The sequence below is a fragment of the Podarcis liolepis genome (genome assembly GCF_965112155.1).
Source record: "Podarcis liolepis genome assembly, chromosome: 1".
Lineage (NCBI taxonomy): Eukaryota > Metazoa > Chordata > Lepidosauria > Squamata > Lacertidae > Podarcis > Podarcis liolepis.
This window is the reverse complement of record NC_139554.1, coordinates 12,837,009-12,981,187: the sequence shown is the minus strand read 5'-3', so window position 1 is coordinate 12,981,187 and position 144,179 is coordinate 12,837,009. Positions and strand designations below refer to the sequence as shown.

Below are 144,179 nucleotides of genomic sequence, written 5' to 3'. Positions count from 1 at the left end.
CCAGACACAGATTCTATTCAATATTACCACAAAAAACCACCCCACAACCTAGGTTGAAGTACATACAGTACAAAGCAAAACAAGAGTTAACTGACAATAAAGTTGCTACTGAAGAACTTTGGTTTTTTCTTTTTTGTCAAAGACTGTGCCAGCGATTTCCCTTTGTTCCTTGGCTCAAAGGTTGTCAACTTGCTCCCACCCCCTGCTCCTGTGCCTTTTAGAACAAATATTAGCAGGTGATGAGGTCCAGCTGCTGACCAAGGCGGATTTTGTTTTCTCCTCAGTTGGCAACCAAACTTGGCCTGCATCTTATAGGATATGGTTTGATTGGTTTTATATGCTGCTTTTTCACAATGAGCCACACCCAAAGCAGCAAACATTCAAAAACATCAAAATAGCGAACGCTGGAAATATACAAATATACAAAATACCAGACATGCCAGTAAATTCAAAATAATGAAGATAGACAATTTAGCAAACACATAATAAATTTTGACCAAACTGCGGGAGGCAGTGGAAGACAGAAGTGCCTGGCGTGCTCTGGTCCATGGGGTCACAAAGAGTCGGACATGACTAAATGACTAAACAAAAACAACAATAACAATAAATTCAATACTATAAAAAATATTATATATAAAAAAGCAAAAACAAAAGTTAACCAGCAGTAAAATTCTGGTGAAGACAGGTGTGCCTGGCCTGCTCTGGTCCATGTGGTCATGAAGAGTCAGACACAACCAAACGACTAAACAACAACAACCAAGTTTCTGGTATTGGTCTTCCTGTACTCCAAAGAGTCTGGCTTAAACACAGTTCAGAGGGGAGTGGAAAGGGAGATACGCTTTTCCCACTCCGTATTGCTAACTGCAAAAGCAATACAGTAATACCTCCGTGAACGTCCACCTTGTCTAGCGAACGTCCACGGCAAACCAGGAAATACCAGAACGGGTTACTTCCGGGTTTGCCGCTCGCTCATGTGCAGAAGCACTAAATCGCACTTCGCACATGCGCAGAAGCACAAACCACTCCGCACACATATGCAGATGCTTTGCCTTGCATCCTTTTCAGCTAGCGGCCAGGGCTCCGGAACAGATCCTGGCCGCAAAATGAGGTATGACTGTAGCTATACAGAGCAGAAACAGCATATTTCCCTTTTCTTTCAAGACTCCAACAATCAGTGCTGAAATGTAAACAGACATGTGACGTGTAACAATCCCACACATCTGCAGCACAGGAGGAATGGAATTCCCAACAGGTACCTCTCATCAGGCTAGATGACCTGCAGCTGGCTCCCGTATCCTTACTCCAGAGGAAGCTGACAGAAGCAAAAGGCAAATGTTGGGGAGGCCAATAATGGCCAGTCTCTTCCCCAGCCTCCTGAAGGACCAGCTGCTGGTGCAGATCTTATTGCACTGTGAATTGTTTTGTTTATTTCTCCCCCAAATTAAGATGTTTAAAGATCCAAAGATTCCAAAGTGTAGAGAGTGAATTAGAAATCATTCAAAGTTCTACCCCAAAACAAAGTTAATTCACATTCTGTCTACTCGGCAATGATGGAAACTACTTCCAGGCTTAGTTCTGCAAACTTCGTTAGACCAACCTAGTTCATCCCAAGCAGTTTTCCCACCCAGTACTAGAACCCAACGGCAGATAAATCCGACATTTATGTGTAATCCCAACAAGAAGATGGGTTAATATTTGAGACCACTGGGCACTTGCGGAGCTTCCTTCCCTCCCCACCCCCAATTTAGCTATACATATTTTATTTCGCCCGTTTTTATTCCCATCGTTATTTTTGTTATTTCATGTTTTAGTGCTTTGTAATTAAGCCAGAAGCTGTGACGGGGCATGAGTAATGGCTGCGGCGAGTCACGCCTTGTGTGCTGTTAAGCGCCAGTCTGAAGGCCAAGTACACCGACCCTGGATTTACTACGCCATAAATGAGGCCCTCGTGAGCCTTGTTTGGGGAAAAGTAAACCCCGTGCTCAAAAAGGAATGGATTCTGGCACCGCGGGCATCGCTCTGCACTGATGTTCTGCCAGCTTGAGCTCAACACTGTTGGATAACCAGCTTGTGAGTGGAGCTGTGCGGAAACGGCCCCTCAAAATTCTGCACCCGATTTGGGGGCATGATTCAGGAAGAGAACCATTCTGCTAAAGTTGCATTCGCACAGCACTTTGTTCCATTTCCCAGAGGTTTCCCCAGCTGTGAATTTTCACATTAGATTTGAGCTTTCACATGACATACAAAGCCGTTTCTGGAAAACTAACAGCATAGTTGTGCTCATCTCTGTGTTACTTGGTTCCGGGCCAGGGAGCAGAATTCATTTGCAGCCCCCTTAACCTGGAAAATCACGAGAGTCAAGATGCAAAAAACTGGAGCAGAATACAGTGGTACCTCTGGATGCGAACGGGATCCGTTCCGGAGCCCTGTTCGCATCCTGAAGCGAATGCAACCCATGTACACGTGTCTGCACGTGCACGGCTCGTGATTCGCCATTTCCACACATGCGTGTGATGTCATTTTGAGCGTCTGCGCATGCGCATGAGCGAGTGGCGAAACCCGGAAGTAACACGCTCCGTTACTTCCGGGTCACCGCAGAGCGCAACCCGAAAATGCTTAACCTGAAGCTACTTTAACCTGAGGTATGACTGTACTGGTGTACAGTCCTTTGCTGCTGCTTTCATGGGGGCACCGAAGTAATTGTTGTTGTTGTTGTTGTTGTTACTTATACTCCACCCATCAGGCTGGGTTTCCCCAGCCACTTTGGGCGGCTTCCAATATAAAAACATAATAAAACACAGACATTAAAAACTTCCCGATAGAGGGTTGCCTTCAGATGTCTTCTTAAAGTTGCGTAGTTCTTTATCTCCTTGACATCTGACAGGAGGGTGTTCCACAGAGAGGGTGCCACTGCCGAGAAGGCCCTCTGTCTGGTTCCCTGTACTTCTCTTCTCACAGTGAGGGAACCGTCAGAAGCACACATGTGCCAAAAGGGTGTGGGAGGTAGATAATGGCATTCATATTTGTGTCACACCACACCCACTTGTGTGAATGAAATTAGCATGGCATGCTGGTATATATATTGGTCAAAAAAGCCACAGTTCCACAATGCAACAGGTACTGCAGTGTGAAAGCAACATTAGAAAACAGCACAGTGTTTTCATCAGGAAAACTAACACAATATTCTCCATGTCTGAATGCACCCTGGTTTTTCCCAGGGAGAGGGGAAATGCTCCAATGGTTCCTTGGAGGTGGGGGTAGCCATTAGCAACGGCCAAGAGTGCAGTTGCCTCTTCCCAGAAATCAGTTTGGTTTCTGCTCCTGCTGTCAGTAACAGAAGCCACCTGGGTACCATCTTGCATCCCCCCCCCCCAGGGCACAGGACGTAATATAATTTTGGGGGTTATAGGGGGTGTTGAGGAAATGAGATACTACACCTAATCTTAGTCAAAAGTCAGAGAAGCGTCATTTACCCAGGAAAGATGTTTCTCTCCAGCAGAGAAGGTTCTATGGCTGCTTAGCAATGCCAATGCTTAGTGACTTGAAATGTTGCTCATTTTGTACTGGCAGCCAGAAAGATCAGGAAGAAGATCCTGGACAAATTTGCAGTGAACTACAAAAGGGGACACTGAGATCTAAACAGGAACTGTTCTGCGGAATCTCCTAGGCATGTGTTTTCATCCATCTTATGCCTTGATGGCCCTAGTTTCCCATCCCCATCCCCATTTTGTGTTCTGTTTTTCAATTTGTCATGGCCTTTGGCTAGGTAGCACAACAATAAAGCTATTTATTTATTTTATTTGCACAAAGTGGTGGGAAATGTTGGCTTTTGCTTCCCCAACCCCACACCCTTCATTTTGCCCTGCTGATCGCAACTGTGGCAATTCCACAGACACACAAATACATCATCATCATCATCATCATCATCATTATTATTATTATTATTTACATTTATATACCTCCCTTCATCCGAAGATCACAGGGCAGTTTACAACATAAAACACAGCATCAAATCACAAAATACATAGCATTACAAAAATTAAATTAAATCAAAATACACACACAAACGCTACCAGTTCACATTGCTCCAGAGCTTCCTTTGTTGAAAACCAAGACGTCACTGGGGTTGTTATTCCTGTTAGCATTCCTGTTTTATAGAGATGATATATTCGGGGCAATCCATCTTCTATCTCTGTGGTGTGTTTAGAAGCTGGCACTGATTAAATGCCCATAATAGAGTGCATTAATTTCCCCGTCAGTTGAAAAATCACCATTGTAAATTTTTCTCAGTCACTTTGTATACACCGCTGAGTGATGTTCTACAACATAACTGTGCATGGGTGTTACTCATGCCTGGTGGAGGTGTTGGGGAGGGGGTGTTGCTGCAAGATTTGTTTGGCCTGGAGCAAGCAGGAAGGGTGCTTCTGAGAAAGCACCCTGAGCTCTTTTGACACCCAACACTGATGGTATGTCTGTCATTGAAGAACGTGAAAGCAAAGGGAAGGTCTGGCAGAGGAACAGAGCTTGAGAACTTAAGAAGGCTCTGCTGTGTCAGGCCAGAAGCCCATCTAGTCTAGCATCCTGTTCTCACCATGGGCAACCAGAAACAAGAAGGACCTGAGTGCAGCAGCTAGCGGTCAGAAGCACCTTGCCTCCAGCAGCAGAGACAGAGCTTAGCCATTGGGGTTAGTAGCTACTGGTATCTGTATCTCCCATGAATTTGTCTAATCCTCTTTTAAAGTAAAAAAATTCCTTCCAGTAGCACCTTAAAGACCAACTAAGTTAGTTCTTGGTATGAGCTTTCGTGTGCATGCACACTTCTTCAGATACACTGAAACAGAAGTTGCCAGATCCTTCTATATAGTGAGAAGGTGGGGAGGGGTATTACTCAGAAGGGTGGTGGGAATGGGAGATTGGCAGATAGCTGAGATGAGCCTGTTGACGACTCTTAACGACTGCAATAGGTCTTACAGGAAAAGGCAAGGGGTGAGAAGGTGAGAAATGGCTTAGTCATGTATAATGAGATAAGAATCCAATGTCTTTGTTCAAACCAGGTCTCTCCATGGTTTTAAGTTTGGTAATGAGTTGTAATTCAGCAGCTTCTCTTTCCAGTCTCTTTTAAAGCCATCCAAGCTGTTGGCCACTGCTGCCTCTCATAGGAGCAAATCCCACAGTTTTCACTATGCTCTGTGTGAACAAACTCAATAATAATAACAACAACAACAACAACAATAATAATTTATTTATACCCCGCCCATCTGGCTGGGTTTCCCCAGCCACTCTGGGCGGCTTCCAACCGAATATTAAAAACAATACAGCATCAGACATTAAAAACTTCCCTAAAAGTAAAATAGTTGTTTATTGCCTTGACATCTGATGGGAGGGCGTTCCACAGGGCAGGCGCCACTACCGAGAAGGTCCTCTGCCTGGTTCCCTGTAACCTCACTTCTCGCAGGGAGGGAACCGCCAGAAGGCCCTCGGCGCTGGACCTCAGCGTCCGGGCAGAACGATGGAGGTGGAGACACTTCTTCAGGTATACTGGACCGAGGCCGTTTAGGGCTTTAAAGATCAGCACCAACACTTTGAATTGTGCTTGGAAACGTACTGGGAGCCAATGAAGATCTTTCAGGACTGGTGTTATATGGTCTTGGCGGCCACTCCCAGTCACCAGTCTAGCTGCCACATTCTGGATTAATTGCAGTTTCTTTGTCTTGCCTGCCTTGAGTCTTCCAACATTCAGGTTCATTGGAGCAGACCAGGAACATAGTGGGCATATGGACACAACAGGCTTACCTGGTTATATCTTTTATGAAACACGTCCTCCAAGGAGCTCAGGCATGGGGCCTTCCATTTCTACTCACACGGACCCTTCCCAGCATTCCAGCAGTAAAGAGACAGTGCGATGTAATGGTTAGAGTGTTGGGCTATTTACAGAAAACGTCACCTTTTTCACCCATCCTAATTCATCAAGGTGCAGCAGGTGGATTCAGATGTACAGATTCTCCCCCCCAAAAAAAAAAAAATGCTTTTGTTTGTCCATCCATGACAATCTGTTTACAGATCTGCAAAGAACAGCCAATTTAGTTTTTTAAATGAGGGGAAATGTTGCTGTTAAATGCTTTTCTATCCCGATTATTTTCTCCAAGGAGCTTAAGGTGGTATACAAAATTCTTCCCCTTCCCGTTCAGTCCCCGCAACAATCCTGTGAGTTAGGTTAGTCCAAGAGTGACTGGTCCATGGTCACCCAATGAGCTTCATGGCCCAATTGGGAGTTGAACCCAGTTCAGCCCCATGGACTGCAAGAAGATCAAACCTCTCCATTCTGAAGGAAATCAGCCCTGAGTGCTCACTGGAAGGACAGATCCTGAAGCTGAGGCTCCAGTATTTTGGCCACCTCATGAGAAGAGAAGACTCCCTGGAAAAGACCCTAATGTTGGGAAAGATGGAGGGCACAAGGAGAAGGGGCCGACAGAGGACGAGATGGTCGGACGGTGTTCTCGAAGCTACCAGCATGAGTTTGACCAAACTGCGGGAGGCAGTGGAAGACAGGAGTGCCTGGCGTGCTCTGGTCCATGGGGTCACGAAGAGTCGGACACGACTAAACAACAACAACATTCCAGTTCATCATTCTAACCACTACACCACATCTTAAGGCTAGCACAGATTTGTAATGTAAATTTGATGATAATGATGATAAATACATTCATTATTATTGAGTATTATTAGAATCATACAACACTGCTTTATATGGAGTCCAGACCAGTGGTCCCTGTAGCTCAGTACTGTCTGCACTGCCTCTGAAGATAGTTCGGAAACTTCAGATAATGCAGAATTCGGTGGCCAAGTTGTTCACCGGAGCAAGATGGTTTGAGCATATTACACCGATCCTGGTCCGACTGCACTGGCTACCAGTTAGTTTCCAGGCCCAATTCAAAGCGCTGGTTTTGACCTATAAATCCTTAAATGGTTCAGAACCGCAATACCTCAAGGACCGCCTCTTTCCATATGAACCTACCCAAACCCCGAGATCATCCTCTGAGGCCCTTCTTTGTGTGGCAACATGAAAACGGGCCTTCTCTGCAGTGACTCCCCACCTGTGGAATGGGAAGTTCAACTGAAGTCTTCATTATACTGTTAGGATTTCATGCTCCCCAATGCTGATTTTATGATATTTCACACGCCTGTCTGAATGGAGCGTGAGAAGGGAAGTCTGTCTTATCTCTCTTCGGGTATCAGTCTGTGAAACCATACTTTGACTTTTACGCTGTTCTGTTTGTTCTCGGAGCTGGAGAGAACAGACGCCAGAATGCTGTTGTCTGTAAATAGTCTGTGAATAAATACAGTGGTACCTCGGGTTAAGTACTTAATTCATTCTGGAGGTCCGTTCTTAACCTGAAACTGTTCTTAACCTGAAGCACCACTTTAGCTAATAGGGTCTCCCGCTGCTGCCGTGCCGCCAGAGAACAATTTCTGTTCTCATCCTGAAGCAAAGTTCTTAACCTGAAGCACTATTTCTGGGTTAGCAGAGTCTGTAACCTGAAGCATACGTAACCTGAAGTGTATGTAACCTGAGGTACCACTGTAGTAGAACTACGATGCCTCTTTCTTTTGCTGTGTCGAGAGAGAAGGCTAGTGTGCATAAATCAAGTTGGTTTATGTCGTTGGAGTGCCCTGGAGGAGAAGGGGATGCCTTTCCCAGAGCTATGCTCACCGGAGGACACTTGGAAATCCAGGGGGGGTGGGGCTGCAGATAGCCTGGAGCGCTCTCCCAACATATACACCTTTAGGCGTCAGGCAAAAACGTTCCTTTTTAACCAAGCCTTTGGTTGATTTGATTGGCATCCTGTGCCCCTTTAAAATGCAGGTGCTGCAGCACTGAGCTATGTCACTTCCCTTAACTGTACAGAAAAGGAATCAACCCCAGCTAAAAAAAAATCCCAGTCTGAAAGAGCGCACGCTTTGAATCTGAATATTTAAATGCAGCAAAATATATCTCTGCAAACTGTTCATTTTCCAGGCTGCCGGATGTGCCGGAATTAAGAACGGTTCCTCAGCAATTCTTTTCTTACTCGGTAATTTCTGCACCGTCCAAATGCTTTCAGCACGAAAGTGCTGCCACAGTGGTGACCATCAAAGATTTATATAACTGTGTTGCAAGTCAAGACATGTTTCCCTCTGGAAAAGGAAAGGGGGGGGGGAGGAAAAACCCCAAACCTGTCAGTGCTGCTGTAAATGTAACCTGAAGTATGAAAGCAGAAATCAACGTGTCACTTATCACTGGTAATAAAGGTCCTGCTGTCAGAACCCTGCTGACAATTTTTGAATCTGAAGAACAGGACAGGATGAAAGCCAAGTTGGGATGTTTTTCCCCTCCTTCCCCACTGCTTTATTCTTCAACATGCCGTTGATGCAATAATAATGCATTAGCGGTAGATTTATCTTGGGCTGTCCCCGCATTTTTCTGCTTTATTAGTTGTTCTGTGACACTTCCCCAGTTAAATTTGTATTATTGCTATTGGTGGAGGGGAGGCTTGCACCAGAGCACAACAAAAGTGAAACAAAAGAAATGAATTGGTGGTATAAAAGGTTGCAGTTTTTCAGGAGGAGGAGGAGGAGTTTGGATTTGATATCCCGCCTTTCACTCCCTAAGGAGTCTCCAAGTGGCTAACATTCTCCTTTCCCTTCCTCCCCCACAACAAACACTCTGTGAGGTGAGTGGGGCTGAGAGACTTCAGAGAAGTGTGACTAGCTCAAGTTCACCCAGCAGCTGCATGTGGAGGAGCGGGGAATCGAACCCGGTTCCCCAGATTACGAGTCTACCGCTCTCAACCACTACACCACACTGGCTCTCAGAGGGAAGCTATGGGCAATGCACTGATTGGAAAGGAAGTACAGTGGTACCTCAGGTTACATTGCTTCAGGTTACAGACTCTGCTAACCCAGAAATAGTGCTTCAGGTTAAGAACTTTGCTTCAGGATGAGAACAGAAATCGGGCTCTGGCGGTGCGGCGGCAGCAGGAGGCCCCATTAGCTAAAGTGGTGCTTCAGGTTAAGAACAGTTTCAGGTTAAGTACAGACCTCCAGAACGAATTAAGTACTTAACCTGAGGTACCACTGTAGCATCATAGAATCACAGAATAGCAGAGTTAGAAGGGACCCCAAGGGTCATCTAGTCTGACCCCCTGCAATGCAGGAATCTCACGTAAGGCATCCATGATGGATGGCCATTCCACCTCTGCTTAAAAACCTCCAATGAATAAGACTTTACCACCTTCCAAAGTAGTCCATTCCACTGTCAAACAGCTCATACCATCAGAAGGTTCTTCCTAACATTCAGTCAGAATCGGCTTTCTTATAATTTGAATCCATTGGCGCGTCTCCCATCCTCTGGAGTGGCACAAAACCGGCTCGCCCCATCTTCCATGGGTCATGTGGCATGCCCACCCCGAAGCATTTGCGTGAGAGTGGGCTCCCAAAAAAACCACCCAGATAGCCACCATGAGCACAAAGCTTCATGAATGTGCAATAAATTGCAAAGGACACAAAGGGGGGGGGGGTCTGCAAACCACTCTTCCCATAAAGATTCAGGCGCTGCAGACTAATGTTCTTTCTCTCTCTCTCTCTCTCTCTCTCTCTCTCTCTCTCTATATATATATATATATATATCCTTGCTTTCTTCAGAGAATATATATATATATATATATATATATATATATCCTTGCTTTCTTCAGAGAATGAAACAGCTGTGCTCCGCCCCTGACATTCAACTAATAAAAGATTACAAAAATACAGTGTTTCATATTTAAAAATGTTGCATTAATACAAAATTACTAATATATATATATATATATACCATATTTTTTGCTCTATAAGACTCACTTTTTCCCTCCTAAAAAGTAAGGGGAAATGTGTGTGCGTCTTATGGAGCGAATGCAGGCTGCGCAGCTATCCCAGAAGCCAGAACAGCAAGAGAGATTGCTGTTTTCACTGTGCAGCAATCCCGCTTGCTGTTCTGGCTTCTGAGATTCAGAATATTTTTTTTCTTGTTTTCCTCCTCCAAAAACTAGGTGCGTCTTGTGGTCTAGTGCGTCTTATAGAGCGAAAGATACGGTGTGTGTGTGTGTGTGTGTAATATATATATATATATATATGCAGGTTTTGGTGTCTTCGGGTGTCTTCCCGTGTAAGAGTTGGGGTGTCTAGGCGACGTTTCGACGAGGTCTCACTCGTCATCTTCAGGCTGGTGCTTTCGGCTTCTTGTTACTGGAACAGAGCTCTGTTCCAGTAACAAGAAGCCGAAAGCACCAGCCTGAAGATGACGAGTGAGACCTCGTCGAAACGTCGCCTAGACACCCCAACTCTTACACGGGAAGACACCCGAAGACACCAAAACCTGCATTCCTGTACCCGTGAAAATCTACGAAAGCATATATATATATATATATATATATATATATATATATATATATATGTATGTATCAATACCAAGTCATTTTCCTTCTGATACACTCTTTCTCTGGGTTGTCACCCAAACAAACTTTCAGCTCCCCCACAAAATTCTCACAATGAGAAAAGGACAGCACATACCACCCTCGTCTCTCCCTCAAGACTTGCTTTTTATGGGCAGGCCCAAGGTGGATGCACGCAGCTGTGTCCCATTCAGCTGCCCTCTCCACACCCAGTTCCAAGTGCAGCAGGTTTGCTGAATTTCCCAGGGGGTCCAGAGGATAAGAAAGGGGACCCCCTCAACCCTCAGCTAATAGAATATTGGTTGGTGTCCGTCTGTCTCAGAAGACAATGGAGGGGGTAAAGTCAATCCATTGGAGAGTCGCAGCGCCTGCTGTGGCTGTAGAGACTGATGTAGAAGAGACGTGTTTTGTTGCAGCTGGGGCAGAGGAAGGCATTCGAACTTTTCCCCAAATCCACTTGTTTTCTCTCCTGTGTCAGAACCAAGAAGGCAGCTACCTCCTGAGCTTGAGAATCAGTTAGAAGTCCAAACAGCAAGTAATAATCCATTAGTACATAATGCCCTCTTCTGGTTATATTTGAAGATAAGATTTTTAAAAAATAAAAAGTCAGAAGACATAGTCCTGCTTCCTCCAAAGGGGGCAAAGGGATATATATCATTTGCTCATGGAAGTCAAATTTTGTTAGCTGATTTAATCCCAGAGCAAAAATTAATCAGACAGTCCGGCTAACTGCATCAAGAGAAGCAATAAATTATCCTGCCTCCAACCTAACAGCAGCATTAATGGCGCAAAAGAGGGAGGAGCTTTGGGGTGATTAATGGCTGTTTAAGTTGCCTAAAGGGGCTGCGAAGCTTCCTGCTGACTGGCAGTGGGACCACCCCCACCCCCACTTTGGCATTAAAAGACAGGAGAATGGTGCCTTCGGAAGTGATTGATTTGCCACATGCAGCTCGGAAGGAATGTGATGTGCCTTTGTGACTGCAATAGACGGAGGATTCATGCCATGACACCAGTCTTATGTGCCATTGGGGCTTGCTCCTTCTCCAGGGCCTTTTGGAACATCAGTTCCCCTGTGGGAAGAGATTTAAGCTGTGTATGCACTATACCCCTTCATGGATCACTGCCTTGCCGTGGCGAAGGGGCTTGAATAACTCAGAGAAGCTATGAACTATGGCGTGCAGGGCCACCCAAGATGGACAGGTCATAGTGGAGAGTTTTGACCAAATGTGATCCACCTGGAGCAGGAACCGGCAAGGCACTCCAGTATCCCTGCCAAGAAAACTCCATGGACAAAGACAACAATGTATGGAAGTGAGAGCTGGACCATAAAGAAGGCTGATCGCCGAAGAATTGATGCTTTTGAATTATGGTGCTGGAGGAGACTCATGAGAGTCCCATGGACTGCAAGAAGATCAAACCTATCCATTCTGAAGGAAATCAGCCCTGAGTGCTCACTGGAAGGACAGATCCTGAAGCTGAGGCTCCAAGACTTTGGCCACCTCATGAGAAGAGAAGACTCCCTGGAAAAGACCCTGGTGTTGGGAAAGATTGAGGGCACAAGGAGAAGGGGACGACAGAGGACGAGATGGTTGGACAGTGTTCTCAAAGCTACCAGCACGAGTTTGACCAAAGTGCGGGAGGCAGTGGAAGACAGGAGTGCCTGGAATGCTCTGGTCCATGGGGTCATGAAGAGTCGGATATGACTAAATGACTAAACAACAACATGCACTATACATTTAAAGCACATTCTGCCCCCACTTGGAAGAACCAGTGGCCAAACTTAGTGGTGAGCTGGATGGGGGCCAACCAGCTGACTTTGAATCCTGGGAAAATGGAGGTGTGGTGGGTGGGGGGATTGTGGGAACATTAAGGATGGTAGGAAAGGATATATTGAATAAGTATTATCCTTCCTTCACTCACGATAGTAAGTGGTGTAGCAGAGCAGATTCCCCTCAATATAGCTGGAAGCTAGTCTGCAGATTTGTTTGAATCTCTTAGTTAAGTTTCTTTCCTGGTGTCCCCTTTGATCCCTCTTAAAAGAATAAAGACACAAGAGTCTTTCAGAGTAAAGTAACAAAAAGTTTACTCACATTTCAGTTCACGGTTTGATCCCTGAAAGGCAGGCTTTACTTAGTATTTACACAAAGAAACTGTGAGTTCATCTCATGTGGAGCCTGAACTCATGTGCTGCTGGCTGAGAACCAGCAGACAGCAAAATTACATTAAGAGAACAAAATGGCTGCAGGAGAGCAGCATGGCAGCAAAAGATAAGAACAAGACAACAGCAGTATCAAGATGAACAAAAGACAAAACTGCAAGTGAGAAAATGGCTGCGTGACTCGGCTCTTTTATGGAGTCAGGCAGAGCCACGCCCATCTCCCAGGTCACATGCAGGGGGAGGACGCTCCAGACCAGTGGAAGTTACCCTGACTGGATGTCCCCCTGCCTGTGTCCACTCTAGGGAAATAAGGAATGTAGCACTTGACTGCACCAATGGATTACATCCCACCGGGATGATATCCTCCAAGTGTCCCTATTTTCCAGGGACAGTCCCGAATTTACAGAAGCCGTCCCGGTTTCTAATTTGATCCCGGAATGTCCCGCTTTTCCTTAGGACACCCCTATTTTCATCGGAGAAATGTTGAAGGGCATGGACTTTTATGACCCCTGAGCCAAGAAAATAAGTAACTAGACAACCTTTAGAAGACATCTGAAGGCAGCCCTGCATAGGGAAGTATTTTAATGTTTAATGTTTTATTATGTTTTTATTTATGTTGGAAGCCACCCAGAGTGGCTGGGGCAACCCAGGCAGATGGGTAATGCTGATGTAAAAAAGAGCTGTAGCATGACTTCTTCCTGTACCTGTGGGATAATATGGGGCAAAACCCAGATCATTTGGGATGAGCTTATGCTAGAACTCCCCCATTCTTTACCCCAGTGTCTGGGAAAGGTAATACAGCCATGGGGTGGAGACTCAGTGTGGGATCCTTCCATGGTTTTCAAGCACTAGAATGTTTCGGTCATCTGCTCAGTTGCAAACTGCATGAAAAATTAAGATGCAGAACTCTGGTTTGCAAGCCTCAGCTTGTAAAGTGTTCGGCGTCAGAGTGGCATTACACCACCAAAGGGTGTTTCTGAAAGAGCTACCTTGAAAATGGGATCTGATCAAGTGAGACATCAGGAAACAAAGACTCATGCGATGAAATTGCAAACAAAGCAGCATATCTGGAATCTGCAAAGTCAAACTTCATTTCCCAGGGAAGACATAAGCAAATATTCGGTCCAGTCACAGCAGGGATTTCATTAAGCCCTATTTTACTTATTTCCATTTGTTTGGGTGCCTGGGAGATTGTCGCTGAGGCTTCCCGGCACAGATGCATGTGAATATTTCATGCCTGATAAGCCTCGACATGAAACAAGTTTGCCTCACAGTCAGCCAGTCTGCTAGGCTGTGGCAATCAAGATGTATTTCTGCTTGTTCAGGTGGAGAGGCCACAACCGCTGCTGCTGCTGCTACCGCCTTCAACATCTGCGGGAAGACTTTTAAAAATGCAGTTCATCTATTCCAGTTCCCCATCTGCAGGAGTGGTCAAGCCTGAACTGTATATGAAGTTAACTTTGTGGAATATGTGAGATACACCCACAAACACATACTAGAAAGTTGGAGGATTCAAAGACGCTCCAAATTTGCACACTTCTTGATCACATCATCTGTCTCCTGAGAAATCTCTATGTGGGACAAGAAGCTACAGTTAGAACTGGATATGGAACAACTGATTGGTTCAAAATTGGGAAAGGAGTACGACAAGGCTGTATATTGTCTCCCTGCTTATTCAACTTATATGCAGAATTCATCATGCGAAAGGCTGGGCTGGATGAATCCCTAGCCGGAATTAAGATTGCCGGAAGAAATATCAACAACCTCAGATATGCAGATGACACAACCTTGATGGCAGAAAGTGAGGAGGAATTAAAGAACCTTTTAATGAGGGTGAAAGAGGAGAGCGCAAAATATGGTTTGAAGCTCAACATCAAAAAAATGAAGATCATGGCCACTGGTCCCATCACCTCCTGGCAAATAGAAAGGGAAGACATGGAGGCAGTGAGAGATTTTACTTTCTTGGGCTCCATGATCACTGCAGATGGTGACAGCAGCCACGAAATTAAAAGACGCCTGCTTCTTTGGAGAAAAGCAATGACAAACATAGTCAGCATCCTAAAAAGCAGAGACATCACCTTGCCAACAAAGGTCCGTATAGTTCAAGCCATGGTTTTCCCAGTAGTGATGTATGGAAGTGAGAGCTGGACCATAAAGAAGGCTGATCACCGAAGAATTTATGCTTTTGAATTATGGTGCCGGAGGAGACTCTTGAGAGTCCCATTGACAGCAAGAAGATCAAACCTATCCATTCTTAAGGAAATCAGCTCTGAGTGCTCACTGGAAGGGCAGATCCTGAAGCTGAGGCTCCAATACTTTGGCCACCTCATAAGAAGAGAAGACTCACTGGAAAAGACCCTGATGTTGGGAAAGATTGAGGGCACAAGAAGAAGGGGACAACAGAGGACGAGATGGTTGGATACTGTTCTCGAAGCTACCAGCATGTGTTTGACCAAACTGCGGGAGGCAGTGGAAGACAGGAGTGGCTGCCGTGCTCTGATCCATGGGGTCACGAAGAGTCGGACACGACTAAACGACTAAACAACAACAACAACAATTCAGAACCATTCCAAGGTCTCTGGACACACCCCGATTACCCAACTGGGGGATTACTGAGTGCACGCATGGCAATGGGACATGGCAGCCATTAATTCCTCTTTTACAGATTCTCTTCCCAAACAGAGGGGATGGGACCACAGGTGAGGCTCTGGGAAACAACTAAGATAGCAGGGATTCCATGTTTCCAAAGAACACCCCTAGGCTGAAAGAGAATCGTAGAATCGTGGAGTTGGTAGGGACCTTGTGGATCATCTAGTCCAACCCCCTGCAATGAAAGACTATGCAGTGGTCCCATATGGGAATTGTAAGGAATAATAGTGTTGCTTTTTCACAGGTGCTGCAATGGCTAGATGACAGCAGACAGCACAGACCTGCTTATACTTACAGTATCTTTAGAACAGCTCGTGGTTCAGATGCGTGTAAACAGGCCAGCTTGCAGCTGGAAAACAGTTTATTTGTTTGCTTCAGCAGGTATAGAACTCGTTTACACCTGCTAGTGCTCAGGATGTGGCCTTGTTGCTTGAGTCAATGTGTAAAGACATAGAAACATGGACCAAATAAGGAGAAAGATTAACAGGAGTGGTGGTCATTGAAATCAGAGTAATGGGAGATGTCAGCAAAGGTGGAGATTTTAATTGTTTAATTAATGGGTCATGATAGGCTGTAAACCTCACAAGTACCCAGCCAATGGGGAAACAGGGGAGGGAACCTGGACTTTGGGTATAGGGGATATAAGCTTGTGTTTTTCCAGTTTTGGGGTGTGCCTACTCTGGACACCTGCTCTTGCAAGAACGTTTTGTGGTCAATAAACTCGTTGCTGCTTCACCAATTTTGTTCAGGTTTTATTTTGAAGATCTCAAGACCCACGTCTAACAGCAATCAAACCCGCAGCCTTGGTGTTATCAGCACCATGCTCTAATCAACTGAAATAGAAACCTAGAAGGTAGCCCTGTTTAGGGAAGTTTTTAATGTTTGATGGATTGCTGTATTTTAGTATTTTGTTGAAAGCCACCCAGAGTGGCTGAAGAAGCCCAGACAGATGGGCGGGGTATAAATAAATAAATTATTATTATTATTATTATTATTATTATTATTATTATTATTATTATCATTATCATCATCATCATCATCATCATCATCATTCCAGGGGCTCCAGATCCAGCACAGACTGGATACTGGATCTCGTTATTCTGCTTTGGGTTACATGGGCAAGAAAAATGTGCCACCAGGATTGCACTTATTACCATTACCATTGATATTCAATTTACATCCAGAGTGGCAATAACTCTCTGATCACCTGTTCGGAGTGAGGAGGTCTATTTCTAGGCTCCCCTTTCAAAGCCATCCAAGTTGGCGACTGTTAGGAATGAGGATGTTACTTTTACACATACGTAAGCCACGATGCTGCAACTGCTAGACAACCTCAGACAGCCCAGACTTGCTTACCGGTACATTCATAGTTAGAACACCTTGTGGTTAGGATGCTTGTAAACAGGACAGCTTGCAGCTGGAATATGGTTTATTCATAGGCTTCAGCTGGCATAGAATTCGCTCACACCTGTAACTGGGACAAGTAGTGGTCAGAATGTGCCTCTGTCACTTGCATCAGTATGTAAATGCATAGGGACATAGATCAAACAAGGGAAATAATAAAAAATGTTAGTAGGGTAATTAGGCAGTCGTGATAGGCTGCAACCCTTGTAGTACCCAGCCAATGGGGAGACAAGGGAGGGAACCTGCGCTTTGGGTATAGGGGATATAAGCTTGCGTTTTGCCAGGTTTTTTTGGGGGGGGTGCCTGCTCTGGACACCTGCTCTTGCAAGAACGTTTTGTGATCCATAAACTCTTTGCTGCTTCACCATTTTTGTTCAGGTTTTATTTTGAAGGTCTCAAGACCCACTTCTAACAGCGACCATCACTGCCTCCTGTGGGAGTGAGTCCCATAGTCTAACTATGTATTGAAAAAATGTCTTCAAGAGCTTTTTTTCCACTGAGGTGAAGCCTGTCTGATAGGTAGCAGGAGGGAGTTCCAAAAGATAGATACCACCACCTAAGCGCCCAGTTGCGACATCCTATAGCATGGACCTTCTAATGTGATGGTAGCTGCAGGAGGACCTTTTTTTGAAAAGACAAACATTTCTGGTTGTGCCCTAAGTGGATTGCATTTTCACCATACCCTGAATTGCAGAAAGACCATAACCACAAATACTTTTGCGTGGTTCTTTTAAACTTAATAGCTCACATGGGCTGCTCTCTGAATTACTGCCTCTTATTTTATGGCGAAATTAATATTATATACACAAGAGCACTTTTAAAACACCCAATAGGGTAAAAGAAATGATTGCTATGTTGAAAAATATAAATTTTTATGCTTGGGAGTTATTAGCAAAGCCCCATTCCCTACTCCATTAACGCGCTGTAGGCTGAGGTTTTTTTTTCCCTTTGACCTTTTATTTTCAGATGGGTTGCAGCCTGTTATCTCGCCGCTTTAATAAAACCATGATTCACTCATGTTTTTTAACAGCCTACTAATTTGTCTGTGTTCCTATATTATATTGGGTTTCATAACTTTTATATGGAAATCAATAAAAAAAGATCCTTTTGCCTATCTCATTTAAATCACTGAATAATTAAACAGTCTTATCAATCCACCAGCCCTTTCCATCAGGAAGACTAAACTGTGGAGATTGGAACCAAAAAAAATTGTCTCACGCTGGTACTTTCAGGCTGTCGCTGTTTGGGGGATTCAATCACATAGCAACAAATTGAGGCTGCACGACTAAAGTGGATCGGGAGGTCTAGTGCAACAATCCTGAATAATAAACCATTTTACGCCTGTGGGCACATTTGGATTTTTGAGCGAATGCCCACTATCCCCTCTAGCCACTCATCCAACTTCCTCCTCTAGCTCTATGTACTTTTTGAGGAAGAAAAACATAACTAACTAACTTTCCACCTGCCTTGCCCCCACTCCTGCCCTGGGTCTCCTCATAAGGAAGCTGTGCCTGGAGGAAGAACTGTGAGGGGAGAGATTCCATCAGGCAAGCCCTGCCTTGCTCCATCCTCTAGTCCAGTGTTTCCCAACCACTGTTCCGCGGCACACTAGTGTGCCGCGAGATGTTGCCTGGTGTGCCGCAGGAAAAATTAAAAAATTCGAAAGATTTTTTTTTTTAAAGTCAAATTTTCGATTGGGGCGCCGTCACTAGATGACCCCTGGGGTTCCTCCCTCCCTCCCACTCTGCGCCTCCCTCCTCCTCCTCCGGGGAGGCCCTTCCTGGCTCTCGGCCAAGGCTTGGCGGCTGCCACTCACTCACTCGCTCGCCCACCCGTCCCTCCATCCCTGCACCCGGCCTCTCCCCCTCCGTCCCCGGCGCGGGGGCTGCCGGGATCCGTAGTCCCCTCGCCCTTGGGCTCCGCGCCTGCGCGGGGTGCGCGAACTACGTTTCCCAGCGTGGCCTGGCGGGCGGGGTGTTTTGTTTGAAGCGCTCTTCTCCCGGCCATGGAATGAGCGCAGCGGCGGCGGCCGGGCGGGCAGGGGCTCTTCCGCGCACACCCCGCGCAGCCTGCCTGTGCCCCCGCAGAGATCGGGCGGCAGGATGGAGCCCGGGGATCCCCGCGGAGGCGGAGCGGCGGAGGCGGAGGCTGCCCCCCAGGTAGGGCTGCGTCGGGGGGGTTATTTTTGCAATGCTGCATGCTGCATCCGCGCCGGAGGGGACGCATCGGACCGCGGGGAGACCCCTTGGCGGGCGTGCAAGGCAATGCATGTGTGCAGGCGTTGCATGGAGTGCAGTGCAATGCAATGGCAACGCGACGCCCTGCATGCATGCATGCAACTTCCACCGGCGCTCCGGACTTGGCAGGTGAGGGGGGTCCCCAGTGGGCGGCAGAGAGAGCCGGGAGGGTGAAGGGGAGGCGGGGGGGAGCAGCGCTGCTCCCCGAGCTGAGCCCGGGGGAAACTTCGGCGTCGTTGCACCGGGTGTTGGAAGCGGAGGCTGGCGGGGGCCCCTCACCTGCAAAACCTGGTCGCCTCTCATATATTTCGTGCATTGCATTCATCGCCCGCTTTCTCCTCCAAGGAGCTCCCGGGGGCGCGCGTGGTTCTCCCCGTGTTATCCTCGCAACAACAGCCCTGCGAGGTGGGTCAGGCGAGTGGCCCAAGGGAGCACCCAGGGATTGTCCTGGCCAGGTGGGGTGATTTGAACCCTGCTCTCTGCCCGGTCTTCGTCCTCATTTAGCCCCCACATGTGCATGACTGTGCATGACTGAGGTTTTCCCCCCTCGTCTTGGCTATGGTGTGAGTCTGTGCTGTTAATTAATGGGGTTCTGCCTTCGGAGAAGATGAGCCAGCCCTCAAGGAGGTGATTATGTAATTTGCTAGCAATTCATGTCCCTCCCGGCGTGACGCTGAGCGCTGACGTCACGGGGCTGTAATGGTGGTGTGCCTCGAGATTTTTTTCATGAAACAAGTGTGCCTTTGCCCAAAAAAGGTTGGGAAACACTGCTCTAGTCTCTGCTTCTCAATTTGTATTGTATTATTTCATGTACTGTGGCTTGCCGTTCCTTTATTGATTATAGTTTAGAAATTATTTATCGTAACTGTTAAGGGTGAATTTCTGTAATTTTATATGCTGATATTATTTTATACTACTTTATGGTGCTGGAGGAGACTCTTGAGAGTCCTATGGACTGCAAGAAGATCAAAGCTATCCATTCTGAAGGAAATCAGCCCTGAGTGCTCACTGGAAGGACAGATCCTGAAGCTGAGACTCCAATACTTTGGCCACCTCATGAGAAGAGAAGACTCCCTGGAAAAGATCCTGATGTTGGGAAAGATGGAGGGCACAAGGAGAAGGGGACGACAGAGGACGAGATGGTTGGACAGTGTTCTCGAAGCTACCAGCATGAGTTTGACCAAACTGCGGGAGGCAGTGGAAGACAGGAGTGCTTGGCGTGCTCTGGTCCATGGGGTCACGAAGAGTCGGACACGACTAAACAACAACAACAACAACAAAGGCTGGCAGGAGCTGGGACAGAGTTTCAACAGTTTCAGGAAGATAGCCGGTCTTCTGAACCAGCCTTCCACAACTTAGGATCTTCCAGATGTTTGGGACCAAAACTCCCATCAGCCCCAATTACTGAACATCCTGACTGGGCTGATGGGACTTACAGAATCATAGAACTGTAGAGTTAGAAGGGACCCAAGGGTCATCTCGTCCAAGCCCCTGTGATGCAGGAATCTCAACTAAAGCATCCCCCACAGGCGGCCATCCAACCTCCACTTGAAAACCTCCAACGGAGAGCCCACCACTCTCTGAGGGAGACCGTTCCACTGCTGAACAGCTCTTACCAAGGCAACAAGATGGGGAAGGCTACTCTAAATCAAGGCTCTTCCAAAAGAATCCCATTCTAAAGTACTAATCATCCTATCTCATGCTATCTATCACCACTGCATGAAATGAAAACAATTTTTCTTGTGCATCATCTCCCCCAAAGCAAATAAAGGCAAGACTTGACTTTGAATTAAGGTTTAATTAGTCATTCATATTGATGAAGCACTCGTATGGGTTTGCCATATATTTAAGTAAAAACCCCTAAACATCTCCCACCCACCCCAAAATAATCTGGGCGGATGGAAATACATCTTAATAAATTTTGGTAAGAACTATCTATTATTCATCTGTTTCATGTATAATTTCTCATTCCTCTTTATTCGAGACAGAAGATGCATGGAGACATCACTTGGGATTGATACTCCAGCCATAGCTGTTGTTATCTGACCAGGGCCAGATTTAGGTTTGATGAGGCCCTAAGCTACTGAAGGTAATGGGGCCCTTTATATGTCCAGCTGTCCTTTGTCAACAACAAATTGCCACTGTTTATTGTGTTGAATTTATGGTAATTTATGGACCTAATAGGTATCTAAAGCCATTTGCACATAACAAATAAGAGCCTACACAAATCAAAACACTGTTGCTGTATGTAGGTTTTATTTTATTTGGTTTTTTTATCTTATATTTTGGAAATGTACATTATTTTTTCTTTTAATTTTTTGGGGGACCCCAAGAGAGTGGGGCCCTAAGCTTGTTTAAAGGTAAAGGGACCCCTGACCTTTAGGTCCAGTCGTGGCCGATTCTGGGGTTGCGGCGCTCATCTCGCGTTGTTGGCCGAGGGAGCCAGCGTACAGCTTCCGGGTCATATGGCCAGCATGACTAAGCCGCTTCTGGCGAACCAGAGCAGCGCACAGAAATGCCGTTTACCTTCCCGCCGCAGCAGTACCTATTTATCTACTTGCACTTTGACCTGCTTTTGAACTGCTAGGTTGGCAGGAGCTGGGACCGAGCAACGGGAGCTCACCCCGTCGCGGGGATTCGAACCGCCAACCTTCTGATCAGCAAGTCCTAGTCTCTGTGGTTTAACCCACAGCGCCACCCGCGTCCCTGTAGTTTGTTTACCTTATACATAAATCTGGCACTGTATCTGACAGGCTTTGAACCAGGCTTGAACCAGACTCTATAGGACTCCCAACATTATTTATTGTCTGTGCTGGCAGAAGCCCATCTCTGCTCTCCCTGCTTTGATATCAGATATGGGGAACCTCGGGCCCAGAGACTAAATACAACCCTCCAGGCCCCTCTGCCAAACCACCAGGATTCTCCCTAAGCCCCTCACCTCCACAGTTGCTCTTCATCCTCTTCAAGTGCTTTTGCATGAGCTGAAATGTGTTCCTTGAACTGTGAAAGTGCTTCATCCTTGCCAGGATGGAGGACAGTGGCTGGAATGTGATCTATTGAACAACAGCCCAAGCCACACCTGCTCCTCCACCTACTTTTTCAGTGGCCCTGCCCAGTATTGGCATGTGGTCCCTGGAAAGTTGTCCATGAGACTGAGGTAGATCACCCAGCTCTGGTATAAAGGAAGCAGGAGGAGAAGTTTGGGGAAACTGCAGCTGGAGAAACCCACAATTTATGCCTCCTTTGTCATGCCTGAAGAGAACTGTGGAGTTTAAATTTTAAATAACAGACACATTCCTAGCACTATTTCCCTCCATTATCATGGGAGCAATGTCAAAGTGCTTTGCTACTGCTGTCATTTTTAATTTTATTTCAAAACTCTCATACGGAGTCCACTTGTCAACACTGTAACTCCATAAAATCCAAACCAAAACATCATAATACTAATCATTGCTGCTGAATGCATCCCCCAACATGCATATCCCAATTTAATAATATATAAACCTTACATACATAAAATTCTCATTTCTGTTTAGTTCATGACATAATCCATAAATGCAGACCACATTCCATTACCATTCATTATCTGTTTCCCCCCCCCCCTCTCTTGCGTACTATCAATTCATTTCTCGCCAGCTCAGCAGCCTGAAAAAATCACACATAAACTTCCAGAATATTTATATCCTTCCAGGCGGGCAACACCATTTACTTTGCTATCAATGAAACCTGTCGAATAAAAGCTCTCCAACAGAGCCCACAGTGGAGAATTCTCCAGAAACGAATCCCTTTAGCGTCAATTCACAGTTGGGGTTGGGGGAGAAATTCACTTTTGTTTGCATTTTAATGAGAAACTACGTAATTTGCACTTCTCTGACCAAAATCCAAGCTGAAACAGAGCTATCCTTCAAATCCGCCTTTCTCTTAATCTTGAAATGCCGCTCTCCATCCAAACAACTGGTGAAAATAACATACAAACATGCATTGTGTTAGGGAAATACATTGAGCTCAGTGGGACTTACTTCTGAGTAGATATATACACAGAACTGGACCATTGTTGTTTTGGACTGCAACCCTACTTACCTGGGAGTAAGCCCCACTGGATTCAGTAGGACCCACTTCTGAGTAGAAGTAGTTAGGGTTGCACTGCTAGGTGTTTTAATGCAGAAGGTTTAAACAGGGGTTGGCTGCTCATCTGTCATGGATGCTTTAGCTGAGATTCCTGCATTGCAGGGGGTGGACTAGATGACCCTTGGGGTCCCTTCCAACTCTATGATTCTTTGATTCTATGAGATCTTGTAGTGCAACACTATATTATTAGGATGATTATTGTTCTTGAGCCACCCTGAGACCTCCGGGTATAGGGCGGAATATAAATTCTCTCTCTCTCTCTCTTTATATATACAGTCATACCCCTTGTTACGTTCAGTTCAGGTTATGTTCTTTCAGGATACGTCCCGCGGCAACCCGAAAGTAACGGAACGGGTTACTTCTGGGTTTTGCCGCTTACGAATGCGCAGAAATGCAAGATGATGTCATGCGCATGCACAGACACACAGATGTGGGTTGCGTTCTGCTCATGTTGTGAACGGGACTCCAGAACGGATCCCGTTCGCAACCAGAGATCCCACTGTATATATATTTGTTAGTTGCTTTTTCTTGCCCAAGGCAACACAAAACGACTTATGATATGTATTCAGTGGTTTATGCTTGCCTGAGCTTGAGTCTGGACTAAGGATTCTGAGCCCCTATATTCTGATTCGATACATGATCTCCAATCACAGAACATTTCAGGATTTGGGCCTCTGCCATTGGCCCTTAAACTCTGAGTCATGATTCGCAGCTTGGAAGTTTAGACAGCCAATCATGTTGGGAGCGGGAGTGGCCCAGGCCTTCAGAAATGTGTATAAGCAGTTGCTTTGCCCCTGTTGTCCAGTTCTGTTAGTTCAATAAAGGTTCTTGCTGTTATCACTGTGTCTTGCCTCGTGGGAACCCACCTATACTTCAACTTACAACCAGGCTAAGCAGACTACATATACAGTATCTACATAAAAGCAGACTTCCTTGGATTCTGAGGGGCTTATTGCCTGGTAAGTAGGAAAAGGAGTGAAGTCATAAATAGTCCATGTAAAGGGGTCTTTTGAAATATATATATTTATATATTCCATCCCGTTTCATTGGGAGCAGTGATACTTGGGAAACAGTTCTCAGTCGTTCTATTTTCCTCTTGCCCTCCCTGAACTCCACTGATAGGACTAAGCTATTTACTTTGTATTCCGCATACCTTTCAGACAGCTGGATCAAAGCTGCACCGAGATAAAAATGCAAACGGGCTTTAAAACAACAGCATCAGAGAGAGACGTCAGATGAAATATCCAAAACCTACAGAGAAATATGTGTGTACAGATGCAGAGAGGTTGAAGGTGGAATGTTTGCAAAGCTTCCCCAATATAGAACATCAATAAAGAAAGAGAGAGAGTCTGCATGAAAGTTTAATTTAGAGCTCATACGTAGGATCTGGAGTGGGCCTGTGTGCAATGAGATGAAATATCCTCTCAGCCATGTCATTCCCTGGGTCCCTTTCGACACAATGCTGTCTCTCAGCCCAACTAACCTTTCAGAGTTGTTGTGCAGGGGCACCTAACATGGTACCCATGGATGTCAGTATGCCCACTAATACCTCCTCAGTAAAGGCCTCAGTAAACATCCCCTCAAGAATCTGCAATTCATGAGCGATGGTTTGCTCTTCCAGCTCAGTTCCTGTTTGCATTGGCTCAGCCTCTCCTATGTTGAACGCACACCTTTAAACATGCCCACATTTCATTGGGACTGGGCAGAGGGAGAATGGTGGAGACTGCCTCCCTCAAATCCTGACCCTTCCAGGGGTGAGGAAGAGGAAGACAATCGAGATTGACAACAGGGGTTTGAAGGAGGTCACAGCTCAGAGGCAGATGAGGGGTAAAGTTGGGAAACCATGGGAGAGCCAGAGCAACAGCTGCCTGACACATTGTCATTAGAAGGCATTCCAAACCCTCCATCTCCCAGAACCCGGCGAGCCTTAAAAGTAGGAGAGCAAAGGGCTCGAAGACAGAGGGTCCTTAGAGGCACCTGTAGAGGAGGTGATGATGATGGTGAATGACGAAGTGGGAGAGAAGGTGGTTGGAGATTAACTTGGAACAATACCATTATCTAAGAGGCTGGGTTCTATAGCCTTTCTGTGTAAAGTTTGAAATAAAAAAGGACCATAAGAAACTTTCTCTTGTCTTTGAGATCCAGTGTGGTGTAGTGGTTAAGAGTGGTAGACTCATAATCTGGGGAACCAGGTTCGCGTCTCCGCTCCTCCACATGCAGCTGCTGGGTGACCTTGGGCTAGTCACACTTCTCTGAAGTCTCTCAGCCCCACTCACCTCACATAGTGTTTGTTGTGGGGGAGGAAGGGAAAGGAGAATGTTAGCCGCTTTGAGACTCCTGAAGGGAGTTTCACTTGCACTGATTTCAATATAGTCGTACCTTGGAAGTCAAACGGAATCCGTTCCGAAAGTCCATTCGACTTCCAAAACCAAATTGCAGCTTCTGATTGGCTACAGGAAGCTCCTGCAGCCAATCAGAAACCACGGAAGCCCCATCGGACGTTCAGGTTCGCAAACTGGAACGATCGCTTTGCGACGTTCTGGAGACAAAACTTAAGAGTTCCAGGGCAATCAACAACCAAAGCACAACTGTATAAGAATAAAGCATGTCCTTAAAAGTGCCGAAATTTTGCCCGCTGCAACAGATCCCAAGCAAGTATATCAAATGAGCAGCATGCAAATCCCAAACAAGAAAACAAAGTCAACAGTCTTTGTATACAGTCAACACTATTCACTGCTAGCAAAAAGCCTTTAATTGTTTTGCAGTCTACAGAATACCAATAAACACATGAGCTTCTGTGGGGCCAGCAAGAAAACGGCATGACAGCATAAATAATGTTTTCTCTATTTTTATGCCAAGTTGGGCGGAGGGGAATCTAGGCATTAAGGGGAGAAAAGTGAAGGTATTGTTTGCCTGAGCACAAAGGAGAAATCCATTTAGTTCTTATCTCCTATAAATAGAGACATTCCAGGAGATAATGTACAATATTCTTCACAATGCCTTATTCGCAGAGACATAAACCATAGTCGGTGGGTATTTTAAGGGGGGGGGGGAGCTAAAAAATTCAGCTGTTATAAGGAATTGTAATTTATGGAGGAACATATGACATAAAATATAAAGCCCTGAATCCCCAGTCTAGCAAGGTTGAGCCACACTCCTGCATGCCAATTACACTATTTTCTGCATTCTGTGCACACAGGAGAGGAAAGGCTGGGGAACCTATTCCAGTGTCTTTGAGAAGGGCTGCAGCTCAGGGGTAAAGCCCCTGCTTTGAATACAAGTGATGGCAGGTTCAATCTCCATCATCTTCAGGTAGAGCTGGGAATGTTCCCTGTCCAAACCTGTTCCGGTCAGTGTGGACAATACTGAGCTGTTGTTGTTGTTGTTTAGTCGTGTCCGTCTCTTTGTGATAATAAGCCCACCTGGTTGGGTTTCCCAAGCCACTCTGGGCAGCTCCCAACAGAATTAAAAGCACAATAAATCATCAAACATTGAAAACTTCCCTAACCAGGGCTGCCTTCAGATGTCTTCTAAAAGTCAGATAGTTGTTTATTTCCTTGACAACTGACGGGAGGGCATTCCACAGGGAGGGCACCACTACCAAGGAGGCCCCCTGCCTGGTTCCCTGTAACCTCACATTTCGCAGTGAGGGAACTGCCAGAAGGCCCTCAGAGCTGGACCTCAGTGTCTGGGTTGAACGATGGTGGTGGAGACGCTCCTTCAGGTATACAGGACCAAGGCCGTTTAGGGCTTTAAAGCTCACCACCTAAACTTTGAATTGTGCTCAGAAACGTACTGGGAGCCAGTGAAAATCCTTTAGGAGCGGTGTTATATGGTCTCGGCGGCCACTCCCAGTCACTGGTCTAGTTGCCGCATTCTGGATTAGTTGCAGTTTCCGCATTATGAGATGGCGCTACCTATTTTTTCATCAGTTCACACATGTTCATCATATTCCCCCTTTCTTGCCTTTTCCATAAATGCAGAAGCGCTAGACGTTGTTACCTTTCGCTATAGGGGAGTTGCTCCATCCTCCTGATGGTTCTGCTTGTCTTTTGTTTCTAGCTAAGTATTTTCTACTCTGATTGGTCAAGGCTCTTCAGAATTTCAGGCAAGAGCCTTTCACCTGCTTGAAAATGTAGAGGACTGAGCCTGGGACCTTTTACATGGAAAGCAAGGGCTGTTCCATTGAGCTGTATCCACCTTCCAAAGGTGGAAACTTTGCAACCGAGAGTATTTCTACCCAGATTTCACTCTAAAAAGCATGCAGTGCATCTAGTAATAGAAAGCAAGAGAGCAGCTTTTTTGATTCATGGAAGAAACCTCAGGCAACGACATTCAAAACCAAGTTCTCCAGCCCTCTAAAGACAGTGAGCTCCACTTCATCAATCACTTCTTTTCACCTGAACAATATTTAAGGCTTCCTTTCTTTAGGAATTTCCCAAATAACGTGTGCCTTTTCCACAGAGGTTTCCACTGGCATGTCCGTGGGTGGATCGTTGTCTCCCTCTTGTGTCAAATGGACAGCAGTACAATCTTTTTCAGCAGAACAGAAGTCATAGAACATGGATAGGCAAACTAAGGCCCGGGGGGCCAAATCCGGCCCAATCGCCTTCTAAAGCTGGCCCATGGACGGTCCAGGAATCAGCGTGTTTTTACATGAGTAGAATGTGTCCTTTTATTTAAAATGCATCTCTGGGTTATTTGCAGGACCTGCCTGGTGTTTTTACATGAATAGAATGTGTGCTTTTATTTAAAATGCATCTCTGGGTTATTTGTGGGGCATAGGAATTCGTTCATTTCCCCCAAAAAAATATAGTCCGGCCCCCCACAAGGTCTGAGGCACAGTGGACCGGTCCCCTGCTGAAAAAGTTTGCTGACCCCTGTCATGGACGTCAGAAGGGGCCTCAAGTCCAACTCCTTGAAATGCAAGAATGTCAGCTAAAGCAGCCATGGCAGATGGCCATCCAACCTCTGCTTAAAACCCTCCAAGGCAGAAGAGTCCACAAACTCCTGAGGGAGTCCATTCCTCTGTTGAACAGCTCAAGTCAATAGTGCTTTTGCCAGGGATGCTGCTGCTTAGCCTGAAATGCATCTCTGGTTCTTTCTCCCTTCTTCTGTCACATCTGACTTGCTTAGAGGGGTCAGACAAACAGACAAGTGACAGCACAGGTGCTGAGTAGCAGCCAACATTGGGGAGGGAGCTGTTGTCGCACGTGATGCGCATGATGTCAAGTGCATCATGCACTTCATGCACTGCGTGCGTGATGACCGCCGCATTGGGAGAGGCCTTGTCGGCCTCTTCCCAATGTAACCTTTGCCCACCAGGCTGCGCTGGTCCTGCACAGCCCATGCCAACATCCTGCCAGGCCTCCTCTGCCCCCTCAAGATGGGGGGAGGGCTGAGCCGTGTCCCAGTGGACATGGGGGGGGGGTTGTAGAGGCCTCGGCCCCATGGAGTTGGGGCACCTGAGTGACAGCAAGGATGGAAATCAAGACCAGGAGATTCCAGGGGGGACAGGGGGGCCTCTGCTGACATGCAAACCTTGGAAGAAGTCTGGCAGTGCCAACCTCTGATCCCACCCCAGTGCTTAAAGGTAAAGGGACCCCTGACCATTAGGTCCAGTCGTGGCCAACTCTGGGCTTGCGGCGCTCATCTCGCTTTATTGTCCGAGGGAACCAGCGTGTGTCCTCAGACAGCTTCCGGGTCATGTGGCCAGCATGACTAAGCCACTTCTGGTGAACCAGAGCAGCACACAGAAACGCCATTTACCTTCCCGCCGCAGCGGTACCTATTTATCTACTTGCACTTTGACGTGCTTTCGAACTGCTAGGTTGGCAGGAGCTGGGACCAAGCAATGGGAGCTCACCCCGTTGCAGGGATTCGAACCGCTGACCTTCTGATCGGCAAGCCCTAGGCTCTGTGGTTTAACCCACAGCGCCACCCGCGTCCCCATCCCAGTGCTTAATGCCCTTTAAAAGCTGCGTAATGGCCTGGTTCTCACCTCATTCTGTACTGCTGCAGCTTGGCTTCACAGTACACACATAGCATTACTACGAATGATAGGATAGGTGACTTTTTTCCTATAGAAGATTGCATTACCTTTTTATTAGGTAATAATAATAATAATTTATACCCCACCCATCTGGCTGGGTTTCCCCAGCCACTCTGCGTGGCTTCCAACAAAAGATTAAAAATACATTAAAACATTAGTCATTAAAAACTTCCCTAAACAGGGCTGCCTTCAGATGTCTTCTAAACGTCAGATAGTTGTTTATTTCTTTGACACTAGTCTAGTTGCCGCATTCTGGATTAGTCGTAGTTTCCGCCCTATGAGATGGCACTACCTATGTACTGGGAGCCAATGTAGGTCTTTCAAGCCCAGTGTTTTGTGGTCTCGGCGACTGCTCCCATTCACCAGTCTAGCCGTCGCATTCTGGATTAGTTGTAGTTTAGGTAATTTACTGCAACCCTACTCTGGCGGTGGGTGGAATAGGAGCTAGCAGTGGGCAGGACAAAAGCCAAAAGTGGGGGGAGCTCCCATTTTTTCCTGTCTGTCTCTTAATTCAATGCCCCCCTCTCTCTCCACATGAAATAATGCCAAGGGCTGCATGAAATTAACCTGAGGGGTGTATCCTGCCATTGGTGCTTAGGTTCCTCACCCCAGCTGCAACTATGGATGGAACTAGGCCAAGGGAACGGAAGTTTTAGAACCGACAACTTTCCCATTTTCCTAACATCTTCTCTCAATCACACTACAGCGTCCTTTCTGCTTCCCCTGTAGCAGGCAGCCCTGAATGTCAATGAGTGGCAGCTATCTGCTATTATAACATATCTCTGACCTTGGGAGAGATGCCTAATCCATATTCATTACGCCATTTAATTCCATCATTAGCTGCTCTGTATACCTAATTTATCACCCTAACCATGTCAGCCATAACTATCATCAAAGAAGAGGACCTTTCAGTTTCTCCTCCCACATATTCAAGGTATATATAGTCATAACATAAGACACCCATTCTGCAACTACTTTAAAGTGTACTGACTGCTAAAGGTGTTTTTTTTTAAAAAAAAAATAAAAGAAATGCAGCTTCCGAATAAGTAATTCAAGAAGACCGGCTTTCTCCCTGTTCCACTGCTGATTGTCCAACTGACTATATGTTTAACTAGAGTTTAGATTCATTTGTTAACTTACACCATTGACATGTGGTCTAGGTAGACCAGGAATCTGGTACATCAAGTCAATGGACCGATTGTGGCCCTCCAAGTCTCCCTCCCTGGCCCTTGGAAGACTCCCCAGGCTGCAGCCCATCTTTGGTCCTGCTCCACCTGCTCCTCTTTGAGTGCTTTTACCTGGCAGGAATGTGTCCTTGAACTATGCTCATGTGGGACATTATTTCATTCAAACCAACAATTCATGTTTTGCCAGACAGGCACATGAATGTGCTGGGGCTCACAGAGCTTTCCTATAAAATTTGCTAGAGAGAACTCTGTGAGATCACTTCCTTTCTTTGCCATGGCAGGAAGCTGTAACACTGCAGCCTGGGCAGCCTCCTCTTTCTTCATCATGCTTCCAAGCTGAAATCGGGAGCTCGGGCACCATTTTTGAACTTACATTTTGTACTTTTGTAACTTAGATAATCTTTATAAACCTGCCTTCATTTCGCTCCTGTAATTGCCGCTTCAAGACCTAGATTATGTAAGTAAATACTACTTTTATTTCTTCACAAAACAATGTGTTTGTTATTGTGGTTTTAAGGGGGAGAAAACGGGTATACTAGGGAAATCCAGTCTCCTTTAGAGCATCCTGGATTCTTGCTTCTAGAAGGTTAAATAGAACTTGTCTTAGCTTCCAAGTTTAAGCCACTGATCTCACTCACGTGAGCAAGGAAAGATAATAACTAATCAATATATTCTCTCCCAGTGTCTAAATCCATTCCTACAGATCATGCCTTTTGCTTCCCTGGATGGAGGATGGAAATATGGTGTGAGAGAGAGTAAAGAAAACAAACCTCTGACTTTTCTATGGCTGGAATCTACCTACTGTACAACCAGTGCCCTGCCCACAGCAACTTTTGCCTCTGCCCCTTCACTTTGGTCTTAACCATCTCTGGCACACGACCCACCGAATGTTGTCCATGAAAGCATGCTGTTCTCAGGCTGCCAAAGGTTCCTCAACGCTAATCTAGTGCAACTTCCTGTGTCCCACATTGGCCAACCAGATGTCTCTGAGAAGCTCACAAGCAGAGCAGGGAGGCAAATAGCCTTTTCTTCCTATTCATTCCCAGCAACCAGTATTCAGAGGCATGATGCCTCAATTCCAGGAGGCCTGACTCCCTCCTCTGGCAACCTGCACAGAATTTTGCTTAATCGGTTGTCATCAATTTGATTTTAACTAATTTTTATAATGAAATATTTTTAGAATGTGTGATTATTTGATTGTTTATTTGATTGTTGTTAGCCGCCCTGAGCCCGGCTCGGCTGGGGAGGGCGGGATATAAATAGAATTTATTATTATTATTATTATTATTAGAAGGAGAGAGTCCTTTCACAAGGCAGGCAGTGCCTTTCTCCTGACCAGTTGAGACCTAGGTAGATTTAATCCTCCTGCTCAAGGATCTGAAGTGATTTATCACAATTTTTCTCGGTACTGTTTGACGTGGTGGATGGTTACACTGGCTGTCTGACATGGATGGTGAGTGAGATTGGGTGAGGGACTGTATGCATGTTGTGTTGATTGAACTTTTGTATTATACTACCTTCTTGTGCTCTGATTTTATTTGTTTTTATATAACTTTTATGAATATGGATAGTGTTTATAGATCTTGTTATGTGAATGAGTACTTTCCGTGTGTGTGTGTGTGTGTGTGTGTGTGTGTGTGTGTACATATACATATTGGCTTATATATTTATCTTTTGTAAATTGCTTCAAGTTATCTCACATAGTCTCTAAATTGAAATTATCATCATCAACTTTGATGATGGTCGGTTCTGACAAAAATGGCGTTGAAATGTAACCATTGGGGGGAAAGAAACTCGAGAGAGCAGGTATGCTCAGAGGAATGCAGAGGTTTGCAGAACGGCAAAAAAATTTGCCTGAAACAATCTGAGCTCCCCCACCCCTCAAAGTTGTTGAGCTTTCTTTGGGAACATCTCCAAATGTTTTGGGCCTTTTTTGAAGTTTTTTAAAAAAATAATACCCCCCCCCCCCTTGCCATACACCTTAGTTTCCCCGGACATTTTGCCGATTTGCCGAAAATCTGCCCGGCTGCCATTTTCCTACCCAATTCCCATACATGTCGGGGAAAACCCAGATGTATGGCAGCTCTAATCTAAGGGCTGCCAGAAAAGCTAGCCTATTGGAGTCTGAATATTCTCAGTTGCAACAGCAATTTGCCAGTTGGAAAAGAAAAATGGGGAAGTGGATGGAGCAAAGAACTAGTCACACAGCGAGCTTCATGGCAGTGGTGCTTCTGGCGAACCAGAGCAGCGCATGGAAACACCATTTACCTTCCCGCCGGAGTGGTACCTATTTATCTACTTGCACTGGTGTGCTTTCAAACTGCTAGGTTGGCAGGAGCAGGAACCGAGCAAAGCTCACCCCGTCACAGGGATTCGAACCGCCAGCCTTCTGATCGGCAAGTCCTAGGCTCTGTGGTTTAACCCACAGCGCCACCCGTGTCCCTTTATTTACTGTTTAAAGTGCTTTAAATTTATGGTGTGAATGTGGCCCTAGTCCAGTACTCTTACAAGCGCTCTTAAATATAATGGGTTTGGGGGTTGTTGTCATTTGCAACTTAATATTTCATATGTCCAAAGAACAGTGTTTTGGACTTTTGAAAGGTGGCAGCAGCAGCAGCAGCAGCACCACGGGCTTTATAGAAGTGAGATTGAAGAAAGCCAATTGTTATACCTCGCAGAAGCCACTAGGTAGCACCAGAAGGAAACAAAATTCACAGGGTCCTTAAAATAATCTTTGCTGCAGCAGGAGCCTGACACTTAAGAACATACTAGTGAGTCTGCTGGTGGGAGGTGTGGGGAGTCCCCTATTCCCCTCCCAGAGCTATGATTCCAATGTTTTCTGGGAAGAGGGAATGATGGTTAAGCCACTGTGGAAATATTACGGGAATAGCAGGAGGGGAATAGCGGCCTCCTAAGTCCCATGGACTGCAAGAAGATCCAACCTCTCCATTCTTAAGGAAATCAGCCCTGAGTGCTCACTGGAAGGGCAGATCGTGAAGCTGAGACTCCAATACTTTGGCCACCTCATGAGGAGAGAAGACTCCCTGGAAAAGACCCTGATGTTGGGAAAGATGGAGGGCACAAGGGGAAGGGGACGACAGAGGACGAGATGGTTGGATAGTGTTCTCGAAGCTACCAGCATGATTTTGACCAAACTGCGGGAGGCAGTGGAAGACAGGAGTGCCTGGCGTGCTCTGGTCCATGTGGTCACGAAGAGTCGGACACGACTAAACGACTAAACAACAACAAACACCTCTCAGCACCCTTGACAAACTACATCTCCCAGAATTCTTTGGGGGAAGCCATGACTGAAGTGCTCTCATAGCCCTTTAGATGTATGGAGTGACTGGTGTGTTTGTGTGTCTGTGTGTGTTGGTTTTGTTCACTTCCCACTATTTATTTATTTTTAATCTCATTTATGTACCACCTTTTCTTCCAAGGAGCTCAAAGTGGTCCCATGGTTCTCCTCCTCCCCATTTCATCCTTACAATGTTTATTCCCTCCCTTGTTCCTGATGTAGATCTTCAATCACCCCTGGCTGGGAACGGGAGCCATTTTGTGGTTCGCCTCAGTCGCCAAAATGTCTTGGGCCAGCCCTGGCCAGCCCTTCTTAAGGATGACATTGTTCTAACTCTCGCAAAGTAGGAGTCCATTGAAAAAAGAAAGAAAGAATAAATGCTATCTTTTATGGTGGGTAGAAACAGGTTGTGTCTGGAACATTGGTATTTGTGTATAGTGTCCCTGGGAATCTGCCAACGAGGAAAGGAAATTCAAAAGCTGTTCCCCATTAACGTTTTTCATTCTGCGGAATGATTCAATTATGTCCAAATCTGGTTGGCGGAACCAGAAAATGGCAACAGGCAGCTGCCTTGTGTCAAGAGGCCAGATTCTGATCCTGGAAAGGGCTTGCCAGCTGCAGCTGTGAAACTGCTGGCTTGTGTGTTGCAAATTGGCCTCTAATTTACACCGCGGGATGGGAAAGCGCCTAGCTCAGCTACCATCTGTACTGTGTAAGTGGGGATTAATCCGTTCGGAAAACCCTGGATCCCAGATGTATCTGATGCAGCAGCTGAGAGCCTGTGATGAGATCCCAGGTGGCTGACGAAGGATTTGCCTAGAGGAAAAAGTCCCTTTTTTTGAATCAAGGCAGTGCTCATCAATGGGAGAGCCACAATTGTGGCAATGAGTCATCTACAGAGAGCGTTTTGAGCGTGCAAAAGTTTCCCCCCTCCCAAGTGCTATCTTTAAGACCCAGCTGTGATGGTAATAGCTGGCCAGCCAATATAATAATTTCTAGATCTCACAAGCGAAATTGAAAGATGGGGGAAAGATACGCTTTTGTGTCAAGTTACTAATGATAGGATTTGAACCCGGATGTCTCACATTCATTCAGCAAGCTTTTTGATGGGCTGAGACAGTGATTTATGCAAAACTGGCAAACTACGCAATTTCATAGGTGAGGCAAAGTTGCATAGGCATTCCACCCTTGCTTCTGCCCACCTGCTTGGCTTTTCTTTATTATACTGCGGAGGCAAAACTCTGGCCCGAGGGCCTAATGAGGTCAACCAAGCGACCCAGTTTGGCCCACGAAACCATTTCAGCCAAACCATGCCCTTGTCAGGTGTGGGGAACGCGAAGACACAGCGAGGCCAAAGGGATTCACCTTGCAAGCCCCCACAATCAGCTGACTATCCGTGCAAACAAAGACAAGTCACCTAATGTCACTGTGATGTTGGATGATGTGATGTGAGATGATGGGCCATATAGTAAAGGTAAAGGGACCCCTGACCATTAGGTCCAGTCGTGACCGACTCTGGGGTTGCGGCGCTCATCTCGCTTTTTTGGCTGAGGGAGCTGGCGTACAGCTTCCGGGTCATGTGGCCAGCATGACTAAGACGCTTCTGGCAAACCAGAGCAGCACATGGAAACGCCGTTTACCTTCCCGCCGTAGTGGTACCTATTTATCTACTTGTACTTTGACGTGCTTTCAAACTGCTAGGTTGGCAGGAGCAGGGACCGAGCAACGGGAGCTCACCCTGTCGCGGGATTCCAACCACCGACCTTCTGATCAGCAAGTCCTAGGCTCTGTGGTTTAACCCACAGCGCCACCCGCATCTCTGATGGGCCATATATCAAACCTCAAAAGAAAATAGATGTAAGATCAGCTGTTTAAAACCAGTATCATAGGAGCCATCTCCTAGGGACCGACGTCCCTTCTGCTCCCCCAATATAATATTTTGGGGGCCGGGCACCCCTAAAGTTGGTGGCCATTGCCATTCAAATGGTGTGTGTGCACTGTGTCATGTGATTGATTATGTGGGGAGGGGCTTACCTGCCCACCCCCCGAGTATTTTATTCAAGTTGGCACCCCTGACCAATATACATAATGAAATTGCATCTCAGGTTGAAGAAGGCTGCCTTCTGTGGTCAGTCTTTAGGGTGGCATTGCCTCATGTGCTGCTTCCACACGTCTTGTGACCAAATGATGTTTGCCCTGACCACCCCCCAACATAACAATGGGGTCCTGAATGGGGTAACTGTGCCTCTGAAGGACCAGGTGCGCAGCCTGGGAGTCATTTTGGACTCACAGCTGTCCATGGAGGCACAGGTCAAATCTGTATCCAGGACAGCTGTTTACCAGCTCCATCTGGTATGTAGGCTGAGACCCTATCTGCCTGCAGACTGTCTCGCCAGAGTGGTGCATGCTCTGGTTATCTCCCGCTTGGACTACTGCAATGCACTCTACGTGGGGCTACCTTTGAAGGTGACTCGGAAACTACAACTAATCCAGAATGCAGCAGCTAGACTGGTGACTGGGGGCGGCCGCCGGGACCATATAACACCGGTCTTGAAAGACCTACATTGGCTCCCAGTACGTTTCCGAGCACAATTCAAAGTGTTGGTGCTGACCTTTAAAGCCCTAAACGGCCTCTGTCCAGTATACCTGAAGGAGCGTCTCCACCCCCATCATTCTGCCCGGACGCTGAGGTCCAGCGCCGAGGGCCTTCTGGCAGTTCCCTCATTGCAAAAAGCAAAGCTACAGGGAACCAGGCAGAGGGCCTTCTTGGTAGTGGCGCCCGCCCTGTGGAACGCCCTTCCAGCAGATGTCAAAGCGATAAACAACTACCTGACATTCAGGAGACATCTTAAGGCAGCCCTGTTCAGGGAAGTTTTTAACGTGTGATATTTTACTGTATTTTTGGTTTTTATGGAAGCCGCCCAGAGTGGCTGGGGAGGCCCAGCCAGATGGGCAGGGTATAAATAATTTATTATTATTATTATTATTATTATTATTATTATTATTATTATTATTATTATTATTACTACTACTACTACTACTACTACTACACCTATGAGTCCAACTGGCTGCAGAACAGGCAAGGAAGACCACAGTTGGCTGTGAGGTGCAGAGGCAGCAAACAAACCCAAGTTGCTGCAGTGTCTGGTTCCTAGGTCGCAGTTCCTTATTCCTAGATGCTGGTTCCTTCTTCAGCACAGAGATGAGGTTTGCATGCCCTGAACCACAAAGTAACCTGTGGGCTACTCCAGGTCGTACACCCTCCGTGGCGTCAGCGGTCTCTCCAGCCCAAAGTATCCTGGGCATAGTTGGCCAATCGGTGTTAAAAAAGGATAGAACTTTTTTCATGTATGCTACAACAGGAGGCAAGAATTCTCATCGCAAAGCATTGGAAGACACAAGACCTACCCACCTTGGAAGAATGGCAGACGCAACTAATAGACTATATGGAGATGGCGGAAATGACTGGCAGAATCCGAGATCAGGGAGAAGAGTTGATGAAAGAAGACTGGAGGAAATTTAAAATGTATTTGCAGAAATATTGTAAAATTTTTGAATGTTGAGGACATTGAAATGAGTTGCAGGGGTTTTAGCAACAAGGTAAAATGCAAGACTGGACTAATAAATAGATAGACTAACAGGATATGAATTTGCTGAACTAACGTTTAAAAGGGATACAAAAATGGGAGACGCGAGGGAGTCAGGAAAATAAGTTAATCAAAGAGGAGAAATTAAGAAAGAAGGAATTTTTGTCTTTTTATATGTGTTTTTTCTTTCTTTTCTTTTTGGTGTTTAATGTTTGTATTTCTGCATTTTGTAATTTTGTATCTTTTTTGTTTTTTCTATTTTTCTAAACTTTTTTATGGATAAAAACTAATAAAATATTATTTTTTTAAAAAACTTTTTGTGCAGCAAGCATTCACACACGTTGCCCCCAAATTGCACTCAGGAATAAGGAACTGTGCATTTGCAACCTGAAATAAGTTTTGGGTCACCTCAGATCACAGACCCACATCATTGGGAGGTTGTGCCCCATGAGGTACCACTTTAGCTAATGGGGCCTCCCGCTGCCGCCACACCGCCACCACGCAATTTCTGTTCTCATCCTGAAGCAAAGTTCTTAACCCGAGGTACTATTTATGGGTTAGCGGAGTCTGTAACCTGAAGCGTCTGTAACCTGAGGTACCACTGTACAACCATCTGTCAGCCCAGTACAGTGGTACCTTGGATTACATAAACTTCAGGTTACAGACTCCGCTAACCCAGAAATAGTACCTCGGGTTAAGAACTTTGCTTCAGGATGAGAACCAAAATTGTGCTCCGGCGGCGCGGCGGCAGCAGGATGCCCCATTAGCTAAAGTGGTCTTCAGGTTAAGAACAGTTTCAGGTTAAGAACGGACCTCCAGAACAAATTAAGTACTTAACCCGAGGTACCACTGTACTGCACCATCTCTCATCCAGCCATAGTCCTTGAAGGCACTTACTCAACCCAGATTTTTTTCCATGCATGCAGAGACCTCCTTGCACCTTATCTGGAGTTGTTCCTCGCTCTAACAGTCAGTCTTACGTTCCTCCTAAACTGATTCTTGCCAGTTTTGGTAGGCAGGTCTCACTCTTACATAGTGACACTGGCCTCACGGATAAAGGGTTTCACAGAATATCAGCTGCAAGAAGAAATTCTACTGCCAAAAGGTGTCTCCTAATAGTCAACCCAAATCTACCCTCCCCTGACTTAAATTTATTCGTTTCGATTTCAACCCAACATACAGATGTTTAGAAGACATCTGAAGGCAGCCCTGTTTCGGGAAGCTTTTAATGTTTGATGTATTATAGTATTTTAATATTCTTTTGGAAGCCGCCCAGAGTGGCTGGGGAGGCCCGGCCAGATGGGCGGGGTATAAATAAATTATTATTATTATTATTATTATTATTATTATTATTATTATTATTATTATTATTATTATTATTATTATAATACAGGTTTGTGTGCAATTCTGCCCAGCATACACACGTTTCGGTTGCTATTTACATGAATATATGCACTTTTAGGTATGCTTTACCCCGGTATAGTCGTTTTTGTACACATTACACGGCTAGGGAATCGCATTGCAGAATGAATTCTGAAAAGTGAAAATTTTGAACGGCAGCTTTCAGTTTGTTCATTTTGCCTTTACAGCCAAGTTGAATTGAATTTCTCCCCATCCCTACCCAAACCAGACAGACAGACCAGTGGAGAGTCCTGGGAAAGAGCCTAAAATTGCTTGCTGTGAATTTATCATTCCTGGTAGCTGGAGCTCCTCTATCACTTCCTCAAGCAGGATAAGAGAGGCTGTCATCTCCGTGTGGTTTCCCCTAGGAAATGAGCACAACCTTTTTTGTTTAGTTTTAGATTCCAGTGACCCCGCGAGCTAAGAATAACTGGAGCAGCAGAACGAGACGGGCCTCGCTGAGCTGTTTGCTTTGTGAATCTTCGCTCAGAGCATGTGTGCGCAGGTTCGCATCTCATTACGAAAACTATGTCCTTATGAAACCTCAAGCAAGACATCTTGGGGCAGAAGAAGAAATGCCTTCCTGAAGGATGATTCTATTTTGCAGTTCAGTCAGAAAGTAAGATGGCAAATGCTGCTGTTTCTTCTACACAGATGATTTCTTGTTAATCTTCAGGCAAACGCCGCCCACTCTCCTCAGCACAGCTCCGGAGCAAAAAGATGGGTTTTTTAGCTGCATTTGACTTAAATGCAGAAGTTTTCAACCTTTTTGAGTCTACGCCTCCCTTGACCAACTACATTTCTTCTGCGGCTCCCCTGTGGGGCTCAGGAGCCCAGTTATGTCACCCCCCCCCCTGGCTGCAGAAGCCAGCAGCCCCTCACCCAGGGACGGATTTAGGTTTGATGAGGCCCTAAGCTACTGAAGGTAATGGGGCCCTTTATATGTCCAGCTGTCCTTTGTCAACAACAAATTGTCACTGTTTTTTGTGTTGAATATATGCTACAGTGGTGCCCCGCAAGACGAATGCCTCGCAAGATGAAAAACTCGCTAGACGAAAGAGTTTTCCGTTTTGGAGGTGCTTCGCAAAACGAATCTCCTATGGGCTTGCTTCGCAAGACGACAATGTCTTGCGAGTTCCTGCTGGCTTTTTTTTCCTCCCCCCCCCCTTTTTCTAAGCCGCTAAGCCGCTTATCGGCTGATCCAATCAGCAGATAAGCCGCTAAAAGCAGCTAAAAGCCGCTAATAGCGCTAAGTCACTTATCAGCTGATCCGATCAGCAGATAAGCCGCTAAAAGCCGCTAATAGCGCTAATAGCGCTAAGCCGCTTATCAGCTGATCCAATCAGCAGATAAGCCGCTAAAAGCCTCTAAAAGCCGCTAATAGCGCTAATCCGCTAATCCTTCAATGGGCTTGCTTCGCAAGACGAAAAAAACCGCTAGACGAAGAGAATCACAGAACGGATTCTTTTCGTCTTGCGAGGCACCACTGTATATGGTAATTTACGGACCTAATAAATTTGTACATGCTGCAGAACTTAGGCATTCTATACAAATGAACAAACCAGTGATATTTTAGGGAGCAAGCTAGCAGGCAGGGGCCATTACTTACATCATGGGTAGGCAAACAAAGGCCCGAGGCTGGATCTCCTGCTTTCTGCTCCCCTGCTTTCCGATGCCACGAGATGTTTGAGTGTTTATGCTGCAAAAGACTAACACGGCGACTCCTCTGGAAGTAAATTAATGGTGACCTTAAGGTTGCTAGCTTGAACCCACTAGCCCGCCAATCTCTGACACGGCTGCTGTGTCTTTGACAACAGGGACACAAGTAGCAGCTGGACATATTCCTTGGACAGGCAATGCTTCATGCATCAGCAAAAGGGCAGAAACATCATTGACCAAAGTACATTACACTGAACCCGGAGAGGGGAGAGGGGGTTTGCACCAATCCTGCTCAGTCCCACTGATTTGTCAAAGAGGCTGTGCAAAACTTCAGCATCCCTTCTGCTTTACTGAGCTAACGGCAACTTATGGGGGAGGCAGGGAGAGGGATTTAGAGCTGGAAAAATGCAAAGCAAGAACATTTTACACCCTCTCCCACAACGCCTCTTCTGCAACCTTCGAAGCAGCCCTGTGAGTCTGCAAACGGCTATTGAACTAAAAAGCCGCAGAGTTCCTGATCTCTAACCTCCAGCCCTGTATCTAAGTTTGCTCTGAAAGGGGGCATCCCAGGCCTATCAGCTTGTCTGGCGGCTCCAGCCCAGGTGCAAACAAATCCTTTATGGGCGGGGACAAAGAGATAAGGCATGGAAATTGCACATTCCAGTACAGAGCAAAGAGAGCTGGAAACAAGAGCTGGGATTGTGAATTCGGGTGCAAACAGAGAGATGCGTCAGTGGCACCACCCCAGGATCGGGCCGGCTATGAAGGTGACTCAGAGAGGATGGTTGAGTCATGGTTCCTGTTTGGTGTGGGGGACTAGAAAAGCAGTCGGCAAGCTGGTTGCAGAAAAATTCGCTGCATTACAGGGGTTTTTATCCCCCTCTTTGGTTTAATTTCAAACTAGGGTCTCCTCCAGATTTTCAAGCCTTTTGCAGGAGGGATCCAGTCGCATACAGGAAACGTTGGCTTGCACAGTGAAAGTGGATTAAAGTACAGTGGTACCTCAGGTTAATAAATTAATTTGTTCTGGAGGTCCGTTCTTAACCTGAAACTGTTCTTAACCTGAAGCACCACTTTAGCTAATGGGGCCTCCCGCTGCTGCTGTGCTGCCACTGCACGATTTCTGTTCTCATCCTGAAGCAAAGTTCTTAACCCGAGGTAATATTTCTGGGTTAGCAGAGTCTTTAACCTGAAGTGTTTGTAACCTGAGGCGTCTGTAACCCAAGGTACCACTGTACTCAGGTGCAACAAACCCACTTCAAAAGATGGTCAAAAACACGACACGTTTTTCAGAGTGAAAGGGAAATGCACTAAAAAGTGTGGGATTAACCATTCTCCAATAGAAGATGTATAATAAGCAGATCAGAATGAATGAATCCTCACAAACAAATCACAATGAACATTCAATAAAGGCTGGAGTAGGGTTGCTTGCACACCATACAGTGGTACCTCGTGTTACAGACACTTCAGGTTACAGACTCCACTAACCCAGAAATAGTACCTCAGGTTAAGAACTTTGCTTCAGGATGAGAACAGAAATTGCGCAGCGGCGGGAGGCCCCTTTAGTTAAAGTGGTTTCTCAGGTTAAGAACAGTTTCAGGTTAAGAACGGACCTCCAGAACGGATTAAGTTCTTAACCAGAAGTACCACTGTACTGGCAATTGTAACTCTGTGAGGGGTTAAACTACCATTCCCAGGGTTTTGGGGGTGTTTTAAATGTATGGTGTGTACACAGTTATAGTACAAGCTCCCCATAAGATTTGTATAAGCAAATCAAGATGAATGCTCAATAAATAGGTCATCTGCTCAATAAATAGGTCATCTGCCAACTGCTTAAAGAAACCTTTCAGCCCAGTGCTATGTATATTTACAGAGAAGCAAGCCCTGCTGAGTTTGATGGGGATCACACCCAGGTAAGCATGCACAGCAGTGTTTCTCAAGCTTGGTTCCCTAACTGTTGCTGGACTACAAATCCCATCATCCCTAACTAGCAGGGCCAGTGGTCAGGGATGATGGGAGTTGTAGTCCAACAGCAGTCGTGGACCCAAGTTTGAGAAACTCTGATGTATAGGACTGCAGCCATACAGCAGCCTTTTGGTCCCTGTATCCCTGCTAAATGAGACCCCTATTTGTACTTCCTTCAACCCCTTCTAATGGTTTTCTAAATTTCTTTATGGTTTTGTGTTTTATTACTATGCTTATTGCTATAAATCCAAGCTTATCTTAGCCCTTTTCACAATAATTTATAAAGTCCTCCTCACAAAACTTCTTGTAACAGTAATAGTAGTTTTTTCAGCCCCTTCTCTTTTGTCAGCTCATGGGTGAAGGAAACTGCCCTCAAGTTGGGTGGAAGCCATGAGTCACAGGATTCTCGCACCCGTGCCAACAGCTGCTGCACTTACTGCACGAGTCTTGCCTAATCCCAGCTAAACCGTGAGATTATCATTTCCACATAAACTTACATATTTATTCACTAAAACCTTTTGTTCTCACTTCCCTTTTCTCTTACTCTCCCCCACCCCCATGACCAAAAAAAATTTGGGCAGATAGATACAGTGGTGCCTCGGGTTAAGAACTTAATTCGTTCTGGAGGTCCATTCTTAACCTGAAACTGTTCTTAACCTGAGGTACCACTTTAGCTAATGGGGCCTCCTGTGCCGCTGCTGCACGATTTCTGTTCTCATCCTGAAGCAAAGTTCTTAACCCGAGGTACCACTATTTCTGGGTTAGCGGAGTCTGTAACCTGAAGCGTCTGTAACCTGAGGTACCACTGTATATTTAATTGCAACATTCCATGTATAAGACGACCCCCAATTTAAAACTTTTTTTAAAAAAATGGGGGGAAATATCATCTTATACACAGAAAAATATGGTAGCCCTCTCCCCCACACTTTCACAGACCATACAGTAGATTATTCAATGGCCAAAGGCCTGGGCAAAAAGGAATGTTTTTGCCTGGTGCCTAAAGACATGCAATGATGGGGCCTGGAGAGCGTTCCATAGTTGGGGAGCCATCACAGAAAAGACCTGTTCTCTTGTGGCCGCCCTCCGAACCCCTCTGGGATGGGGAACATAGAGAAGGGCCTCAGATGACAAGCGCAGGGTCTGGGTCGGATTGCAGCTATAACAAAGGCGGCATTTTTTCATCTCCGCCAAGCTAAGCAGTTGGCTCCTTACCTCTCTTGCCCTGACCTAGCCACTGTGATCCACGCGACGGTCACCTCCAGACTGGATTATTGTAACTAGCTCTACGTGGGGCTGCCCTTGAGACTGACCCAGAAACTCCAGCGGGTGCAGAATGCCGCGGCGAGACTCCTTCTGGGGTCTTCGCTGCGAGATCACATTCACCCGGTGCTATACCAGCTGCACTGGCTCCCAGTGGAGTACAGGATCAAGGTGCTGGTTTTAATCTTTAAAACCCTATACGGCCTAGGACCCTTGTACCTACGGAACTGGCTCTCCTGGTATGTCCCACAGAGGAACTTACAATCTTCAAACAAAAACATCTTGGAGGTCCCAGGCCACAGAGAGGCTGGCCTCAACCAGAGCCAGGGCTTTTTCGGCTGTGGCTTCGATCTGGTGGAACGCTCCGCCACAAGAGATTACGGCCCTGCAGGACTTGACATCTTTCCGCAGGGCCTGCAAGACAGAGCTGTTCCGCCAAGCCTTTGGCCAGGGCATATCCTGACTCCCTCCTTTGGCAATCGTCACAGAACTCTACCCAATGGATGCCATCAATTTGATCTGAAATAATTTTTTAATGAAATGATTTTAAAATGTTGTCTTATTTTATTGTTGTTAGCCACCCTGAGCCCAGCTTCGGCTGGGGAGGGCAGGATATACCATATTTTTCGCCCTATAGGACGCACTTTTTCCCCTCCAAAAATGAAGGGGAAATCTGTGTGTGTCCTATGGGGTGAATGCAGGCTTTCGCTGAAGCTTGGAGAGCGAGAGGGGTCGGTGCGCACCGGCCCCTCTCGCTCTCCAGGCTTCAGGAAGCTATCAGCAAACCTGGGGAGCCCACGGGAGTTCCCGCAGGGCTCGCTAGGCTGCGGATAGCAGCCTGCTGCCCGGAGCGCCGGGCACGCTGAAGCCGCGGCTGGGGGGGGGGAATAATTTTTTTCCTTTATTCCCCCCCCCCCAAAAAAACTAGGTGCATCCTATGGGCCGGGGCGTCCTATAGGGCAAAAAATACGGTAAATAAAAATTTATTATTGTTATTATTATTATATGGGGAGAGGTGATCCTTAAGGTATTGAGGTCCTGAGCCATGTAAGGCTTTATAGGTCAACACCTATGATTGTGTGGGCCAGAGTTAAAGCGAATATCCACCTGACTAACACGCTATGGCTCTCTCACCTTTTGTATTGTAGGAACATAGGAAACTGCCTTATACTGAGTCAGATCATTGATCCACTCAGCTCAGTACTGTCTACACTGACTGGCAGCAGTTCTCCAAGGTTACAGGCAGGGGTCTCTTTCCCAGCCCTGCCTAGAGATGGTGAGGGTTGAACCTGCGACTTTCTGCGTGCAAAGCAGATGCTCTTCCGCTGAACCAGGCTCTTCTCCAAGGAAATGGCCACGATGACTCTTTCCAGTTAGCTCAGTGGGCTAGAGCACAGTGCTGCTAACACCAAGGTCGCGGGTTCGATCCCCTTACGGGCCACCCGCATATTCCTGCATTGCAAGGGGTTGGATTAGATTGTCCTCAGGTCCCTTCCAACTCTATAGTTCTATGATTCCATGATAACCTTTGAAAAGCATCTGAGAATGCTCCCGATTATAAATCTCCGCAGAGCACAAACTGTGGTCCACGATGGGCTGCATCAATAGGAGTATAGCATCTAGATCAAGGGAAGTAATAGTGCCACTGTATTCTGCTCTGGTCAGACCTCACCTGGAGTACTGTGTCCAGTTCTGGGCACCACAGTTCAAGAAGGACACTGACAAACTGGAACGTGTCCAGAGGAGGGCAACCAAAATGGTCAAAGGCCTGGAAATGATGCCTTATGAGGAACGGCTAAGGGAGCGGGGCATGTTTAGCCTGGAGAAGAGGAGATTAAGGGGTGATATGATAGCCATGTTCAAATATATAAAAGGATGTCACATAGAGGAGGGAGAAAGGTTGTTTTCTGCTGCTCCAGAGAAGCGGACACGGAGCAATGGATTCAAACTACAAGAAAGAAGATTCCACCTAAACATTAGGAAGAACTTCCTGACAGTAAGAGTTGTTCGACAGTGGAATTTGCTGCCAAGCAGTGTGGTGGAGTCTCCTACTTTGGAGGTCTTTAAGCAGAGGCTTGACAACCATATGTCAGGAGTGCTCTGATGGTGTTTCCTGCTTGGCAGGGGGTTGGACTCGATGGCCCTTGTGGTCTCTTCCAACTCTATGATTCTATGATGATGGAGCCACGCGGTCACTTTCCAGAGTCAGACTGCACCCATTTCTTATGTTTGGATAGTAAATAAAGCCTCAATAACAGAGCGCAGAGCATCTTCCTTTTTTGAGAAGGCTAATAATCTCATTTTAGCTGCTCAGACGTCACCCTTTTGGTTTACAATCAAACATGACGTCTCTCTCTCTCTTTCCAGAACAGGCACAATTCATAAGCTTTCTGCCTTTTTGTTCACTCTCCAGCTGACAAGCAGAGGAGGCCCTTTGTCAAACCGAGGGCCCAGCGCGTTAAAAGACTTGCCTTGTATGCAGAAGAGGCCTGTTGTTTACATCTGCTCCCGCCTAACACTGAAGACCTTTTGACACAACCATCTCTCTCTCTTTCCTTCCCCCACCCCTGCCCCTCCCTGGAAGCCGCACATTCGTTTTGAAACCCACTCACAAAGGAGAACTGTCTGGTGTGCTTCATTTAGGAAAAGCTGGCAAAGGGACAAAGGGACGCAAAGGACTGGTGGCATAGAGTTCAGGGCCAGTTGCCTCTACCCCAGTTCGGGCAGAAAGAGAGAGATTGGTGAGAAGGGATAGAAGCATAGAGAAAGTGAAAGCAGGCTGGGTCTTGGAGACAAGAGGATATTAGACAACCAGACTCTGCCTGGAGAGTTTGGGAAGACCGCTCACCTTTTGTGGTGGGCAACATTGCAGCCGGGCATTCGGGCCCTTGCAGTGATCTGGCTCAGGGGTAGGGGATTGATGCCCCCTTCGCGCCAACCCCCAGCCGTGTCACACCCACCTGGCCAATCAATGCCGTGGGGAGGATGTGTACAGAGTGGCTGGGGAAACCCAGCCAGATGGGCGGAGTATAAATGATAAAGTGGTTGTTGTTGTTGTTGTTGTTGTTGTTGTTGTTGTTGTTGTTGTTGTTGTTGTGCTACATTGGTCAGAATTGCAGACAAAAATGTGTAAATTGTGAGAAATGAACATTAATACACTGATTAATTTTCCTGATGATTTTTTTTTTAAATTGCAGTCTATTGTGGAAATGTGGCACTTAACTGGGAGCAAGCTACATCGAACACACTGGGGCACACTTTTCATTAGGTATGTATAAGAGTGCACTTTAAAATCTCTGTGCAGGAGACACTGCACAAATGCCATGGAGGCATAATTTGATCCTGCATCCAACCTGGAGTTTCTTTCCTTTTCTTTTTATGCAAACACAGCAGAATTGCATGTTCCTTGTAAACTAACCCACCTCCCCCAGTCATCTGAATGACAACGGACCTTTTCTGAAGAGAGAATTCCCAGCTTTCGGGTCCATGTTCTCAGCACCATTTATTCACAAACACGCATCAAATGTTTGACCATAGAATCATAGAGTTGGAAGAGACCACAAGGGCCATCGAGTCCAACCCCCTGCCAAGCAGGAAACACCATCAGAGCACTCCTGACATATGGTTGTCAAGCCTCTGCTTAAAGACCTCCAAAGAAGGAGACTCCACCACACTCCTTGGCAGCAAATTCCACTGTCAAACAGCTCTTACTGACCAAAGCTCTTGGTGCTGTGGAGGCAGAGGCTGAGCTGCGGCTCCTCCCGGCATGTGATTCTGTAGCGGGCCAGGTGTTTTATTCCGTGTTTCTGCAATCACACCAGGCAAGAAAGACGAAATCTGGGCATCTCAGCTGCACGGGTGGAAAAAGGGAGCAGGGAATTTCTGTGGGTGTCGTTTGTATGACAATTTGCTATACAATCTATCCCCAGCACCCTTGACACTCAAACCAGGAGATATTGGGTATAAGGAATCTCGCGTGCCTCCAATCAGCAAAGGGCAAGGCTGAAACCAGCAGATAATCAGGGAAAACACACTTTGTGGTTTGCCACAAAACAGTTAAGATCTTCTCCTTCCTTCCCTGCTCTCCTTCTCCCTCCCTCTCTCCTGCAGGGGCAGCCATAAGAAACCAGCTCCACCATGTAGGTTTGATTCCCAAGCCATCCTTTGCATATGCATAGAAATTGGAAGTACAGTGGTACCTCGGAAGTAGAACAGAATCCGTTCCGGAAACCTGTTCGTCTTCCAAAATGTTCAGAAACCAAAGCGCGCCTTACGATTGGTTGCAGGAAGCTCCTGCAGCCAATCAGAAGCCATGTCGGACGTTCGGGTTCCAAAGAACGTTCGCAAACTGGAACACTCACTTCCAGGTTTGTGGCATTCAGGAGCCAAAACGTTTGACTCGCAACGTATTCAGGATCCAAGGTATGACTGTAAAGAACTTTTAAAAAAAGAAACTGATGGGACCTGTGTGTTTTATTTACTCTTTTTAAGCAATGTTAGTGCAGTGTGAATGAGACAGAACAGGGGATGGAGAAGCATTACCAGAGGTCAAGGATATATTGCAGGCAGGCAAAAACAGGCAAAGAGGATGTGATGCAAGACCAGTGAGGGGTGTGGCCTGGAAAGAGAGGGTGTGGCTAAAGAGGGGGTGTGGCCCAGGAACTGTCCCAAGGGCCAGCAGAGAGGCCTGGAGAGCTCCTCCCCTCCCCAATAAAGCACTGATCACATCCTATATTCACAACTTGTTCCAGGTGTAGAATTGTATTTGTATATACAGGCCATCCCAGCACAAGGAACATGGAGTACTCATTTTTCATCTGCTGGTGTAGCTTCACCTGCTTGCAAACCACCCCTCCCCCCCAAAAAACCCTCATAAAATATATCCCAGACATCTGGGATCTGCTCTAGGCTACTGGTAGCATCAGCATCTTAAAATGCAGGTTTATTAATTATGCCCAGCAGATGTTATTTAATCCTGTGGGAGTGCAGATGGCGCATAAAGAGGAAGAAGCCCTGGTAACCCGAAGGACACTGTATCTGAATCTCTGTCTGTCACCTTTAGATTCTCTGTTACAGGAAATGAAATCTTGGCAAGAGCTGCTTCGCATCTCCAAGCTAGGAAGCATTTGCTCCCAGCCTCGCGGCCTTCGAGCCAAAGAACATTTACAAGTGGATTATGCTACAAATCTGCGTTTCAGAAGTGCTATTGTATGATTACTCAGCTCTTCACTTCAAACGGAACCTGGGCTTGTTGAGCACTCCAAAATATTACAGGAAAAGGACATAAAACATGAGTCATCCAATGAGCGCTAGAAAAACCCAATTCACGGAGCCAAGTGTGGTGTGGAGACTCCGAACTTCCTCCAAACGCAAACTAATTAACAAAGTCCCAAGTGTTCCAAGTCAAAGGCTCTCCAAGATTTTGCCTTTTGATCTGCCTTCGAGCCTGAAGTGCATAACAGAACACTGCTGATGGTATTATTTTTGAACAAACCTGATTTGTAAAACAGAATGGTTATGCTGGGATCTAACCCACACACCCTCCTCCCTGCAGTTTCCCTATAGACTTGTTCAGGGCTTACATATTAGCAAGGATTTTGAACCAGTATTGCTATGCCCACGGACTCATTCCAGCATCAGCCCTCCAAAGTTTCATAGAGTTGGAAAGGATCAACTAGTCCAGTGTTTCCCAAACTTGGCTCTCCAGCCGGTTTCAGACTACAATTCCCATCACCCCTGACCACTGGTCCTGCTAGCTAGGGATGATGGGAGTTGTAGTCTGAAACCAGCTGGAGACCAAGTTTGGGAAACACTGATGTAGTCCAACCCTCTGCAATGCATGAATATGCAGTTGTCCCATAGGGGGATTGAACCTGCAACCTTGGCATTATCAGCACCACACTCTAACCAACTGAGCTATCCAGGCTCGGTTGTTCTATAATAATAATAATAATAATAATAATAATAATAATAATAATAATAATAATAATAATAATTTATTATTTATACCCCGCCCATCTGGCTGGGCCTCCCCATCCACTCTGGGCGGCTTCCATAGAAACCAAAAGTACACTAAAATATCACACGTTAAAAACTTCCCTGAACAGGGCTGCCTTAAGATGTCTTCTGAATGTCAGGTAGTTGTTTATCGCTTTGACATCTGCTGGAAGGGCGTTCCACAGGGCGGGTGCCACTACCGAGAAGGCGCTCTGCCTGGTTCCCTGTAGCTTTGCTTCTCGCAATGAGGGAACCGCCAAAAGGCGCTCGGCGCTGGACCTCAGCGTCCGGGCAGAACGATGGGGGTGGAGACGCTCCTTCAGGTATCCTGGACCAAGGCCGTTTAGGGCTTTAAAGGTCAGCACCAACACTTTGAATTGGAAACGTACTGGGAGCCAATGTAGGTCTTTCAAGACCGGTGTTATATGGTCTCGGCGGCCACTCCCAGTCACCAATCTAGCTGCCGCATTCTGGATTAGTTGTAGTTTCTGAGTCACCTTCAAAGGTAGCCCCACGTAGAGCGCATTGTAGTAGTCCAAGCGGGAGATAACCAGAGCATGCACCACTCTGGCGAGACAGTCCGCAGGCAGATAGGGTCTCAGCCTATGTACCAGATGGAGCTGGTAAACAGCTGCCCTGGATACAGATTTGACCTGTGCCTCCATGGACGGCTGTGAGTCCAAAATGACTCCCAGGCTGCGCACCTGGTCCTTCAGGGGCACAAATTCAGGACCAGGGAATCCTCCACACCTGCCCGCCTCCTGTCCCCCAAAACAGTACTTCTGTCTTGTCAGGATTCAACCTCAATCTGTTAGCCGCCATCCATCCTCCTCCCAAGGATCATCGTGTCTAACCCTCCGCAATGCAAGATGTCTAGAGACTGTTGATGGGCAACTTCAAATTCTCTTCTTAGGTATCTTTAAACTGGTCTTAGACCAGGCAGCCCTACCAACAAAGGCTTGCTTGAAATAGAGGACTGTCCTCTGTGGAATAGGGCATTTGGCCACTCTGAATGATAAAGGCCTACCTCTCATTGAAGTAGGAAAAACTGTGTTTGGGGTGTACCCAGGGGCAGATCTTCTGTGAAACTAATGGACCTTCAGGACCCCAAATCCTGGAGGGTCCCCGAATCAACTTTACTCCACATTGCTTAAAATATTGGGGTCTAGTAGACCCAATAGGAGTGGTCCAACTCAAACGGATTAATTTCAACAATATATTTCAACAATCCCAAAGTTTGAGAGTCAGTAGCACAGATGTTGTAAAGGTTTGGTGATCTGTCGTGAAACAGCCTCAATGAAGAAGATAGCGGTGGTGGCCCAGACCTGGTTGCTGGTTGTGAAGGGGCCCCTATGACAGTTTGAGCATCAAGACCCCCCGAAATGTAGGTCCACCACGGGCTGTACCATTCCACAGGTGGGGAGTCCTGCATCTGAACACTTCTCCATATGAAGGGTCCGAATAGACCATCTGGTCAAGATCAGCCAGTGAGCTTCATGGTTGAGTGGGGATTCGAACCCAAGTCTCCCAGGTCCTCATCCAACACACCAAACACTGCCCCACACTGGCTCTCAGTGGACCGTGGCCCTTTCCTGCTTTGTGTTAGTTTTCTCCACGGTCCATAATCAGCAGCTGGAGCACTTTACAATCTCACTGTACATTGTACGGGAACAATGCAGTACAATTCATCATTGATATTTTCTGTGAGCAGGCAGCAGCAAAAGGCTGATAGGAGGCAACACACCCTGTACTCAAATGGCTCCGCCAATCTGAGATTTAGAATATGTACACACATTATAAACAAGTGTGTGCAAAATTACTGCAGAGTCCACACACCCTCTTGGTAACCAGAGGCATGGGAGGAGAGTTAAATTAAAAAAAACAAAGCCCAGGTTGTTTTCTGGAATGAAATACAATGGAAAATACAAAGGAAAATTCAAGCTGATATTCTATACCTGTTTACCTAAACTCATTGAACTCCGTGAGACTTTACTCTGAGTAGGGAATTGTAAACTTGTTAACCCAAGTTGGAAAGGGTATTATCAGGCAATATATCCTCTCCTGCATCCCTGAACATTCCCACAGATCAAACATGACAGGTGGCCATCCAAGCTCTGCTTAAAAACCTCCAAGGAAGAACAGTCCACCACCTGAGTCTGTTCCACTGTCAAACACCTCCTACTGTCAGAAAGTTCTTCCCATGCATGTAGAAAACAGCTTACGGTATAAAGGTAAAATTACTTGCTTGTTCTGTCCACTTTTGCCTCTGCTCCCACCCATCACAGACATGTGGCTCCTATAAATAAGGTTGTCCTGGAGAGAATGTGGTTCTTGTGAGAAATAGATTTCTCACCCTCTGATCTAATGAATTTGTGGCAGAGGTGTGATTTGAACCAAGGACTTTTTGATTCACAGTTCAGTGCCTTGGCCATTAGGCCACACCAGCTCCCAAGGAAGGCAGATCTATTGGCCATAACAGCTAATAGAGATGAGGTGCTGCCTTCATTTTCTGCTTATGAGATTCCCAGAAGCTTCTCGGTAGCCACTATCGGAAAAACGATGCTGGACTGGAAGGACGTTTGATCTGATCCACCTCTCCCTATGCTTTTTAAAACGCAGAGCCAAGTTGATCAAATTTCCACAGAAAAGGGTTTTGCAGCATCACAGGAACTGCACACTTCTTGCCCCTGTTAATGTGGATTGTGTGACCTCCATCTAATGTCAAAAGGTTCAGTTGGCCACAAAATTCATCATGCGTTGCATTACAGATGAAGTCTGCAACATTTTGGAGTTTCACTTCAGCTTTTCCTGCTGGAAAAAAAATGCCCTGGGAAATGCTATGATGATTCGTCACCCTTTCAAAAGCAACGGCTCAGGGGAACTCCCGAGTATTCATGCAAACACTGGTTGCCTTAGCACCTGGTTTGCAACTGTGGAAGGTCCCAGGTTCCCGTTCCCACCATCGCTAGGTTTGCCTGGGGATAGCTCAGGTATGAAACCCTGGAGTGATGCTACCAGCCCGTGCAGGCAATGCAGATCTAGACCAGCATTCTCCTGTGACATCTGACTTGTGACAAGAAGTCCCCTCACCCCTTTTGGTGCGGCGGTGTTGCAGGACGAAGGAGGCTTCACTGGGGCCCCGATGAGGGAATTCAGACTGCAGTGCCCTTCCTGATAGGTGGAGGAGGCATAAACCAATATAATTGGACCGGAGCTTCCAAAAGAATTGCTTAATCTGTTTCTGTGCATAATGACGGTGGCAAGAATAGTCTACGGGCAAAAATGGAAGGAGGAAGTGCCAACAAACAAAGAATGGCTTATGAAGACGGTGGAAAAGCTGAGATGGCTAGACTAACCATGAGAATTAAAGAACAATGGGGAGAGAGAAAATTTGATGAATGGAAATATTCTGTAGAATATTTGGGGGGGGATCATGGTTATGTTGAAACGTATGCAGGATTTGAAGCATAGCAGCAGATGAGAAGTGGTAGTTTAAGCATTTATAATTAGCAAATATAATGGGTAAAATATAAGCAATATAGCAGCTTTATAAGGTAAGAAAAGAACAGCATGGAAGGTTAGGTGGGAAGTCAACAGCTATGAGATATATGTTCTGGTGGTTGTTTAAAATAATTTGAAAAATTTGAAAAGCTAATTTTAAAATGTTAAAAAATGAATGTTTTCAAGTTATGTCAATTCTACATATGGAACTGCTGTCAGATTCTACGTATAGAAATGGATTGGATCCCAAAACCTAGGTTGCCATGCTAACCATGGTCATTTGCACATGGTTAGGATTGTAGTGTAAGTTGGTTGAAGCCATTCCAGACCACCACCACCCTCTCTCTCTCTGGAAGATTATTAGCGCCTGGAAGAATTCTAATGTCCAGAGGAGCAGGTGTGATGTTGGCTTAACATTTCCATACACAGCAGACCGGAAGTCCAAGAGTCTTGTTAGCACAAGGATGGAAGAATGAGGAAATCCCAATGAAAGAACAGTGGCAAGAAAAACAGATGCGCTATGCCGAATTGGCTAAGTTGACATATAAACTGCGTGACAAGGACAATCGTGACTTCAAGGAAGAATGGGAACTTTTTATAAATTATCTAAAAAGACAACAAAATGATTTGGACTCCTTGGCAGGTTTTGAATAAACATCCACAAATTTATTAGTTGAATACATGATAGATAAGGCAGTGATATGTACAATTTTATAATATGCAGAGAACAATATGTGCAAAGAAACCAGAGAGGGGAGCTGAGGGAAGTCCTTGCAGGGGGGGGGGGAGAGAAAAAAGAGGGGAATGTAAATGGTTATATTGATTGATAATTTGTTTGTTAAAATTGATACACACACACATTTCCATACACCACCAATGAAATTAACTAGGCCACTGTGAGAACTAGCCTGTGGAAAGAAATCCAAATAGGTGAACCAGTGCCAAGGTGTCTGGAGAGATGCCAGTCCAGAGAATTTTGGCAATGTAAACTTCTAAGCCTACATTCTCCTAAAACCCAGAAAACACATTTTTTTTCACTTCCAAATGGCACACATTTGTAACAGGGATGAGGTAGAAATTTGATCTCGCTTTTAAAGATGAACCTACCTAATCTGCAGTTTCTGAAGCATGTCACAAACTGAAACACAGCCATGCTTCTAAATCTGCAGTTCTCTGAATTTTCCAATGCCGTTCTCAGGCAGAGGAATGTGCTCACTTGCATACACTAAAACTGATAAAGTAGGGTAATGTACACCTATAAATGCATATTATTCGTGAACATCCTTGGTCTGAGGGGTTTTTAAGTATTTGTTACCAATGGGGTAGGATCTGCTACACCTGTCTTTTTATCTGTGTAGATGTGTTTGTTTGTTTTCTAGAAGACACAACACAAAAGGAAAAGGGGATGAGGAGGGAAGAAGAAATAAGCAAGCTCAGGCACTTTTTCATAGAATCGTACAGCCCAACCCCTTGCAATGTAGGAATCTCAGCTAAAGCATCCATACCGGGTGACCATCCAACCTCTGCTTAAAAACCTGCAAAGAAGGAGAGTCCACAACCTGCAAAACTTTGAGCGCTACTTTAATACAGTGGTACCTCGCAAGACGAATGCCTCGCAAGACGAAAGAGTTTTCCGTTTTTTGAGTCGTTCCGCAAGACGAATTTCCCTATGGGCTTGCTTGCGAGTTCTTGCAAGTTTGTTTCCTTTTTCTTAGAAGAGAAGAAGAAGAGTTTGGATTTGATATCCTGCCTTTCACTCCCTTTTAAGGAGTCTCAAAGCGGCTAACATTCTCCTTTCCCTTCCTCCCCCACAACAAACACTCTGTGAGGTGAGTGGGGCTGAGAGACTTCAAAGAAGTGTGACTTAAAGCCGCTAAGCCGTTAATAGCCGCTAAGCCACTAATAGCCGCTAATAGCCGTGCTTCGAAAGACAAAAAAACCGCAAGACGAAGAGACTCGCAAAACGGATTAATTTCGTCTTGCGAGGCACCACTGTATCTCAGCTTCTTTACTACTTGCAAAGAAGGCTTAATCATTAGGTTCCTAAGTCACGGAGGTGGGTGTTCAGTTTAATGCTTTTTCTTTTCTTTTTTAGGGAACTTGAAGTTGTGCAGGTAAAATGGTAGATGGATCCCCATAGCGTTGATAATTTTTGTGAATTAGGCTTCTGCTTGTTCCTATTAAGAACGCAGGGGGGGAATATGGTGACTCTGAATAGTTCCCGGCCCCTTTATTATTGCTTTTTTTTTTGGCCGGATTTCAATTGTGGATTAGAAGGCAGGAGCCTTGAAAAAGCATCAAGAACGAAGCAACAAAACACTCAAGCAAGGAAGGGGGAGCTGTGTGTCTGCCCACACAAAGGACAGGGCTGGAGGCTTCTAAAGGAAATCACCAGCAGAGCACAATTCTCCCTCTCCCTTCAGCTTTCCTGAGTTTCATTTGTCTTATTGCCCCCCCACACACTTCATTCACAGGGCTGCCTCCAGCAGAAGAATTCCAAGGGGGCAGCTATAATTAGCATTCAAGGCACAGTACCCCACATTTAAAGGAGGCGATGGTGACTCATCCTAGGCTCAAACTGGATTTGACAACCACGTGCGTTCAGACACGCGCCTGGCCTGTTGACATGTCATGGACCGCCACCATGGACATGCTGGAAAGGAAAGCCAAGCCAGTTTAAATGTGCTTCCTTTTGGGCAGGAGTTTTGTTGCAGACACGAGGGACGGGGTGTGTGATGGTACAGCTGCATGCAGCTTTAAGAATGTCAACCAAGAGGGCTCGGCCATGTTCAGCTAATTAGAAGGAGCAGGAAGAAATGCCGTATCTCTGAATCAGATAACAAGGGAAGAAGATAACGTGACTTGGATGGTAAAGTCAAACTAGAAGACGGCTCCTGGTTTATTTTGCATGCGGCGGAATGAGGGGGCAGAAACCTGCCACAGTAGACTGGAGACACTTCGCAAAGGAGGTGAGAAGTGCTATTGTGAAATGTTCTCCCACGTAGACCACGAATTGGTCCAATCCCCTTTTAAGGACATATCTAGTGGCAGAGAGTTCCATAGGAGGCAGAATGGCAAGGCAAGGCAGAGAGCCTGATATAGGTTCAGCTAAGACAACATTATTCTGTAGTGGTGCACAGGGCATCACTGGCAGTGGGGCGGTTATGCTGTGTGGGAACTGGAAGGGCTTTCATTCTCCCCTCTCCCTGATCATGTATGGTTCAAAACTCCTACGCAGCGCCTCTGAACTTTCTTACTTTCCCTGCACTGAAGGAGTTTGGACTAGACGACCCTTTCGGCCCCTTCCAACTCTGTAGTAGTAATAGTAGTAGTAATAATAATAATAATTTATTTGTACCCCGCCCATCTGGTTGGGTTTCCCCGGCCACTCTGGGCGGCTTCCAACAAAGATAAAAAATACATTAAAATGTCACACATTAAAAACTTCCCTAAACAGGGCTGCATTCAGATGTATTCTAAATGTCAGGTAGTTGTTTTTCTCTTTGGCATCTGGTGGGAGGGCTTTCCACAGGGCGGGTGCCGCTACTGAGAAGGCCCTCTGCCTGGTTCCCTGTAACTTGGCTTCTCGCAGTGAGGGAACCGCCAGAAGGCCCTTGGCGCTGGACCTCAGTGTCCGGGCAGAACAATGGGGGTGGAGACGTTCCCTCAGGTATACTGGGCCGAGGCCGTTTAGGGCTTTAAAGGTCAACACCTTTAAGTCTATGATTCTATGACTTTCTCCTACAATCCATTGTTCTGTGGTTAAGAGCCATTTGGGCTCATTCAGGGGAACAATAACAAATGAAACTGATTTGTAAAAATGTTACATGGGGGGGAAATTACGAGAGAGAGATATTGCACACACACTTGTAAATCAATAAAATCTTTAATAAAAAATAGAAAAGCTAAAAAAGAAATGCTCGCAGCATCTCAGCCGGGGTGGTGGTGGTGATTTGCGGCCCCTTCGATCTTACTGGACTATGTCCTCCATCACCCCTGACCTCTGGCCATGACAGCTAATGGGAGTTGGAGTCCAGCAAGATCTGAAGGGCAACAAGTTTCCCATCCCAGACCTCACCCAAGGCCTTGCATTTTCCAGGGCTGAATCCTAATGAAATCCTGGAATGGAAACTTCCAGTCCTAATGGCCACCCTCACGGTAAACAAGCTGTAAAACAGTGCTCTCACCAAATCAAACAATGTTGTGGCGATAACACAGTGTCAGCATGCGACAGCGGCTACACAGGAAATGGCTTCGACTGGCTGGCTGAAACAGGTGTGGACAGCCGATGGGTCTCAGACCCTCAGTGGGTTAGGGACTTCCCCTGCAGTCAAAGACAGACTGCAGCAGATTGAGTGGATGAGTCGCTAACCCTAATCTTTGGGGAAAGATAACGCTAAGGAGTCAACCCTACACAAATCTGGAGTGGGGGCCCTTCGGTGGTGCCTTGTGCGCCTCCCTCCGGCAACTCCTGAAACCAAGTTGGAGCCAACCATATTGCTCTGCTTTCCTTTGGACCACGTCAGCCAGGCCAAAGTGTGTAGGGAGGGGGGTTCTTGTCATCTGACCAGCCCAGGATCTCCATACACACTGCCCAGACTTGACCCCAGGAAGGTCCCTTGGGTGCCACTCACACAGTGGTTTGACTTCACGCCCAGAGGTGCACCCTATTGTCTCTCAATACAGACAGATGCCAACAGAATCGTAGGCTTCGTGGTTGCTCCCATCAATATGTGGGTTTTTTGGACATAGCTCTGTATACTACAAGGGATGCGGGTGGCGTTGTGGGTTAAACCACAGAGCCTAGAGCTTGCCGATCAGAAGGTCGGCGGCTCAAATCCCCATGACGGGGTGAGCTCCTGTTGTTCGGTCCCTGCGCCTGCCAACCTAGCAGTTCAAAAGCACGTCAAAGTGCAAGTAGATAAATAGGTACCGCTCTGGCAGGAAGGTAAACGGTGTTTCCGTGCGCTGCTCTGGTTTGCCAGAAGCGGCTTAGTCATGCTGGCCACATGACCCAGAAGCTGTACGCCGGCTCCCTCGGCCAGTAAAGCGAGATGAGCGCCGCAACCCCAGAGTCAGCTAATGGTCAGGGGTCCTTTTACCTTTACACTGCACACAAACACCTACATCCCAGAACTGAGCCCTGCTTTCAAATCTGGCTGAATAAATCGCACGGAATTATAGGATTATAGAGTTGGAAGGGATCCGCGGTTCATCTAGTCCAATCCACGGTCATGCAGGAATGTCAACAAGCGGTCCCCCAACCAATTTCAAACCATATAGGACCCTGCTTGCTTAGTTTTGCTAACGTGCAAGCGGTTTCATCGCTGCCCCACGGACTTCCGACTACCTAAACCCTTGCGCTGCAGGCAAATAAAGTCTCCTCCCAGCCCAACGCGGGTCGCGCCGTGGGAACACGTCGGCTCCAGCGATTTCCCCCATAAATAAAAAGAACGGGGCGTGTTGTGCGGGATGGGAAGAAAAAAGGTGACATTCGGGCCGCTTGGCAAAAAAAATAAATCCACTTCCGAGGGGAGGCGTTCCTTTCAAGAGCAACCCGCGTGTCAGCCGCCACGTGTGAAGCGACCCTCTGCGCCCTCCCTGCGTAGGAGTCCAGAAAAGACCTTCCTTCTCCGGAGCCGCCTCCGGAACGCGCCTTTCCCTTCTCTGTAGCGGGCAAGACAAGTCACCTCCGGTGCAGCCGCCGAGCCTGCCTGCCTCGTAACCGGCTGCCAGGCAGCTCCAGGCCCCGCCTTGCGGGCGCTGCCGCCGGGCGCCCAGCCCTCCTCTTCCCCCGCGCCTTCCACGTGGGAGCGCGGGCAGGGCTCTCCGGCTCCCAGCGAGTTTCTTGCAGGGTGGAGTCGCAGCGGAGCTTGACTGGCTGGCGGCAGCAGCAGCGTCTTGATTTCGTCCATCCTGGAAGCCTGTCTGCGGGGGGATCCGCTGGATCTCTTTTTCCCCCGCCCTCGGCTTGTTATTTCCCCCTGAGCTTTTCGCGCTCGGTCCGCGAAGGAGTCGAGGAGGAGCCGGCGGCGAAGGATGTGGCTGCCATCCCCGGCTGGATCGAAGAAGTAAGAAGTGGAGGAAGGAGAAACTAAGGGGCTCTCTCCACCCGGGTAAGATCCCTCTCTGTTTCCCAGGGGTTGAAAAGGGAGCCTTTGGGTGGGAGGAATGGAGAGCTGGACGCACGATGGTTTTGTTTATCGACTATATAGCAATTTGCAAATTATTAAATAATGATAGAGAATAGATCCAAGGAGCTTTTTTTTCCTTTTGCCTCGCAGCAAATACACAGTGTCTTAACTCCTCTCGTTGTTGTTGTTCTCCCTCTCTTCAGTTCTCTTTGTAACAGATTTATTTGCGGAATAAGCTCCCCTGAACTAGAACTCACTTGACCAGCTGTGTCTCCTTCCCTTTGCTGCGACTTCTTTAACTCACTCCTAGTTCTGAGCAATCATGGAAGGGCTGGTTTTCCCAGCCGCCAACTCTTGTCAGGCAAAGCAACTCCATCACTTGGGCAATTGTAGGGTTGTTGCCAACTGGAGTTCTCTTGACTTGGATTTAGCCGTGCCTTAGTGCAAGCATGGGGAAATCTGTGGCTGCCCTCCAGGGTGCTGTAGAACTACAACTCCCATCATCCATGACCCATTGGCTGTGCTGACTGGGGATGATGGGGACTGGATCCTGACAGCATCTTGAGGGCTGCACAATTGCCCTTGATATATTCACTTGTGTGTTTGTGTAGAGACGTCCTGTTTATTGAGCATTCATTCTGATGCCTATGCGAGCAAGTTAGATGGCGTCGTGTCAAGCAACATGTTGTCCCTTACTTTGCAGCGTGTCTCCTTGTCATTTTCCTTAGCCCCAAAACTCTTATCTTTTTGTGGAATCGGGTTTGACATGTAAGACTTCAGAATCATTGTGCAACAGGAATTTGCTGGCATGGGATTGATTCCCACCCGAAATTTGTGACAGCCTAGAAGTGCCAAGAGTGAGAGAGAGAGGTGGCACATTTTTCTCCTTCTCATCCATGGGCGTTCTGTTGGTTAAGTGACGATCAGTAGGCAACCTGTAGAGGATATTTGCTTAGTTAGTGTCCATTCATTTGCCTTCAAGGCTATAATCTCATGCGTATGGTTCCAGTGAATATGTACTTTCTCCCACATGCATAAACTTAATGTATGTATATTTACTTGAAAGTATCACTCACTTCAGCGTGGCTACTCCCTCTCAGAATTACAGCCTTCAAATCCTTTCCCACCTTCGCTTTAGGGCAGGTTATGCAAATATATCTCTGAATAACTTTATCTTTGAAACAGCTGCATGAAAAAACACTTAGGCTGAGACCTTGCTCCTATGCTATTAGGAGAGGTGTGGTTTACCACTCACTGCCCTCTGATTGCTCCCAGACTACTCCTAATAACACCTGCAACTTCTGCCCACCTGGTCAGGGCAAAATGTGTGGCTGGGTACACATGATGCGTCGTTGGAAGGATGGGTTGCTAGTGTGTCAGGTAAGTAACTCAGTGATCTGCCCCAAATCACATGGGCAGAAATTGCAGCTGTGACCTGGAGCTATTTATTTATTTATTTAAAAACATGGAGATCTCTCCCCTTCATCGGGACTGATTTGCAAGGCAGCTAACAGTTGTTTTTAAAATAAATCACAGTGCAATTGAAACAAGCGTAAGATGTAGTTAAACAGGCAGTGGTATTGCCTCATATTTATAGAGTGGAGGATAACAGTATCAGCTAAAAGGGGAGGAAACACTGATTTTTGCAAGCTGAACAAACAGAGGAAGAACATTCAGTATGGGGCTGTCATGGGACAGTGACAGTCATGTTACTCCCTTGTGCCTCAGAGACAGTGACTTAAGAGTATCCGCAATCCAGCGAGCTTTGTGGGGATAAGAACATAAGAGGAGCCTTTCTGGGTCAGAAGATGAGTCCATCGAGACCTGCATCCTGTTTCCAGCTAACCAGAGAAGCCCACAGAACATGGAGGTATCAGCCCTCCCCAAACAACTCATATTTGGAGGTATCCTGCCCTTGAATATGGAGGTTCAAATAAGATAGCTGATAGGCTTATCCTTCACAGTTTCGTTGAATCTGCATAATAAAATTGAGTTGAGGCTGGCATAGATTGAGCCAGACCATTGGTCAATCTAGCCCAGAGTTTAGTTTTCCAAACTTGAGTCTCCAGCTGTTTTTGGACTACAATTCCCATCATCCCTGACCAGAGAGAGAGAGAGAGAGAGAGAGAGGGGGGGAGAGAGAGAGAGAGAGGTGTCTAGGATTAAACACAGGACCTTGTACAAACAGATCATATGATCTATCACTGAGTTGTGAATCATCTCCTAATTTTATTTGACCCTGGACCCCTTGCTCTAAACCCAGCGCTGCTGTGCTATGATGACTATTATGTTTTGATTTGCATAATTTGTAATGTCACTGCATATTAGGAACTAGATGGTAATTCCAACCACTTCCCTCTGGTAGCAATGACCAGCACCCCAATCCTAAACCTTTGCTCCGTCTTGTTGCCCCATATCAGAGCAATGCTGCAATGGTGATAGGACGTTTGTATGAAGTTGCAGAGGTGCAATTAATAGTACACCCTCTCCGAAATTGCGAGCTGCCTCAGCAAGTTTTTTCACCCCAACCATCTCTGTTTCTGACCGATGCAACTGAAATCTAAGAAGAGTGTTATCTCCTCCTTCCAATTTCGGCTGACGCATCTATCTCCTCTCTGCTTTGCACACTTGTCCCTGAATAAAAGCTCGCATCCCCTTTCAGTTTGTTTTCCTCTGAATATGATCTGTACTTCAGTACATGTACCAAATTACATCCGTTAGCTTTTATTTAAGCCAGAAATATAAACCCGAGATTTTTATGATTAGCTTTTATTTTGGCAGAGTTGTTTACGCTGCAGTTTGATAGCTGCTTCCGTCCCCTTCCTCCTCCCCGCAGCTGCCCCTAAAAACACACAGCCTGACCATGCAAGGCAACAAAAAGTAGAGAGAATCTAGTGCAAGGCCCTTACCCAGGGCAGTTTCACACCTTGTGCAGTTGAACACCTAGCCTTCTCCACTACCCTGACTTGCATCCCTGAGGCCTCGCACGTTTGCTTGCAGGCCAAGTGGGGGGCAGCAGTGGCCGGACAGAGGGGTGGCTTTTGTCTGCACATTCCACCCTTGATGCCAGCAGCATCCCTTAGCAATGTGCACATGCGAATGGTTCACCACAGATCTAACCCCATAGAGAGGGCGTGCCTATTCTCTTGCATTGTCACAGATAAACCATGTATTTCTCCTTTTTTAATATATCTTTATTAATTTAAAATAAATACATTTATGAGAAAACAGACATACATACAAGTAAACAAGCATACAACAAACAAGTAACAGAAAATTCAAACAAGCCACCACACTATAAGCTACAAGAAGATTAATATAATTATCATCATATATACTTATAGAGAAGAAATTTAAAACTGACTTCCAATTAATCTCACTGTACTTTATCTATCCATTACTTTATGCTGCACAGTTACATAAGATAAACCATGTGTTTCAACGGAGGCAGCATGGCTATTTATCTGCCAGTCATCAAGTGAAGAAATATCAGGCGATGTACATATAGGCGTGAAGCAACCCTAAGTGGAATCTTATCAATGTAAGTGGCCAAAGGGTCCCTGAGACCATAGGGAAGGGCTGTAGCTCAGTGGTAGAGCATTAATAATAATAATAATAATAATAATAATAATAATAATAATAATACTCCACCCATCAGACTGGGTTGCCCCAGCCACACAGGGTAGCTTCTAACAAAAATATAGGAAAACCAACAGCACCAAACATTAAAAGCTTCCTGAAACAGGGCTGCCTTCAAATGTCTACAAAATTCTTTTCCGTTATTTAACTCATTAACATCTGCCGTGAGGGCATTCCACAGGGCGGGTGCAACTACTGAAAAGGCCTTTGTACGCAGAAGGTTTGAAGAAGAAGAAGAGTTTGGATTTGATATCCCGCTTTATCACTACCCGAAGGAGTCTCAAAGCGGCTAACATTCTCCTTTCCCTTCCTCCCCACAACAAGCACTCTGTGAGGTGAGTGGGGCTGAGAGACTTCAAAGAAGTGTGACTGGCGCAAGGTCACCCAGCAGCTGCATGTGGAGGAGCGGAGACGCGAACCCGGTTCCCCAGATTACGAGACTACCGCTCTTAACCACTACACCACACTGGCTCTCCACACTGGTTTGGGGATTGATGATCTGTTCTCAATCCTCCTAGTGATGCAGCAATAAAACTGCAAAGCTAAGCAGGGTCTGGTATGTTTTCAAATTTGACGGGGGGTCGTGTGTTAAGATTCCTGCAATCATTCCCAATGACCATCAGGGTCCCTTCCAACTCTACCGTTCTATGAATTCCAGGAATCCTCTAAGCTTCCATTTCATTGGATGGCTCCGGTTTCTAGTTCTGTATAAGGAGATGAGGTTTGCCCTTGATTGCCTTTCTCTGCATTGTGCATTATTTTATACACACCTGTCATGGAAGGGGAACCATGCATACAGCCTTGATATCCTGGGACAAATGGAGAAATATACCCATCCAACATGATCACAAAATGTGAACACGAAGCGTCTGTGCGCATTAAGTTTCAAAGCCAACTTAGTCCAATCAGATTACAGGATGTCAGGAGCAAGCTTCTCCCCCTTCTATCACCATTCAGAAGGAATGGAAGCAGCTGCTTGGAGGGTTTCAATGGCCGGTGATTGTAAATATAGCTGGGAAACGAATAAGCTAAAATATATATTTGTACTTTCTCATGGAAAATGGGGTTGGGCTGCTTTCCTTAAAAAAGCACTTCCTGTGTTCTAAAAGTAGCTTGTAAGATAGAAGATCAAAACCAGCAAGAACAGCTCCTCCATATGATGGGGCCATCACCCATATTCTGGTTTGTCAATATGGTGGCCTTGCCACATTGGGTTAGACGCAGTGTTTCTCAACCTGTGGGTCCCCAGATGTTGTTGGACTACAACTCCCATCATTCCTAGCCAGCATGGCCAGTGGTCAGGGATGATGGGAGTTGTAGTCCAACAACATCTGGGGACCCACAGGTTGAGAACCGCTGCCTGGTGCTGTTAACACCAAGGTTGCAGGTTCGATCTCCAGGTTTGAGCCCCAGGGAGGCCATTCTGGTGCTGCTCACGCAGTGGCTTGACTTCACCACTGGAGGCGCACTCTGTTGTCTCTCATGACAGACGGATGCCAAGTACAACAACTGGATGGTCCTCTGTCATGGATGGTTTGGTTGAGATTCCTGCATTGCAGGGGGTTGGACTAGATGACCCCTGGAGATCCCTTCCAACTTAACGATTCTGTGAAAATCTGAGGCAGGGAATAAATAGGAAAGGGAAAATGCAAGTCATGGGGCTGGTTGTCCATGATTTTCTCTCGTGGCAGCTGCAGTGGTGGCGGTTAAGGCTTAAGTTATAAGTAGCTACACACCCAGTTGCCTCTGGCAAGTGAGAGATGACTTGTCAACATCCCGTTGGTGGACTTGGGAGGGACCAGTAAGAGCAGTGAAATGAACAGTGTGTAAAGGCATTGTTTGTGCCATCCCATCAGAGAACATGGCACAGTACAGAGTTGCGTAAGGTCGGGGAATTACTGGAAAGTTTTTTAAAGGTGCAAGCATGGAGTACCATTGTACAAAAGTATGCCCAGTTACTCTGACTGAAAAACTTACACACCCCAAACTTTGCACATGAAAAGGAAAGAAACATGGAGACATTTACTGCAGATTGGTATATCTTTATTTTGTATATGAACAGAAATGTGAATAACAGAATGTAGCCCAGAATGCAGGAGGATATCTGGACTGCAGAGCTACATATCTCAATTTCCCCATTTGGACTCACAGATGTGGAAATGTTTGTTTATGCACTGTGTACCTGAATGGCAAACCATGTTTAACTTCCCTGAGATCTATAATAACCAGTGCTATTTTTCTAGAAAAAGAGGTGCCGGAGCTCTCTATGAACACCCCCTGGTTCTCTTAGAATGAGAATGGCGCCCACCTGAGAGGTGCTAGAATTGAGTTTGGGCGAGTTTGGGCAGGGGAAAAAAAAAGCCCTAATGATAATAATAACTGTGTTAAACAAACTGGTCAAATCTTCCTCCTAAAGTTGTACGCGATGATCGTTGCAAAGTTTTCGTTTTGATGAACAGAAAGAAATTACACACACCCCCCGCTGGCCTAGACAGGTACCTGCCCCCAAGGTGCTCCCAAGTCACACACACACAAAAACAGGCAGTGTGGAAAATAACAGAGGGAGGAAAAGGAGAGATAATGCTAAGGTGGAAGGAATGTAGGCCAAAAAAAATTGCAGGCTTTAAAGCTGTGCGTCAGGGCTTTCCCCAGGTAGAGAGGAAGGCCATGGGGTGTGAGAGTGGGGAGTTGGTTGGGTCCGAAGACAGATCCCCACTGTGCCCCTCCCCATCATGTAATTTTAGAGCAGCGTGACAGCCCTGTATTAATAACAGGTCCTAGGAACATAGGACACTCAGCTGGCACTGTTGGTTCTGCACCGTCTGTGACACAGAGGAGAAAACACAGACGTCTCCAATCAAAGGCTATTATTCCTTAAAAGCAAGCTTGATGAGTAACGCAGAAAGCGGCATCATATCCGGACGGGCTCTTTAGACACCTAGCCCAAAATTGTCTGCTTTGACTGTTGTGGGCTCTCTGGGTCCCAGGGAGAGGAGGGTCTTCCCCAGGGCTATTTTTCTAGAAAAAGAACTCACCACGATGAATGCCTCCCTTGCTTTCTTATAATGTCTGTGGCGCCCACCTGACAGGTGAGTTCCAGTGAGTTCCAGCTGGGGGGGGGGGGAAAGCCCTGGTCTTCTCCATCCTCTGCCCCCTGATCTTGTCATCCATGGAGATGCTGAGGACTGGGGTTTCCACACCCACCCACCCACCCAGGACTTTGTAATTTAGCTACAGTCCCTCCATAGAGCGGTCTATCATGGGAGCAGAGGAAGATATTGAGTCAGGCAGTTCATCTATCTCAGTATGGTCTGCACTGACCGGCAGGGGCTTTCCAGCATTTGAGCCCTACCTGGAGACACTAGGAATTGAACTCACAACCTTCTGAATGCAAAGCCAATGTTCTCCCCCGCCCCCTTGATGTGGGGTAGGCAGAGTATTCCTCTCTCTTATTCAGAGAATTACAGATTACAGTCATACCTCATGTTACGTCCGCTTCATGATATGTTCTTCCAGGTTACGTCCCGCGGTGACCTGGAAATACCAGAAAGGGTTACTTCTGGGTTCTGCCACTCACACATACGCAGAAGTGCAAAATGGCATCATGCGCATGCGCAGAAGCGGCAAATCACAACCCACACGTGCGCAGACGAGCCACTGCGGGTTACGCTCTTTTCATGTTGCGAACGGGCCTCCGGATCGGATCCCGTTCGCAACCAGAGGTACCACTGTACTTGATTATTCTCTCTTGGATCTCAGATAGGATGGTAGAATTGTCGAGGTGGAAGGGGTGCCGAGGGTCATCCATTCGAACCCCCTGAAGTGTAGAACTCTCAATGAAAACATCCATGACAAGATGGCCACCCAACCTCTGCTTGAAAATCTCATTCTCCCAGTTTAATCAAGGTTATTTGAGGCCTTCATTCCACTTTGCCTTCAGAGGGATGGCTGGCTGGGATGTGAGGCAGGACCTTGTCAGTAGGGGTGCCATATTTGTGGAATGCCCTTCTCCGTAATGCCCAGTTGTTGTTATTATTATTATTATTACTATTATTATTATTATTTGAATTTATATACCGCCCTGTACCCGGGGGTCTCAGGGCGGTTCACAAAATAAAATCACAGAATACCACAATAAATACATAATAAAATATAAAATAATACAAAATACAATAATACAAAATTAAACACAAAATACATAATAAAAATAAAAACAACAACCCAGTAGCCCCCCACTGTTCGCTCCCTCTCTCCTTACCCGTTGGGTGAACAGTTAATATGTTTTTATTTTACCAGGCATTTGAGCTGTTTTAATTTTCTTCTTGCAACTATGGATGGTTTTAGTGTTGTTCCCATTTTTAGCACTTGGTTTCTCTGTGTGTTTTCTTACTGTTTTGATATAATTGTGTGCTTTGTATTTGCTTGAATTGCATTACCGAGATAGCTCTGTCGTTGGAAGAGCACGAGACTCTTAATCTCAGGGTTGTGGGTTTGAGCACCATGTGGGGCAAAAGATCCTTGCATTTCAGGGGGTTGGACTGGATGACCCTCGTGGTCCCTTCCAACTCTGCAATTTGTGCGATTCTTTGTTATAAGTCACTGAGACAGTGGCAGAGCAAATTCTTTGCACACAAAAGGTCCCAGCTACAATCCATGGCATTTCCAACTCAAAAATGGAAATATCTCCTCATTCATGGGGAGCTGTAAAAACAGTGTGGTGTAGTGGTTAGAGTGTTGGACTAGGATCTGGGAGAATCATGTATTTCAGCTTATTGCAGCAAAAGGTGGATATAAATGCAATCAGTCAATGAGTGCATGCAAGAATCTTTTTTAAAAAAAGTTTGACAGCTGCATTTACATAGCCATCTAAAAAGGCCAATTAAATCAAATAAAAGAGCAATATACCGTTCCTGCTGTCATAAAAGAGCTATTTTAAGTTGAATAGCTTTTGTAACAATGAAGAAATGGGTGAAGGCGGCCACAAATAAATGGTTTTTTAAAAACCTGGTTTGACATTTGCAGCATCCTATTCTCCTGTGCCTCCTGCCAACCTAGCAGTTCGAAAGCACGTCAAAGTGCAAGTAGATAAATAGGTACCGCTCCGGCAGGAAGGTAAATGGCGTTTCCGTGTGCGTTCCGTGTGGCGTTCACCAGAAGCGGCTTAGTCATGCTGGCGACATGACCCGGAAGCTGTCTGCGGACAAACGCCGGCTCCCTCGGCCTATAGAGCGAGATGAGCACGCAACGCCAGAGTCGGTCACGACTGGACCTAATGGTCAGGGGTCCCTTTACCTTTACCTTTACCTTTATTCTCCTGTGCCACCCTTGCTTTCAGCTGTAATGGAGTGCCCCAAAAAAGGTGATCGGGACAAGGAAAATCAAGGCATACTTTGAGACCCCCAAAAGCTTTGCAGGATAAAACATAGCAGCTTCGCATTGCAGCTCAAACCATATTTTATCTTCAATTGATACATTTGGGGCAGTGGGTGGTCAGATAACCTCCACTGCAACCTCCCCCCCTTCCCAATATTGGAAGAACTTGTGAGCCAGGTTGTGGGGCCGTGCAGAAATGTGCGGTGGACATGCCTCCGCCATCTGCGTTCAAAGCACATCAGAAAGGGCTCTAAACATGTATACTTCCCCAAAACACGTAGAGGCTGTGGGTGTTGAACAGGGCTTGCTCCATGTTCTTTCACCATGGAGTCATCCAAACACCCTTTGTTGTTGTTGTTTAGTCGTTCAGTCGTGTCCGACTCTTCGTGACCCAATGGACCAGAGCACGCCAGGCACTCCTGTCTTCCACTGCCTCCCGCAGTTTGGTCAGACTCATGTTTGTGGCTTCGAGAACACTGTCCAACCATCTCGTCCTCTGTCATCCCCTTCTCCTTGTGCCCTCAATCTTTCCCAACATCAGGGTCTTTTCCAGGGAATCTTCTCTTCTCATGAGGTGGCCAAAGTATTGGAGCCTCAGCTTCAGGATCTGTCCTTCCAGTGAGCACTCAGGGCTGATTTCCTTCAGAATGGAGAGGTTTGGTCTTCTTGCAGTCCATGGGACTCTCAAGAGTCTTCTCCAGCACCTTAATTCAAAAGCATCAATTCTTTGGCAGTCAGCCTTCTTTAAGGTCCAGCTCTCACTTCCAGACACTTCCAAACACTCTTAACCCACCCCAAAAGAAAACTAAGCTTCTGTTTAACTTGGAAGTTCTATTGAACTCAATGGAACTGACTCCCAGATGAACCTGTGTAGGGATCAAGCTTTGCAGAATCAGTTCAGTGACTCAGGAAACCATAAGTAAACATGGTTGTCAGAAAGACAATTAAGCTGACCTTGGAGGGGTTGCAACCTTCCCCTCTTACAGAGGCTCATAAATCCTAGTTTAACATGCATTATGAAATTGTTGCACCATCTGCTTGGTGAACTTGTCTAGATATGAGGGGCCGACTCTTGACAGTTCAGATCTCGGCCTCAAAAATGGTAGGGCAGTGAAATCTGTGAGGGGTGCCTTAGGCATGGAAACCTCTGAGAAATACACTGGCTTTACAGGTGGGTGAGGCTCTACAGGAATATATTTTTAAATATACAGTACTGAAGCTCTGGGTGGCAACCAGGGGGAACTGCTGTTTGCTGAAACAGAATCCTTCAAACTTTGCTCATGTGCTTTTTCAGAAAGTGCAGATTTGGTAGGGTTGCATGTAAATGCAGTTCTCTGATAAAGAAATGTGTGCAAAATAAAAAAATGCATATACTAGAGTAAAGTGTGTGCATATAACTGTATATATTCATGCATAAAACATGCAAAAGTTCATTATATTAGGGGAAAGGTAAAGGTAAAGGAACCCCTGACCATTAGGTCCAGTCGTGACCAACTCTGGGGTTGCGGTGCTCAGCTCGCTTTATTGGCCGAGGGAGCCAGCGTACAGCTTCCGGGTCATGTGGCCAGCATGACTAAGCCGCTTCTGGCGAACCAGAGCAGCGCACGGAAATGCCGTTTACCTTCCCGCTGGAGCGTTTACCTATTTATCTACTTGCACTTTGACGTGCTTTTGAACTACTAGGTTGGCAGGAGCAGGGAGCGAGCAATGGGAGCTCACCCTGTTGCGGGGATTCGAACCGCCGACCTTCTGATCAGCAAGTCCTAGGCTCAGTGTTTTAACTCACAGGGGAACCAGCAATCAAATACAGTGGATGCTCGGGTTGTGATCCGTGCAGGATGCAAGTTCGCAACCTGCAGAGTTCGCAACCCGCAGCGGCACGTCTGCGCACACGCGGGTTCAGATTCAGTGCTTCTGCACATGTGCAAAGCGCAATTTATCGTGCATGCACAACCCCCCAAACCCAGAAGTAACCCTTCCGGGTTTTGGCGGGTCCATAACCCGAAAAAACAGAACCTGAAGCATCTGTAACCTGAGGTATGACTGTATGTGTACATTAGGAGAAATTCACACCATGGTGCTGATGAATTTTCACAAGGACACTGTAAATAATAATAATCACAAACTGGAGTGGACATGTGGAGAACAGAGCTTAAGACTGGAGAAATGGGAAATGGAGAGATGCTGCGATTGACAGATTCTGCCGTCCCTACTCCCGGAAACCTTGCAGACACAATGTGAGGGGCTGGACATGACTTGAGGGTCAGGGAGAGACCTGTGTTGCAAGACTCTCCTCTCTAGCCAAGAGGCACCGTCAAGATTCAAGGACCCTTTCCAGCCACGCAAAACCACTTTGAGTGTGGAGCAGGACCACCTTGTTGTGGTCTGGGGAGACTTCTGAGGGCCACATAGAGAGGCCCGGAGGGCCACATTCAGTCCCCGACCCTAAAGTTCCCTTCCACCAGTGTACTGGGTCAAATGAGTTCCCTATGTGTGGAACAGATAAAAATCTGTTTCTCATATGACCTGGTTTTACCCCTCTCTCAGTACGTTCCACAGGGAGCTGCAGCCCATCGCATGTTTACTGAGTTCACGCAGTACATTTTTAAGCGCAGACATGAAGCATCTAACAGCCATGCGGCGCTCTAGGGGCAGCAGACGTTTGCTGGTTTCATTATTTTTAAGGATTTTAAAACCTTTTGGCTTTGCTGCCTGCCAGAGTGCACGAGAGAGCGGTGGAATTGCAAACATCTTCTGAATTGTTTGGAGGCTCTTATGCAATTGCAGTGCCCGGGGGGCAGGAAAGTATACAGAAGATTGGCTCAGAAAAAGAAAGCTAGGTCAAAGTTGAGCCTTCTCCCAAGTTTAGCATCCTTATTTCCCCCTCTTTTTAAAGTTCATTAAGCTGGCTTTTCCCCCAGCGGTGCTGCTGTGAGTTGGGTGTGGCCGTCTGGCAACCTTTTCCCCTTCTCCCTGTTTCGTTTAGGTGTGGATGCTGCAGGAATGCTAAAATGACAAGCAGCAATTTCAAGTTGTTGTTGTTGCACCAGGCAGGAGGGCACAGCAGGATTTGGGTAATTTTTATTCCATTGACAAAGCTCTCGAAGCCATAAAAGAAATGGCTTGCGCGTCGCAGGCTTTCTCTGTAATGGTTTCCAGATGCCAGTGTCTGTAGACAGGTAGCCGATTCGAAGGGAAGCGGCTATAGAAACGGGAATGAAAAAGGGTGTTTCTGAGTGCGCATGGGCATATGTCTGCTCGCCCACTGTTGAGTCATCCTAGCATATGCAAGCGCAAGAGTGATTGCCGTGGAGTGTAATTGGAAACGTGGTTTAACGAGCCTGCGCTGCAAATTGGCAGCCTTGTCCTTTTTCTTCTGGGGGTGGGGTGGGGGAATGAAAGTCAGGGAAGGTTCTTGGTTGGTGGCTTGGCTCTGAGATGAGATCAGCACTGCACCTACGCTTGCCAAACAGCTTCCGCGACATATTGAAAAGATTTCTTGACTGCCAAAGTCTCCAAGAGCTGAATGCAACCCCTCTGCCCTCCAAAACAGTACCTGGAGTTGCATGCACTCTATATTGGAAGAAAAAAGAAAACTACACCAAAAGTAACCCAGATTTTGCGTAGAGGTGTCGCCTGTGTTTGCAATTATGCGGTTCCGAAAACAAATTTGCCTGACACATCATTCTTAAGGGCATTGTGAATTAAGGGTCAAACACACACACACACACACACACACACACACACTGCCAAGTTTGTGTGGGGCTTAGGATGCCATGCAAGGTTCTGCAAATATGTTGTCAGGCCAGACCCCTTGGTAGTCAAAGGTGTGAGAGCTCTCTCACGTTGACCCCTTCCTCTTGTTCAATGATGTGCCCAGACCACCTGATCAGCAGCCATATGTTTCATGAATGTTGTCGCCATTTGTGTCAGTGATCTCACTTGTATTGGAAGGCACTAGGTTGGAGAAGACTGGCTGATAAATACATTTTACAACTCATGTACTGCCCCCGCCCCCACCAAGGATTGCTTTGCCACTTATATGGTCCATTGAGAGGCGTATAGAGCTATGGCTAATGCCACCTCATGCCACTCTGTCCTTAAACTCTGAGAATGCCTCTTGCTTCTCTGGGTGGAAGGCAGGGGCTGAATTAGCTTACTGCAGAAAGGTAAAACTTACACTCAGTGCTTTTGCCTCGCACCTTGCCCATTGCTGGTGTATGACACTTAAAGGGCTGCACAGAATGGAATGGAATGTGCCCCTAGGGCTGAAAAAGGTCCCCAACACCTGCTTTAAAGCACGATGAGGAACCCACTGTCTTCCAGGTGTTTGTTGTTGTTGTTGTTGTTGTTTTTCCACTTTGACATCCAGTGGTACCTCGGGTTAAGTACTTAATTCATTCCGGAGTTCTGTTCTTAACCTGAAACTGTCCTTAACCTGAAGCACCACTTTAGCTAATGGGGCCTCCTGCTGCTGCTGCTGCTGCTGCTGCTGCTGCTGCTGCTGCTGCGCCGCCACCACTGCACGATTTCTGTTCTCATCCTGAAGTAAAGTTCTTAACCCGAGGTACTATTTCTGGGTTAGTGGAGTCTGAAACCTGAAGCGTATTTAACCTGAAGCGTATGTAACCTGAAGCGTATGTAATCCAAGGTACCACTGAACTTTATTAATTTACACTAGTAAAACTGATTTACACACTGGAAGCCTTAGTAATAAATGAAATCCAAATAGAATTCTCCGTAGTACAAAGTGTGTGTGTGTGTGTGTGTGTGTGTGTGTGTGTGTGTGTGTGCGTGTGTGTGTGCGTGTGTGTTTAGGTTAGGAAGAAAAGGGGGAAAGAGGAGGGGGAATGGCGAGTGGGGTGGGGTTGGGTGGCAATGCTTCTATTCTTCTACTTAGTGTATGTGTGGGGTTTTGCGTCAGCGTCACTTGTGTGGGTTCTCTTTACTATTCGCTGGCTTTATTTATTTGGTGGTGAGAGAGATTGGGGGTGGCCTAGGGGGTGGTTGGTTGTCTTTGATTAGCTGTAGTGAAACTTGTTTTTGTGTCAAAATAAAAAAATTCCTTCCAGTGGCACCTTAAAGACCAACTAAGTTAGTTCTTGGTATGAGCTTTCGTGTGCATGCACACTTCTTCAGATACACTGAAACAGAAGTTGCCAGATCCTTCTATATAGTGAGAAGGTGGGGAGGGGTATTACTCAGAAGGGTGGTGGGAATGGGAGATTGGCAGATAGCTGAGATGAGCCTTGTTTTTGTGTGAGAGTGGTGTGTGTGTGTGTTTGGTTCAGGTTAGCCAGATTGTTTCGAATGCTGTTGGCGGGTTCTTGTTGTTGTCTTGTTGGGCTGCGTATGTGATAAAGGGGAACCATAGCGGGGTGAAGGCATCTTCTTTTATTTTTCCCCGTGTCAGTTTCAGTTGTTGGTTAGTTTTTCTAATATGGCTGTTTCCCATGCTATTTGATACCATTGGTCCGTGCTTACTCCTGACAGATCTCCCCAGTGTCTGGCTGTGATGTTTCTAGCTCCTGAGAAGTTAGGAGCTCTTTGTGTTGTGAGTGGGCATCATTGTCATGGAAGATGTTTAGTAGGGCCAGTTCTGGGGTGACTTCTAATACTTGCTTAGTTATTTTGCATATTTCTTGTATGATTGATGTCCAGAAGAGTTGGATTTTAGGACATTCCCACCACATGTGGAGGTATATGCCTGTTGAACCACAACTTCTTTCATCCCTGACCATTTGCAACGTTGGCTAAGGCTGGTGGGTGCTGAAATCCATCAACATTTGGAAAGCCACAGCTGCCCTGTCATTAAGAAAACCACAAGTTTCTACTATAGCTGCTGCGGTTGCCAATATAGACAGCAGCTTGAGTGGGCAGTGCTTGGTGGTGTTATTCAAAACTCTTGTCCAATTCAAACAAACAGGTTTTTAGTTTTGTTTTACAATGCCAAGGTTATAGCTGGATAGCTGTTCCCTTCATACTCCTCTTAAATACGGACTCAGAGATGGGTGCCATATCTGACCACCCATAAGCTGGCATTGTTTTGAGGTGCCGGTCCTTTATTTCAGAGGTGGAAATGCACCTGCATGTAGATATAGCTTTGGTATTTCTGCTCATTGGAGCGGCCAGTGTGGGGTAATGGTTAGAATGTCAGACTAGGACCCAGGAGACCAGGGTTCAAATCTCCACTCAGCCACGATGCTCACTGGGTGATTTTGGGCCAGTCACTGCCTCTGAGCCTAACCTGACTTACAGGGTTCTTTTCAGGATAAAATGGGGAGAAGGAGAACCAGGTGTGTGGCCTTGAGCTCCTTGAATAAAAAGATGGGCTACAAATGAAGTAAATAAATAAAGGATAAGTAGATCTCCCTTCCACATGGCCCATTTGTTGTTGTAATTTATATAAATTTTATTAGGTTTTTTTAACATACCATTTTCAACAATAATTAAACATATTTTTACATCTTATTCAATTTTTTTGACTTTTAGCAGTCCTGTCTGAAAATTTTCCAATCTAATCTCTTAGTATACATTTCTTATTTTCCCTGTTACGTTTAAAACTCATAACCAATATCTCTATTTTTTATCTACTTTGTAGCACTTCATATATTCCTCCTTACAAAACTTCTTGCAGTCCTACTAGCGTAATTTGTTGGTTACAATTGCTTTTCAAGTAGTTCATATACTTCTTCCAATCTTCTGTAAATCTCTGATCCCACAGGTTTTGAATCCTTCCCGTCATTTTGTCCAATTCTGCATAGTCCATTATTTTCGTCTGCCATTCTTCTTTTGTCGGAATTTCTTCTTGTTTCCATTTCTTCCACATGGCCCATTTGAACAAGAATTTGAAAATGCAAGCACAATACAGTGGTACCTCTGGTTACGTACGTAAATTCGTTCCACAGGTCTGTTCTTAACCTGAAACTGTTCTTAACCTGAAGCACCACTTTAGCTTATGGGGCCTCCTGCTGCTGCTGCTGCGCCGCCGGATTTCTGTTCTCATCCTGAAGCAAAGTTCTTAACCAGAGGTACTATTTCTGGGTAGCGGAGTCTGTAACCAGAAGTGTATGTAACCTGAAGCGTATGTAACTCAAGGTACCACTGTAGACTCACCATGCAGTGACTTTAACACGATTAAATAATGGTGTTGGCCTTTGGCCTTGGTTGTTGGTTTTTTTATGGGCATTTCATAGGTGCTTATATTGGCCTGGCTTTTAATCTGCATGCCTTCCCTCTCTGGTGTAGGCAAATCCCTGGAGACAGCACATTATGAGACAGCACACATATTAAGTTGACTCAGCTGTGTCTGTTTGCCACGATAGTGGGAAACAACCAGGTTGCTGTCAGTTACGGCGAATTATTTTTAGCAAGTGAAACGGGGCTCTTTCCTTCTCTGTGGACCTTTGCTTTGTGCTGGCGGAAGTCATCTTGCGGGCTGCTTCCTGCTTATCTCTCCGGGAAGCCAGTTCCCCTCTGCTAAGTCATGCATTGCCAGCCCAGGAAAGGACGCGTTCTCCCACCTCCTCCAACCTTGCGTTGCATTTGCATCATCTGTTGGTGCATCCAGATGGAAAAGCGAGTTTGCATTCTGCAAGGCAGGCTGTGTAAATAATATATCAGCTGTGGCTGCGCTCCTGATTCTGAACCCAAGAGCGATGTACCCAAATCCCCACTGAACTCAGACACTGCTTTTTCTCCTTCCCTTGGTAGTCGCTCTCAGGCTCACGGCTACTTCCTTAGTACAGACACCCTGGGGGAAATCTTGCTGTTCATCCATAAAGGCTGAACTGACATTGTCACTCCCAAACTTCATCCCCCAATGCCCACTTCTTCTCTAACCCTTCACCTGTGATGCAGCTGTTTCTAAGCTATGGGTGACTAACATTTTTGAACTTGAGGGCCATACTGGCCTGTGAGCATCCCTGCAGGGCTGCGTGTAAAACGATCCTGTTCAAAGTGTAAGAGTGGGCCTGGCCAATTTCTTATTTTTCTCTCTCTTTCTTTTACCCCAAAAGAAAAAGACATTGGGGGGGGGGTCTTGGGAGGGGTGTCACAAAAACCTTTCAGCATCATGGCATCACATTAGAGGAACCTCAGGAGGAGTCAAAAAATTAAAGATGAGAAATTTGATCTTGGGTGCCGCAAATAAACTGACATGCGGCCTGCCTGCCATAGGGAACCATCTCTGCTCTAAGGAATGCTAAGCACTTCTCTTTGTGCTAATAATAATAATAATTTATTTATACCACGCCCATCTGGCTGGGTTTCCCCAGTCACTCTGGGTGGCTCCCAACCAAATATTAAAAGCACAATACAGCATTAAACATTAAAAACTTCCCTAAAGAGGACTACCTTCAGATGTTTTTTAAGAATAAGATAGTTGCCTTGACATCTGATGGGAGGGCGTTCCACAGGGCAGGCACCACTGCCGAGAAGGCCTTCTGCCTGGTTCCCTGTAACCTCACCTCTCGCAGTGAGGGAACCGCTAGAAGGCCCTTAGGGCTGGACCTCAGTGTCCAGACTTAACAATGGGGGTAAAGACGCTCCTTCAGGTATACAGGACCGAGGCTGTTTAGGGCTTTAAAGGTCAGCACCAATACTTTGAATTGTGCTCGGAAATGTACTGGAAGCCAATGTAGGTCTTTCAAGACTGGTGTTATGTGGTCTCAGCAGCCACTCCTAGTCACCAGTTTAGCTGTTGCATTCTGGATTAGTTTCCAGGTCACCTTCAAAGGTAGCCCCAGGTAGAGCGCATTGCAGTATTCCAAGCAGGAGATAACCAGGGCATGCACCACTCTGGCGAGACAGTTGGCGGGCAGATAGGGTCTCAGCCTGCGTACCAGATGGAGCTGGTAGACAGCTGCCCTGGACACAGAATTGACCTGCGCCTCCATGGACAGCTGTGAGTCCAAAATGACTCCCAGGCTGTGCACTGGTTTGAAAGGTTGTTAGTACCTCTGATGGGGGACACATCATGCTCCTTCTGGAGCAGTTTCTCCATCTTTGGTTCCCACCTTGCACTCAGCTGTCACCTGTGGCTCCTAGAAGCTGTCTGCATGCGACAGCGGCCACACCCTGGGAACAGCTCTTCTGACCAGGTAAACCAGGTGAGAGTAGCTGATCAGACTCGAAACCTCAGTGAGTTAGGGACTTTCCCTGCATGCGAAGACAAGCTCTGGCAGATGAGACCAATAGTGGGTCCAATGGCCAAGAAGGCGGTTCCTGCGTGTGCCGTAGAGGGAGGTGAGGGGCAGATGGGTCTCATCAACCTGGGAAGTTATCTAGGAGAAGGAAAACTCTGGTCCTAAACTTCTGCTGCCTTGCAGGATATATTCAGGAGAAGAAAAGCGTAAGGAGTAATCCCTACAGATATCCGGAGTAGAGTCCCTAAGATGGCTGGATGGTGTCCCTTGTACACCTCCTTCCAGCAATTCCTGCAACCAAGACACATCTGGTGTCAAATGTATTGGTCTCCTTTCCTTTGGACCACATAAGCTTTGCATCCCTGGGAAGTCATTTTTGTGCTAATAATAATAATAATAATAATAATAATTTGTTATTTATACCCCGGCCATCTGGCTGGGTTTTCCCAGCCACTCTGGGCGGCTTCCAACTGAATATTAAAATACAATAATCTATTAAACATCTATTGACATTACCCCCAGATGTGCACTCCAACCTCTCCACTGACGTAGAGAAAAGGTCTCTCCCTTGCTTGCTTTCCCCTAGATGCTATTTTAGCTTCTATTGCAGTTCAGCATCAAGAGCATCTACTTTGCGTGCAGAAGGTCCCGGGCTCAATCCCTGGCATCTACAGGTAGGATTGGGAAAGATCCCTGTCTGAAACCCTACTGCTGCTCAGTGTAGACAGTACTAAGCTAGATGGAAGCAGTAATGGCAGCTTCCTACGTTCCTCTGGAAGTCCCAGAAAACCAGGAGCAAATGGGCCCATTTGGGGGTAGTCCACAGGTTAGTGGTAGAACATCAGTCCCTGGCATCTCCAACAGGTAGGGTTGGGAAAGAGCTGCTGCCAGTCAGTGCAAACAGTACTGAGCTTTATGGGCCAGTGGTCTAAATCAATATAAGGCAGCTTCCTATGTTCTTGATAATTATAATGAAAAATTATTCTTACTGTCAATTATTAATATCAATGAAAAAGACAGGCTAGTTTCATTGGATTAGACTGGCTAATCTCTTTTGGTATAAGTAATATGCTACATATGTTCCTGCCACTCCGGCAATAAAAGGATAATTTGCAGGTTTTCCGTGACCTCTCTGAGTTTCTTCCTATAATGAAGTCTGCAATATCGACGTTCTGTCTTGTGCATCCTTTGCTGTTGTCCATTGACGGTGTCCTGTGAAGTGAATGATTATTTGTTCTAAGAGCGAAGCCCAGCAGCAAACCCTTATGAGGATTTATGGATTGCGCCTCCGAAAATAAGCCTAACAGAAAACGCTGTTAGAGATGTGAAATCCATAACAAATTATGATGTCTCCTGTATTACAGAAACAGCTCTTCAGTCTCCTTCCTTTGTTGGAGAAAGTGGATTGGGAGATAACGTTTTTTGGGGAGGGTGGTTCATTTCCCAGAACAGTGAACTCAGCCTTCCATCAGGATGAAGCTCTGTGTCTATATGGAAAGGCCAGGTGGAGGGCATTCAGCCCTCGGGAGAGCAAAACAATGACAGAAGTCCACTGGCGCTCATTCTTTGCTGATGTAAACCAGCATTATGCCGTGCATGGACATTACAACCATACCGTATATTTGAAAAGCGCATGACTTCCCCCAAAACATCTATAGAATTGTAGAGTTGGAAGGGATTCCATAAGTTCATATTGTCCACCCCCCTGCAAAACTACAGATCCCAGGATTCTTTGGGGTAAACCCTGTGCTTTCAATGTATGACGTGGATTTGACCCAGGCAAACTCTTTTCTACTCAGAACTACATTTAATAATATGTTTCTGCACCCCCACCCATCTGACTGGATTGCCGCAGCCACTCTGGGCAGCTTCCAACAGAATATACAAAAACACAACAGAACATCACACCTTAAAAGCTTCCTGATACAGGGCTGCCTTCAGATCTCTATGGAAGGTTGTGTAATTATTTCTCTCATTGACATCTGACGGGAGGGCGTTCCACAGGGAGGGCGCCACTACAGAGAAGGCCTTCTGCCTGGTTCCTTGTAACTTCGCTTCTCGCAGTGAGAGAACCAGCAAAAGACCCTTGGAGGAAGACTTCAGTGTCTGGGCTGAATGATGGAGGTGTAGAAGCTCCTTTAGGTATACAGGGCCGAGGCTGTTTAGGGCTTTAAAGGTCAGTACCAACACTTTGAATTGTGCTCGGAAACGTACTAGGAGCCAATAATGGGTCTTTTAGGACCAGTGTTATATGGTCCTGGCAGCCACTCCTTATCACCAATCTTGCTACCGCATTCTGGATTAATTGTAGTTTCTGAGTCACTTTCAGGAGTAGCCTTCAGATGACTTCTTAAAGTCTGATATTTGTTTAATTTCCTTGACATCTGATGGGTGGGCATTCCACAGCGGGGCACCACTAACGAGAAGGCCCCCTAACCCCACAGATCTGTCCACGAAGGTGGTAGGTGGAGCTCAGACAGAGATGGTGCTATAAGGCAGAAGAAAAAGGTTGGAATGGATCTGCAACTTCTGTCTGTGATGGAGGGGCCACTTCTCCCTTACTGCCATTGCTGGAGCCAGTCACCCCACTGCCACTCCCAGACAGAAAGAGAAGTGCAGACAGAAACTGCAGGTCCATTCCAGATCCATTCCAGCCTTTTTATTCTGCCTGCATCTCTGTCTGTCTGCTTTCCATTGTTCCTGTTATTATTTTTTAAAGCATTAGGGAGTGCCTGGGCACGCCACCCCCTCATGCCTATGCTATGGATAGCCTTATCGAATCTATTGAATTCTCACAAACAGTTACTGAAGGCAGCCTAGCTGAATTTTCCCCATTCCCCTGCCCCACTGCAGCCATCTGTGCAGCACCCCACCCCAGTCCAGGGGCTCCTTCTACCCTCAGGAGCAGCTTTGAGGGGCACAGGAGGCAGGAGTGAGAGGAAGAGCCCACTCTGTATGACAAGCACCCGTTTTCTCTCTCCAGAGACTTTTTAAGACTGATGTTTATATAATGTTCGCACTGACATCCTGTTGAGCTTTCCGATACAGCACAATTCGTTGACAGGATAATGGATTTAAAAGCCTTCTTTCCTTCCTCCATCCTCGTTTTTTTTTTAGCAAGCAGTCCCTCATTGCAGAGCAATAAAAATGATGGAAGTGCAACATTACACTGCTATTTTAGTCTCATGGTTTTCCTCAACAGTTGGGGGGGGGGGTCTAGTGTGAACAGTCCAATAGATTAACACCTCAGTCCTGTATTTTTGCTTATCTGGGAGTAATCCCCATTCAACTCAATGGAGCTTACCTCTGAGAAGAGAGTACAGGATTGCACTGTTAGCCTCATTGCCTGAGATGGAGTAAAGTTTGGAGCTGCCACATCCCTTTAACCAGCTCATCAAGTGCTGTGCCCTCCCTGTTATTGGGCAATGAGCATATGAAGCCGTCTTTTCTTAAGACTGACCATTGGTCTCTCTAGCCCAGTCTTTCCCAACGTGATGCTTTCTTTTTGTTTTGCGCTACAACTCCCATCAGTCCCAGCCAAGGCCAATGCTGTGTATTCTGATTGGCAGTGGCTTCCTAGCGCTGTAGTCTAAACCACAGAGCCAAGGGTTTGCCAATCAGAAGGTCGGCGATTCGAATCCCTGCAACGGGGTGAGCTCCTGTTGCTCGATCCCAGCTCCTGCCAACCTAGCAGTTTGAAAGCACACCAATGTGAGTACATAAATAGGTACCGCTCCGGTGGGAAGGTAAACAGTGTTTCTGTGCGCTGCTCTGGTTTCGGCATTCCGTTGCTTAGTCATGCTGGGCACATGACCCAGAAAAACTGTCTGCGGACAAACGCCGGCTCCCTCGGCCTATAAAGCGAGATGAGCGCTGAAATCCCAGAGTCGTCTGTGACTGGACTTAACTGTCAGAGGTCCTTTACCTTAACCTTTAAATCTAGAGTCTCAGGCATACGATGTTTCCATCACTCGCTACCTGGTCATTTAAGGCAAACCTGTAGCCTTCCAGGAGGTGCTGTGTTGTTTTTAATATTCTGTTGGAAGCCACCCAGAGTGGCTTGGGAAACCCAGCCAGATGGGCGGGGTATAAATAATAAATTGTTGTTGTTGTTGTTGTTGTTATGCTGAACCACAACACCCATCAGCCCCAGTAAGTATGGCCAATGGCCAGGGATGATGGGAGTTGTAATTCAGCAATATCTGAAGGGCCAGAGGTTCCCTACACCTAATACTAAGGCAGCGGTGGGGAAACCTGCTGTCCGTGGTCCCCATTAGGTCTGCTAGGGCCCTCCAGCCAGCCAGCCAGCCAAGCAGGCAGAGCCGTGGCTGGACCAAAAGAAGGCTTGCGAGCAAAACCTTGCAGAACCCTGTGGGAAGCACTGTGCCCCTCCCTTCACACAACCTGACAGTCAGCTGATAGCTCAGTTGGTAGACAATGAGACTCAGCATCGTGGGTTCGAGCCCCACACTGGGCAAAAGATTCCTGCATTGCAGGGGGTCAGACTTGGATGGCCCTCATGGTCCCTTCCAAGTCTACAATTCCATGATTCTAGGATCATCAGTGCTTTGCAGGCAAGAAGTGCTGGCAATTGGGTGATTGACAGGTGGGTAGCTCCTCCCAGGTCCAGTTCCGCACCGCTGCTTTAAGGGGAGACAACAGCTATTGCATCTGGGACTTTCTGTGGGCATTTGCCATTGAGCTATGCTGCCTCCTTGAAGTGACCATTGATATCACAGTTGCCAAGCCGTCCTCTGGGCTGTTCCTGACTTCTCATTATTCATTTGAAAACAGCAGAAAGTCCTGTGGCTCCTTGAAAGCTAACAAGTTCGCTGTTGTGCAAGCTTTCATGGTTCAGGTGAATGTTTGATGGAATTTCTAAGGAAATAAGCCGATGACTCACAACATATTTGTTACTCTTTAAGCCGCCCCGGGTTCTTTTTAAGCTGCAGCAAACTAATGCAGCTTCTTGGAGTGGTTTGCTGACTCCCTGTGTATCCCCCCCCCCCGCTTTCTCCATTGAATGCATCCAGTTTAATGGATTCAAAGTGGGTTAAGCAATGTATTTTTGAAAAATTGTATAGCAAAGGCTTCTGTTACAACAAACTATAATAATAACATGCCTTTTGAGCAATGTTAGCCTTACTATGAGTAGACCCATCAAAATCAATAGTCCTAAATTAGACTGCTTGCAATGAGTCTACTCTTGAGTAGAAATAGTACAGTGGTACCACGAACGGGATCTGTTCCGGAAGCCCGGCCATATCCCGAAAACTTTGTAACCGGAGATGCCCTTGTGCGCACACACGCAGCGCAATTGAGCGCTTCTGCACATGCATGCACGGTGAAACCCAGAAGTATACACTTCCAGGTTTGACGCAGCCATAACCCGAAGATTCCGTAACCTGGAGTTTATGCAGCATGAGGTCCGTATTGCATAAAACTCCATGGGCTGTATACATATACAGTGGTACCTTGGGTTAAGTACTTAATTCGTTCCGGAGTTCCGTACTTAACCTGAAACTGTTCTTAACCTGAAGCACCACTTTAGCTAATGGGGCCTCCTGCTGCCGCCACACCACCGGAGCACAATTTCTGTTCTCATCCTGAAGCAAAGTTCTTAACCCGAGGTAATATTTCTGGATTAGCGGAGTCTGTAACCTGAAGCGTATGTAACCTGAAGCGTATGTAACCCGAGGTACCACTGTACTGAAAGCTCCCCCCCCCCCAAAAAAATAGTGGTTGAACTGATATATTTTATTAAGGAAATAAATAAATAGAACCCACTTAATATTGTCCAAAGCAGGGTTTCCCAAACTTGGGTCTCCAGCTGTTTTGGGACTACAATTCCCATCATCCCTGCCCACTGGTCTTGCTAGCTAGGGAGGATGGGACTTGTAGTCCCAAAACAGCTGGAGACCCAAAACCGAGGCAGGACCGAAAATTGTTCACAAGCTCATTTTAGTACATCAGAGCCAAAGGGCAGCATACTCTGGCCTCTACTGTTCCCCACTGCCTCCCACAAATAACTGAGTTGGGCACATCCGTCAGCCAGAGAAGGAGCAGCTGCTAAAAAGAATATTCTGCAGCAACCGCTAGGTACTCTAAGGGTGTTACATGCAACGAGTGTACAGTCTTGGTACCTGTGCAGAGAAATAGTTGAGCAGTACACTCATACAGTTATTTGACTCTGGTGTTCAAGGAGTTCAGGCTGTGTGCACAATTAGCTGAGCTGTACACAGATGAACACGTGTTGGGACCATAGCTTGCATCTGCTTTGCACTCAGAAAGTCCCAGGTTCAGTCCCTGGCCTCTTCTCCCTGTAGACCTGGGGAAAACCCCTGTCTGAACCATTTGGGGATGCTACAAGTCAATGTAGACAATACTGAGCTAGATGGACCAATGTTCTGATTGGTGTAAGGCAGTTTCCTAGGTTCCCTTTTCACACAAACACTCGTACCTGCGTAGAGACAGCTGGTGCCCGTGTTCAGTGAGCAAACGTTCTGTAACTGCAGAATTATTAAACCACTCCGGGTTTAATGGTAGTTCTGTGAGAGGAATCATAGCATTGTAGAGTTGGAAGGAACCACAAGGGTCATCTAATCCAGTCCCCTGCAATGCAGGACTCTTCTGCCCCAACATTGGGCTCGAACCCCTAAACCCTGAGATTAAGAGTCTCGGGTTCTATCAGCTGAGCTATCCCAGCAGTAGGGGTTTCCTAACAATTCTCAGCACCCGTAACAAACCATAGTTCTCAGAATTCCTTGGGGAAACCATGACTGTTGAAAGTGGTGGAATAGTGCTTTAAATCTACGGTGTGAATGTGGCTGTAGTGCCAAATACTGGGGAGCAACAGCAGGCATAGATATCAAGGGTAGACAAGCTGTGACTCCAGATATTGATGGACTCCAAATCCCATCAGCCCCAGCCAGCATGGCCCATGGTCAGAGATGATAGGAGCTACAGTCCTAACAACATCTAAAGGACCGTAGTTTCCCAACTCCTAGTACTGTTGCCTTGATGACCTCCTTATGGGCTTCCAAGAGGCATCTGGTTGGCCATGGTGCGGGGACAGGATCCTGGACTCGATGGACATTTTTTTGGTGTGCTCCAGCAGGGCTCTCCTTCTGGTCTCCTTGCTGTAAAACAGATGGTCTTGGGAATGTTTCCTGAATCCGGATGAACATTGATATTAAACAGGACCAGAAGAAAAGAAAAACGAAGTGTACTGAGTACATACTGTACATATCCTAGCAGGGAAACAAAATAGGGATGGTGAGAGCTATTATTGAACTGATTTCAGCCGGAAAGTGAATGCAAGCTTTCGCTTCAGGGTTTTTCAGAGCTTATGTTGATGCTGGAAAGTGGAAAAATACTTGAGAAAGAGCTTCAAACTTGCATAGTCCTTGACCCCTTCTGTGTGATGAACTGTGTGCAGAGCAAGTTCAGTCAGCAAATGTGTTCGATTTAGACCAGGTGTGGGGAACCGTTCTCCCACCAGGTGTTGTTCTTGTTAGTCGTTTAGTCGTGTCCGACTCTACGTGTCCCCATGGACCAGAGCACGCCAGGCCCTCCTGTCTTCCACTGCCTCCCGCACTTTGGTCAAACTCACGTTGGTAGCTTCAAGAACACTGTCCAACCATCTCATCCTCTGTCATCCCCTTCTCCTTGTGCCCTCAATCTTTCCCAACTTCAGGGTCTTTTCCAGGGAGTCTTCTCTTCTCATGAGGTGGCCAAAGTATTGGAACCTCAGCTTCACGATCTGTCCTTCCAGTGAGCACTCAGGGCTGATTTCCTTCAGAATGGATAGGTTTGATCTTCTTGCAGTCCATGGGACTCTCAAGAGTCTTCTCCAGCACCATAATTCAAAAGCATCAATTCTTCGGCGATCAGCCTTCTTTATAGTCCAGCTCTCACTTCCATACATCACTACCAGGTGTTGCTGAATTATAACTCCCATCACCCCTGACCATTGGCCAGGCTTGCTGGGGCAGGTGAGAGCATCAAAGGTTTCCAATATAACTAATTTAGACTAATTCCAGAATCCAGCTTTTCTGGCAACAGAATCCCTTTGCCGCAGAATTTTATCCAGCTTAAATCTGCAACTCTTAACTTTGATCCAGCTCAACATTCCCTGACCCAACATCTTCTCTGCGTTGATGGCTCAGTTGGTGCTGATAACACCAAAGTTGCAGGTTCGAGCCCCATATGGGACAGCTGCATATTCCTGCATTGCAAAGGGTTGGATTAAATAATCCTCTGGGTCCCTTCCAACTCTGCAATTCTTTGATTCTATGGCAAATAACTTCCTGCCATTGTTGCTCTTTCTATTCAAATAAAAAGGGGTGTTTGTTTTTCAATGCTTTCTTTTTTGGGGGGGACCTTTATTGGGGCAAGGATTCCTTATACTGCAAAATTGATGGCACTATATAAATAATGATAAAATAATGGTTCAGTATAAGGCAACTTACTGCGTTCCTCCAATATTCTTAAATGTGATGTCAGGTGCAATGGTGCAGTTAATGTGCCATTTCTTGTTATGTGTATAGCAGCCTTGAGGAAGCTTGAGCAGATTCCAGAGCAGGGTGAGGAGGTGGAATGTAACCCTTTCCTTTCCTTCCCTGCCATGGTACCAGACCAAACGAAAGCTCACTCCACAGCTGCTTTTTGCATTTCCTTGAAATGTAAACAGCAGCTTCAGTGGGGATTCCCCCCCCCCCAAAGGATCAGCTGCTGAGGGTGGACTTTAAGTCTTTCCTTCCCTACCATGATACTTAAAATCCCCTCTCCAAAGCAGCTTATCACATTTCAAGAGATAGCCTCCATTGGTATCCATGGAGGTTTTCCTTGAAATGCAAAAAGCAAATTCGAAGAGGAGTGTTTTGTTTTTTTGGTCAGAGTACATCAGTGGCGTAGCGTGGGTTGTCAGCACCCGGGGCAAGGCAAGTAATTTGCGCCCCCTAACCCGTGGATTTTAGCACTCGAGTCTCTTCCGCGCACCCCCAGATGTTGCGCCCGGTGCGGCCGGCCCCCCCTGCACCCCCCACACTACGCCACTGGAGTACATTGCTTAGAGACAGACAATTAAATTCTTCCTTCCCAACACATGGCAGTATCGGTATTAAACTTGCTCAACCTGCCCCTGAGCTGCTATTTGGGAAGCAAGAAAGCATGCATGTTAATTGCTTTTGTGCAATTAACGTCACACCTACTTTCGCCCTGAGGTGCAGAATGAAGTAACAGAAATGCAAGGCGCTCCCCCCCCCTAATTTGGGGAGAATTAATGCATTCACCCCGCATCCACTCCTCTTGCCAATTCCCATGAAGAATCAATAAGTTGCTTTTGAGTCACAGCTCATTACTGAAGAGAGCATGTCAGGATGTCAGAAGCAGAAAGAGTCCTGCAGAGTCACAAAAACACCCTTTTGGATGGGGACATGCGATTAAAGAAAAGAACTGTGCCACTGCACATTTTATGAGTCTGCCTGATTCAGGTGCAGTGCCGGATTTACGTATAAGCTAGACAGGCTATAGCTTAGGGCCCCACTCTCTTGGTACCCCCCAAAAAAATTAAGAAAAAAACCCTGGATGTACATTTCCAAAATATAAGATAAAAAACAAATAAAATAAAAGCTACATACAGCAACAGTGGCAAATGGCTTTAGATACCTCTTGGGTCCATAAATTACCATATGGCATATATTCAACACACAAAAACAGCGACAAAGCGACAATTTGTTGTTGACAGAGGATAAAGGGCCCTTCAGTAGCTTAGGGCCTCATCAAACCTAAATCTGGCCCTGTTCAGGTGGCGATGCTATAGACTTTTGTTGAGGAGCAAGCCCCACTGAATTTAAGAGGGCTTCCTTTCAAGGTGACGTGCATAGGATCGCACTGTCAGTGGCTAACATGTTGGCCTTCAATCCAGGTTTCAGTGCCACTGTGGGTGGAAATTTGAACCAAAGACTTCCTGGTCCTAGCTGGGCTTCCTAGCCACTCTCATAATCACACCCCTTCCTTGGAAACCTTCAACCTGTAATTTGAGTGAGGAGGTGATGCATCACTGTCCCAACATGAGAGTAAACATAGCAAGAGCCCAAAGGCCTATTTAGTCCAGCATCCTTTTTTTCACCAGGGCCGATCAGATGCGAATGGGAAGTCTGCCAGCAGGACCCGAGTGCAAAAGTGCTCTCCCCAATTGCAGTCCCCAACCCCTGGTATTCAGAGACAGTTCCGCTTCCAACAATGGAGGGGAAATGTTATCATTGTGGCTGGTGGCCACTGGAAGCAGTACCCTCCATGAATTTTGCCTAATCCTTTTTTTAAAGCCATCCCAGTGGGAGGCAGTCCAAAAGGTTGATCTCTCCCCCCCCCCCTTGTTGTTCCAAGTTAAAAACTCTATTTTCAAGGGGGAAGAGTAAGTCAACTAGATCTGTTCACCGATTTCCTCTTCACTGTGCGCAAAGCCACAATACACATCTACACACACGCACACACCCCTTAATCTGCACTGAAAATGTCTTGTTTTTATTTGTTTGTTTTTAACTGAAAAGGTAGATCCTGGGAGTAAGTGCAAAGTGCAAAAATCAACTGACAGGAGAAGCTGAAAGTAGCATAATAATACGCAAAATATTGTGTATCTGAAGAAGTGTGCATGCACACAAAAGCTCATACCAATGACAAACTTAGTTGCTCTCTAAGGTGCTACTGGAAGGAATTTTATTTTATTTTTCACTACTGCAGACCAACACGGCTACCTACCTGTAACTAGAAATATTGTATATTATTGAACTATTAAATGGGTAATGCTCACTGTTTCTGTGAAACTTTGGAACCATGCAGCTAATTTCTTAAATCTAATCCTCCTTGATGGCTTTATTTGATGATTACCTCATTCCAGCTGCTGTGTGTGAAGGAGAGAGAGAGAAAATGGATACAGCTGATCTCTGTTCTCATTCCAAAGGCAGTATTAAACTCGCTATTGCATACAAAAGCAAAAGAACAGTTAGCAAACATGCCACTGCTAGTTTTAATTCTTTCAATAGTTTGCAAAGTGCTCATTACCTACTAATGCCCCATTATTCCCAACCCATTGACTGAGTCATTTACCAGTTAAACTCTCCTTGTGGTCAGCTTAAAAGCGATTAAAAGGAGGTAGGTGTTAAATGGATTGCAAGAACTGCTGGTGGGGTTTTTTGGGGGGGGAATTGTGGCCACTTGTGGCAGTATCACACCTTATTGGCATTCACCATTCCATTTATCACTCTCCTGCTGAAATAGGAACATTTTGGCCCTCCAGATGTTGTGAAACTGCAGCTTCCATCCTTTCTGGCAGCTGGCCATGGTAGCTGGAGGAAATAAAGAGAAACCTTTTGCTCCCTCTTTCACAACACCAAAACTTGTGGACATCCATTGAAGCCAAACGTTGGAAGATTTGGGACAGATGAAACTACACTGCACATAGATAAAATATATGACTCGCTCCCACAGGAGTAAGTGATGGGATTCTGCTGGCATGCCTGTCAGTGGAGGTTGGGGAGAGATTTGGTTTGATTCACATTTCAGTTTGGACCTATTTATTCTGCAGTTCCTGATACAACTCCTTTTCCTCAACTCTCACCTCATATCACATCCCATTCCTGCAAACTGTCAGTGGGACAGAGGGGAAGTGGGTAGGAACAATGGAGAAATTCACTGTTGTTTGCATTTTAATAAGAAACTACCCAAGGCACGCGGGACGCGGGTGGCGCTGTGGGTAATACCACAGTGCCTAGGACTTGCCGATCGTATGGTCGGCGGTTCGAATCCCCGCGGCGGGGTGAGCTCCCGTCGTTCGGTCCCAGCTCCTGCCCACCTAGCAGTTCGAAAGCATGCTTAAAGTGCAAGTAGATAAATAGGTACCGCTTTATAGCGGGAAGGTAAACGGCGTTCCGTGTGCTGCGCTGGTGCAGGCTCACCAGAGCAGCGATGTCACACTGGCCATGTGACCCGGAAGCATCTGCGGACGGCGCTGGCTCCCGGCCTCTAGAGTGAGATGAGCGCACAACCCTAGAGTCTGTCAAGACTGGCCCGTACGGGCAGGGGTACCTTTACCTTTACCTTACCCAAGGCACACTTTTCGAGCCAGTAGGGGAACAGAAACACAGTTATCCCTCAAAATTCACCCTTCTCTGATTTTTGCAATTTGGATTTTGGAAAAATGAGAAGCTGAGAGAAACCACAATTAAAAGAACATCTTTGCACATTAGGAAAAGTGCTATGAATGTTATGGTCGTGATGGTGATAGCTGCTTTCATTACGAAATAAGCTCAGCCTAGATCTCTACCCCACCCCACTTTGTGATACAACAACAGTCATAGGCTTTCTTGGTTCCACACGTGTCCACCTGGATTTATTCCAAAGAGCTGCCTACACTGAGGTCTTTTAGACACAGGTGGAGAGGAAACGCTTAACTCAATGTTATTACTTAAAGAAAAGTGACAAACAGGAAACCCAGTCCAGGATTTCCTGCTTTACTTTGGTACTAACCCTGCATAGACATGTTAAATCAACAAGAATGACAGCATCATTTATTTTCAGTTTTGTGTGACGGGGAATCTTATATTGTCTTACAAGCCTGTCTTCATTATAACCAAGTGAAAACAAGAAGGCTGTGTCACTGCAATCCTCGTTTCATAGCTTGGTTTCTCCATTCCTGGATGAGTATTAAGTGGTGAGCGTTTCAAATAGCAGACATAACTGTGTTTCATTGTTTAGTTTACTTTCAGCTGTGATAACCCTGCCTTCAAGAGACTCGGTTTTTATTATTCTCCTGAAGAATCCCCCCTCAAAGCTGTGTGTTAATGCCAATTGAACAGATAAGCTTGCTGTCATTTGTGGTTTTAAAGCAGAGGCTTTCAAACCTTTTAGGCCTTCAGGGAATGCTTTTTTTCTTTCTTTTGACACACTATTATTCTTCCAGACAGTAGATTTTTTTTCTGGTGGGATTCAATCACGTACATACTGGCAAATTCAGGTTGTGCAATTGAAGTGAATTCGGTGCTCTTCCACAACAAGCTCACTTCTTCTCAAAATCAATACTTTTTGTGATCACAAAAATGGCAGAAAAGCACGCCAGAAAGTGTGTGGGGTAACAATTGCTCGATGTTGTCTAACATCCCTGCCATCAGATTGAACGCTCCATAAAGAGTCAGTTTCATCTTAAAACCACCTAAAGTTTGTGCATTAAACAGGTTGTCAGGAAGCAGCCCCTGACTGACCTGTTGAGGAAACGGTGAACACTGGGCAGAGAATTAGGAACCATGTTGTGACTGGTTCATGTTTGGCTCATGTGGGCATGTTAAGAACGTAAGAAGAGTTTGCTGGCTCAAACCACTGTCCCATTTAGTCCATCATCTTGTTCTCATCGTGGCCAACCAGATGTATGGGGAAAACCCACAAGCAGGGCCCGATCCCAAGAGCACTCTTCCCTGGAGGCTCAGAGCCATTGATTTCCTTCTTCTCCATCGATTTCTCCAACCCTCTTTTAGAGCTATCCATATTGGTGGCCACCAGGGCCTCCTGTAGTTTAACTCTGTGCTGTGTGAAGAAGTACTGGAATTTATCAGTCCTGACTATTCCAGTAATGTTAGGTCCCATTGCTGTGAATGAAGAACAGGGCCTGCCCAAGCATATGAAGTAGCTGCCTCAGGCGGCAAATGTTAAGGGATGGTGAGCTGTGGGGTAGGTTTGGAGGATGAAGCTGTGTGTAACCATGCAGCCTGCAGTTTGCTCCTTAAGCTAGCTTCAGGTGCGGTGGAGAAATGTTGTGTATGAAGTACAATTCGACTGCCAGACCAGCTGCCTTCTGCCCATGGAAGCAGCCATCTTTTCCTTCACCTCAGGCAGCAAAATGGCTTGGGCCTGTCCTGATCAAGACTGTGCCTTAGAATGTACTTCTCTGCTCTGTTTAAAGCTCCTGTGAGGAGCTAGAAACTTTTGAAACGTGTGTGTGTGTGTGTGTGTGTGTGTGTGTGTGTAAAAGGATAGAGCTAATTTCATTGTTTCAGGCTCTTGGTTAATTTTATTGAATTATTCTTTGCTCTAGGTATCAAATGACAGCTACAGTACAGTGGTGCCTCGCAAGACGAAAAGAATCCGTTCTGTGATTCTCTTCGTCTAGCGGTTTTTTCGTCTTGCGAAGCAAGCCCATTGACGGATTAGCGGATTAGCGCTATTAGCGGTTTTTAGCGGCTTATCGGCTTATCGGATCAGCTGATAAGCAGCTTAGCGGCTTAGAAAGGGGGGGGGAGGGAAAAAAACCCGCAGGAACTCGCAAGACATTTTCGTCTTGCGAAGCAAGCCCATAGGAGATTTGTTTTGCGAAGCACCTCCAAAACGGAAAACTCTTTCGTCTAGCGAGTTTTCAGTCTTGCGAGGCATTCGTCTTGCAGGGCACCACTGTATTTGTTAGTTGACCAGAAATTCATCCTGCAAAGCTGCCCTAGAATATCCTCCCACTCAAGAAAGTGAAGATCATGAGACATTTGATTTTATTTCTCTCAGCATTTTCTCTCTCAGTCTAAAGGGTTTTCAGAAGAGGCAGCTTGGAAATGTTAAAGAAGCCTTTTAGTCACTGCTTAGCATTCAGGCTTGAGGAAGCAGAAGACAGATTTATCTCTTCTGCCCCCACAAATTCCTCATCCCTCTTCTCTGCCAAGGCCAGAAGGGCTTTGGCTCAGAAGGGGTCAGGAGAAGGGGTTGTTTCCAGAGCTCCTTGGAAGAAGGCAAGGAGTTCTTCTGCTGGAAATAGTTGCTCCTCAACATATCCTTTGCTCCCTGGTGATTTTATTTGCCATGTGCATTTTCTCCTCCTAAGCTTCACGGTACGCGCACAAAAAGCTTATTCACTGTTTCACATTTTCCAGCAATGCTGCTCTGCTTTCTTTTCTTTTTCTTTTTCTTTTTTTTGTTAGCCAGCAGAGTGGTTTAGCAGCTGGGCTGTTGTCCAAGCTATTTGGAATTCAAGAGTAGCAGAGAAGGCGAAAAACAAAGAGCCTGACGCTTAACCCCTTTTTTCACTTATTGGACATTCTCATCCCACCCTTTTCTTGCAAGGAATTCGATGCCAGCAGCATAGGAAACGTAGGGAACTGCATTGGACCAAGCCAGACCAATTGTCCATCTGGCTCAGTGTTGTCCACTCTTCCCTGCATGTATGGCTCTTCCCCTCCAACCCATTTTATCTTCACAACAACCCTGTGAGGTAGATTAGGCTAGAGAGATTGACAGGCCCAAGCTCACCCAGTGGTTGGGTGGGATTTTTGACTCGAGCCTCCCCAGTCCTCAGGGATGGGGGTGGGGAGGATCTTCAGATCTCATTGGCCTCCGACTGCAACCTCCAAGAGCTGTTCAACAATAAAACAGCCTTCCTTGGAAGGTGATGGACTTCTCCAGGATAATCAGGGATTATTTAGCTGTGATTCTTGCATTGCTGGGGGTTGGGGGTTGGAAGTCCCTTCCACTTCTACAATTCTGTGAGTCTTCATCTCCCGATTGACCATGCTAGCTGGGAGCTAAAATGGGAGTTGGAGACACTAGACCATGAATAGGCAAACTAAGGCCCGGGGGCCAGATCCGGACCTAAATCCGGCCCTCCGACGGTCCAAGAATCAGCATCTTTTTACATGAGTAGAATGTGTGCTTTTGTTTAAAATGCATCTCTGGGTCATTTGTGGGGCCTGCCTGGTGTTTTTACATGAGTAGAATGCGTGCTTTTATTTAAAATGTGTCTCTGGGTTATTTGTGGGGCATAGGAATTTGTTCACACCCCCCCTTCAAAACATAGTCTAGCCCCCCACAAGGTCTGAGGGACAGTGGACCGGCCCCCTGCTGAAAAAGTTTGCTGACCGAGACTCATTTGTTGCTCATTTGACATTGCAGCCAGTAGGTGTGCACCACTGCATTCCACGTAGTGCTTGCCGCAGAAATATGTAGTTTCGCCCCCTCCCCCTCTCCACACGCACCCCAGGCACTTTTTGAAGACTTCTGTTGAGTTGTTTGGAAACCCAGTCGGTGGATTTGAAGTGTGTTGGCTGCAGTACAGGAGCTTGATCACATGGATAAGGCTCTGCAGAGAGAAACTGGAAGTCCAGCACATTCCTTTGTGGTGACACATCTGTGTTGTAGGGGAGAGGCTTTTGCAGCAGCCGCTGAGTTTTATCTGAAAGCTGTCAACATTTTGAAAGTTGAGGCACTTTTAGTGGTTCCCCCATGCCCCTGAGGTTTGGCTGCACGTCACCAGGGGCTGAACCTCCAGTGGGACAGCACCTGCCCTGTGGAACTCCTTGCCACTAGAGGTTCAGCAGCAGCCATCTCTACTTGTATTCTAAGAACTGTTATTATTCAGGCTGGCTTTTCGCACCCGAGATTCTTTGCCAACCATCTCTTGCTGATGTGTCTGACATTTTTTAGACTTGTACAGTTGGAAGTGGGACCCCAGGGGTCATCTAGTCCAACCCCCTCTGCAATGCAGGAATCTAAAGCTTCCATGGCCGATGACCATCCAATCCCTTATTGTAATGCGGTGTTTTATAGTCTGTGGTGCCGCCTTGTGAGGAGTTATATAAAAGTGCAGTTTATGGATATTTAAGTAAATAAACCAACAGTAAATAAATGCCTGAGCTTCTCTCTTTCTCTCTCCCACTTTAGGAGTCACCGGCCAACATGTCTCTCAAGAAGGAAGGTGTGCAGAAGAAATGGGCTGCCTTGAAGGAGAAGCTGGGTTCTCAGGACTCCGATCAGACGGAGGCCAACCTGGAAAACGCAGAGCCGGAGCTGTGCATCCGCCTCCTGCAAATCCCATCCGTGGTGAACTACTCAGGGCTCAAGAAGCGGCTGGAGAGCAGCGACGATGGCTGGATGGTCCAGTTCCTGGAACTCTGCGGACTGGATCTCCTGCTTGAGGCCCTGGACAGGCTTTCCGGGAGGGGGGTCTCCAGGATCTCGGATGCCCTGTTGCAGCTGACTTGCATCAACTGCGTGCGAGCAGTCATGAACTCTCAGAAGGGCATCGAGTACATCGTGAGCAATGAAGGCTACGTCAGGAAACTCTCCCAAGGTGAGAGAATGTTTCCCTCGTTCGTTCCACGCAGTGTTTGCAGGCACACAATACATGTAGTGGGATGCGGGTGGCACTGTGGGTTAAACCACAGAGCCTAGGACTTGCCGATCAGAAGGTCGGCGGTTCGAATCCCCGCGACGGGGTGAGCTCCCGTTGCTCGGTCCCTGCTCCTGCCAACCTAGCAGTTCAAAAGCACGTCAAAGTGCAAGTAGATAAGTAGGTACCGTGCTGGCGGGATGGTAAATGGCGTTTCTGTGTGCTGCTCTGGTTCACCAGAAATGGCTTAGTCATGCTGGCCACATGACCCAGAAGCTGTATGCCGGCTCCCTCAGCCAATAAAGCGAGATGAGCGCTACAACCCCAGAGTCGGTCATGACTGGACCCAATGGTCAGGGGTCCCTTTACCTAAAACATGTAGTTGCAATGCAACAAAAGTAGACCTAGACCATGGGTAGGACAAACTAAGGCCTGGGAGCCCAATCCGGCCCAATCACATTCTAAATCTGCCCCACGGACGGTCTGGGAATCAATGTGTTTTTACATGAGACTCAGGAAACACTGTGAGAGGAAATGAGGCCGCCATCAGGGGTAGCAACAAAACTGACAATTCACCGTGCTAGAGAAGAAACTTAGAATTTTATTTTTTTTAGTTTCTTCTTCCATTAGAGTCACAAAATGTTTAGGAGCATGTGTACCCCCAGGAAAAAAAGCACTGGAAGTACGCAACCAAACTGAGCAGGGGCTCACTTTCCCCCAAGCAGGTGGGATTTGTGCCTTCTGAACTAAGCCATTTCCTAATTTGTTGTCTCGAGGTTAGACTAGGGTTATTAGACATCCCCGGTTCCCAGGGACAATCCCTGGATTTGTAAACCTGTCCCTGGACAAATTCCGTCCCTGGAATGTCCCCAGATTTTCAAATCTGTCCCCGGGAAACGTGGCAGCGGCAGCCTCAGCAGCCCGGAGCCAGTCTGGTACTGCATTTGGCTCTGGCTGGCTTCAGGAGCTGCTCACTGCTGCCACCACTGCCGAAGGGGAACCAGGGATGTCCGGTGGCCCAGATCTCCTGCCCCCTTTGTTTTGACAGATCGGGGGAGGCTTGAGAGTCATGGGCGGGCAAGCACTGCCCAGGAGGGGCACAAGACGCGTGGTTTCTCTGCCAGGCAAGGTGCAAAGCCCTTCTTTTGCACCCTGTGAAACATAAATGTGCAGTTTTTTTAGAAAACCAGGCAACAGTCACCTGCCCATGACTCGCGAGCCTCCCCCGATCAGTCACAACAAAGGAGGAAGGGAGAAGGAGATCGAGGGAGGCTTGGGAGTCGTGGGTGAGCGGCGCGCCATTGCCCAGTTTTTTAAAAAAACTGCGCATTTATGTTTTACAGGGTGCGAAAGAAGGGCTTTGCACCTTTATACAATATGCATGTGTGCTTGGGCCCAGGGTCTTTTGCCTCATCCTCCCCACTACTGACTCCCTGTTGCTATTCAGCTTCAAAAGAAAAAGTGTCCCCGGATTCATTGAAAAAAATCTGGTCACCATAGGTTAGACATGCCCTCATGGCTGACCTGGGTCCCTCTGTCTCTGCAGCACTTGACACCTCGAACGTCATGGTCAAGAAACAAGCGTTTGAGCTCCTGGCCGCTCTCTGCATTTACTCTGTGGATGGTCACGCTCTGGCGTTGGATGCCCTGGACCATTACAAGGCAAGCAGAAAGTCAGATGTATTGTTAAAGGCACAATGTACACACACGTATGAAAATGCTCTGCTGAATCAGATCAAAGGTTATCTACTCCAGTGTCTTGTTTCCCACAGCGACTAACTGGATGCCTCCAGCTATCCTACAGGTAGAGCTTCATCTAGGGATGGGTGGATTGGCCACTTTGAAAGTGGTTTACCTAGCAAATGTAAATAGATAATAATAATGAGATTTAGTAGTGGGGAAGGATAGGGGAAGGGCTGCAGCACCCTTTGCATGCAGAAGGTCCTAACTTCAATCTCCAGCACCACCAGGTAAGGCTGGGAATATCTCCTGCCCCAAACCCTGGAGAGCTGGTGCCTGTCAGTGTAGGCAGCAATGAGACGGACCAATGGTCTGACTCTGTATAAGGCAACTTCCTGTGTATCTACATATGTAGGCTCTTCATATAGAGCGATATGGGGAGAGCTGTAGCTCATCTAGGAGGGCATCTGCTTTGCATGCTGAGGGCCCCAGGTTCAATATTAATATCAATATCAATATTAATATCAGTGTTGATATTGATGTTAATATTAACCCAGCTGACTGGGTTTCCCCAGCCAGCATGTACAAACACATAATGCAGATGTACCTTGGAAGTTGAACGGAATCCGTTCCGGAAGTCCGTTCGACTTCCAGAACGTTCGACTTCCAAGGCGCGGCTTCCGATTGGCTGCAGGAATGTCCTGCAGCCAATCGGAAGCTGCGGAAGCTGTTCCAGATATTCGGCTTCTGGAAATAATTTGAAAACCGGAACAATCACTTCCAATTTCCGAGCGTTCGGGAGGCAAAACATTTGAGTTCACAGGCATTTGGCTTCCGAGGTTCCACTGTAAAGCATTAAATGTTAAAAAGTTCCCTATACAGGGCTGCCTTCAGATGTCTTCCAAAGGCTGTATAGTTACTTATCTCCTGCCTGCTGGAGTGTAGCACTGCCAGCCAGTTTAGACAGTACTGAGCTAGAAGAACCAATTGCCTAACTCATTTTAAAGGAGCTTTTTATGTTCGGCTGTTTTATTAAGAGACTATAGCTAAGTTGTAAAGCACTTACAGTGGTGCCTCGCAAGACGAAATTAATCCGTTCCGCGAGTCTCTTCGTCTTGCGGTTTTTTCGTATTGCGAAGCACGGCTATTAGCGGCTTAGCGGCTATTAACGGCTTAGCAGCTTTAAGAAAAAGGAAACAAACTCGCAAGAAGTCGCAAGACATTTCGTCTTGCGAAGCAAGCCCATAGGGAAATTCGTCTTGCGGAACGACTCAAAAAACGGAAAACTCTTTCGTCTTGCGCGTTTTTCGTCTTGCGAGGCATTTGTCTTGCGAGGTACCACTGTACTCTGCAGGGGGGAAATCCCAGGGCTGGTCATCAGCATCTCCATGAAGGGCAGTTGATGGGGAAGAAAACCCTTCTGTGACCCCAGAGAGCCCTTGACAGTCAAAAGCAGGCAGTTCTGGGCTCGATGTCCAAAGGGTCTGGGCAGTTTTGATGCAAGCAGCTTCCCGTGCTGCTCTTGATTTTGAACCTCGATTTGACACGTCTGCGATTTCTGTGTCACAGACGGTGAAGAACCAACAGTACCGCTTCAGTGTCATCATGAATGAGCTCTCGACCACCGACAACGTGCCCTACATGATAACCCTCTTGAGTGCCATCAACGCGGTCATCCTGGGGACGGAAGAACTGAGAGCTCGGATGCAGCTCCGCAATGAGTTCATTGGTAAGGACGGCAATCCGGAAACCTAGAACATGATGCAACGTTAATGACAGAGCCATTCCTTGATCCAGACTGGGGTTCTAGGATGCTGTGGTCTAGGTATAGACGAGTCATATACAGAAGGGACGCCGGTGGCGCTGTGGGTTAAACCACAGAGCCAAGGGCTTGCCAGTCAGAAGGTTGGCGGTTGCCAATCAGAAGGTCGGAGTGAGCTCCCGTTGCTCGGTCCCTGCTCCTGCCAACCTAGCAGTTCGAAAGCACAAAGTGCAAGTAGATAAATAGGTACCGCTCCGGTGGGAAGGTAAACGCCGTTTCCGTGCGCTGCTCTGGTTCGCCAAAAGTGGCTTAGTCATGCTGGCCATAATGTCCGGAAGCTGTACGCTGGCTCCCTCGGCCAATAAAGCGAGATGAGCGCCGCAACCCCAGAGTGGGTCACAACTGGACCTAATGGTCAGGGGTCCCTTTACCTTTACCTTTTACTCTTGCTGTTTGCTACACTGGGCTCCTTTGTGAGGAAGGGTGAGATTTAAATAAATAAAATAAGTTTGTTAGTAGGGCTGGGCACAACCTGGTTTTCAACATCATGATATATCACCATCTAAACATCGCAATATACTAGTCTATCACAATGTCTGAAATAAGGAAATAGCTATGTTAAGGCATTGGCTGGCTTTGTGGTTTGTCCCTCATCTTTATTTATGCATAGCACACAGACACATGTCTGTGAGTGAGGTCCCTAATAAGGAGGATTGGCGATAAAAAATGATAGAATATTCAAAGTTCGCAGGCCTAACAAGGGAGCAAGTAGATCAAGTGTAAAAGTGGAGTGGGAAAAATTGTGGAGTATTTGGAAAATAACTGTAAACATGTGAAAACGCTAGCAATATTAAGGTAAATTCAACAGTAAAATATGTAATAAAGGAAGAATAAGGGGAGAAATCAAACTAAATGGATATACTGTATAAGAATATGCAGGAATAGTGGGAAAATCAAAGGAACCAGGGAAGGGGAAGAAGGGAAGTTGTTGATTGTTTTATTATAAAGATATTAATAGTGGAAATGTATATTTGAATTTGATTTTGGAAATGGTGATATATATATATATATATATATATATATATATATATATATATATATATATATATATGCAGGTTTTGGTGTCTTCGGGTGTCTTCCCGTGTAAGAGTTGGGGTGTCTAGGCGACGTTTCGACGAGGTCTCACTCGTCATCTTCAGGCTGGTGCTTTCGGCTTCTTGTTACTGGAACAGAGCAGGATCTCAGTGTTTGAGTTCCTATAAATACTGTTGAGGGGGTGTGGTGTATAGCCTCCAACGTTCTGGGCAGAGAGGAAGTTCCCAGGTTAGTGTGCCTTTTCTTCTTTTGTTCCTTAATTACTTGAGGGATATCTTGAGTGATTTCTTGAGTGATATTCTGAGTACCACTTAGGTGGGTCATTAGGTGTGGATTAGTTGCTAAAGCTTTCGTGTCTTGACCTCTTGAGCTTGTGAAGAGTTTTTCTGAGAAGATGGCTGTACTGCACTTAGTTGTGCTCTGGCTTGGCTTCGTGTATAGGGGCGAGCTGTGGTTTTGTGCCCTGTGCCAGCCAGATCTGTGTAGGGATTGCAGGGGGGTGCAGCATCCGGAGGTGCCACTATGGTTTGGCTACTGGATGGTGTCTGTAATTTATCTGTGGAGAGGGTCTGGGTTTGGGTCTGGTGTGGTTGATTGGTGATGGCGTTCTGTGTGCCTCTGGTTCTGGTGTCGGTTTTTGTGGGGAGGGCTAATTTCCAGATGTCTGGCAGGCGGGACGTGTCGTCACGCTTGTTCATGTTGTGAGGGTGTTTCTCTATCTCGATGGCTTCCATGATTATTCTCTTGTGGTGATGTTCCATGTTAAAGCTGCAAAAGCCCACGCCAGTGGAAAGCAAGATTTTGCTTGCTGGCACAGCTTCACCAAAGGCTAAAGGCAAGTCTGCTGGCCAGGAGCAGCAGGGGGGCAAGCTGCAAAAGCCCACACCAGTGCAAAACAAGGGTTTGCTTGCTGTAAGGACTGCTCCAACAGCCAAAGGCAGGTTTTTATTGTGGACTCAGGTGCCAGCCGCCACGTTTCCAAAGACAGGCATCTCTTATCTCCTTCAAGCCTCAGGAAGGTGAGATCCACCTGGCTGATGGAAGGACGTTGCAAATTGCTGGAGAAGGGACTGTGAGACTTGCAAGTTTGCACACAACCATCAGCGGTGTACTGTATGTTCCAGGAGCTGCGAGCAACTTGTTGAGCGTCCCACAGCTTACTGGGCGTGGTTTTCCTTCCTTATATCAAGGGCACTACAGATAAAATTAGCAAAATCCTCCATAAACACAATATCAAAACAGCCTTTTGCACCAACCAAAAAATAGCCAATATCCTCAGAAACCCCAAAGATAAAATCCAGTTGGAAAACCAAGGGGTCTATGAAATACCCTGCAAAGTCTGCCCAGCCACGTACATTGGACAAACAAACAGACGAATAAATGCACGTATCGCAGAACACAAGAATGCCGTCAAAAAAGAAGAAAAAACTTCCTCTCTTTTCCAACACATGAAAGAAACAGGACACGAAATTAATTTTGCAGATTCCAAATTGCTCTTTAACATGGAACATCACCACAAGAGAATAATCATGGAAGCCATCGAGATAGAGAAACACCCTCACAACATGAACAAGCGTGACGACACGTCCCGCCTGCCAGACATCTGGAAATTAGCCCTCCCCACAAAAACCGACACCAGATCCAGAGGCACACAGAACGCCATCACCAATCAACCACACCAGACCCAAACCCAGACCCTCTCCACAGATAAATTACAGACACCATCCAGTAACCAAACCATGGTGGCAACTCCGGATGCTGCACCCCCCTGCAATCCCTACACAGATCTGGCTGGCACAGGGCACAAAACCACAGCTCGCCCCTATACACGAAGCCAAGCCAAAGCACAACTAAGTGCAGTACAGCCATCTTCCCAGAAAAACTCTTCACAAATTCAAGAGGTCAAGACACGAAGGCTTTAGCAACTAATCCACACCTAATGACCCACCTAAGTGGTACTCAGAATATCACTCAAGAAATCACTCAAGATATCCCTCAAGTAATTAAGGAACAAAAGAAGAAAAGAACACTAGCCTGGGAACTTCCCCTCTGCCCAGAACTTTTGAGGCAATACACCACACCCCTCTACAGTATTTATAGGAACTCAAACACTGAGATCCCGCTCTGTTCCAGTAACAAGAAGCCGAAAGCACCAGCCTGAAGATGACGAGTGAGACCTCGTCGAAACGTCGCCTAGACACCCCAACTTTTACACGGGAAGACACCCGAGGACACCAAAACCTGCATATATATATATATATATATATATATATATATAAATAATAATAATGATTTGCAATATATTGCAAGGTCAAATATTATGAAACCAATCTCACAATATGGACTTCAAACTGGTTTTGCATGATATATTGATATATCTCCCAGCCCTATTTGCTAGTGATTGTGTTCTTTTATGTCAGTGAAACTCTTCAACACATTTTTAATTCGCTCCTTCCAGGTCTCCAGTTGTTGGATATTTTAACCAAGCTGAGGTGAGTCATTTATTATCTTTCTGACCATATCCGTTGAGATTTATTTTGCAGCAGCGCATCATTTCAGGATGATCATGATCATTGTCGGTACAAATCTTCAGGCCAGCCATTATGTCTGCGGTTATTTCTGTCTAGCTCCAACCACTTTGCATGACAGACCTATGCATCAAGAGATTCGGGCTTGAATAGACTTGTACCACCATTACATTTCCTTTGAAACAGCTGTGCTGTGCTCACATTTAGGGACTGATGGATCGCTGTATTTAGATCCTGGAAGGAATTTTCCCCCTAGTCAAAATGACTAATAACACTGGAGCGTGTTGGAGATTTTTACTATCTCCATCATTTTTCTAAGACCCCTCAATCTTTTTCTTGCAAATAATGTCAATATAGGTATGCATTTTCAGTTTGATTTTTGCTACCATGAGGTCTAGAAGCATGCTTTTTCCAAACCCACTAGATTCTGCTATGACCACCTAGGATTTCTTCACAATCCAGCCAAGCAACTCCAGTCCCACCTGACCTAGACTGAGACAGTTGCTCTAGGCGGGTGGCCCAGTTTTCATGATTAAGCACTGGCTTAATAAACTACTTGCTTCCCACTTCCAAATTCTAGCTGGTTTGGAAGCCATTAACTTCAGTTCCCAGTTCATACATAATGAGAAGCAGTAGTTAACAGTTGTTGTTGTTGTTTAGTTGTTTAGTCGTGTCCGACTCTTCGTGACCCCATGGACCAGAGCACGCCAGGCACTTCTGTCCTCCACTGCCTCCCGCAGTTTAGTCAAACTCATGCTGGTAGCTTCGAAGACACTATCCAGCCATCTCGTCCTCTGTCGTCCCCTTCTCCTTGTGCCCTCCATCTTTCCCAACATCAGGGTCTTTTCCAGGGAGTCTTCTCTTCTCATGAGGTGACCAAAATACTGGAGCCTCAGCTTCACGATCTGTCCTTCCAGTGAGCACTCAGGGCTGATTTCCTTCAGAATGGATAGGTTTGATCTTCTTGCAGTCCATGGGACTCTCAAGAGTCTCCTCCAGCACCATAATTCAAAAACACCAATTCTTCGGTGATCAGCCTTCTTTATGGTCCAGCTCTCACTTAACAGTAAGCAAGGTTATTGAGCCAGGATTTGATCCATAAATGTCTCTAGCTAAACCCACCAGTAGGAAACCCCCATTTATTCCTTCTTCTCATTTATCTTTGGTCCATGGGTGCATTTTACGGGAAGAGGACACTAGCAGCACTTGTAACGAGGTAGAGCCATGGGTTTGCCCTCCTGACCCTGGTGTAGCAATGGCTTACCAGGACTGGGTTGAAACAGGGCAGTGGTGATGTCAGAGTCATACAGCTGCACTGGGTGGAGAGCTGGATTGGCAGCGGCAGTCCTGCCAGCATAGCTGCATTGGCCCCAAACTTACCCCCACCTGCATCCCCATCCAGGTAAACACCAGTGATGCTGGTGTCTGGAGGGTAGCTGTGCCCCAACCATAGCTGTCAACCTTCCCTTTTTTTGTGGGAAATTCCCTTATTCCAGCGCCGTTTCCCGCTGCTTCCCGCTGCTATCCCAGATTGTTAGATATCCCGTAGACTGTCCCCAAGACAGGTGAGGCTGCTGATCCCTTATTTTCGAGGCTGCTGATCCCTTATTTTCAAATCTGAAAGTTGGCAGCTATGGCCCCAACCAAGGGCACTGCTACTAAGAAAAGCCACAGGATTCTCTGATTTGAAATTGACCTGCCCTCCAAAAATGTTTTGGGAAACTTAAAATATGAAGAGGTTTCCCTAAATATGTGTATTTCACCTTTTCAGTATAGATGCTTGTACTAAGGAGAGCAGGAAGTAGTTGAGATTTGGGGACACCCTCTCATACCTGTATTTAACTCAAAATGAGCTCAGTTTTTTAACGGAGGGTTTTGCAAATATCTACTGTTTCGGGTTCTCTGCAGAGATATAGAGGATGAGGACTTGCTTATCCAGTGTGAAACGTTTGAGGAGGCCAAGTCCGAAGACGACGAGGAATTGCTGAGGATATGCGATGGGATTGACATGAGCAACCATCAAGAGGTTTTCTCATCCCTGTTTAACAAAGTGAGTAGGGGTCTTCGTTTTAAATGCAGCTTTAAACATTTTTAGAACATTCCTGTTCTGTCCCCCCCCCCCCGCCGCCTTTTCCAAATAGCTAATAACAAGTATCCATTAAAAAAACCTAATAAATATCAGTTATTAAGCAATAAACAAAGGAAAGCCACTCGGCCCATTAAAAACAACCATATCAATTATTACTCTTATTATTATTATTAAATATCTATACTGCCCTTCATCCGAGGATCATGGGGCAGTTTGCAATGTAAAAACGCAAAAATGTACACCATAATAACAGACAAATAACCCCCGCACGCACACAGTTTAAAAGGCCATAGATTGTTTAATTAACAATTTAAGAGGAATGTCTTTGCCTGGTGCCTAAATATATGCAGTGAAGGAGCCAGGAGAGGGAAAGCTTTGTCAGAACAGAAACAGCTGCAACAGAAGTTAGAAGATGCAACGAGTCATGCTGGGCCAAACCTAGGGGCTGTGGAGCCCAGCATCCCCTTGCCACAGTGGCCAGCCAGATGCCTTTGGGAAACCTACAAGCAAACTGTGAGGGCAACAGTCTTCTGCCACCATTATGCATGGTGCTTCAGATCCTGAAGGTGGCAGGTAACCATCTAGCCTTGTCCTCCATGAATATTGGATGTGATGTAGAATGCGATCCTTGTTTCACTCACAGTCACACTGCACCATGGAGGTTTGTGAGCAAGGTGCCCATATATCCTGAGGTTTATACATCCCTCATGCAGAGATGCCCTCTGCCACACATGCACACAAGAATTTGCCCACATGTATCCTGTGCCTGCTTCCACAACTGGGAAATTTGGCTCGGCCCTTACATCCAGCATCAGCAACGAATAACTTGACAGCCTGGGCTTACAACAGCGTAGGTTTTAATGGCAGGATGGGCACCCTGCCATGTAACAATGACTTACGATCTGGAAAGCTTAGCTTGTGGTGGCTGCTTTTCGTTTCAGGTGAGCAGCTTTCCAGCCTCCATCCAACTGCTGTCCATTCTCCAGAGCCTCTTGCATCTCGAACCTTCCCATCGCTCCAGCCTGTTGCTTTGGGAATCCTTAGAAATCCTAGTAAGCAGAGCCATCTTGCTTGCAAATGACAGTAAGTGGAAGCTCACTGTAACCTATGATGCAGCCTCAGTGCTGTCTTTGTGTTGTTGTTGTCATCGTTGTCGTCTTCTTCTTATTCTTTGGCGATCACTCATAGCTGAATAAGATTGTCTTCCATGAACACAGTTTTAACAGTGAGTCCGTAAGTGACTATGGAGGCCAATTCTGGATCCACACGTCCTTCCATGGTGGGGACATAGGTTTCTGGGCAGGAGTTGGTCACGGTTAGGGTTTGCCAAACATGCCTTTCTCTTGGCACATTTCTCCCTTTTGTCCTGAGTTTGTGCTTCTTCAAAGTCCATGACACCTTTGGGAATGGCTGTTCTCCAATTGGAGCTCTCACAGGCCAGTGTTTCCCAGTTTTCGGTGTTTATACTACCTTTTTTTAGATTTGCCTTGAGAGCATCTTTAAACCTCTTTTGTTGTCCACCGGTATTTTGCTTTCCATTCTTGAGCTGGGAATAAGTAGTTGCTTTGGAAGATGATAATCAGGCATCCGAACAGCATGACCTGCCCAACGAAGTTGATGTTGAAGAACAACTGCTTCGACACTGGAAATGTTGAGAATATTGTTTCTGGTTTAGGGCTATTTCTATTTTTAAAAGGATATTCCACAAAGGGAAACATACTACAGGGGAAACATTTCCCTGCATATTTACATTTATATTTATATTTATAATGCCTTTTTCCCTAACAGAGACTCAAAGACAGCTTACAGATAAAATAGAAACAGCTTTTAAAAATGGTGGTGGTAGGGAAATCATTTTTTTAAAAAAATAAACATTTACAGAATTAAAACTGTATATAAATACAAAATTAATATATATTCTGTATTTATATATAGTTTTAATTCTATAAATGTAAAACATACAGATAATTACAATAAGGATGACAGGATATCAGCCCTTTTGTTAGAAAGCAGCCAGTTCACCAAAGCCAGCAGAAGGGCAACAAGGAGGCAGACTATTGGTCTGCCTTCCTACATTCTATGGCAAAGAAAGTTGTGTCTAGCTGTCATCTGAACAGAAAGTGCATCTAACAAACCCCTGTGATACCCATCATTTATAGTCTCATGAAGGAATGGCAGAGCTTCCGGCAGGGTAACGACATCACTTGGAAACCACCAACCCAAAGTTCCTCTAATAAAGCCAGGGGACCTGTCCATCATTTTTGATAGAGGTGTGCAGCTGAGGAGATACTTGGCTCTTCCACAGTGGTTTTCTACGGCCACCCCAAAATTTCCCTCCACCAGCCATTGGACTGGGTATCCCTTGTTCTGCAATAGTAGTCGTAGTAGTAGTAGTTGCTGTTTGTGCAGAAAGAGGCTTTGAACTGGTTCTAAGGATGCCTTAGATCAGGGGTCTGCAACCAGAGCCGCATGTGGCTCTTTTACACCTTTGCCGCGGCTCCGGGGCAGATACTAGCGAGGGGAGGAAGCGCATTGTGCGCCCTGACACTCCCCACTGTGGCAGGCGCTGTACTGGCTGTGACGTCGCATGGGGGCGGTGCGTGCGTTAGTCACGCACCGTCCCGACGTCACCTTCCCGCCCGCTGTCAGATCGGACATTTAGGTAAGAAACAATATATGCAGTGTTATATTTGTTTTAAATGTCGTAATGGTTTTGCGGCTCCCAGGTTTTTTTTCTTCGGAAACGGGTCCAAGTGGCTCTTTTTGTCTTAAAGGTTGCAGACCCCTGCCTTAGATCTTCTCCCCTTCATTGCAGTACAAGGCAACAGCGTGGAAGAAGTCATGGAGAGGCTGCTGTCCATCAAGAAGAGGCCAAAGAAAAGAAGTCCAGACTCCCGGCGAGGCGCCAGCAAAGTGAATGAGAGCACTCAGACCAATGATGCTTCTGAGGGTCTTCCAAATGCCTGCCAGAAATGTCCTCTTCCCGCGACTTGCTCTTCCGGTGGCCCACCCAACCCAGAGGCTCCAAATGTGTCTGAGAGCGTTACGCCATCCCAGCTACTGACCTGCTCGGCATTGCCTGGGCAAAGCTCCACTCCATCGAGTGTCCCTCTACTGCCACCACCTCCCCCTCCGCTTCCTGGAACAGCCAGCATGGCATCACAACAGCTGCCGCCGCCGCCACCTCCACCACCACCTCTCCCTGGCATGATAAGTCCACCACCTCCAGCCCCCCCTCTGCCTGGCATGGTGGGGGTCCCTCCCCCTCCTCCCCCTCTGCCTGGCATGGCAACGATTCCTCCACCACCCCCGCTCCCTGGCATGATAAGCGCGCCACCTCCAGCTCCCCCTCTGCCTGGCATGGCAGCGATCCCGCCACCGCCCCCACTCCCTGGCATGGGAGGTGTGCCACCCCCTCCCCCGCTCCCTGGTATGGGAGGTGTGCCACCGCCTCCCCCGCTCCCTGGCATGGGAGGTGTGCCACCCCCTCCCCCGCTCCCTGGCATGGGAGGTGTGCCACCGCCTCCACCCCTCGCAGGCAACGTGGATGAAATTGTGATTGCCCGTGTCGAGGTCCCCCTTGGGTACAACAGGCCCTTCCACAAGAGGGTGAAGCCTCCGACGCTAAGGATGAAGAAGTTGAACTGGCAGAAGCTGCCCTCCAATGTGGTGAGAGGTAAGTTATGCCAACGCCATGCAGTTGCGTCAGTGGCGTAGCGTGGGGGGTGCAGGGGGGCCCGGCCGCACCGGGCTCAACATCTGGGGGTTAGGGTTAGGCGGCGCAAATCCACGGGTTAGGGGGTGCAAGTTACTTGCCTTGCCCCGGGTGCTGATAACCCACGCTACGCCACAGACGCCACGTCCCGTTCGCTTTGTCGCCAGCGCAAATTCTCTCCCAGTGCAAGCCTACCTGCATGTTAAGGTCCTCCTTGCAGGTCCTTTTCCACACGCCAGGTCCTCCTGAAGCATAGCTGGTAGGGTCTTCTCGGTGGTAGCCCCAGTGGCGTAGCGTGGGGGGTGCAGGGGGGCCCGGCCGCACCGGGCGCAACATCTGGGGGTTAGGGTTAGGGAGCGCAAATCCACGGGTTAGGGGGCGCAAATCCACGGGTTAGGGGGCGCAAATCCACGGGTTAGGGGCGCAAATTACTTGCCTTGCCCCGGGTGCTGACAACCCACGCTACGCCACTGGGTAGCCCCAGTGCTATGGAACTCTCTCCCCAAAGATGTATGCCTCACTTTCCTCCCTGTCGTTTCGACAGCTGCATGTGGCCACCTTGTCCTGATAGGCTTTCGAGCTGCCATGATGCCTGGCTTGAACTTGGTATATTTATTTATACACTCTAGAATGCTGCTATTTTGACGTGTTTGTAAAAACAAAGTATTTGGCTGTCTCTTTTTCGTATCTCGTCATCAATTTTAGTATCGTTGGCTCTCCTGCTGAGATTTCTTTTTAATGCAAATTGATGGATTGCAGCCACGGCCATGCAGATTCTTTCTGAGAATGTTTTCCCCAAAACAGTATTGAAAATGGGGCAGCAAATAACTGCCACCCAAGACTATAACGAGTACAGCCTATCATTGATGCACGATAGAAAGGACAGCTGGAGAGGCTCTCCGTAATTCAGTCCAACTTTACCCTAGTCCTGTAGCATCTCAAAGACTTCAGTGCCATCAACCTTTTCATTTTCTACTGTACTATTTTCTTTTTCTTTTTTGCATCCAATATCTAATAATTTTCCTGCAGTGCCTCACTTCGAGGGGATATATGCAAGGGGAACTTGTTGTGTGCCGCCTGCCATAATGCCTTTTGTCTTGCAGAGGGGCACTCTATGTGGGCTTCCGTGACAAGCAGTAGCGAGGAGATCATTGAGCCGGACTACACGAGCATAGAGCAATTGTTTTGCTTCCCACAAACGAAGCCCAAGGAGAAACAGGCAGCCCCGGTGAAGGTGGAACCGAAGGAGGTAAGACAATGATCCATCTGGATAACTGCACAGTCTGTCCCAATGATGCCAATAAGACTGCCTTGCAGATAGCCACTTGCCTGTGATGATGGAGAATCTCCTTTAGGTGACCAGGCAAGGAAGCTTTCAAAGTTGGCGAGGAAAGTTGCTTCTTTTCTTATCATAGAATGATATAATTATAGAGTTGGAAGGGACCCAAGGGTCATCTAGTCCAACCCCCTAAGAAGCAGGAATCTCAACTAAAGCATCCCCGACAGATGGCCATCTAACCTCTGCTTCAAAACCTCCAAGGGAGGAGAGTCCACCACCTGCTGAGGGAGCCCATTCCACTGTCAAACAGCTCTTACCCTCAGAAAGTGCGAAGTGGGAATCTCCTTCCTTGTAACTTGAAGCCATGGGTTCGAGTCCTACCCTCCAGAGCAGGAGAAAACAAGCTCGCTCCATCCTCCATGTGGCAGCCCTTGGGATATTTGAAGATGGCTATCATAACTCCTTTCAGTCTCCTCTTTTTCAGACTAAACAAACAGCTCCTTCAGCCTTTTCTTGCAAACAGGACCCAAGCACTCTCCCTCCTGAGATATCCAGCAACTGGTGTTCAGAAGCTTGGCTGCCTCCAACTCTCGTGGCAGAGCAGAGCCATCGTGGCTAGTAGCCATGACATTGTTTGATCCTCTTTTAAATCCTTTTAAATTTGTCTAATCCTCTTCTTTTCTTGCGGAAGGGCCATAGCTCAGTGGTAGAGCATCCGTCTTGCATGCAGGAAGTCCCAGGTTCAAATCCCATCATCTCTAGGCAGGGCTGGGAAAAGAGACCCCTGACTGTAACTGTAATGAATATAGGGGTTGCTCGTGCGTAAGTTGCCGCCACTCCTGGCTATGTTGCCTTGTTAAACCCTTTCTGTCTGGACAGCCCTTCACTTCGTGGCTGCCTCAGTCGCTAGCAGAATCCGTCAGTGGGTGTTTCTTAAACTTTTTCCAGCATAAAAGCTGTTTGACGCCAAGTCTCCTCCTACTCTCCCTGCGCGGAAGTCTTCTGCGCAGGGAGGGTGTGGGTAGCGGAGGACCCGTGCTCTCCCCGCTGGTGTCCAGCGAAGAGTCCTGGAGCCCTCTCGCCGATTCCCCCATCTGCCCCCCTTTGTCCCTGGTGTTGCGCTGATTACCTTCCCCAGCTGATGAGCTGCCTCTCTCCCTGCTGGGTCCCTCTCCAGCATCACTTGGGAGCCTTCCCTCTGCCTCTGGATCCGATGTCAGTTCCCTGACAGTAACCTTGGAGGTAAAAGGTAAAGGACCCCTGACCATTAGGTCCAATCATGACTGACTCTGGGGTTGCTGCGCTCATCTCGCTTTATTGGCCGAGGGAGCCGGCGTACAGCTTCTGGGTCATGTGGCCAGCATGACTAAGCTGCTTCTGGCGAACCAGAGCAGTGCACGGAAATGCCGTTTACCTTCCCGCCGGAGTGGTACCTATTTATTTATTTTTTAAAATAAATTTTTATTGGTTTTACAAAATTTTTAAAACAATACAAACATATAAAAAGACATACAAACCTATTTATCTACTTGCACTTTGACATGCTTTCGAACTGCTAGGTTGGCAGGAGCAAGGACCGAGCAACAGGAGCTCACCCCGTCACGGGGATTCGAACTGCTGACCTTCTGATTGTCAAATCCTAGGCTCTGTGGTTTAACCCACAGCGCCACCCGCATCCCTGTAACCTTGGAGAGCTGCTGCCAATTCGTGTAGGCAGTACTGTGCCAAATAGACCAATGGTTTAACCATCAAGAAAAAGTGGCCGAGTAACTTCCGTGCGCTTCTTTGTAAGAATGACCAAAAATGTTTTCCTTTTCCGAAATAGATCACGTTTCTGGACTCCAAGAAGAGTCTCAATTTGAACATCTTTTTGAAGCAATTCAAGTGGTGAGATCTCGTTTCACAATTGAAAAAAGAGCATTAAGGTCAAATGTTGATGAAAAATTAGCACTCCTTAGCAATCCTAGTAGATGCTGCAATCCTGTGGGGTTTTTTATTCATGCAATTCAATAGGATTTAAGGAAGTGTGGTTGTCCAAAAGATTGCAACCTGTAAATTTGTGCAAATGTTGCCCTGAATCCAGAACCTCATACGTGCACGCAAATACCGTATTTTTCGACCCATAGGACGCACCTAGTTTTTTTGGGGGGAAATTCCTGTATTTCCCCCAAAAAAAACCACGTCAGGGAAACCAAACCAGGTCGAGGAACAGCGGGATGGCGGTGCTGCACCTCCCCGCTGTCCCCCGAGCTTGTGGAGCTTGCGGGTGTCTCCCCGTTGCGTGGGGCGCTCTGCTTCAGGGCGCCCCGCGCGCCGGGCAGCAGGCTGCTATCCGCAGCGTAGGGAGCCCTACGGGAACTCACGCTGCGTATGTCTGCCCGGCGCAGGGGGCGCTCTGCTTCAGGGCGCCCCGCGCGCCGGGCAGCAGGCTGCTATCCGCAGCATAGGGAGCCCTGCGGGAACTCCCGCAGGGCTCCAACATGCTGCGGATGTCTGCCTGGCGTGAGGGGCGCTCTCCAAGCTTCAGTGAAAGCCTGCATTCGCCCCATAGGATGCACACACATTTCCCCTTCATTTTTGGAGGGGAAAAGCGCGTCCTATAGGACGAAAAATACGGTAATTCCCACAAGCAGCTGTCTTGATTTATTTAAATAACAGTAATGGCATATTTTGACTAGCTGAAGTATTCAGCCCAGATCTCTTTTTTGGCATTGAGGTGGTGTGAGAGGAAGAACCCCCAAAGATTGTAATAATTGTGCCCCAACGTGAGCCTGCAGCTGTCTGAACAGCAGCTAAACTTACGTTACTTTTATTTCAAGGTAGTTTTTTTCTTGCAGCAGCCTAGAGTATGAAAGACCCAAGTGGAATCCAGACACATTTTTAAAAAGTTGTGAAAAATGATTTTTTAAAAAACCGTTTTAAAAAATACATTGCATTTGCCATAGCTCAATATCGCCATCTAGTGTCATATTTGTATAATGCACTTTTACAACACACTTAAAACGTTTTATGTGCAGCTGTATAGCCGAGTCCCCAGTTTGTTGATTGACCTTAGCAATAGATATTCAAAGCTAGACAGTGGTTAATAGCCATTGGTTGATCTAGCCTCCTTGACTGTGTCTTAGCTGATGACCAGCACTACAGCTTGTTGCAGTAACTCCATAAGACAATTATGCACAGAATGAAGAAGAGTTTGCTTTTGTTAGGGACAGGGAGGAGGGAGATTTGATTCAGTTTGCTTTTAGATGTGAACACACATTATTCACACTTTCTGAAGCACTACAGGAACCAAAACACGGTCATCCTTTGAATCTACACTACTCTGAATTTTGCAATGCAGTTCTTCCGTCAAGTAATGTGTCGGGGGGGTGGGATGTGCACTCAGAAGAAAAGTGTGCATAGAAACACATATTCTTAGCAAAACTGACATACAAAAATGCACAATATATTAGGGACTACAAAATGTGTATATTAAGGGGAAATGCAAACATGTTGTATCAGAAGAAAATTGCATTATAATGCTAATGACTTTACATGAGGATTTGAAAACCCTAAAATAAATTAAAACTGATGTTGAAATTTGAAAAACTAAACTTAAGCTGGAAAAATGAGAAACTGAGAAACACAAAAATTGATAGGTTCTCCCATCCCTAACATTCATCCTGAACTGACTTGCCAGGCAACTTCATTGGGCAACCTTCAAATTTTAACCTTATCAGAAGAGGTCATATGATTTCCCTGCCTCCACTCCCAGTTCATAATCCCCTGTCCCCACAGGGCAGTAGTTGCATCTAACCAACAATCTCTTTGATCGATAGCCCAAATGTGGAGGTGGTTGACATGATCCAGAAAGGCGACCGAACGAAGTTTGACGTGGAGGTTCTCAAGCAGCTGCTGAAACTCCTACCTGAGAAGCATGAAGTAAGCTGTGCCCTTCTTTCTAAACACACATAAGCAAAGTCTTATTTCAGTTCTTCTCTGTGTTGCAGTGAGTAGGTAAACGCAGTGATGTTCTTGGAACTTAACCCTTCTGCTTTCTTCTCAGATAGAAAACCTGAAATCCTTCAAAGAAGAAAAGGACAGATTAGCAAATGCAGACCAGTTCTATCTTCTGCTGCTTGGGGTTCCTAGGTAATGGAAAGCCTCACATCTTTTAACAGGGGCTGTTAAGGAAATGAATCCTATGTTCTAACAGATTGACAGAGGCCCTGCCATTGTATCTGTGGACATCAAGGTTCACCTGCCAATTTATGTGTTTTTAATTGAGAATTTTTGGCTTTTGTTGCTTAGTGAGGAGTTGTCTGTTTTGAGGGAAGGTTGGTTTTTTTTGTCTTGCCTGCGTTTTATTAGTTTTTGGGAAGTGGAGGCATTTTATCTGTAGTACAGTGGTGCCTTGCAAGACGAAAAGAATCTGTTCTGTGATTCTCTTCGTCTAGCGGTTTTTTTCGTCTTGCGAAGCAAGCCCATTGACGGATTAGCGGATTAGCGCTATTAGCGGCTTTTAGCGGCTTATCTGCTGATCGGATCAGCTGATAAGTGGCTTAGCGGCTTAGAAAAGGGGGGGGGAGGAAAAAAAACCAGCAGGGACTCGCAAGACATTGTCGTCTTGCGAAGCAAGCCCATAGGAGATTCGTTTTGCGAAGCACCTCCAAAACGGAAAACTCTTTCGTCTAGCGAGTTTTCCGTCTTGCAAGGCATTCGTCTTGCGGGGCACCACTGTACCAGAAAGGGTGTTTATTCAGAATCTTTTCTCTTGTAACTTGAAGCCATTGGTTTGAGTCCTACCCTCCAGAGCAGGAGAAAACAAGCTTGCTCCATCTTCCATGTGACAGCCCTTGAGATATTTGAAAATAATAATAGTAATAATAGTAATAATAATAATAATAATAATAATAATAATAATAATAATAATAAATTTATTATTTATACCCCGCCCATCTGGCTGGGTCTCCCCAGCCACTTTGGGCGGCTCCCAACAGAATATTAATAATAATAAAAAAGCGATAAACCATCAAACATTTAAAACATCCCTAAACAGGACTGCCTCAGATAGTGGTGCCATTTGTTATTCCACTAGTGTTGTATATCAGTGGTTCTCAACCTGTGGGTCCCCAGATGTTGTTGGACTACAACTCCCATCATCCCTGAGCTCTACCCTTGCTAGCTAGGGGTGATGGGAGTTGTAGTTCAACAACATCTGGGGGGACACAGGTTGAGAAAGGCTGGCATATATTGTTTGACTACAACTCCCATCATCTCCTACCATTGACCATGTTGGGTGAGACTGATTAGAGTTGTACTCCGTGGCCCCTGGGGCCCCTGCACTGGCTCCCCCTATAGTAAAATGATCCTGAGCTGAATAGGCCAGTCCACGTGGTTCAGTATAAGACAGTGACATATGTTAAGCCTACATCAGGTATACTGCTTTCAGATTTGGAGGTTCCACCTGCCTCTGGTGGCTAGTAGCCATGAAAAGACCTGTCTCTGTTAATGTGCCTGAGAATTCAGCTATCTAGAGGTGCCTGCAGGGAAACTGGGCCACTTAGATCAATGTAACATAGCTTTGACCAAGCTCCTCCTCAACAAGAGCTAGCCTAAAATAATATTAATTCTTAGTTCTGATTAAATGCACAGCATGGTGTTCCCGCACTGGTTTTCTATGTATTTTTATTGTCGTTCAACCTGGACACGGAGGTCCAGCTCTGAGGGCCTTCTGGCGGTTCCCTCACTGCGAGAAGCGAAGTTACAGGGAACCAGGCAGAGGGCCTTCTCGGTAGTGGCGCTCGCCCTGTGGAATGCCCTCCCATCAGATGTCAAAGAAATTAACAACTATCTGACTTTTAGAAGACATCTGAAGGCAGCCCTGTTTAGGGAAGCTTTTAATGATTGATGTTTTAATGTATTTTTACTGTTTTGTTGGAAGCCGCCCAGAGTGGCTGGGGAAACCCAGCCAGATGAGTGGGGTGTAAATAATAATAAGTAGTAGTAGTAGTAGTAGTTGTTTTTATTAAATATTTTCTTGAGTTACAAAAGTTCATACCGTGTTTTTCCATGTATCAGACGACCTTTTTTTCTGAATTTTTTTGTGATGAATTGAGAGTCGTCGTATACACTGGTTAATATGCTGAGTAAGCGAGGGCTGGTGTTGCAGCGGTAGCAGGGAAATGTTGGAGAGGAGGCTGCTTACCTGATCTTCCCAGCTTAGGAAGAGTATTTGGTGAGTGCCAGTATGTGGTGTATTACAGCACCAGTTCTGCCAGCCAGAGCGGGGGATCGTCGAAAAGCTGCTCAACAGCTCAGTGAACTTACAAAAGAAGCTCAAAAACTGTTGAGGGCTCCCAAAAATAGGAGTTGTCTTATACATGGGGTTGTCTTATACATGGAAAAGTACGGTACATCTTTCTCTATTTTCAGATCATAAAGTCCTTTTTACAGATCAGTTCTAGTTGATGTGAGACTTTAATGCTGTATACCATATAAAGTTGGGGGAGAAGAGAGAGCAGGGAAGAGAAGGGGGCAGTGCGCTTTCATCCTTTCAGCATAGTGTATGTGCGAGGTTTTTGTGCCAGCATCACTCTTTCTGTTCCAGCTACCAGCTGCGGATCGAGTGCATGCTCATGTGCGAAGAGACGGCCGTTCTGCTGGAGATGCTGCAGCCCAAAGCCGAAACCATCAGGAGGGCCTGTGAAGGTAAACAAGGGCTTAACCCCTAGGTAGATCTTGTGTCAGTTCTTTAAAAATGTAGTATAAACACTTACAACTGGGAAACACTGGCCTACGAGCGTGCCAGTTGGAGAACAGCCTTTACCAAAGGTGTCGTGGGCTTTGAAGACACTCGAACTCAGGACGCAAGGGAGAAACGTGCTAAGAGGAAAGCATGCTTGGCAAATCCACACCGTGATCAACTCCTGCCCAGAAACCAATGTCCCCACTGTGGAAGGACGTGTGGATCCAGAATTGGCCTCCACAGTCACTTATGGACTCATTGTTAAAACCGTGTTTATGGAAGACAATCTTACTCGGCTATGAGTGATCACCAAAGAAGAAGAGATCTTTTGTGCTCCCCAATGTTTGGACATCCCATCTCAGATAGCGATGTCCAAAGAAATCAAACTCCCCGGGAGGTGTTCTACGGCAGTCCTATATAGAGTAGACCCATTGAAGTTAATGACTAACTTGGGTTCATTTATAGGTAGGACTCGGTCGAATGCAAGAATTGGCTTTTTTAATGAGAAACCAGGTCATATGCTGCCCCAATGCACAGATCTGCGTTTGTACAGGAAATGCAAACTTTAGCTGTCTTATGTACTTGGTGCCTCCAGATTAGGCTAGCACAGACCAGCCTAGTGATAGTGAATGGAATGGAGCCACGATCCGTTCGGCATGCAGTGTACTAATCCCATCTGCATAGCAACAGTTTCCAAAGAAACCTCAGCCCATAAATGAGCCCTTCACTTGAAAGCTAGCTTCCTGGCTTAGAAATCTGTTCTCCTCCATACCCCCCAAATTAAGGCATTTTGCTTAGTCACGCAAAGATAACTGCAAGGGAGGACTGGGGGCACGATGGCAGGCCTCACCTCTCTGTATGTTTCCTAACCTTTATTTGGGAAGGGCTGTAGCTCAGTAGTAGAGCTTTGCATGCAGAAGGTCCCAGTTTCAATTCTCCGCATATCTAGGGATTCAAATGTCTCCTGTTTTGAAACCCTGGGGATCCGCTGCCAGTCAGGGTAAACTGCGCTGAGCTAAATGGACCAGTGATATTTACTCATCATAAGGCAACTTCCTAGACTCCTGGTTCTAAATCTGGTATAGGAATCTTCCATGGCTATGCACAAAAAGAAAGTACCGTATTTTTTGCTCTATAAGACTCACTTTTTCCCTCCTAAAAAGTAAGGGGGAATGTGTGTGCGTCTTATGGTGCGAATGCAGGCTGCGCAGCTGTCCCAGAAGCCAGAACAGCAAGAGGGATTGCTGCTTTCGCTGCGCAGTGATCCCTCTTGCTGTTCTGGCTTCTGGGATTCAGATTATTATTTTTTCTTGTTTTCCTCCTCCAAAGACTAGGTGCGTCTTGTGGTCTGGTGCATCTTATAGAGCGAAAAATACGGTACTTTCCCACACAATACAAACTGTGGAACTCACTGCTGCAGGAGGCAGTGATTGACACCAACTTGGATGGCTTTAAAAGAGGACTGGGCAAATTCATGAAGGAGAGGGCTACCAATGGCTACTAGTCACAATCATAGAATGGTCATTGGAAGGGACCCTGAGGATCATCTAGTCCAACCCTCGGCAATGCAGCTGTCTCATATGGGGATTGAACTTGCAACTTCGGCAATATCAGTACCATGCTCTAACTAGCGGAGCTATCCACTATCAGAGGCAGTATTTCTGTAAAAACCAGTTACTTGGAATGACAGATGGGGAGAGGGCTGTTGCCCTAAGGTCTTGTTTTCAGGCTTTGTACCAGTTAATTTTTTTCCTCCCCCAGATCTCCTCACCAGCCAACGGTTGCCTGTTTTCTGTCAGTTGATCCTGAAAGTTGGAAACTTCTTGAACTACGTAAGTGATAGGTCTTTCCCTTCCTTTCCCTGCAGTTTAGGGATGGGAGAGAGATTTGTTTCAGTTTGGTTTTAAAGGCAAACCTACATACAGTGGTGCCTCGCAAGACGAAAAGAATCCGTTCTGTGATTCTCTTCATCTAGCGGTTTTTTTCGTCTTGCGAAGCAAGCCCATTGACGGATTAGCGCTATTAGCGGCTTTTAGCGGCTTAGAAAAAGTGGGGGAAAGAGGAAAAAAACGCAGGAACTCGCAAGACATTTTCGTCTTGCAAAGCAAGCCCATAAGGCGATTCGTTTTGCAAAGCACCTCCAAAACGGAAAACTCTTTCGTCTAGCGAGTTTTCCATCTTGCAAGGCATTCGTCTTGCGGGGCACCACTGTATGTTTGTACTTCTGCAAACCAAAACATAGTTATCCCTCAAAATTCACACTCCTCTGAATTTTGCTATGCAGTTCTTCAGTTGGGTAATGTTCACAGAAAAGGCACACCCTAGGGCAAAGTGTGTGTAAAAATTCATTATTAATAATATTTAAAATAATAACATACAAAAAAACCCCCTTTCTATCTGGGGAAATCGTTTGCAAAAAACAACAACACACACACATGTACCATATTGGCCTGAATATAAGCCTCAGTTTTTCCCCAAATTCCGACCATGAAAAGTTAAGGTGCGGATTATATTCGCGACCTTACAGTATGCAGCCAGGAGCGCAGGGCAAACAGCGCCAGGAGTGCGGCAAAGCGGCGGCCATCCCATGCGTAGTCCCCCCTCCTCTCCCCCAAGGCCTGGAAGGGAGAGAGTGAGGAAGGGGAAAGGCTGCCAGAACACAGCACAGCTACCCCCCCCCCCCAGGATGCAGTCAGGAGCAGCGAGGAATGGAGCGGCTTATATTTGGGTATTTTTTTCTTATTTTTTTCTCTCCCCCCCCCCTCCAATTTTAAAGGTGCGGCTTATATTCAGGTGCGGCATATATTCGGGCCAATACGGTATTTTAGGTGAATTTTTCGTGAGTTTTTTTATGTAAGAAAAAATGCTCAAACTGATGCGGAAATGTGGTGAACGGAACTTAACGGCTGGAAAAATGAGAAACTGGCAGAAACCAAAATGGGCAGATTCATCTATCCCTACTGACTCTGTCAGAGACAGCATTTCTCTAAACGCCAGTTGCTAGCAATCTCTTTTGGGAAGAATTCCATTGCACTCAGAACCTGCTTGCAAGCATCCCATAATCAAATGGCTGGTTAATGTGAGAACAGGGTGCTTATCTAGATGGGCCTTTTGCTTGAACCAGCAAGGCTCTTCTTATGGGTCCATTTTGGTGTGTTTTTCTTCTTTCCACAGGGAAGTCACACGGGAGATGCCGACGGCTTTAAAATTGGCACTTTGCTCAAACTAACAGAAACTAAAGCAAACCAGACTCGCATTACGCTGCTCCACCATATTTTGGAGGTATTTCCTGATATTTTGTGTGTTTTATATAATGTAATTTTATGCTGTGTGAACCGCCCTGAGATCTGTGGATGGAAGGCGATATACAAATTTAAATGATGATGATGATGATGATGATGATGATGATAAATGTTTTCTTTTTTTGCTTAGGAAGTAGAAAAAAATCACACAGACTTGCTGCAGCTTCCCAAAGACATTGAATATGTTTCAAAGGCAGCAGGGTAGGAACGCATTGTGTGCATGCATGCATGTGGGCGGGTGTGTTTTAAAAAATGTAAAGTTGTTGCCAAGAAAAAAATGAGACTGTCAGGGCTTTGGTCTTTGAATGTCATACTTCAGAGCAGGAGTGGGGAACTTGAAACCCCCTACAGATGTTGTTGAACTGCCAGGTCACGTCAGCCCCAAACAGCAGAGCCAGTTGTCAAGGATGATGGAGACTGTAGTCCAAGATTTGGCTAGAGGTCACCTGTTCCTGTTTCCAAATGTACTGTGGTGAACTTCCTCATAGTTTTTAATCCTCTGCCCAAGACCTACAGCTGCATGATCCTGATCTCTGGAAAGAGCTTTTATGTAAAATAGGCAAGGGCCTTTATGTACAACTTGTTGGTGCTGGGTTTCTTTATTTTTAATTATTTTGCTTTTAATTTTTTAAATAAAATTACTGTATGGTTTTATGTTTTTGCATAGCAAACTGCTGCAATATATTTCTCTCTCTCTCTCTCTCTCTCACACACACACATTATTCTCTCTCTCTCTCTCTCTCTCTCACACACACACACACACACACACACACATTATATTTTGCCTTGGGATTTTGGGGTGCAAATATCTCCTATCAATAAATAAACTTCCAATGGGAATTTTATCCCTCAAAAGCTCCACATAACTCCCAGTTCCTTCCCAGGATTAGCAGATCCAGACGCCAGAACTTGTGGCCTGTTCCTTTTCAGGATCAACCTTGATGTGATACGTTCTGAATCCAGTTCCAATCTGAAAAAGCTGCAGGATCTTGAACGGAAATTGTCATCATCAACGGAAGACGTGAGAGCCCAGTATGGAAAAGCCATTCAGGTAGTTGTGCGACAGGCTCACTGCGCTTAGAGGCCTCCGCCATTTTGCCAGGGCAGTCTGCTGCTGTGTTTGTTGGTTTGTTTTTTTAATTCTGGCCTAAATCCAATGTCTTTCAGGAGAGCATCAGCGCTAACAAGAAGTTGGAGGCCGAGTTCGAAGTCATTGAAACGAAGAAAGTAAAGCTTGCCAACTACCTCTGCGAGGACCCAAACAAGTTGTCTTTGGAAGATATGTTTAACACCATGAAAACTTTCCGGGATCTCTACATCAAAGCGTTAAAGGTTTGAATTTGAGAATGAAATAGTGGGCGCTGTGGGTTAAACCACAGAGCCTAGGACTTGCCGATCAGAAGGTTGGCAGTTCGAATCCCCGCGACGGGGTGAGCTCCTGTTGCTCGGTCCCTGCTCCTGCCAACCTAGCAGTTCGAAAGCACGTCAAAAGTGCAAGTAGGTAAATAGGTACTGCTCTGGCGGGAAGGTAAACGGCGTTTCCATGTGCTGCTCTGGTTTTGCCAGAAGCAGCTTAGTCATGCTGGCCACATGACCCGGAAGCTGTACGCCGGCTCCCTTGGCCAATAAAGCGAGATGAGCGCCACAACCCCAGAGTCGGTCACGACTGGACCTTAATGGTCAGGGGTCCCTTTACCTTTACCTTTAAATACTGTAAGGAATAGTAGATAAGGTGGGGAATCTGTTTGTGAACTGCAACATCAGCATCAGCAGCATCATTTAGCGTGTAGGATTACAATATGTACAGAAAAGGAAGCGCAGGAAAAATCAGATAAAGCTTCTGGCAGTGGAGATAGAATTTAGCCATCGTGGTTAGTAGCTGCTGTGGCAGCCTGATAATAAAGCAAACCTTTGTTTTCGTGTTTTTGTTTTTTTAGAAAAAAGAAGTAGAGCTTGTTTTTCTAAGGCAGAGCTCTACCCGAGTGGTATCAGAGGAAAATGATTTAAAGTTAATGATTATTATAGACAGATAAAAGAGATTTACTCTACCTGATTATTTTGTGGATTTGTTATAATAATATATAAAAGTCTCTGCAGAAATTAGTACTTGTACAACCAATGTGCAGGGAGAGGAGATGAAGCATTGTAACATAATTACGTTGAATTTAATTGAATATTGAAATGAAAATTAGGAAAGCTAATGTATTTGGAGCAGCAACAGAAGGATGGGAAAAGAAAAAAAACATCTGGGGGGTGGGAAGTCAGTTTTTAAGTTTGTATTAAATTTGTATTAATTTAGTGACAATTTGTTTTTGTTTTTTTTAAAGGAAAATCAATAAAAAATAATTTGCAAATAAAACTAAAGCAAACATTTGATATGCCCTTTACATGCCAGTGTCTCCTACCCACAGGAGAACAAGGACCGAAAGGAGCAAGCAGCAAGAGCTGAGAAACGGAAGAAGCAGCTGGAGGAAGAAGAGGCGAAGAGGCAGAAAGGAGAAAATGGAAAGATCAGTGAGTATCTCGATGGGCTTGTTGACGTAATGCAGTAGGTGTTTGAGCAAGAGTGCTCTTGGTCATGGAAGTTCTGCTCAGTGCCTTGCTGTCTTCCCAGGTTATTTTTACAAACATGGATCAGGAAAATCTGTTCCAGTACTCACTAGTGCAGTGGTTTCTCAGACTTTTTTTTTCTTTGGGCCACACTTTCAGAATTAAAATTTGCTTGTGCCACACTCATTATTTTTATTATTGATAACAAATGCATTGGAAAACAAAGAGAAACAACTCCTAGCAGTGCTTTGTTTATAAGAGTATCACTTGTTGCTCTTGCTCCCGTTTTGAAAAGATTGTGGAAGCAGGCACAGGATTTTGTTGTGGTTGTTGTTTAGTCGTTTAGTTGTGTCCGACCTTCGTGACCTCCTGGACCAGAGCACGCCAGGCACTCCTTTCTTCCACTGCCTCCCGCAGTTTGGTCAAACTCATGCTGGTAGCTTCGAGAACACTGTCCAACCATATCATCCTCTGTCGTCCCCTTCTCCTTGTGCCCTCCATCTTTCCCAGCATCAGGGTCTTTTCCACGGAGTCTTCTCATGAGGTGGCCAAAGTATTGGAGCCTCAGCTTCAGGATCTGTCCTTCCAGTGAGCATTCAGGGCTGATTTCCTTCAGATGAAGAGGTTTGATTTTCTTGCAGTCCATGGGACTCTCAAGAGTCTCCTGCAGCACCATAATTCAAAAGCACCAATTCTTCGGCGATCAGCCTTCTTTATGGTCCAGCACTCACTTCCATACACCACTACAGGGAAACCATAGCTTTAACTATACGGACCTTTGTTGGCAAGGTGATGTCTCTGCTTTGAAAAGATACCCAATCATATTCTGCAAAAAAAAATTAATGGTGATAGTACGCTATACTGTACTACACTAAAATGTTAAAATGTTTCTTTGAAGCTTCCCACCACATCCTTTGAGACCCACTGCTTCTAGTGCAACACAATATGATGGATTCAGTTGCCACAAAAAATGGCAAACTCCAAAAGTTTTTCAGAAGACAATTGACAAAGATTAGACTCCAGCAAAGCCAACTTTAGCTTTCTAACATGGAATATTGCAGACTGGCTGTAATGGATTTAGGGGTTGCTCATGTGTAAGTTGCCGCCACTGCTGGCAAGGTTACCTGGTTAAACCCTTTCTGACTGAACAGCCTCCAGCATCGTGACTGTCTCAGTCGCTGGCAGAATCCGTCAGTGGGCGTTTCTTGAACCTTTTCCAGCATAAAAGTTGTTTGACGCCAAGTCTCCTCCTACTCTCCCTGCGCGGAAGTCTTCTGCGCAGGGAGGGTGTGGGCAGTGGAGTACCCGTACTCTCTCCGCTGGTCTCCAGCGAGGAGTCTTGGAGCCTCCTCTCCGATTCCCCCATCTGCCCCCCTTCTCCACTGGTGTTATGCTGATTTCCTTCCCCAGCAGATGGGCTGCCTCCCTCCCTACTGGGACCCTCTCCTGCATCCCTCTGAAGCCTTACCTCCGCCTCTAGCTCCGATGGCAGTTCCCTGACACTGGCCTAAAAAGGGAGCTGACCCGTCCTTTGTTAAATTTATCCAAGATTATGACATTTTTACAGGAGACCTGGAGTACAAGTGAAATAGATGTTAACGGCTTTTCCTCGTTCTGCCTCTCAGGATCACCAATATGATGGCTTTTGGGATCATGTAGCCATACTGCTAGGGAAAGAATAATGGTGAAGGCTGCCAGAGGGCAGCACACTGCATGGAAGGAAATTAAGTAAAAAGTTTCAATTAAACTACAGTGGTACCTCAGTTCTCAAACGTCTCCGTTGACGAACATTTCGGAACCCCAACGCCGAAAACCCGGAAGTAAATGCTTCTGTTTTTGAACGTGCCTCGGAAGTCGAACGCTGGTTGTTTTTCAATTTTCTCAACTGAATTTGCAGGCAGCCCTTTGTGGCCGCGGTTTTCGAGCGCTTTAGAACTTGAATGGTCTTCCAGAATGGATTATGTTCAAGAACCGAGGTGCCACTGTATTCTTCTTCCACCAACCAGATAATAATAATAATAATAATAATAATAATAATAATAATAATAATATATCCCGCCCTCGCCAGCCAAAGCCGGACTCAGGGCGGCTAACAACAGTAAAATAAATACAACATGCTCTCCAGATGTTTGGGGCAACAACAATTAACAATTAATCCTCTGTGGTTTTGTCTAATCCTTTCTTAAAGCCATCCAGGATGGCAGCCATCACTACATCTCATGGCAGCTTAAATATAAGTACCTTCTTTTTGAAATTCAGAAGCCCCAGCATGTCAGCAGCCCATCACACTGATCATCCGGCTAACTCTCTCCTCTATTTCCACCAGCAGTTAAGAAAGGAGCTGTGAAGCAAGACGAAGTGTGTGTTATCGATGCTTTGCTGGCTGACATCAGGAAGGGGTTCCAGCTGAGGAAAACAGCCAGGAACAAAGCCGATACAGACACACCCGCGAAGACATCACCCAGTCAACCACAGAAAGGGAAAGAAAATGGTAAGAACAGCAAATCCAAAAGTCGTAGTAATACAGTCATATATTGGTTTTCGAACAGCCTAGTTCTCGGACGTTTTGGCTCCTGAACGCTGCAAACCCATAAGTGACTGTTCTGGTTTGAGAACTATTTTTGGAAGCCGAACGTTCCAACGGGGCTTCCGCGGCTACCCATTAGCTGCAGGAGCTTCCTGCAGCCAATCGGAAGCCGTGATTTTGTGAACGTTTTGGAAGTCGAACAGACTTCTGGAACGGATTTCGTTTGACTTCCAAGGTACGACTGTAGTAGCAATTGCTGTTTCTGCTGCTGTTGTTGTTAAAACTAACATGCTGTTACCCACCCTTTACCCTGATATCCCAGGGCAAGATCAAATACAACATTAAAACAGATTTAAACAACTTGCAGTCGCAAAAATCCACCCATCACTGCAATGAAAATGGGTTTTTTAATTTTATGGACAGCCTTGTCCCATAAACAATTGCTCTTTTTGGTGGCGACAGGGGGTGGGGATTTTGAGAAAATAAGATTTCCTGCTTGCTTAGGTGGCAAAGGTCCACCTAGACAGGCATTCTGTTCTCAAAGTGGCCTATGGGACCTGATTCCAATGGGAAGCCTGCAAGCAGAACCTGAACACAACAGGTCCCAGCAGCTGATACCCAGAGCATCTGTGCAATGCTGCTTTGTGTGAGTAGCATTTCATCTGACTGAGCCCCCGTGTGGCGGAATCTGGAATTTACCATTTCGGAGGCTGGGACTAGACGTCAGGGCAAATAGGAGGCTGAGCTAGAAAGCAGCAACCCAAGGACATTCAATTTATATCCCACCGTCTTCTCCAAGGAGCTAAAGGTGGTGTGTGCTGTTCTCTCCCTCCTCATTTAACGCTGACAACAACCTTGTGAGGTAGGATAGGCGGCAAGGCAGTAACCAGCTCAAGGTCACCCAGTGAGTTTCATGGCTGAGTGGGGCTCTGAACCCTCTTCTCCCAGGTCCATAGGAGTCAATAAAATATTTGAGGGGGCTGGGCCCCCCCCAAAATTGATGGGCTTTGCCATTCAAATGGTGTGTGCGTACCGCATCATGTGATCAGTTATGCAGGATGGGGCTTACCTGCCCCCACCCAATATTTTATTCAGGAGGGCACCCCTGCCCAGTTCCAAGGCTGATGCTCTAGCCCAGGCATAGGCAAACTCGGCCCTCCAGATGTTTCGGGACTACAACTCCCATCATCCCTGACCACTAGTCCTGTTAGCCAAGGATGATGGGAGTTGTAGTCCCAAAACATTTGGGGGGCCAAGTTTGCCTATGCCTGCTCTAGCCACTACACAACACTGCCACATCAACAGTTACTCAGCATGTGGCAACACATCACATTTCCCATTTCCCCCAATGGCAGGCGGTAGAATAAAGGAAGGGCAGGGAAACTCGCATTACTAAGAAAGAGCGGTAAGGGACGCAGGTGGCGCTGTGGGTTAAACCACAGAGCCTAGGACTTGCCGATCAGAAGGTCGGCGGTTCGAATCCCCGCGATGGGGTGAGCTCCCGTTGCTCAGTCCCTGCTCCTGCCAACCTAGCAGTTCGAAAGCACATCAAAGTGCAAGTAGATAAATAGGTACCGCTCTGACGGGTAGGAAAACGGCGTTTCCGTGTGCTGCTCTGGTTCGCCAGAAGCGGCTTCGTCATGCTGGCCACATGACCCAGAAGCTGTACGCCGGCTCCCTCGGCCAGTAAAGCGAAATGAGCGCCGCAACCCAAGAGCCGGTCACGACTGGACCTAATGGTCAGGGGTCCCTTTACCTTTACCTTTAAGAAAGAGAGGTGGAGAAACCAGAAAGTCTTGATGGGGGCTGGCACTAGGGAAACTCAGGAACAGCCTCAATGTTTGTCCGACAGTGTGTTTCTTTCTCATTCACAAAAAACCCTCAGAGATGGATCTGATCCTTGTGTATTTTGTCAATTTTTTTCAGGCCAAAGTGTCCAGCCTGCCAAAGACCCAGCGAAGGAGGAAGGGGGAAAGGATGTGGTTGCGCAAACGAAGCTCCAGAATCAAGTAGAAAAAACAGCTTCGGATGTCGTAACCCCAGTTAAGACGCAGGAGGCTGTCGCTGACCCCGTGGCTTCTGACAAGCCCGTTCCCGGAGTGGGGAGTGGGAGATGTTCTCCAACCCGGCCTGGTACTGAGACGAATTCCTTGAATTCGTTTCCACTGGAGGGAGGCGGAAAATCAGGAAACAGCACAAGCATGCAAGAGGGGGCCGTCCCTTGTAGCGCCCAGGACAACGTGGACTTCAATGACTTGGTGTTGTCCCAGTCGACCTCCTTCATCAAGTTTGGGAGCAGCACCTCAGGCCTTGGAAGCGAAACTATTTCATTAAGCTCTGGAGACCCAGCTGGCGGAACAGAACTGGTTTGTTCGCAGAACGGCTTAAATCCAAATGACCAGGTGAGCGGTGCCATCAGGAAAAGCGGCAGAAAGGAGGAAGATCCTGGACATACCACAGAGCTACTAACCCCGGAGGCGCCGAAAGAAGCGTTCAAGGAAAACAAAGAACCTTCTATAGACTCTCTGGTGGACATCTCTCAGGAGAAGTCCTTCTCGGAGGAGCCGGTGACGGATTCTTCGTGCTCTGCGGCGGTCCCTCCGGAGCAAGCCCTTGCCGACAAGGAGGGCCAAAGGGGCTCCTCAAAGCGAAAGAAGAAGAAAAGGCACAGCAAGAGCAACTCAAGTAAGCCCTTTTTGAATTGTAATTGCTGGAGGTCAAGACTGAGCCGAACTTAGCTAGCTCGCTCACGGGCCTCATTCAGGCAGACCTGCCCTCTCTCTTTTGGAGATTTTCAGGGATGGGGGGAAAGGGCAAAGCGTTCATCTCCTTTGGGAATGGCAGCCACACTCCCTACTTCTGCCTGGCACATTTATTTATTTATTTATTTATTTATTTATTACGTTTTGGTACCGCCCGTTATCCATAGATCTCAGGGCAGTTCGCAACTGCAAGATAAGAAACCATGGGCAGCAAGGACTGGCGTTAGCCTGAGGTAGCTTCAGATGTCGCCATCGCATAGCCAAATCCGATTGGCTACGCAACTTCCTTGCGAAGTCAACTCCGACCAAGGGCAACGCTTCCATTCCCTTACTCTGATTTGACTTTGTGACACAGCCAATGAGATGTGGCCACCTGGCGAGGTTTGTAGCCAGCTCCGAGGGTTCTGTCTGCCCTCCCTCTGGCATCTTGAGGGTAAAAAAGAAAAAAAGGTGCACACTGGTCCAGTAAATAAGTGGTGAGAAATCTGAGTGGCTGGGAGAACACCAAATCCCCTCTCCACCAAATCCCGTTTCGAAACAGAATATCTGAAAATTGTTGGCTAAGTGTTATTGGAGGTATACTTTTATATAATGGACAGGAAGCTGAAGCTTATTTACAGTGGTACCTTGGTTCTTGAACTTAATCCGTTCCGGGAGTCCATTTGACTCCCAAAACAGTTCAAAAACCAAGACGCGGCTTCCGATTGGCTGCAGGAGCTTCCTGCACTCAATCGGAAGCCGCGTCAAACGTTTGGCTTCCGAAAAACGTTCACAAACTGGAACACTCACTTCCAGGTTTGCAGCATTTAGGAGCTGATTTGTTCTAGAGCCAAGCCGTTTGAGTACCAGGGTACCACTGTATACCTAAATTAGATTATTTCTTCCCTCCCGAAAAACGTTGGCTTCCAAAAAACGTTCACAAACCGGAACACTCACTTCCAGGTTTGTAGCATTTAGAAGCTGATTTGTTCTAGAGCCAAGCCGTTTGAGTACCAGGGTACCACTGTATACCTAAATTAGATTATTTCTTCCCTCCCCCTCATCTAATCTACCAATTAGATGCCCATGGGAAGCCCACAAACAGTGCAACAGCACTCTCCTCGGTTGTGATTCCCAGCAACTCATACTCAGTGTCATTCTGCTTCTGCCAATAGATGTAGATCATAACTATTGTGGCTGGTAGGCATTGACAATAGTTATTGAACCTCCAAGAGAATAATTATGATGCCATACAGCTGGACCTCTGCATTTTCATTCCTTGCAAATGCATACATCCATCCTACAAAAAAAACAAAAACAAAGATGGACGTCTGCCTTTCTGCTTCAGAGCTCTTGCTTAACTTGTATGCAAGCGTCATCAGTTCATTAATTATGACTGATCAACTAAAGCTCCCGAGGTTAACCGGCTAAGACGTCTTTAATCAAGCGACTTCTTTGTGACATCCCGCTGACCTTTGGCCCGAATGGCCATGTTGTTAACAGTTTTGGTATTGCTAATCACCTGGCTACATTCAGCGTCTCTCTTTTATTTGAAAGCAGTGGTTGACACTGATTTAAAAGCGATGGTTGATACTGGAGATAATAAAGCAAAAAGAGGTTGTGAGTTGCAGTGAGGTATGTAAACCACCGGGGGCAGCTTCTCTGTGTGAACTAACCGTCTCGTTTGGGACTTCCCATGCCTAATGATCATTGCCACGTAAAGCTGTGCTTCTGCCTCTGTAATGGCTAATTATATGCGCTATATTCTTTTCGTGTGTGTAATTTTGCCATCCGGGTCCAATCTCTGTAGCTACTGGAGCCACTAGCAAAACTCCTAGTTGCTCAGGATTGGGTCCAAGGTCTTACCTTTTTTTGTGTCAAGCCAATCATTGTTTCCTCACAGGAAAATTTACGTCTCCTGTTGAATCGTTTAATGTTGTCAGGCGTGTGGGGATTACGGGTGTCCTTTTCGTCTTGATTTCTGTTTTCCATACCTTAAAATCCTGTAAAAATGCAATTTCAGTTATGTTCTCCTTCTTTGCAACAGTAGAATGAAACTGAGGCTTTCCCACAGCCATCCATTGAACTTCATGGCAAAATAGAGCTTTGAGTGAAGACTTCAGCCCAAACCATTCTGCGCACTGGGCCCAATCCATTGTTGAAACACTCTAATAATATAACTCTAGTAATATAGGTACACGGGTGGCGCTGTGGTCTCAACCACTGAGCCTCTTGGACTTGCCGATCCGAAGGTTGGCGGTTCGAATCCCTGCAACGGAGTGAGCTCTCGTTGCTCTGTCCCAGTTCCTGCCAACCTAGCAGTTCAAAAGCACACCAGTGCAAGTAGATAAATAGATACTGCTCCGGCAGGAAGGTGAACGGCGTTTCCATGTGCTCTGGTTTCCGTCTCAGTGTTCCATTGCACCAGAAGCAGTTTAGTCCTGCTGGCCACATGACCCAGAAAGCTGTCTGTGGAAAAATGCCAGTTCCCTCAGCCTAAAAGCGAGATGAGCGCCACAACCCCATAGTCACTTTTGACTGGACTTAACCATCCAGGGGTCCTTCACCTTTAATAATATAACTCTTATTGTTTGCACAGTGCTTTGGCAGGTTGAAACCACTTCTCGTGTTTGCAGTCCTTACCACAACCCCTTAACTTGGGCCGATCTCAAACTAAAGATTCCTAATTCAAAGTGCATATTGGTCAATAGCCAGTAGAGAAGGTAGGAAGAAAACAGAACACATAAAACACAATAGTATATCTACATTAAGTACAATATTAGATGTATGGTTGGATCAAAACAAGACAGTCCTTACCCACAGGTTTACAAGGTGTTTTTGAGGAGCAACTTCATGGCCCACCTGCTCTGCCTTCTTAGGGTTGCATTTAAACGGGTCTTTAAAATAGAGGACTTTCCTCTGTGAAATAGGACACATGGCCACCCTATTCCAGACAGCAGGGTCACAGTGCACAGACAGGTGTATCCAGTGCTTTTTTTCTAAAAAAATATGTTTAGTGGTACTCTCATTTTGACTCAAGAAGATCATCATTTTATACAAATCGGGGGAAATAAATACAGTACAGATGTACCTTGGAAGTTGAATGGAATCCGTTCCAGAAGTCCGTTCAATTTTCAAAACGTTCGAAAACTAAAGCACGGCTTCTGATTGGCTGCAGGAAGCTCCTGTAGCCAATCGGACACTGCGGAAGCCCCATAGGACATTCGGCTTCCAAAAATAGTTCGCAAACCGGAACAGTCACTTCCGGGTTTGCGGCGCTTGGGAGCCAAAACGTTTGAGAACTAGGCTGTTTGAAAACCAAGGATAAATGGACAAAAGTACAAAGATTCACAAGATGTTTAGGGGTATACGTACCCCTGCATCGCCCCCAGAAAAAAAGCACTGGGCGTATCTGTGAGTCACCAACCCACCACCACCAAAGACTCCTTTGTTCAATGGAGCTGTGACATAAATCTGGATCAAAGTCCTGATAATCTGATGGTGGGTTTGCGCTGCTGTTGGATATCCAAAGGACTCTTCAGTTCTTCCATTGCTCACTGAGACTCCACTCAGATTTTGCCTTCGGTGGTGTAAAGCAGGCATTCCCCCCCATCTGTGGCCTTTTAGATGTTGCCGCACTCCAAGTCCCATCACTCCCAGCAAGCATGGTCCGTTGTCAGGCACAATGGATGTTGTAGTCCAAGATGCCTGGAGGGTGTTTGGGGAGGACAAAGTGTCAAGAAACAAGAAGAAGAATATCCTGAAATTGCATAGTTACTCCTCCTTTGCCTTCTGATTGCAAGCCACCATAACATAACCCAATGAATCAATGACATGTGGTCTCTAAACGCCTTGTTATATGACCAGCGTGTTTGTTTTACCAGGCCTTCCATTCCCACACCCTTACCCAGCTAACTCTGTAAATACCCGTACTGGAAACGATATGGAAGATCTCTCCCAAGAGATCCCAATAATTGTCCACAAATGGCCAGTCTTTTTCCATAAGAGCACTTTGTTCAGTAAATATCCTATTCAGAGTTCCCTATTCTCAATCACACACCCCGCGAAAAAGGAAAATCTTCCAATCAGTCCATGAAGATGAACAAAAATCAAGAAGCTCAAGTACAGTTTTTAAAAGAAGTTATAAAATGTTCATCTTAATAGCTATGCTGTCAATATAGCCTTTATACGCATAGTGACTTTGGCGAATGTAAGAACTGCTTCTGTTGGAGGCTGTTGTAGACATTTTCATTCCACACCTCCCAGTAATGCATTCACTTGAAAACACAAGTCAAGGCAAAAAATCATTTATCCGCAATATTTATAAACTGCTCCCTCTCCCCCACCATAGAACCAAAGTGGAACTCTCAAATTTCAGTATCCCTTTCAGCTTGGGAGGTTTGTAGACTGCTAAAACTCTCAGTCATCTCCCCAGGAAAAAAATGGCACATGAAGCTGCAGCAGTGTTAGAGCTAAACAGATTGCAGCGCGGACAGAGATCGTACATGATGCTCCAAACTAAGCAACCCCTTTGCTTCAAAATGGCACTAAGGAAATTGATGTGTCCTTTCCTTTACAGGTGGCGCAGCGAGACAGAAAAAATAAAAAGAAGCACATTCTTCAGTAACATATGCTATGGAAGGTAGCCATGGTAACGGGGGTAGAGGTGGGGTTGTTTTTTTCTCCTAGGGTGACGGTGGGTATTTAATAGGTAGCACCCAGATGCGAGAGATTTCCAAACATACGTGCCTTATGTGAAGTTCTAATTCTATATAAACTCCCTCCCGGTTTCATGCTGTTGCGACAGGCCTCTGGTCAGTGTCACACTGGATGAACCACTCTGGGTAACTCACAGATCGAATGCCTGCAGAAGCCGAGGGAGATGTGGCCTAAATTGTGCCTCTAGGACCCAATGGCAGGGATAATTCAAGCCAACACTTTCAACTTCCTATTGGAAGGGCTTCCATTAAATGACTGTATAAATGGCGCTGGCCATTGAAAGATATGCGGGACCAAGGTTGTGTTGTTTGTTGTTTGTTACTGTTGTTACATGAAATGCAAATGCTCTGCTGTGTCTGTTCCTACAAAGACCCACGCTCCTGTTCCAACTGAAATAACAAATTTGGCAATGCTATAAGGCCTCACCAGACGCAAGCAAGCAAGTGGTGCAGGAAGGCGAACAGGAAATCCCAAGATCTTTTCATCAAAGCTTACTCTTTCAAACTTGTAAACGTACCAAATAATACACAGTTCCCATTTTAGGTAATGGCACTGATATATGAGAACCCAACAGTCAGGAAGCTAAACAAGAACTTCATTGATTTTTAAGCAAGAACAGAACAGCAAAGGGAAGTGCCTGACTCCACTCAGATACAACTAGATTTAGTGCCACCTAGTGACTAAACTTTAGAATGACACTATCCATGCAGACCTATTCTGCATAAACTCCCAGCATTTATGCATCAAACACATCATCTGCTGTGTCAATGATGAGCCATGGGCAGCTGCCACAGGTCAGCAGGGAGTTGAAGCCCAGGAATGCACAGAAACACTTTAGAGCCAGGAAGACCTTGTTGTTCAGTCAAGGTCCCAGCTCAAACAGGAAACCATTTATAGCCCCTCTGTGCACAGCCTGGATGGACAGGACCAGTCCAGAGTCTTAAGAATACTTTACTGCCAGGAATATATTCCAGTATGTGGCTTGGATAGCCTGCTTCCAACAGACATACTCGCTCCAGCAAATCCCGACATAGTGTTCCATCTCCATGGACAATAAGTCCATCAATGGCTACTAGGCACAATGGCTATCTTCTGCCTCCACTGTTGCTGGGAATCACAAGCAGGGAGAGTGCTGTTTTCAAGGCCTTCTTGCGGGTTTCCCATCAGCGTCATGTTGGCCGCTGTGAGAACAGGGTCCTGGGCTTAGCCTGATCAGGCAAGGACCTTCTTATGTTCCTATGTTCCAGTTACTTCAGACAAAAAGCCCAGTCTACGCAGGCCTCTGAATGAAGTGGTCAGGTCCTAAAGAGATAAAATGGGGCTGCATGACTTCAGAACGAGGTGATGTTTTTGGATGCTTATACATATATATTGTTTATATATACATATATATTGTTTTTTAAATCCCTGGAAGTAGAAAACTAGCACAGCTGGCTGGGCTAAATCTCCTTCCCCCTGGGGAGTGGCAGTTTTGAATGCAGGCTTGGATTATTATTATTTTTTTAAAAAAAGAGAGAAATCCCTGAAAGTTGGAAGCTAACACAACAGACCCGGCTAAAGCCCTTTTCTGTAGATAAGTTAGTTGCTATAGACTGAAGTCCGTTCAAAAGCTACGACCACCCCCTTCCTGCAGCCTGAAGTGGTAATAGTCACTTCTGCCTCACACACGATAGATCTAAACTCATGGTTTATAAAGTTAAGGAAGGGTTTTCATAACACAGATGGACACATTGCATCCTACTTTTAACGTTCATAATGCATTATTAAAATGTGGCACAAGAGGGCGCTGCAGAGTAACCAAGAACTGGCAGTAGGGAAACAGCATTTTTACGGAGAAAACAAGGTGTGGAAATGCTTTAAAATTGCCAGAATGCCCTGTGATGTTTTGGAATGATAGATCGTTCTAATAACATTGAACAGGTCAGTGTAGATCCAGCCTGAATCAGCTGAACTCTGGACTGGGAGGGTGTCCTAACTCTTTTCCTGCCTTCAGCTCAGCAACACACGAACCCTGCGCCCCACAATTCTGTGTGTCTTTGCCAGAAAAAACACTTGCCAAAGTATTAACATCCTTAACTCCCTAAAAGCTTTTCCCTCAAAACCTTTCCACGAGAAACCTCTGGATTTCAAAACCTGCTTTGTTTGGGGTTGTTGTTGTTTTTCACTGCCTGAACTCGAGGGATTCTGTACAGGCTATGTGGCTTTAATGAACTTAAAACCTTTTGGTGTTCACTAATTGGAACCTTACATAATCTATCCTAAGAAGTGATTTACGTCATTGTTTATTTCTGTTGGATATGTACATAGCTGCCCCCTTCTGTATATTTTACCCAGGTGACATTGAAATATCACGTTGAAAGTATGGAAATAATTTTATATGCTGAGCTTAGTAACAATATTAATTGCACAAATTCTTGTTAATGACTTACAAGAGGCTAGACGCTCTGCTGAATTGAGATGGGTGTCATATGGTGGCTTATTTTGCCTAACACTGACTCGGCGGGCAACCAGTTCTGGCCATTTCATTTTTTGGTGACCACAGGATTTCGTTTTGTCGAAAAGATCACGAGAATACTTAGGGCACCTTAAAACTGGTTGTGCATGTCATATTTGGAGAAGGTTTTGTTTGCAAAGTCCTGTTATCTAGCCCTGACCTAGCCTTGGAACAGCTAGGCATTTATCTCCCTGTGGCCAACCACCTAGGCAAAACCCCAAAAAGTAGGTCAGGGCTTGATCTCTGCAAGGCATAGTGAGCAGAAAGGGACACTTTTCAGGCAAACAACAGAGCACCAGACCAAACTCATGGACCAAACAAATGCATAGACAATAGGGGGCTAGGGGGCTGGATTGAGGGAAGACCGATGCTCAGTGGTAGACCATCTGTCTGGCATGCAGAGGTTTCTAGGTTCGTTCCCAGCCTCTCCAAGTAGAGTTGAGGGTATCACCTGCCAGAGACCCCAGAAAAGTCACTGCCAGAGAAGACAATACTGAGCTAGATGGATGAATGGTCTGGTTCGTACAATGTTACTGTCCCTCCACCAACCCAAGATGGAAGAAGCAGGAATTCAGTGGGACTTTGGTAGAAAGCCTTGGTTTTTAAGGAAGAGGGCAGCCTTGTCCAGCTCTGGAAGGACTAATGATGATTTCACAACGTAACTGCTCCAACTCTGTGTATATGCCTACTTCCTGAGTGCAATAAACTGGCTTGTATTAAATATACTCCTCTAAGTCTGCCTCTTTTTTTAATTGAAAAAAAGTTGCATGAGAATTATGGTTTATTATATTTTAGGGTCCCCCAAAACAGAACCCAAAGGGGCACACACAAAAATGAAAATATGAAAAGTGCTAGAATGTGCAGAATTGCGATCTCCTGCCAACCCCTCCAGATCCATCAAACACCACTCACAACGTGGCTTCTTCTCTTCACGGTTGAAGTCCTGCAACTTGGGAGTAAGACCCATTTGCATTCAGAGTGACTTGAGATTTTTGCTCCCAAGTGTGGCAAAACCCATGTGGCATTTGCAGAAATACTAAATTTAAAATGTGTACATTAGGAGAGGGACGCAGGTGGCGCTGTGGGTTAAACCACAGAGCCTAGGACTTGCTGATCAGAAGGTCGGTGGTTCGAATCCCCACGACGGGGTGAGCTCCTGTTGCTCAGTCCCAACTCCTGCCAACCTAGCAGTTCGAAAGCACGAAAGTGCAAGTAGATAAATAGGCACCACTTCAGCGGGAAAGGAAACGGTGGTTCCGTGCGCTGCTCTGGTTCGCCAGAAGCGGCTTAGTCATGCTGGCCACATGACCCGGAAGCTGTACGCCGGCTCCCTCGGCCAGTAAAGCGAGATGAGCGCCACAACCCCAGAGTCATCCTCGACTGGACCTAATGGTCAGGGGTCCCTTTACCTTTACATTAGAAGAGACATACAATAAAGTGCCTAACCCACCCTCTAGGCCAGTGACTCAATGTTATTTTATTTATTTTTGTGATTATATCTGACCTTTTCCTCCAATGAGCAGAGGTTGGATGGCCATCTGTCATGGATGCGTTAGTTGAGATTCCTGCATTGCAGGGGGTTGGGCTAGATGACCCCTAGGGATCCCTTCCAACTCTACAATTCTATGATAAGGTGGCATGATAAGGATTCTTCCCCCACACCATATTAGCCTCACAACACCCCATTGAGGTAGGTTAGGTGGAGAAGCAGTGACTGTCCCAAGGTGAGCTTCACGGCTGAGTGAAAATTTGAACCCAGGTCTCCCACATCCTAGAACAGTGCTCTGGCCACCACAACGCACTGGTTTGTTTTTTAGACAGAATGTTTCCATGCTGCTGAGTCAAACCACACACTAAGCAGTTTGCAAGTGAAACTGTAGATACATCACTGCTAGAAGTCAGAAAGCAAATTCTATACACACAGAGACACACATCTCAGAAGGTCTTCAGAGCGGCATCATGCAATCTGATATCACATCACTCCTGGGAGGGTGCCAGAGATGTTAAAAAGCAGAGCAAAAACAAACAAACCCTCAGCCATCTCATAAATTTCAGGTAAGATTCAGCCCCTGTCTTCAAGAAAGGTCAGCCCACTCCTAGCTCATGGGCAGTGAAGTCAAGGGGATTCCCTGGGCTGTATATACAGGTCTAACACTTAGGCCCTGGAGAGCAGGAAAGTGATCTGAACAAGGGGCAAGCTTGAGGCATCTTAGGTTCTAGAGCTTTCAACATTGCATCCACTCTCCTAGCGCAAAATTCACAAATTCTGGGTGAATGTTCCTCTGCCGAGCCAAAGTCTGCAACCTTTCGAGAGACGTGCTCATTTTAGTAACAAAATCCATGGCAGCCCTGCTTTATCACACTACATTTTTTTGGTAAGCTTTTCGATTCAGCTCTCCTCCGACTATCACCTCACTTGTATCCATAACGTAGCTTCATTTATAAAGCTCTTAATCAAGATTATGCAGCTTCTGGAGATGTAGGTGTTTAGTTTAGTTCGGGTTTCCTCCCCCCCCCCCCCGCCACCACCGCTGCCACAGTTAACCAACAGGAGAACAAACATCTGAAAGAAAACCAGGCATATTATATATGAAGTATGTTATACAGATAATACAATTTGCCCAGCAGGTGGCTCCATCTTCCCTCGAGTGAGCAGCTGACGTTTTTGGTTTTTTTTGTCCCGTGCTGTAAGTCAGCATAAATGGAGTTTACTTATGTATGGATCAATTAATGCATTTACTGTATTTATAGCTCGCCTTCAAGACAGCATATGTGGTTCTTCCCCCTCCGCCCATTTTATCCTCACAACAACCCTTTGAGGTAGGTCATGCTGAGAGACAGTGACTAGCCCCAAGGTCACCCCAGAGAAGCATCATGGCCAAGTGGGGATTTTGCAGGATGTAAAACTGCAGTCAAGTACAGCATTCCTACAGTGGACATGTTAGGGGATGTTTTGTACCACTCAGGAGAAGACTTCCTGTTTCCTCCTGAGCTGGAACAGACTTGCAAGAGGGTGTGGTCTGTTGTACCAGCATGGAGGAGTACACGGCCTCCATGTTCTGACCAGTGTGTGTTTTCCATTTTGTATGTTGCTGTGTGTTTGGAGAAGTGACTGCTTAGTCACAATCACTTGGGATTAACTTATTTAAGGAATGTTGTTGTTGTTTAGTCGTTTAGTCGTGTCCGACTCTCCGTGATCCCATGGACCACAGCATGCCAGGCACTCGTGTCTTCCACTGCCTCCCGCAGTTTGGTCAAACTCATGCTGGTAGCTTTGAGAACACTGTCCAACCATCTCGTCCTCTGTCGTCCCCTTCTCCTTGTGCCCTCCATCTTTCCCAACATCAGGGTCTTTTCCAGGGAGTCTTCTCTTCTCATGAGGTGGCCAAAGTATTGGAGCCTCAGCTTCAGGATCTGTCCTTCCAGTGAGCACTCAGGGCTGATTTCCTTCAGAATAGATGGGTTTGATCTTCTTGCAGTCCACGGGACTCTCCAGAGTCTCCTTCAGCACCATAATTCAAAAGCATCAATTCTTCGGCGATCAGCCTTCTTTATGGTCCAGCTCTCACTTCCATACATCCCTACTGGGAAAACCATAACTTTAACTATAAGGACCTTTAAGGAATAGTTATAGTAGTTATGCAACCTAAGCCTGCCTTCAGGGATATGTTTGTGAACATGAATGAATCTGTAAGTAAACTACTTTTATATTAATGTTAATCAGATTCTTGTGTTTATTCGTTTTAAGAGGGATCAGAAGGGATTTTACCAGGAAGGAATCTTTAATAGTAAGACTCAGATGAGTCAGCAACAAGTTGATCACTGCGTAATTTAAAAAAGGGGACTCTGCCAGAATATGGAACTTGCTAGCGCAAGTTAGGAAGGATATCATTACATAATATATCCTCTCCTGCCTCCCTAATCATCCCCACAGATTTAAGGTGCTATGGGTTAAACCACAGAGCCTAGGACTTGCCGATCAGAACGTCGGTGGTTCGAATCCCTGCAACAGGGTGAGCTCCCGTTGTTCGGTCCCTGCTCCTGCCAACCTAGCAGTTTGAAAGCACGTCAAAGTGCAAGTAGATAAATAGGTACCGCTCCAGCGGGAAGGTAAACGGCGTTTCTGTGCACTGCTCTGGTTCGCCAGAAACGGCTTAGTCATGCTGGCCACATGACCCGGAAGCTGTACGCCAGTTCCCTTGGCCAATAAAGCGAGATGAGCGCTTCAAACCCAGAGTCGTTTGCGACTGGACGTAATGGTCAGGGGTCCCTTTACCTTTTTTTAAAAAAATAAATCCCCCAGTCTTAGTTAAACTGCTCCGTGCTGCATCTCAACACCACACTGGCTGAAATGAAATTTTGGCCTAATGCTCACCCTTTGCAAGACGATGTCCCCATTTTTCCTCTCTCTGTGCGAGGTTTGTGCATTAGCAGCTTCCTATGACCAGTGAACAGTTCACGGGAGAGAGGAGCAAAGCCACGTTCCAATTTCCTTTTTTTTAAAAAACCTAGAAGTTCTTGCAAAAATTGACAAGCCATTTCCCCCAAAATGCATTTTTAGATTTTTCACTAATCTAACATATAACTTCTATGTGGTTATTTTCACAAATATGTGCATTTTGCACACACACTGTGTCCCCTAATATACATATGGCTGGAGAAGAGCCTCACAAACTTTGGAGAAGTGAAAAATTTGAAGGGTAGCTGTGTTTCATTTTGCATATTATTTCCAGAAGTGCAAATGACTTTGGTTCACATTAAGATGGGCAGGGTATAAATAATAAAATAACGATATTAACAACGAGGCTGATCCAGATCTCCCCCCCCCCGTGTGTGTGTGTGTGTGTGTTATGACCCAAACAGCGAGTTGAAATGAACACATTTCAAATTTTGCTATGAAGAGTTTGCATGCAGTATTTCAAATTTGAATTGGGGGTAAAATTCTACCCGAAAATTGGAAACGTTAGTGCTTTAGACTTGTTGGCATTTCTTGCTTTGATGCTGGCAGGTGCCAACTATGAAATATAATAAGCTGTCAGTTGTCAAATCCTGTTAAAATGCCTTAGCATTTCAGCTACAAAATATTAAGAACGTTTCAAAATGTTTCATGGGTAATTGTCAGGTCCATTAAATATGGCTGCATCTCAGCTATCGGCTCTAAATGTCATTTCGTATTTTGCCTGTGGTCAAGCGCTGCAGAGAACAAACTGTCAAATATCACATATTGAAACACAGTTCTCCGAAATGGATATAAGATATGCAATGTCATTTTCACTAATATATGCATTTAATGGACACTTTCTCCCTAATAGGTACATTCCGAACACATTTTCTTTCGGTTGGGGAACAGCACTGCAAAATTCAGAGAAGTGCAGGTTTCTGCAATTCAATTCCCACAGTGTTTAGGTCATTGAAAAAGAGGAAGACTCGTGTTAAAAGGTGAAGTCAAGCCAATTTCTCCCCCAGTCTGCAATGCTTGCTTTTTGCTGGCCTGGGCTAGCCTGGTCACCTGCCTGCCAGGCATCTATCAGTCAACAGGGAGGCAGAAGACACAGGCCACATACTTCAGCTTACAGCATGCACATGTGTCACTAGGCTCATGGGATGCCATGAGTGGTATTTGAGAGAGTAGCAAGCAGGCACTAGCTAGAGCAGTGAGATGTCAGGATGATGTCCTGACTCTGGTGCTGAGGTTAGAGATATATTTATTTATACATACATACATACATACCTTGTCCATATGGCTGGGTTTCCCCAGCCACTCTGGGTGGCTTTCAACAGAATATGAAAATACAATAATTTATTAAACATTAAAAGCTTCCCTAAACAGGGCTGCCTTCAGTTGTCTTCTAAAAGTCTGGTAGTTGTTTTTCTCTTTGACATCTGGTGGGAGGGCGTTCCACAGAGCAGGTGCCACTACCGAGAAGGCCCTCTGCCTGGTTCCCTGTAACTTGGCTTCTCGCAGCAAGGGAACTGCCAGAAGGCACTTGGCACTGGACCTTCGTGTCTGGGCAGAACGATGGGGGTGGAGACACTCGTTCAGGTGTATTGGACCGAGGCCGTTTAGGATGCTAGTCCAGCCATCCGTAATGGCAGCAATTGGGGGGGGGGGAGGCAGTGTGGCAGCAGGGATCAGGGCTGTAGGGATGCACTGGCAGAGCTCATCCATTGTTTCTGCTGGTGTGTCTACACTGCCCTGACCTTGCTATTGCCCTCTACTGAAATGTGTGCAGAAGAGGGCAACCAAGATCATCAACTGTCTGGAAACCAAGCCTTATGAGGAACAGTTGAAGGATCTAGGTATGTTTATCCTGGAAAGGAGGAGACTGAGAGGAAATAGGATAGCCATCTTCAACTATCCTAAGGGCTGTCACCTGGAAGAGGGAGCTAGTTTGTTTTCTCCTGCTCTTGAGGGTAGGACTCAAGGTATTGGGTTCAAGTTACAAGGAGATTCTGACTAAACATCAGGAAGAACTTTCTGACAGTAAGAGCTGTTCGACAGTGGAACAGTCTCCCTTGGGGGGAGGCAGACTCCCCTTCCTTGGAGGTTTTTAAGCAGAGGTTGGATGGCCATCTGTCATGGATGCTTTAGCTGTGATTCCAGCATTGCAGGGGGTTGGACTAGATGACCCTTGGGGTCCCTTCCAACTCTACAAAAATGTAGGAAATAGTCCTGTCATTTCACTAGTAGATAGAAATGCCATCAAAGTTGTTGGATTATCCAACTGAAGATCTTTATTTTCTAAGAAAAGCATGAAAGATCTTTACAAGAAGAGAGGACGTTGATGCTCAAACAATCATGGACATTGTATGGCATTAAATAAAGCCAGCTTTTTCAAAACTCTACTAAGAAGAGAGAGAGATGTTATTTCTCAGTGAAAGTAAACCTCATGCCAAATTTCTTCACATGTCATGATTAGCGGGTGGTGGTTGTTGTCCGTCCCCAGAATAGAATTGAAAATGTGTGTGTGTCATGGGACTGGCCTTACAAAACAAAACATCCGAACTACAGTAGGGTTGTCATTTCAATCTCCTGTGGTCAACATCTTGTTTGTTGTTGAAGAATCCTCATGGTCCATCTTTGTCTTTTGAATCTGAAAAGCAATGTTGCATATGGTGTTGCATCCAGACCTCTTACAAGGAAGTAAGCCACATTGAACCCAAGTGGACTCATTTCTGAGAAGATGTATATAAGGTTGGGCTCGAAGATCACAGCCACACCATACATTTACAGCACACATAGCTTCTCCCAAAGAATCCCAGGAACTGTAATAATAATATAATAATAATTTATTATTTATATCCTGCCCATCTGGCTGAGTTTCCCCAGCCACTCTGGGCAGCTCCCAATCAAGTGTTAAAAACAATACAGCGTTAAATATTAAAAACCTCCCTGAACAGGGCTGCCTTCAGATGTCTTTTAAAGATAGGATAACTACTTATTTCCTTCACATCTGAAGGGAGGGTGTTCTACAGGGTGGGCGCCACTACCGAGAAGGCCCTCTGTTTGGTTCCCTGTAACCTTACTTCTCACAATGAGGGAACAGCCAGAAGGCCCTCGGCGCTGGATCTCAGTGTCTGGGCTGAACGATGGGGGTGGAGACACTCCTTCAGGACCGAGGCCGTTTAGGGCTTTAAAGGTCAGCACCAACACTTTGAATTGTGCTCGAAAATGAACTGGGAGCCAATGCAGACCTCTCAGAACTGGTGTTATGTGGTCCCGGCGGCCACTCCCAGTCACCAGTCTAGCTGCTGCATTCTGGATTAATTGCAGTTTCCGGGTCACCTTCAAAGGTAGCCCCACGTAGAGCGTGTTGCAGTAGTCCAAGCGGGAGATAACCAGAGCATGCACCACTCTGGTGAGACAGTCCGCGGGCAGGTAGGGTCTTAGCCTGCGTACCAGGTGTAGTTCACAAATCTACAATTCCCAGCACTCTTATGGAAGCAAAGTTCCCAGGATTCTTATGGGGAAGCCATAGGCCTTTAAATGTACCATGTGGATGTGACCTGCGTTAGATGTCCTGTAGACCCACTGGACTCCATGAGGCCAACTGAAGTCCTATTGCTTTCCAACTCTCAACATGCCCAGCCAGCAAAAGCAGCAGCCAGAGAGAGATGGGAGCTGTAGTTCAACAGCCTATGGAGGGCTATAGGCTCCCCAACCTTGATGGCTTTAAAAGAAGATTAGACAAATTCATGGCTAATGAAGGTTACTACCCATGATGGCTCGGCTCTGCCACTACAGTTGGAGGCAACCATGCTTCTGAAAGCAGGTGGTGAAAACTAGAGGAGGGGGCAGGGCCCTTGTGCTCAAATCCCGCTTGTGGGTTTCCCAAGGGCATATGGTTGGCCACTGTGGGAACAGGATACTGGGCTAGTTGGGCCATTGGCTGTTAGGATATTTCCGTTCCACCTTAAAAGGGAGCAGGCTTTGTGAGTCAGAGAGTCTGCGCATGTCCTGTTCACAGGATGTTTATGTTTCCTATTGCTTTCGTTTTCTCTCTCTGTCAGAGACACTGACGCAGACAGTCATGTCTTTCTTTGTTCTGATCAACGCTGAATAAAGCTTGTAAATAATGCTCTCCTGCGTGCGACTTCTGCTGTACTTTATCTGCTGACAGATATTTTCTGCTGGCAAGATATTTTCTAGACACTCATGTCGCTAATCGATGATACTGCGTGCCTACCAGAGATCGATGGATCGTCCGGCACACGGCTTGGGGCCATGATGGACTTTATCTCCCTGGCTGTATCCCAACATTGGCATGATCCAGAAGGCTCTTCTTACATCCATCTCAGATGTGCAGTGAGATTGCATCCAAAGACAATCTCAGTATAGAAGATCATTCTGGAGCATTCTTCCCCCTGGGGCCATTTTCACTGACAGTTAAATCGCCTGCATTTCCGACATCTGCCAACCAAGTATGATACCAATGGCTGCCTTTCCCTTTCGATCCAGTTTTAACAACATCCACAGATAACGCAAGAAAGCTGTGTTGGGTGTCACCTCTGGCAAGTTCTTTCCCTTTCTTTCTTTCTTTCTTTCTTTCTTTCTTTCCTTCCTTCCTTCCTTCCTTCCCCTGCCAGGCCTGATGGGGAGCTAAGAAACTGGTACCATATTTGGGCAGGAGCCGAAAAGTTCCTCTGGACAGAGCCAATCCCTCCAGCCATAACAAACAGAAGAGCATTCCAGAGTAAACTTTGCAGTACCCAGGAGCACACCTGCCTCTCCAACTGTTTAGTCTTTCTTTGTCCAGATAGAAATCAGTCTTTCAAACTTGCTCCGTGTGGTCTGTTTGACAGCCCTTGTTCTGATGCTCTGTGTATCTGCTTTGCTGGGTTGTTAGACCAGGTACCCATGTTTATTCTGGGCGCACTCTGCTCACGTTTTCCTGAGCGCATTGATGCTGCCGCTACAGCTCTTGCTGTTCCCTGGCGCTTAGCCACAAAATGCCACGCTATAAATAATGGAGCAGGGCAGCCAACATCTTCCAGTAAACCAGTCTGCTTGTATTTTCATCATCACTGAATTCTGCTGAGATCAGGCTCTCGGCAGCATCTAATATAGGTAAGTAGGGAAAGAGTTTTACACTCAGCTGTTTGGGGCCCTGCTCCATCAGAGCGGCGTAGGGCTCATCCGGGCTTGCGCTCATCCCATGCCTAGAAAGCACAGTTCCAAGCCTCATGACAACACTGCTAAATAAATAGATAAATAAATAAATAAACCCCGCCCTTCTTGGTTCAGAAAACTGGGCTCAGGGCAGCTAACAAATTTAAAGCACTTACAGCGGTACCTCAGGTTAAGTACTTCATTCCAGAGGTCCGTTCTTAACCTGAAACTGTTCTTAACCTGAAGCACCACTTTAGCTAATGGGGCCTCCTGCTGCCGCCGCGCCGCCGGAGCACGATTTCTGTTCTCATCCTGAAGCAAAGTTCTTAACCTGAAGCACTATTTCTGGGTTAGCGGAGTCTGTAACCTGAAGCATATGTAACCTGAAGCGTATGTAACCTGAGGTACCACTGTAACAGCATAAAATACAGTATAAAATGGGAGTAACAATAAATTCAGAATTCAAAAATCAATTTAGGGGGGAAATCCATCCAATAAACATTAGATGATCACCAGGGCTAGCTGGCTAAATTAGTCCTATTTGGGCCAGCGAGTAGACGAGGGGAGAATTAGCTGTGGGATCCCAGAGCGGGTTATCTTCATAAAAAGGGAAGAGGGAGGGAAGGAAGGGGAATAATAGATCAGGCTAAATTCAAATTGAAAGCCAGGCAGAATAGCTCTGTCTTACAGGCCTTGCGGAAGGAAGTTAAATCTTGCAGGGCCCTAGTCTCATGGGACAGAGCATTCCACCAGGTCGGAGCCATCACTGAGAAGGCCCTGGCCCTGGTGGAGTTGAAGTCCAAGGGTGTCCCACAAGGTGACATGGTTCGCTTCATAGAGAGTTGGGAATCAACCTCAGGTCTCAATCTACAGCTGGTCTCCCCACTTTCTGCCCTGTCACCCATAACAGGTAGTAGCCACCACTGCTTAGATAAATAAGATTCTTCCCATTTGTCAAATAATGAGTCTATACAAAAAGG

The 144,179-nt window shown here is 46.3% G+C and overlaps 1 protein-coding gene across 5 annotated transcripts; it reads left to right on the top strand.

Annotated features, from left to right (window-relative positions):
* Positions 1–58,480: 58,480 nt before the first annotated feature.
* On the top strand, positions 58,481–134,314 carry INF2 (inverted formin 2). Of its 5 annotated transcripts, none has more exons than XM_083517037.1 (23): positions 58,481–59,068; positions 93,934–94,342; positions 95,928–96,043; positions 97,631–97,790; positions 101,377–101,410; positions 103,355–103,496; positions 104,477–104,618; positions 106,351–107,211; positions 108,354–108,499; positions 110,355–110,416; positions 112,348–112,450; positions 112,575–112,660; positions 115,119–115,219; positions 117,018–117,088; positions 118,431–118,538; positions 118,689–118,759; positions 119,489–119,609; positions 119,726–119,890; positions 120,970–121,072; positions 123,435–123,599; positions 125,562–126,320; positions 127,937–128,011; positions 130,956–134,314. In XM_083517037.1, exons 2-22 carry the CDS (start codon positions 93,949–93,951, stop codon positions 128,008–128,010), a joined length of 3,984 nt encoding a protein of 1,327 aa, XP_083373163.1. In that variant the 5' UTR covers positions 58,481–59,068; positions 93,934–93,948; the 3' UTR covers position 128,011; positions 130,956–134,314. The 5 variants fall into 5 exon arrangements, with proteins under 5 accessions (XP_083373163.1, XP_083373165.1, XP_083373162.1 ...); XM_083517039.1 differs by having other exon boundaries at positions 58,610–59,068; positions 123,438–123,599; XM_083517036.1 differs by having other exon boundaries at positions 58,610–59,068; positions 127,934–128,011.
* Positions 134,315–144,179: the final 9,865 nt, after the last annotated feature.

Excerpts from the sequence above, each read along its gene's own strand:
- INF2 (XM_083517036.1), top strand. The coding sequence starts at position 93,949 with ATGTCTCTCAAGAAGGAAGGTGTGCAGAAGAAATGGGCTGCCTTGAAG. Across the intron at positions 119,610-119,725 it reads AGTATGGAAAAGCCATTCAG|GAGAGCATCAGCGCTAACAA; the intron begins GTAGTTGTGCGA and ends AATGTCTTTCAG. Across the intron at positions 121,073-123,434 it reads AGGAGAAAATGGAAAGATCA|CAGTTAAGAAAGGAGCTGTG; the intron begins GTGAGTATCTCG and ends TATTTCCACCAG.